Source organism: Mytilus galloprovincialis, chromosome 1, assembly GCF_965363235.1.
Source record: "Mytilus galloprovincialis chromosome 1, xbMytGall1.hap1.1, whole genome shotgun sequence".
NCBI lineage: Eukaryota > Metazoa > Mollusca > Bivalvia > Mytilida > Mytilidae > Mytilus > Mytilus galloprovincialis.
This window is the reverse complement of record NC_134838.1, coordinates 16884698-17028876: the sequence shown is the minus strand read 5'-3', so window position 1 is coordinate 17028876 and position 144179 is coordinate 16884698. Positions and strand designations below refer to the sequence as shown.

Sequence of the window (144179 nt, the reverse complement as noted above, 5' to 3'; positions counted from 1 at the left end):
TCAGGAACATGCTTTTTCAGTGGTAGTCGTTGGTCCATGTCTGTCATATGTTATTCTTACATTTGTTATAAATAAGGCCGTTGCTTTTAAAATTGAATTGTTTCTCATTTTCCATGTCGGGTCTATTATTATGGTATGTCTTATTATTAGTGTTGACGGCAGTACGGTTGCCTATAAGTGCATTCACTTCATTTCAAATTTGGTGGATAGTTAGCTTATTGGCGATTATTTTCCTTATATTTATCATTATTATGTCCTTGTTTTTGATATTGTTAAATGTATGACATAGATTCTAACCATATATTCTACTTACTATGACTGAATTAGACAAATTTTATAGAGTGATCTTTATCTTGAGTAGATAATAATTTTTGTCAACTATTTGTCATTATAAAATCGCGCTCGTGTTACCCAAACTTTATATTTTTGTGGTTTGTATCTGGGGCGGATGCAGCCTTTTTTAACCAAGGAGAAAGGGGTTGGGTTTCCAACCATAGGTACCCATTCAAATGCATTGATCGTTAAAAATTCCACTGTGTATGCTGTTGTTGGTCTATTTGATTGTTTTTCCAAGAACGGAAAGATTTTCCTTAGTGTCAATAACTTCAACTTTACTCTTTGTAACATTTTGTTATATAGCTTGTTTGTAAGCAACAACTCCCATATTAAGGAAATCATGATAGGTAAGTAAGGCCTTGAATATTAAGAGATATGCACTTCAAGTTAGTCCAAGTGCTCCACGAAACCTCTTTCTAAATTATCAACATCTATCTTATCAGCAATCAAAGCCGGGCTCCAAAGTTATTGTGAACTGCTTATTCTTGAGGTGGTGTGAATCAGATGTGGATACTAAAAACATCGAAAGATCTTTTAGAGTACATACAATCTATAGTATTAAAACATTTGACTTTTTAACACTATACACAATTACTCCCCATTCCAAATAAAAGACAAATTGAAAGAATTGGTATTACTTTTTTTTCATTAAAAAGAATGGCGAACGTAGTTACAAGTATCTTGTCTTGGGGAGGGATAAATACTACTTTGTAAAGAATCACTCCGATTTAAACAAAAAATGCTCTGAAACTGACATTATCAAGATGCTTGATTTCTTGATTGACAATACATTTGTTCGTTTGCAGGAAGTTTTTTTCAACAAACTGTCAGAATTCCAAGGGAACCAATTGTACTTCTCTTCTTACCGTCTTGTTTCTTTATCATTATGAGACTGACTTCATACAGGAACTTCTTAGTCAGAAAGATAAGGTGTTAGCACTATCCTTTAACTTTATACGCTATATAGATGCTGTTCTCTCACTACATAATAACAAAATTGGTGTCTATGTTGAACGAATCTATCCCATCAAACTGGAGATAAAGGACACTACAGATACAGATTAGTCTGCCTCATATCTTGACTTGCATCTAGAAATTGACAATGAGGGTCGGTTGAAAACATAACTTCACGACAAAAGAGATGATTCCAGCATTCCAATTGTGAACTTTCCATTTCTATGTAGCAACATTCCAGCAGCGCCTGCATACGGAGTATATATCTCCAAATTGATACGATATTCCCGGGCTTATATTTCCTATCATGATTTCCTTGATAGAGGATTGCTGCTCACAAGGAAGCTATTAAACCAAGTGTTTCAAATGGTGAATGGTGAAGTTGAAATCATCCCTTCATAAATTTTACTGACACCATCAAGAGTTGGTTGACCGTTACGGAATAACCGTATCACGGATATTATCAGATATGTTCTTTCTGTCGTATCTACATTCCCTTTTCATGAGTGTGACCTCCCGAATAAGACTATTTACCGGATTTGTAATAACATTAGCAACACGACGGGGTTACACATGTGGAGCAGGATCTGCCTACCCTTTCGGAGCACCTGAGATCCCTCCTAGTTTTTGGTGGGGTTCGTGTTGCTTAGTCTTTAGTTTTCTATGGTGTGTCTTCTGTACCACTATTTGTCTGTTTGTCTTTTTATTTTAGCCATGGCGTTGTCTATTTATTTTCGATCTATGAGTTTGACTGTCCCTCTGGTATCTTTTGTCCCTCTATTAGTCAATATATGAAGCAGACAAAAATGCAACTGTGGTATTCTCATTTTCAAATTGAATGGAATAGATTCGACACACATATCTATCAAAATTATTCAGTGAGAGAACATAGCATGATATTACCACATTTCCGAAAAATAAAACAAAATCTCGTCACCAATTGCACAACTCATCATTTGCATGGCATATTGCATTATGTATTATCAAGTCTCTAAACAATGAACATACATTTGAATTGTCAGATATTTTTTTCAATATGTATTCATTATTGTAAAATATGTTTCAAACCATTAAACCATAAATGATTTATAAGGAAAATGTATAGATTCACAAATAAAAGAAACGCTTTTATAAATAGTACAGTATATAATTGCACTACGTACAATGAACGCTATGGTCACACTATGAATCATTTACCAAGGATACCGTTCAATGGTACCGGACACAAGTGACATACTTTTAATGTCAATCTCAATTTGCAATTGCTCCTTTTTCATGTCCAATATAAAAAAATTATTTAGGAAGTAGATGTGAATCTTTGATATTTGGCATTTTCTTTGAAAGTGATCAATACGAATCTTTTTGTTCGGAAATTTCAAACTTGCACAAAAAATGCGGAAAAAGTACTGATTTTGAGTTGATCACATGATGCATCATAATTCTTCCGTCTAATGAACTTAACCCTGTTTTCTTTTTGTTAAGAGATATACATTTTGGGTACTGACATTTGACCTGTTGAAACTGTTATTTTTTACCCGTGGTAGGTCGTGATATGTCTGATAAGAAGAAACGTCTTCAAAATAAACATGGGATATGCAACTTTATGACAAATCTACTGACTGAAATGTTCAATTTTAGAATTGCCCTTTTCTAAGTATTGATGTCGACGAGTTACCTGTATACAGTATTTGCATATCGCAGCTGATTTCCCCTAAGATCCTGACTCAAATACAGCGCCTTACAGCGAGATTACAATAACACTTTAAAATGTACTTCAATATGAATCTAGATCATATTCTGTGTAATACCATATGTATTTGTATTGCCATTTCCTGTAACAAATTATCAAATCATCATCGAATCTAGACTAATTGATTATCATATTTCTAATGTCTGTTAAAATATGTTCCTCATCTTGCATTCATTAAAACCTATTCATATATTATATGCTCAAATGTCTTTCATTCTTTGATTCATATTTTGTAATATTTGGTTGGTATATTTAATATATAGTTTTGACAGAGATGCATATTACAATACACAAATAAAACATAGAATATTCTTCGTATGTGACGTCATTGTTATGACTTTTTGCGTTCAGGCCTGGACTTAGTCGGGTGTGTTTATTTTTTGTGTTGGTCTTCAATGTAATATGTATTCGGGTTTTGTTTTTATGTTCTTAGCACAAGCAGAAAACCCTAGCCGTATTTGGCACAACCTTTTTCAACTTTTGATCCTCAGAGCTGTACAACTTTGTACCCCCCCTTTTTTTTTGACTTTCGAACTTTTATATCTGGGCGTCACTGGTAAGTCTTGAGTGGCCGAGGCGCGTTTTGACGTATTGAATTTTAAACCTGATGCCTTTTGTTATCTATTATTCATGTGTTTCTTTGCCTAATACGTTCTCCTATTTATTTGTATTGTAGTCCTGTATTATTATGTTCTCATTTTAATGTTATATTTAACAATGCCATCAAAGTGCGAGGTTTGGCATGCCACAAAACCAGGTTCAACCCACCATTTTTTTCTTTAAAAATGTCCTATACCAAGTCAGGAAAATGGCCATTGTTATATCATAGTTCGTTTCTGTGTGTGTAACATTTTTACGTTGTGTTTCCGTTGTGTCGTTTGTTTTCTCCTATATTTGAGTGTGAATTCACATTACTATAAGACGTGTCACGGTACTTTTTTTTATCCCAAATTCATGTATTTGGTTTTGATGTTATATTGGTTATTCTCATCGGATTTTGTGTAATGCTTAGTCCGTTGCTGTGTGTGTTACATTTTAATGTTGTGTCGTTGTTCTCCTCTAATATTTAATGCGTTTCCCTCAGTTTTAGTTTGTTACCCCGATTTTGTTTTTTTGTCCATAGATTTATGAGTTTTGAACAGCGGTATACTACTGTTGCCTTTATCTATCAAGAAATCATTTATGTTTTCATATTTAAATGTACCATGCATGTACTATCAAAATAAAAAGATTAAAAAATCAATAATTGTACCATGAATGTACTTTCAAAATTTTTTTTTATAATAAAGTTCCAATAATTACTTACTATTTCTGAATGTCAGTGCTTGTGCCCAGTCAGGAATATGGCAAGTGTTTTTGATTTGTCTCGTTGATTGATAGTGTTTGATTTTATTAGTATTAATAGTCTTTTAATATGTGTTGGAGTTCGGTATTTAAGTAATTTTTAGTACTGTTGTTGTTTAAAACATCTTTATCTTGAAAGATGGGCTTTTCAAACTGTTTGAAACATTATTTCTATAAGTTATGAAAATGACAAAAAATTAAAATCGTAGGAATATATCAATACGCATAAAAGTAGTTTGAAATATAATGATATAATGTTACATAACTCGTTAAAAAAACATTTAGTGAGTCGGTTCATAATACAAAGCGGGATTAATATTATTCACATCAACATATTGTATATTAAAAGGTAATCATTAATCATAACAAATGTAATCTAATACAAAAGTCCAAAACCCGTCTCCTCTGTAAACGTAGTCATACAAGTAAAGGCAGACATAAACGTAGTCATACAAGTAAAGGCAGACATAAACGTAGTCATACAAGTAAAGGCAGACATAAACGAAAAACGTAGTTATCTACATCCCCGTCCTTTGGACTTGTGCGTAAAGTTGACTTCAGCTAAAATGTCTTGGTATAACAACAATTTTTGGTGGGGTTGAATCTGTTAACCGCAACAACATGCTCATGTGACAAACGAAATCATTTATCGTAAAGAAAAAATACAAAATCAAAATTAAAAGTATCTCAACATTTTCTCGATCTGATGATAATTGCCACTTCTCTTTAACAATATTCCATCTATCAATATTAGTCATATCTTCATAATGTTCTTGGGTTATATTTCAAAGTACTACAAACGTGGTATAAAATATGAAGGAGCAGCTAGGCGAATTGTATTTTCTGATTTTGTGTTCCAAGATATTTTTTACGAAACACGTTAAAGGAATCTATTAAATTTAATTTCAAGAGTACAGAGGGGGAAAATCAATTGCTTTGATTGAAAACTCTAAGAAGTTTGAATAAGTTAATTATGCGTAGTATGTCAACAAACGTAGGAAGGATACCAAACAATACCTTTGATTAGTTTAATCTTGGTCTCTATCATTCAGTTTTAATGGATTGTATGATAACATCAAGCTACTCTCAGATAGTCTAGATTCGTAAGAAACTACATTATCTTATCACTATAACTTTATCTGTTTCATACTTTTAACATTAAGACAAACTTGTATGCAAGGGAACGATCTCAGTAAAGCATTATTAATATCATTTATATAAATACTGATCAAGTTAGAGTGTTCCATCTATTTGAAATTGCAATAACACTTGACAGATTAGTCTCAAATATTTGACAGTGTTCATTTCATGGTAATTCACGCTATTGGAAAAATAGTTGATAATATTGATAAGCTGTACCAACATATTGTAGTCCTGTAAGGAAGTCGAAAATATTCTAAAGGAAAATTAATGTTATTTTGTATAAAACACTTTACCGAAGAAAAAAAGTCGTTAAATCCAATACAAATGAAAAGTCTTAGACATTTGCTATACATTTTTCTATTTTTGTCAAAATATACTGAAATCACTCCACTCAATGCGTTGTCGTGTTTGACCTGGACATCTTTACTATACCAATCAAGAGATCTAATTCGAAACGTTGGGAATTGACGCTATTTATCTTGTTCGCAGACTGATTATGAAAATATCAAAATAAACGACTATTAAAAGACGACTTTACTTAAATATGCTACTAGGTTAATTAGATATGTTAAAATCATTATTATCTCGTTTCATGTTTGTGTGTTTACCAGGTTTTTATATTTTTCGACAGAAAATTAAAACAATAACCAATTTTGTGAAGGTAACATTTTTTTTGAAGAATGGTGTTCCATATTATTTTTTTTCAATATTATCACAGTAACTATATGGATTTTGCAACTACAATTTATGTAACATAATAATTTTGCTAACTGTAAAATGTAATTGCAATTTAGACAGTTATTATAAAATGGTTGGGATCATCCGGGTATTTTATACATGTAGCAAGGTCACTTCTTCTTCGTCAATTTAAAACTGGCAAAAATGCAAAGATTAATGCCAGCATTGACATTAACGAATTTTTCTCCATTATTACTCATAATACGTATATTTTCCATTTATTTTTTTAAGAATAAAAAGTGAAGGAAATCAACAAATGCTATATAACTTAATTTCAAATAAAGATATACAAATGTGCAGTCCACAAATACTTAAACAAATACTGAATAACTCTAAAATATTTTCAAGCTAAAAACAGAAAATATTTATTCAATGTCGCATATCTAGAAAACAAAATCAAATGACGGAATAGAAGAACTACTTTCATGAAAGGTAGGCCTTGAAAAAAGTCAGTTAATTTGTATTTCAATTAGATGTTATGATATCCTGAACACATACTCCATAAGTGTTATGCAGGTTAGGAGCACACACCTCATAGGTTGTTCCGTTTATGCTATTACTACCCCATCTGGTGGATTGTTTGTCCGGGATGGTATCACCATCCCATTAACCAGCACTTCAAAACTGTCATGACAATACGGATATTGTTATTTGAAATTTTCTGTTAAAAAAATATTGGAAATATATTTGAATTTAAGGAATATGTCTCCCTCGAGTATAGCTCAGATTTGTCTTTACTTATGGTCAATTTTGATTTGATTTTGCTTTTTAACATTTGTATTAGTGTTTTGGTTTTCAAATATAGTGGCCTCGAGCATCAATAATTGTAGAAATTAGTAAATTAAAATAAGTACTTTTTTTAAGTTATTGTTTAATTTACACTGCATAAAAGACAAAACACATCTTTTTATTTTATTATTGCTTCATAAACTAAGAAAGTGATTCCTTAATAGAGTGATCACGTGAGTGTTGGCATTAGTCAAGAGGCTTAGAAACATATTCATGCACTAAGCAGTGCAGTATAAAAATATAAAGATGAATGGAGTTGGCAATGAAACTAAAAGTGTTAAATATCTAGGGAAAGTCAATAGCGACTATAATTACTCTTAAATGTTCATTGAACAGAACGTCCATTATCCATATCAAGTCTAAAATAAATTATCAAGGTCATGGTCACATTTGACTTTCGAATATTAACAATATTAGATAAGCTTGGCAGAATGAAACACTTGCTGATCCCAAGAGAGTTTTATATATGATGAATATCGTATCAATTAATCAGATCTCCTGTGTATAGGCTTTTACAATTATTTTTGTAATAAGAAATTTGCCGGTGAAAATCCATCCCAAATGCTCTTTCTTATTAGGATAATTTCTTAGAGCATTTGTTAACGTAATAATTCAACCTTAATATGACGAACCAATTTAGATTGCCGGACCATAATATTTTGTCAGCATTCTCTTATTACCAGATCTACAATGTTATGATAGACAATTTTGTTAAGATTTAATCAATGTCCATTGTAATAATATCACTTTATCTATCAAATAACCAGCCTCTCCAAATGCACTCATTTCCCATCAACCAGATTTGTTCTTATGTTACCGTACAATCTAGTTCAGATTAAAGATTACACGGGAAACAACTGTCTTCATTTAAAACAAATAAGTCAAAGTAAAAGTCAGCTTTCCTGTGATCTTGCTACATTGAGATGTTAATGATTCTAAGTTTTGGTAAACGTTGACGAGCTTGTCGTTGTAACCCGTTTGTTTAGAGAAATTATTACGATAAGACATTGATAATGAGTTGAGAAGCTTAGTGACGGTCATTTTTATTCTTGGCGTTTAAATTGTTGCAGATACAATATTCCTGTTCAATTGTTGTTAAGCATGATTTTTGTGTCCTTGGGGCACTACACAATAATTGTCTGTATTTTGAGTTGCAGAAAATACTAGTGGTTTGTGGTTCTCTCTCCGGGTAATCCAACTTCTTCACCATTAGAAACTGGGCACCATGATATAGAGTAGATAGCTAATAACGCCAATAACTAAAACATATAGCTTTCCTCTAAGTCAGCTTGGTTCTTGATGGTTGGTTTAGTTTGCTGTGATAGCAACTACTAATGCTTTTTTTTATAAATGCTTGTTAGGAGTTTGTTTTAAATAAAAAATCTAAAATTTCATAAAAATTATGAACAGAAAACGCAAGATAAGGAGAAAAAAAATAATTAAAAGCAACAATCAAGTACCGTATTAACTTGGGTTGATTGTATACCTGTACATATATTAGGAAGCCTGTTTATATTTTTACTATTTGAACTCTATAGAGGAATATCATTTCGCAGGTTTAACGTGAATTTGGTTTGAAAATCAAAAGGTATTGTTTTTATAGGTACATTAATAATTTTGAATAATCATACAAGTGAATATTATTGTTAACATGTATAGTGACTTTACATTCCTCTGATGATATGTTTGTCACTTGTACTGTTAGAGATGTTGGCTAGGTTACGTTTGTCTGTTTGTCTTTTTCATTTTTAGCCATGGCGTTGTCAGTTTATATTAGATTTCTGAGTTTGACTGTCCCTTTGTATCTTTGTCCCTCTTTTACATCTATATACCAATCTTTTTGTCGATCAATGCTCTTCAACTTCGCTCTTTATATGGCCTTTTTTTTTTACATCTTTTGATTCAAGAGTCACTGAGGAGTCTTTTGTAGACGAAACGTGCATCTGGCGCAAATACAAAATTACAATCCTAGTATCTATGGGAGTTTATTTATGACTGTATATGGATATGAATTAAAAAGGCAAAAAGTAGAAAAAAATAGCAATGATTTTTGTAAGTGAATTTTTAAGAACGTGATTGTTTTTGGTAAGTTTATAAGTTCTGGGTATAGATAGACGTTTACGCATCTTATGAAGACAAAGCAAGTACATACGTAAAGCTTATAATGAATATTCCTGTTTATCACATGTTATCCTACTGCTAATTTTTAGTGATATCATTGGATTGTTTTTATTTTCTTTCTCCTGTTTAACATATATTGATGAATGCAACATTATTACCAGTGGGGGATGCTTCTAGGATTCCTTTATTCGGAAAAATGTAATTTTTGCATTAAATCGTCCAAAAATATTTTGCCTCTCTAATCTCTCTATTAGAATTTAATGCAGTATCGTAATTTACAGGACACTTTTCTTCAACATTGTACAATCTTTGGTTTCATGAGTGTTCCTGGTGTAGGTAAATTCAGAAAGCGCTTGGGACGTATGCAATATACTATGCGTAGTTATCAATAGACAATAAAAAGCGACGACGTAACAATATACCATTACATTTCATTTCGTTTCTTCACATTTTGATGCCAAACTAATACATACTTATACTTTCTATTCCAACTTGATACATTTCTTTTATATTGCCTTCGGCATGATTGTTCATTAAACAAATATTACTGTACACTAAGCAAATAACCTATGTAACCTTCTTGTATACAATAAAACGTTAAAAAGTACAAAGGGATCGACAACATGACCAAATGTTAATACATTGATTGTTTTAACAATATTGAGTTACATAAAGATGATAAAAACAAAGATCAATTTGTTAGTTTTGGATATCTTAGTACTTGCCAAAAAGAGTGAATAGCACATATGTTTTTAAAAAGAACGTACATTTGTATATGCTGTATATCAACAAACCTCTACAATTACACGAATTGCTGTTTATTTATATGTATTCAATAGAAAACAGTCACATATCGGATATTGAGTAAAGATGTTTTGTCTTGCCTATGAATGTTTGGAGAAATCGAGGTAAACATATAAGCATTTTTCAACTGATTTTTATAGTTCGTTCTTATGTTGTACTGTTATACCACTGTCCCAGGTTAGGGGGAGGGTTGGGATCCCGCTAACATGTTTAACCCCGCCACATTATTTATGTATGTGCCTGTTCCAAGTCAGGAGCCTGTATATTCAGTGGTTGTCGTTTGTTTATGTGTTACATATTTGTTTTTCGTTCATTTTTTTACATAAATAAGGCCGTTAGTTTTCTCGTTTGAATTGTTTTACATTGTCTTATCGGGGCCTTTTATAGCTGACTATGCGGTATGGGCTTTGCTCATTGTTGAAGGCCGTACGGTGACCTATTGTTGTTAATGTCTGTGTCATTTTGGTCTTTTGTGGATAGTTGTCTCATTGGCAATCATACCACATCTTCTTTTTTTTATGTATGATTAATGAAAGGTATAACATGTTCGAACATCATGTTTTCGAGTGATTTGAGTAGCAATAAAAATTTATATACAGATATGAAAAAAAAACCCAACTAATATGAATTAAATTGCAGATGATTATGGTAAGCAAAGTCATGATACTTGTTAAAATTTTAAAATTGAGTGTACATGATGTCTTAAAATTTCAGGATGAAGAACACATGGTTGTCCATCAATAAAATGTGAATTCATTAATACTGTAACAAAAGACAGCTTTAAAACAACTATTTTTGGTGATTTTCTTTGACCAATACCTTATAAGAATATGTTTTTATTGCAAAATGTATAACAACCATTATACCGAACTACATGGCAAATTCAAATCGGGAAGACCTTTATCAAATGGCAAAAAATCAAATGAATGGATTTTCAGTAAAGAATTGCCGGCAATTGTTTCTGAAAGTACTCTGGCTACAAGTTGATTTATATCAGTCGTCCGATCTAAAGAAGTTACGAACAAACGTTTCACGACGTTTTTCAGCTATGCAGTGATCATCCTTACTCTATATTACTGTTTAACTACTTCCATGATGAAGAGGTAATGGATTTTTATAAAGCTAATCTTTCATATTTCAAAAAAATAATTAGTTTTTGACTCTTTACACGATATTACATGCTAATATTTTGACCTCAAAGTAATAACTTATTGATACAGTTATTCAGTATCATCCTGATTAATGGAAGACGATTCGAACATTCATAAGATATAATCTAGTGAGTGTAAGATATAAGTCTAATGAGTTTACATTCATCATTCACGAAATTGTATAAACACACTTAAATTTACTTTTAACTATAAAATAACCCCGTCTTGATTACACACAAGAATAAGAAGCTTTAAAAACTACCAATGATTTGCACTTGCAAAGTAGACAGTGATTACCTTTACTTTGTATATAAAAAATAATCTGAATTTTGCATTCTTTGACAAATCCACAATTTTCTACATTTGAAAATGCCTTTACAATGTCAAGCATATGACAGTTGTTATCCATTCATTTCATGTATTTGAGCTTTTGATTTTTCTATTTGACTAGGAACTTTCCTCTTTAAATTTTCTTTGGAGTTCAGTATTTTTGTGATTTTACTTTTTACTGTTTTTTTTTAATTTTCTTTTTATACTATTAATTTTAAAGAGTCAATGTTTTTGTGTTGATTTTTACTGTTAAATACATCATACGTCACTTACAAAGATCAAAAGTTTAAGGTTTGAAATTTCAAAAAATGTAGAATAATCACTAGGCTATAACCGTTATACGCTCATAAGCAACTGACGTGATGACAGTTCTATTATACTCTCTGTTAAGTTCATGAAAAAGACTTATGTCCTTTAATTTATTAAAACTGAAATAATGATTTGTTTTAAATAATGAGACATAACACCATTATGTTCCAAAGAAACATTAATTGCATATTCTCATAAACACTAATGAAATGCCTATATGTGTGACGCCAAGTGGAATATTCAAATATAGTTGATAATATTATAAAACACCTGAATGAACTGAAAAAACAGAAATATTGACTTAACCTTCAAATTCTAGAACAATTGCATTTAGAATTTTAAAGCCACTGTTTTTGAATAATTAACTGTAATATTAACAAATTGTGCAAAAGTGTATTCAAGCAAATTAGAACAGTTAATTACAAATAATTAAAGCTGGAAGGAAATTAATGGGCTCACCTATTTTCATTTATTTTTAGATTGTCCAACCAGAAATTTGTTGGGAAACTCTAAGATTTTAGAAACGAAGAGAAAGATGGAAATAGTTTTTATACCCAGAACAACACTACCTCTGTATCCAAACGTGGTAGTGTCCCTCCTAAAATACAACACAATATCCAGTATTAACTGGACAACACATTGGTTTGGAAAAATAAGACTCAAATACAAATATCAAATAATATCAAAATTCAAACCAAAATTGGAAAATAAAAGGGAATCGAAATCGTGACCCAATTGATATTATTTGTTAAGTCCAAGGAAACAGAAAATTTTAAAACGAGTAAAATACACATTTTGATCATAATCTGTCATGTATTTAAGTTAAGATTTGTAATGTTAATGTTAGAAAAAAAAAAGAATTGCATGTGACCAACTTTATTGTTTTTTTTTGTAATGTGTTTATTGGCAAAGAACTACACATGTATATGATAATAATAATAGTAAATAAGTTCATAGTACATCAGCAAAATCGAGACAAGTACATACAGTTGATATTTTGAATCCTTCTATAAACGTATAATATTAATAATAATAATTTAAAAAAAGAACAGAAAATCTTAATCTGAGGTAGCATGGATTGGGTAGATGTTTTTTTACGTGAAATTTAACTTATAAAATCATTCTATTAGTTGGAGCCAGGGGTTCCAGCAGGTGTACGCTCTTTGCAGTGGTTTATTTTTATAAAATATTATTTTTCAATAAACAAATTTTCTTTTTTAAGATAATTTTTTAATGCTACACTATTTACTTGTCCACATTGCATTTTTGTTTTGTATATATACTATTTAGTTAATAGTATTATAAGATTTCTTATGTAGTTTTTTTCTGTTTTTTCTAATATCCCAAATAAGACAATATCTAAATTAAGTGGTAGTTCAATTTGGACTTTTGAATATATCCATTTATTAAGTTCTTCCCAAACATCAAAAACATTTGGACATGTTCAGAATATGTGTTCAATAGTTTCTATTGAGTCCGTACAAAAAAAAAGTGCATTTATTGTTTCGTGAGACTTTAATTTTGTAGAGTAATTTATTAGTTCCCAAAATTCTGTGATTAATCCTGTATTGGAGCCACTGTAGTTTTGAGTTTTTAGTAATGTAAAATGGAAGTCTGTATATTTTATTCCAAATAATATTATGTCTATTTAGGGTTAAGGACCACTTTTCCTGTGATGTGATATTTGTTTATCGTTGTATTGATCAATATCTTAAGTTTATCTTATTAGTGTTTGCTTTGAGAACTCTTGAAAAATGTATGACGACAGAGATATGAGATTCATTGGAGGAAAATAGTCAATTGTCAACTGTGCAATGCTGGTAATATTTGGGACGAATGTCACTACTTTCTTAAAGTGACTTTTTACGCCTGATTGCAGAAATAGTGTATGAACCACTGCAATGCTTTAAAGTTTAGAAATCTTATGACTTTAATAAAGGATTCAGAGTACCAAATTTAACTATGAAATTAACGGGTAACCTCTAGATGCATGAATACTTTAAGTTTGGATTTTTATTATAAACTATCTTTCATCTTTTACTATATCTAGTGTCTTATTTGCGTTGTCACCTCAATATCGCTCACAAGTGCCTTTATGTTAGTGAATTTGTCATGTTGTGTTATGTCTTTAAACCATTGCTGGAACAACGATGAACTCCGAATAAAGCATACACAAGGACATAGAATCAACTTAATCTACATGAGAGTGTACAAAATATAACGTTTTTGTTTTTGTATTTGTTTAATATCTTGTTTTATGAATGAAAATGTAGTGTTTTTAATTAAAAATTATACCTGATTTATATAGATAAAACTATAACGTTGTCTTGGTTAAAAGTTCAATTGAACAAAAAAAAGTCAATGGTATTTTCTTTCCCTAGCAGCATATTTTCTGCAACATATGGTTCCCTATTGTTTTAAACAGATGTTTTAGGACTGTTTTAGACGTTTTGTTTATATGTATAAGTAATTTTTGATTAAATACTTGAATTCACTCTCCTATTTATAATCAAACTTCTACAAGTATTTGTTTTTTGTAAGTAGTGAAATTTGTAAAGTGCCAATATAAAAAGTGAAACCATGTATTTTAATATAAAAAGATCTTTTCAAATACACTAGGCTTATAATTTTGTACGCCAGACGCGTGATTTGTCTTCAAATGACCCATAAGTAGACTAGTTATAGAGGTTTCAGGTCAAAATAAAATATGACCTTGAATATCATTTATGGCCAACAATTCCCAAAGAGTTACGAAAAAGCGTAGGTTATATATTCCAGGGATAGAAAATTCTTATCATTTCAAACAATTCAACGTTTTGTATCAGTTAATTTCTAAATTACAATAGCAATTATTATTCATGTCAGCACAAAATTGATTACTTCTGGGCTGATGATAATCTCGGTGAGGAAGTACCACCAGCAGTTGCATCGACCTAGCAGTGGTAAACATTTCATCAAAGATAGCAGGATTATATTTTTGTATGCCAGGTGCGCGTTTCGTCTACAAAAGACTCATTAGTGAGTGACACTCGAATAAATACGTTATAAGGCAAAATAAAGTACGTCGTTGAAGAACACGAAGGGCCAACAATTTCTCAAGGTCTTTGTCTAGCATTTCAACCATTCAAAGTTTTGTAAATAGAGAATCTCTTAATTACAATAGCAATGACAATTCATGTCAACAAAAAAGTGATGACTACTTGGCTGGCGAAACTCTTAGCGATGAAGCATCAACCAGCAGTGGCATCTCCACAGTGGTTGTAACAATCATAATGAAAGATACATGCATTTAAATTTGTAAGCCAGACACACCTATTGTCAACAAAACACTCATCAGTGACGCTCTAAACAAAATAATAAAGGATGAACTGATGAGCATTAACAGGGTTTTGGTTCTATCTTGGATCAGTGTTATATCAGTTCTAACCTTTTACCTACACATACTTTATGCTACGATTTTTAGTATGAAACGTTTTTTTCTTTTTATTATGGCTTAACTTGTATTGTATGTCCATTTTCGGTATGTGATGGCTAGGTTGAATTTCCGTATTCCTACGAATTTAACTTAAGGATATTATAGAATAGTATGGTGGGCGATAAGGCAGGAGACACTTTCCATGTCGAAGCACTTGGTCCCACGTCCTGGTTTTTGTTTGTTACCTTGGTTTGTCTCTTCATAATGGATTTACGAGATTTGAACACCAGTAAACTCATGTCAAATCATTTATACTGATAGTTGTTGTGCAGTTAACAATTATTTACAAATAGACTTGGATTATATTCTATAAACACCACTTTATTAAATCTTCTTGGAATATTTTAAAATAAAACTCTTCAAGATAAAAAAATATCATCTGAAGTAAAAAATTTGATTTTAAATTTTAATTATCAATATTAAAAAGAAAAATTGGCGCAGTTTTTGTCAATCAATTTTACTCCTTAATATTGACATCAGCCGTAATAACAAGAATTCATTTCCCAAATTCCTTAATAGTAACTGCTTTATTCAGCATAACGAATATGCGAATTTGGAACAAGTTGCAAAACTGGAACTTCTTTTACAATATAATTTGAAGGACTGTTATGTGGTTTTGAACAGAAAACATTTCTTATTTGTGTTCTAAATTAAGCGAAGATAGTTCTTTATATGTATTTTTCCAATCACGTCAATACTTGCTTCATTGGATAACAACCTGCAAATAGCTGTCCCACAGATGATATCAATCCATTTACTGAAGACTTAGTTCTGATTACAGAAACACAGTGCGTCATTAATGGAAATCTTAATTTGAAAAGACCAACCGCAGTAAGATTTTAGTAGAGCAATAATCAAACTGACGACGGTTTATTGACATTTATCTTCAGTAAGGTTTAGCTATGTATACAATCATATCATTCGTCTCAACTCAGCAGATTCCGTACCCTCATCTAGGAGAGTAGCGTATTCTACCGAGGATTGCCGAATGCAATCATATAAGTAGTTGTAAGTGGTGGATGAATTTAGATTTATTTAAAGCTTATTTACTAATTGTCCTTTTGAAAAAAAATGTTGTAAACTTATTTAGTGACAAATGACAAATGATATTTACTTTCTGTGAGATCTAGAAAGAAACAGGGTTTTGAATTGGTATTTTTAACACGACAAACAATAGTTTTATATCAATAGACATACAATATAATACAAAACCAGAATTTGCATAGGCACCTACATAAAGATAAAACTCTAGGTTGCTGTAGACAGGTCGAACATGAAGAAGGAAATGCACATAGTTAGATAAATCTAATATCAAATTAAATTCAAAGAATACACATCTTATATGTATTTGCATAAATAATTCGTAGTGCATACGTCGATGAAACACAAAAATAGTTAGTAATCATTCGTCATATCTGCGTTATTTGTTTTGAAAAGACAGTTTTGGTCAAAGGAGTAGGATCAGTAAGACCTCTTTTTTGCCCCAAAATATAGCAGTTTTACAAAATTGGTAAAATGTAAACTTTTAGTTATTCATTAAAAAGAAGTTAGAATGCTTCTGCTACATAAATATGGGGTTTTTTTTTTACAATACAATGAACATATATCGGGTACTAACATCATTAAGTTATGCTTAATTTCTATCACAATCTTCACAATTTAAGCATTTTAGTTAAATTTTAGACGGTTTCCGTCTTAAATGAAAGTGGCCGCATTCGTGTTCATTCTTAATATTGAAATTTAAGTTGTATTTGATGATAAAACATAACATATATAAAGTTTGAGGATGAACACGGATGCGGCCGCTTTCCTTTTTGACAAAAACCATCTGAGAAGTGAATTTTTTTTTGCATATGTGATAGATTTTTCATATTTAAGCTTGAATCGGAGCGTTTTTAATGACTAAATTAGTAAAAATCTTTCACAGAAACTAATTGAATCAGCTTAGATGGACACAAAAGTGTTTAAAAAGTGTTCAAAATCTTTCGTAAGATGAACTTGAAATTTGAGGCCAAAATCGGTCCTTACCGGACCTACTCCTTTTAATGATTCTTAATAGTTTTAGTATCATTAACTTTGTTCGCCTCCCGTGATCAAGAAATTTCAGGTTTTAATATAATAATTAGCTACTTTTTGTTAGGGAACATGTTGGATCTGAGGTGAAGGCAAATGGTTTCCTTAGGTTTTTGTAAAAAAAAAAAAAATCACCAAATTTTTTTCCGAGCTAAAAACTATATCTATAATTAATGATTTTGAAGTCTAGAATGTATTATGAGGATATTTATTAAACATAGTAGTGAAGTTTTTATATAGATCTAGTCATGCACCAAATTAAGACTTTTTTGAAAGTTTACGATAGAGTTATATTCGAGGCAATATTTACCCTAAAGTAAATTTTGCCTTAGCTGTCTACGATTATAATTGTAAATAAGGGAACGTGTCTTCTTCATGCATAGCTCTGATGCTGTTTTTCTTGATTAAGCCAATATTTTTTTTTTAAATTTGTCAGTTTTTCGACCTTATGGATTTTAGTTGATTTGGCCAATAGCATCAATGAAGGGACATTAGTTGTTGAGATGCACATCGTGTGCTATGACATGAGTACCGATTATTTATTGATTAACCTTCTAAAAAGAAACCATTTAAATACTATTACTGGTAATAACGATTTATATAAAGTAATATTTTTGTAAAAGGTTCGACGTCAAAGAGACTTCTTCTTTCTTCTTCTTTCTATTAACTGTCGTAAAATGTTAAAGTTGAGAGTAACAAACATTTAATGGACAACAATCTGAACAATTACTATGATAAATCAACTGTTATTGATTGACAGAAATCATGGTTATACTGTAACGTACATAGATTAGAATAATTACAAAATGGGTTTGTTTTCATTAGATATGATCGGAACCAAAAGCTAGAAACCAAATGCGAACAAAACATCTTTATCATTGAAATGAGACTTCAGATTGAACATTATTTGAAAATTAGAAAACTATCAAATAATTAACTCATCATAGATACCAGGATTGAAATTTTTTATATTCACACCAGACGCGCGTTTCGTCTACAAAGTCTCATCAGTGACGCTCGAATCAAAAAATTTTAAAAAGGCCAAATAAAGTACGAAGCTGAAGAGCATTAAGGACCAAAAATTCCTAAAAGTTTTGCAACTACATCTAATGTAATCTATGCCTGAGGTAGAAAAGCCTTAGTATTTAATCATGCATCGTTTAATCGTGATAGTTCTTCAGAATAAGATACTGGTACCCAGGGAATGACGGTCTCCTATCGGCTACACCGACTCAGTGGTAACGTCACAACTATAAACTGATTCTAGATTATCTAAAATAACTTCATCTGCCTAAAACACAATAACACTGATGACCTGATTAATATTATGACCATGATACCATACCAAAAGTCATAAGAGGCAGCTGCATTCTCAACAAAACGATACAACGATCATATACAAGAAAAGATATAGTACCGAAGCCCAATGATAACAAATAGTAATAAAGTTAACGACTAATAGTAACTTCCTATTTACAGCGACGAATTAACGATATTCTGTTGAGAAAAAATATAAATTAGGAAGTAGTGGTCGTAAAAAATCCAAACACTAAGGTATATTGACACTGTGACTACTTTACGTATTATTCGGGGCAGTCGGAAAACAAGACACCAAAAGATGTTTAACAAAACGAAACGTACAACGTTAGGATGCCTCACGAAAAGAAAAATACATGATCTATTAGTTAAAAAAAACTTGAATCTGTGATTGAGTCTTATGTATCATATCAGAAGTTCGTGCTTCTGATCATATACTCTATAAATGAAAAATTGCAGTATAAATTGAACATATTCTTAGAAAAGATAACCATGAAAATACCCGGTCAGTCAACAAGGCAACTATTTGTTTGGTCTCTGAGGAAGAGTTGTCTCATTGGCAATCAAACCCCATCATTCTTATTCTTATCAGAACAACAAAATGCAATAAATAAGTGTAGTTTTTATAAGGATGTAAGTGTCTATAATTTGTACAAAATGAATTTCTCAACTTTTATTTGCTATATTCAATAGATAGTAAATGATATAAATTACCAAAACAATCATATTATGCTTTTATAACATATATATAATATATAATATCGAAATATCATTTGAAGCCATCATCAGGGGATTTATAAATATTTAAAAGTTCAAAGACCCGCTAAACAACAAATTCTATGATGATGATAACTGTGATGGAGCGCAATGGGTATGGATTTAGTTTTCGACACATCTCTAGATCAATGTTATACCAATACATTCAATGATACCATTTGTACTTTGTTTCTTTATTCATATGAGGATGACTTCATACAGAAACTTGTTAGAAAGAAAGAAAAGTAGTATAACGATATTTTTTTTCGGGAAAATAAATCTAGACAAGTAGAAGTCTTTGACAAAAATAGCAAGACGCTGCGGCAGATTGACTCTGTAAGTACTGTACTCGTTAATCGGGTCCGTTGGACAGAAAGACATTGAAAGATGTTTAACAAAACGAAACGTACAACGCCCGGATGTCTCACGATAAGTAAAGTATATGATATATTTGTTAAACAAGATTTGAATCTTTCCAATGATTGAGTCGTATATATTATTTCAGAAGTTCATTCTTCTAACCATAAACCCTATGAATGAAAACTGCCGTTGAGATTGAAGAGATTCATAAAAAAAGATATATATATAAGAAATACTTTCCGACCAGTCAACAAGGCAACTATTTAGTTGGTCTCTAGTGCAAAGCTATCCTATAAGCAATCAATCCACATGGTTTCTATTCTTATAAAAACAACAAAACCAAATAAATAAGTATAGTTTTCATAAGGAAATAAATGTCAATAATTTTTGTAAATTAGTTATTTGTTAGATTCAATAAAGGTTAAAATAAAGGACATAAATTACCAGGAACAATTACATAAAGGATTTATTACATATAACACAGAGTATCGAAATATCATTTTAAGCAATCAAAGGGGAATATATAGATATTTAAAAAATCAGAGCACCGATGAACAACGATTGCTATGATGGAGCACCAAGAGTAAGGATTTCATTTCCGTCAGGGTCATTCAATAGCACTACACATGAAGATACCGTTGGTACTTTTCTAACATGTAAAAAATCACAGTTTCGAAACAAAAAGCCTTTATAAGCAACATGTTGAGCCAAATATCATTTTTGTAATTTTGTATCAAATGTATGTTGGAAATTTTACGTATTCGTTAAAAAGATTTACCAAATTGCAGAATGTTGTCTTCTCTCCACACTGATATACTGTTAAACAGTTAAGCGAATTCATTCAGTAAAAGCGTGTAAGTGTGAAGTGAGTACAGTGAAATAAAAATAATGCCTACCATTCAAGTCCAATTATTTTAGGTCTGTGTCACTAAGTTAAAATAACTAATCAGCAACGGTTATATTAGGCATTTGCATTGTTTGTAAAGGTCTGACTTGGATATGAAAATTCTCTCCTAATGATTTTTATGCATAATTAGTTGAAAGTAAAATCACAAAAATACTGCACTCCGAGAAAAATTCATAACAGAAAGTCATAAGTTAAATCAAATGGCAAAATAAAAATCTCAAACACACCAAATGAATAGACAACAACTATTATATTTCAGACTTGGTACGAAAAGTAAAATCACAAAAATACTGAACTAAGAGGAAAATCTAATCAGAAAGTCCATAAACACATGGCAAAATCAAATAACAAAACACATAAAAAACGAATGGACAAGAACTGTCATATTCCTGACTTGGTACAGTCAATTTTTCATATGTAGAAAATGGTGGATTAAACCTGATTGTATACCTAGCTAAACCTCTCAATACATATTTTGGTTGATCAATAAATCAGGAAGCTTTTGTTTCATTTTAATTTGGATATGTTTTCTAAAATAAGGGACTGATCTATTGGCATTAAAAGAAAATAATTTTAAATCAATCAGTGTATAAAAAAACAAATCAAAGTTAACAGGCTTATGATTTTGTATGCCATACACATGTTTCGTCTACAAAGGACTTGTCGGTGACAAAAAAAGTTTAAATGCCAAATTAAATATGATGAAGAACATTGATAACACAAAATTTTGAAAGTTTTGTTTTCAATATAGCTAAGGTGATCAATTCTCGGTTTTGATAATCATAAGTTTTTTGAAAGTTTTAAATTTTTGTAAACAGATCATTTATATTTCTACCATATAATTGATTATTCATACCAACATAGCAGTACCGACTTTTTTTTCGGGTTGATTAGTCCCTCGTATTTTTTTTAAACATGAAAATTGTTGAACAATTATGGAAATAATGTGAACACCATTTGTAAAATGTCATTACGAAGGAAGTAAATAGTTGACAGAACAAGATTTTGCTGTTTATAATATTAATTATTTCCGTTTGCTATTAGCAAAATTAGTAATTGCTACAAAAATATCCAAATTAGAATTACGCAACAAATGTTAGAAAACAAAGCAATAAATAATTGACTAGTCTATGGACACACATTTAGAACTAATTATTTATAAAATGTCACAAGTTTTCACATCCAAGTCAGACCTTCATAAACCAGTGCCAAATATTTAAGTTTGCGATTGTTTAATTGTAAGTTCATGACACAGTTTCTATATGCGTTTCACTTAGGTGTTCCTGTTGTTCCTTTGTTTAAACTTTCTTCTTATAGTTGATGTGTTTTCCTCAGTTTTAGTTTGTACCCCGGATTTGTTTTTTTTTCTGACTTTTGAACACCGATATACTACTGTTGCCTTTATTTACAGACCTTATATAACTGGACATGAATGGTAATCATTATCTTTATACCAATGCACGCACATTATACTAACAACCTGTTATTAATGAACACTGCTTTACCAGTTGCTGAATACATACTGCAATTAGGCAAAACGTTTCAGGAAAATTGTAAAGTAATACGTCGAACCCCTTTGGATAAGGATTAATATTCGGTAATCAGGAGATTTGACAAAATATTTAGTTTTACTCTTGGAGCAAAACTAATCCAGGAGATGTTTGCATTACCTCTTTCTTGTTCAACAATCTATAAAAGAACGTCTAAATGAGAAATCGTAAAATTGCACCTCAATAAAAAAATGAATCTGTATATAAAAGCTATCATGTATATCATAATGAATATATATAGTATCTGCACATGAAACTAACACAAGTAATCATACACAAATACTTACAAGTAGTTGGCAACAAAAAAAAAAACCAACCTATAAAGGAAATATCAGAGATTTTTGCTGTTCTAAGCATCTACTTTTAAAATTTGTTTTTTGTTTTTTAAAGTTATCAAACATTTCATTTTTGGTAAAATGATATAAACTGTGTATTGCGTAAAGCACGCAGTTCTTAAAGCTTATATATAGAAACTTATCGTGTAAAATCACTAATATAGCTATGTCTATTGTTTATCTAGATATAGAATATCACAATTAGTACTAAATAAAAGTGGGATCTCATTCATGTTATAATCAAAATTTTTAATTCTTAAATTAAAGTACTGAAACCAGTTTAGGCATTTATAATACGTACACACACTTATGATAACTTATATCGTCATTGATCGATGAAAATGATATTCATGTTTTATTTCCAAAAATAATATTTTCTTAACGCGCGTCTGGCGTTTAAATTATAATCCTGGTACCTTTGATAACTTATTACACCACTGGGTCGATGCCACTGCTGGTGGACGTTTCGTCCCGGAGGGTATCACCAGCCAAGTAGTTAGCACTTCGGTGTTGACATGAATATCAATTATATGGTCATTTTTATAAATTTCATGTTTAAAAGACTTTGAATTTTTCGAAAAACTAAGGCTTTTCTTATCCCAGGAATAGATTACCTTAGCCGTATTTGGCACAACTTTTGGAATTTTGGGTCCTCAATGCTCTACAACATTGTACTTGTTTGACTTTGTAACTTTTTTGATCTGAGCGTCACTGATGAGTCTTATGTAGACGAAACGCGCGTCTGCCGTATTGAATAACTTTTTTACTTAAATGTATCAATATTTTACACTTATTCACTGGCTATGAGAACAATAAACAAAAGGCAGAGCCTGATTTGTACTGTTTACGGGTAATCGAGGAACACATAATTATTGACGTACGTTTATCAATTCATCATCGAACTTATGATGAATTCCGTTATTAGATACATTTATTGATTTCGTTATCTTATATACTTATTCCATTATCTTATATACTTGTGGCTATTTACACAACAACTCATATTTGTGAAATTTAACCTCTATCAGAAAAACAATCGTTTGGTAGTATAATCTTGACGTCATAGCAGATAAGACATCGCAAAAAACAGCGGTAGTTAGTGCAAGAGTAAGATTTTCGGTGGCATTTTTTGAATTACCAAAAAAGTGGTCCGTAAATCTTCGTCATGTCATAACTTCGGATTCCCCTACGGTTATCTTTTATTTAAATATCTTTTATTAAATAAAAGACAATTGACCAAAAGCCAAAAAAAAACTATATACATAAAACAACATAGAAAACTTAAGACTGAGCAACACAAACCCGGCCAACAAAAACCGGGGGTGATCCCCGGCGCACCGGAACTTGTATTTGATTCAAGTGGCATTTAACGAAACGTGCGTCTGGCGTAAATACAAAATTTAATCCTGGTATCTATGATGAGTTTATTTATGAGTACTATGTGGTATGGTGACGAAAAGCGCGTCTTGCATGTACTTATTTTATAAACCTCGTATCTTTGATGAGCATTTACATTATCTGACTATATTTTAGTATATTTCTAAACCTTTTGTATTGCAAATACTAAAATCAATAATTGGCATTTGATAAACTATTGCAGGCTATACTAGTAAACCACAAATAGTGTCTTAAACTTTTTCCTTTTTCCCATTAGAAACTTTTTAAAATTGATTCACTTTGGTAACCGGAAAGAACTGGATTTTTTTGTACCATTTTTAAAATTGCTATTGTTACCACATTTAACAATTGTTTGAGTTCTTTGATTTGTGCTATTAAAATACCGGGTCTTAAGACATTTTTTTCCTGATTGCCAAAAATTAGACTTTTTCAGATATTGTCTCATATCCCCCCTAAGCGTTTACTTATAACTCAGTACATGTAAACGTAGCGTCCAATACTATATAATTTAGATTGGCTAGAACATTTACTGGGGAAAGTAATTTAATGTACATTGAGAGCATTTTAAGTTTTCGGCTTTCCAAGGTGTTGGAGTCAAGCATACCCGATGTATGTTATCAAAATTTACATTTCTTGTGAACAGAAACAGATGTCATAAGTTTGGTCTTAATTCTATTGGTTGTCTGACAGTTCCCTAGGTTAATATCCACCCAATAACTATCGACACGATTTAAATGATAAAATATGTCTTTTAATTTTGCATTCATAAATTATTTCAAGTAGAGGCAACAATAGTTAACCGGTGTCAAATTCAATAAATTCATAAAGAAGATAAAAATCAAAATCTGATGGAATCGCAAGTACTGCAAAAGCAGGAGACCGGGTACGTCGACAGTTAATGTTATGCACTTCTTTAACATTTGCAATGCAAATCAACAGTCAGTCAAAATTCTTGTTTGGGAATAGGACAACATTGGAAAAAAAAATAGAAGACCATTCTAATATCTAAAGATTTAAAAGACCTGGAAACATCTCGCCAATATTTCAAGACACATAATATTATTGTGCTTAAAGTGCAACTCTCTCAAGAAACGGTTTGGGCAGTAATGTTTATGTCCCTATAATATTTATGATGTTTAACATCATCCATGCTTTGATTAAGTTGTCTAGTGTACAGGATGCTGTCAAATGAGCCTGATGATTTAGAATGTACCAGATGATTTAGAATGTACCCGATGAAGGTTTTTCTAAACAGAAATGACGTGCGCACACATTGGTAGCATACTTCATTTTATGACATCATAAGTTGGATATATGACATTTCATTATAAGAATCGTGTTGCTTTAGCTAAATTAAGTTTCACAGAAAAGCCAATCGTCATAGCCAACAAGTGTCACTGTAATAGCTTGCAAAATCTTTAAATTCACATTTTAAAGTAATTCTTGATAGGTCATTAATGTTAAAAAGTGTCGATAAAAATGCAAATCAATACATTTTTTTTTTGATATCACTCTCAAGAGAATTGGCGTCAAGTGTTCTAAGTGAACTACATTTCCTGTTATTTTAACGAACAAATGTGTTGCGTTATAGAGGTGCTTTTAATTCTTTTTATACCAAAGTCTATTGTTGTACGATATAAGACTTAGCCAAGCAATTTCCTCTGTGCTACTTTCAAGATATTGCACAAGACATATCATAACTGATAAGAGTTTTCAATTACAATAATTGAACACCTTTGTACAAAGAATGGTAAAATATCATATACTGAGTCTGAATGTTTACAATGATTGGCATAATGGGAAACTATACAAACATTGCATTTTACGTTTATCAGTGTTTTTGCCCAAGCAAAGCTTTTAGTAGCTAGTGGAATAAATAGATGTGCTTACTGATGTTGGGATGTATTGACAGCTTCTGATTGGCGAGAAATGCTTCGTCAATTGATACTCATCTCTAGTTCGATAAAGAATAGTAACTACCATCGGGTCATCAATCAAAGAGTTTCACAAGTACCCATAAATAGAAAATCTAAACTTCAGTCTGGACCGGTCTACCTAGCACTACCACCGGATATTGATTTGATGTCGTATTGCAGGTAAAAATCACCTGTTAAACGCTTCATTTAATTGTACATCAGACACAGGACTGTGTTTATGGAACTAATAGGACTTTTCATACAGTATTTATCATATAATTGTAGGATTATTGTCATTGATTACTAGTAATTTGTGGAAAGTATGAGAAATATGATACGCAAACATTTTCATCATTTGAAGAATATGAATAATGAGTAATTTAACTTTGGTTGTGACTTATATTGTAATAAGTGTTACAATAGTTATTTCCTATGGAAAACAAATACAATTAAGTCTTATCTGTGATGAATCATTATATAATCTTTGTGCTAAACAAGTTAGAACCTACGAGAAAACTTATCAAAAATCAAACTCTATTGACAATGTAGTATTTCCTATAAAAATTAAGAATGGAACTAGTGATTTGCTGATAAATTATCAGCAATTTAACGTTAATGATGACTTCTGGAATATATTTGTGGTTTTTGGAGATGACGTGACAACAAATGCCGCTGCGGTTGTAGCAACTACCTATCACATACCTGTATTCCTGTACACCACTTCACAGTGGCACAATAATGTAAGTACAATGTACTAATAATATGTTTGTAATATGTTGCCAACCTCTCTTGAATAGAAAGAATATGCTCAGACTATCTTAAATACGACTAGAAATTGTTTAGTGTACATAAAATGGTTATATATTAGTATAAGTTATAAGTAAGACATGAACGAGAGAAAAAAAGTAAATTTATTGTCAATTAGATTGCAAAGTTAGTTGGTGAATTAGACATATAATATAAGAATAAAAAATTCTGCGTTGGGATCACTTTGGATTTTTTTCCAGCTTCAATGGTAGATACTATATTAATGCCTCGTTCACACGGACATTTAATTCGAATTGAATTCGAATCGAATTCGGTAATCGCGTTCACACACTCTTCTTTTTTAATTCGAATTGATTCGAATTATAATAATTCGCATTAGAAATACGCTTTTGTGACTACGAATTAAAAGTTAACGTCGTTTGGACAGTAAAGCGAATTCGAAGCGCATTGTAATTCGAATTAGAATTGACGTTAGGACGTAAAACGTTTCGAATGCGAATTAAACTAATTCGAATTAGTTAATGCGAATTGAATTCGAATTACGTGTGAACTCAGCATAATACTCTTTGAATACATTTCATTGTTTTTATATTTTAAAAGATCATTACGGGAATCAAATTGAATAGAGCATTTAAAAAATCGAAATTATTTGACTATTGATAAATGAAGTAAAGCAAATCAACAAAGTGGGTTAAAAACTAGGACTCAAACACAATTCTTTATTTGTTTTTAATTTTGAACGAAATTGAAATGGCCTCACCATAGTGATAGTAAAACTGAAGAGAACGTGAGGTTTTTTGTTTTAGTTTTATAGCTATTACCATTTAACTACAAACATCATGTAAAAGAAACAAATATAGAAAGATTGTCTAAATCTGGCCATCTAAATCATTATATTCATTTGTCAATTCTCATTAGTAAATTGAAATCAGGCAAGGAAAATCAATAGAACAGCTATTTAAATTCAACCTTTATTCCATAAAATTCAGGTAAACTATGCGTGGCGTCAAGAATTGTAAAATCGTATTAACAAAATGCCTATGCACAACCGTCTGATTTTCTATTAGTATTATACAATTCAGTATTCATTGCACTGGATCAAAAACATAAAAAAACGATTATTATGCAGTTATTGCAATTCTGTAAGATTATTAATCTCATTAGCATTTTTTTTATTGTAGTAATTTAGATATTATCTACATAGCATTGCAACGCAGAACGCTTAACTGTCATCATTAAAACCACTCTTTTTATAATAAGGTCATTACATTGTATAAAAACCCGATCAAAATATTTTAAAGCGTGAAAATTATTTTCTTTGGTAAAAGGACAAAAAGACAAATCTGTGTTTTTTTCTTCAATCCCCAATCTTCACACGATGTTATAAAAATATATCTTAGCATAATACCATAGGTTTAGGTCTAGCCTTCCCTTTCACGTATCAAAAATTATTTTTTTATAATAAGATTAATGATAGTAGCTTCGACAAATGATAACAGCAATGATACTTATTTGAGAAACCAAAGAGGTCCGAAGAGTAACAACTCAGTATAGCAAAGCACATGCAGCAGAACAAAAAGTCTATCAAAACAAGTTTTCAATTGAAAAGTAAATTTTGACATACCATTTCATGGTCAGGAATCAATTATCTAGAATCTAGCAGTCCTTACATGAATCTGATCTTAAAACCCTGTGTAAATTAAGAGTGAAACGAACTAAATATAGACAGACCAGATACCTAACATACATGGAAACGTGCAATTGGGTGATCGCAACAAAACTTTGAAGCTACTGTACCAGAAGGAATGCCAGAAGTTGGCATTGCAGTAAACGGGAACATGGTCAAAATTAAAAAGAAAACAAACATTATAATTTAAAAAGATTATTCACAGCCAAACACAATTTGACTTAAATTAAATCGTAAAAAATCTTCAGGATTCACAACTGCCTCTCTTTCATTTTCGCAATTCTCTGATGGCTTTATGCAGCAAGTTTCATAAAATTTCATGATAAGGATTTTTAATGGGAAATTTAAAAAGATTATTCACAGCCAAACACAATTTGACTTAAATTAAATCGTAAAAAATCTTCAGGATTCACAACTGCCTCTCTTTCATTTTCGCAATTCTCTGATGGCTTTATGCAGCAAGTTTCATAAAATTTCATGATAAGGATTTTTAATGGGAAACTATTTGGAATTTTATGTCCTCAATGCTCTTCAACTTTTTACTTGTTTGGCTTTACAACTGTTTTGATTTGAGCGTCACTGATACCCGCGTCTGCTTTATTAAATTATAACCCTGGTACCTTTGAAAACTATTGTAGAAACGAAAATCATATTACCAAAGTGACATTTAAACCCACAAGTCAAAATTTAACTAACAAGAGTATGGGAAAAATTAGAAAAACGATTAAAAAAAAAGCCAAACAACAGAATTCAAAACTAAACACAGAAAACAAAAGACTGAGTAACACGAACCCGCATCTGCGGATGATAGAAACATACGTTGCTTTCATCTGCTTGAATACCAGTGTATAAAATGCCAAAGGTCCTATACCAGACTATAGTTTTGCTCCTTGTTGAAGGCCGTACAGTGCCCTATAGTTGTTTATTTCTATGGCATTTGGTCTTTTGTCGAGAGTTGTCTAATTGGCAATCACACCACATCTTAATGCAATATTATAAATACGGTAGGCTACATGAGTGGATTTTTTAGAAAGTTACTTTTGAGTCCCCCGGAAAAGTTTTGCCAAACAGTACAACATTAGTGCGAAGAATTTACATGCTCTCCCTTAAAACATTCAACCCGGAAGCTATTTTCTAATTCAATTTTATTGCTAAGAGATGCTCTCTTCACTATTAAAGTTGGTGTATGTATGTAGAGTCTTAATATATTAGTTGTCGTGAATGTTTAAACTGGCTCAATGGATTATTTGTATCGTTTCGCTTTGGTTTTTTGTTAATAGTATATTTCATAACATCTGACTTACTTCTCCGTGGTTTGTCCGAGTAATCTAGTTCTTGCAAATTTTGACTTCCACGCATAATTGATTCTTAGTTCAGCTATGAATAAAAAGAGATAGGCCAATAAAACAGCACACCAACGCACTAATCAAAAACGACCTATAGATATCAACAATAGACAGGTATCTATACGGAATGTACATCTGAACTTGTCCCAAAAAAAGTGAGCTATTCAGGTTGTCCATATGAAGGAATCATCTTTGATTTTGCACAAATATTAAATTCCATCTCTTTTATTGAAAACGGCCCTTTTCCTTCAGCAAATTCATTTCTTTTGACTATAGAATAATAATTATTCAGTAATACGGTATCTTTTGGTTACACCGGATGGAAAAATATCTACGTAACGGAATGCGTCCAAATCTGAATAGAATCTTATAGTATAATAATATAAAAGTAAATCTGATTTTCGTCAATTTTTTTCTCTCTCTGTAATCTGAAACTTTTAATGTTTGGTTTTAGTAAAACAGGTAATTGGAATATTTCGTTTTGGTTCATTTTTATAACAGTTATAGTTATTGACCAAGCAAGTTGGTATATTGGATTTAATCTGCACGAGTTGGGTGACCCTTAATAACCCGAACGACGTAGGAGGAATTGCTCTAAGAAAATAGCCACAAACACAAAAAATGTGTAAAAAAGTATAATGGCAAGTACTATTTACATGTATAAATATGTGGGTATCTTGTTTTAAGAATGTCTTATTCTTCTCATTATTAAGACGATTTATACCAATTACTATAGGATTCATCTATTGTGAGCATTTTTATACTATGAGATTTTCTTGATCTTATTTCTTTGATTTGACAAGACTTTTAAAACGTTCATCTTATTTATTCACGACAAAAAATCAATATACTGAGTCAATACATGCACAGCAAAAAGCGCAAAAAGCGCAAAAAGCAAAAGAACAGAACTTCTATTGCTGTTCTTAATTCATCTCAAACTCACAGTAAAACCTTTAACACGGAGCAAAAGACGAAGAATGTGAAGTGATAGCAATGGCTCACAAAATGAATTTATACAGGTGGGACTTGGAGTTGGAATGTTGTTTTGCTTAATATAAATTATTACCATGAGACAAAAGTCCACATGAACAAAAACAAGGTTTGAATCTTTCATCTTATTAGCTCATTCCAAAACATTTGCATTCCAATGTTATATTCCTGGATTAGTATCTTGTTTGTTCTCTCTATATTTGAAGACTCGTTGACCTTTTCATGTACAAATTATTATATTAAATGATTATTTACATCAATGGTTCATCAAAAATTTTGATTTATTAATCGATTGCCTTACATGCTGTAAGATTGGATTGATTAAAAACTGTTTTCTCGTCACGCACGTAATAAAGCAAAGGTTATATATAATACTCATCACGCATAGAATGTAGTAAAAGTTGTATTTTATACTAACATTGAGTTTTTTTTTATTTCTTTTATTGTGCAACTGGATTACTCAGCGAGATATTTATTTATCTCTTTGGTATGCTATAGATTGATAAGTACCTTGTTATTATTTACACAAGCTGAAACATTATTCAGATCCGGTTTAATGCCATCTGTAATTGTTTTCGTGTTATTGATTGATAATCCGTGTTTTCAAAATCAGATTTTTTCCCGTCTTTCATGGTTCGAAAAGAAACTGTTTTTACAAAGTATCATATTATAAGTGATGTAATATTTATTTCTTTGATTTTCGTAAAGTACTGTAAGAAGTGAAACAGAGCATGGTATCTGGCGGTGATACTTACTTTATAATGAGCCATCTTGCGTCCGTCACTGAGATTTTACAAGTACATTTAGGTCGTAAAATAAAATAAAGTACATGTATGATGTCTATTCCATGCACCTAACGCGTGATTCGGAATAACCTTCATCAGGTGCGCTCGAGAAAAACAGTTTTGAAAGATATATACATAAAGCGTTTTGCAGCATAGGCTAAAGTCTAAAGATTTACGATTAATTTCTGATTAAACTTTTTATTTTGTCCAAAGAATTGAGGAAACCAACAAAAGGTTGTCATAACTATGTCAACACTCACTACATCCTCCTCGTCCTATTTCATATAAAACCATAATCGCTGTTCTGCAATTTTATCGAAAACCAAATTTACGTATACCAGGCTTTCACATCGTCCATTGGTTCTTAAATGTTAACATTTTCTTACTTTTTTATATGGGGTGCTTGTTTTGTTATTTAAGGAATGACTGTAATATTTTTTCTGTCTATGAAGAAATAACATAAAAAATGTGGTACACACTGAATAACGCGCGTAGCGGGTTATTTAACAGTGTGGACCGCATTTTTTTTATGTTATTTCGAATAGACTGACAAAATATTACTGTTATTTCTTATAATTTAATTCTAAATTCCATTTTAAACCGGCGTAAATAAGGAAAAAACGTTGATGGCGTCGTCACATGACAAAATTGTGTCTATGATATGATAAACAAAACGACGTCTGCCAATCAGAAGACGCGTTACATCCAAAATCAAATTATTCGGTGATGATAGCATTTTTGTCATTATTTTATATAAAATTGAAAAGAAAAATTTTATGTTAAAATTGTCAATAAAATATCGTACTACGCAAGCGTGTATAATTTGTATGGGTATGGCAAAACATCCCATATAAGTCTTTTACTGGATTAAGTTATGTTTTATATAAAGCATACTAGAATCAAAATTTTACAAACAGACCAAAACCATAAACAAATTATAGATATCTATGCAAAAAACAATAAAAATAATTGGAAGTATATATATATTTCAGCCCATGACTGAAGAACAGCAATTTCTAAGAAGTATAAATCTAAAATATCAAATAAAATAATAACCCCAAGAACCAATGGTAATATATATAATAAACAACTTATTTGTGTTTGTATTTGATTCAACACCTAGACTCCATAACGATTATCTGAATTTCTTTAAACACTCAATACCGTTTATAAGTTGGTAGAATCACCAAATGTTTTTTTGCGAATAATGAAAAGATATACATTTTTAAAACAATACGTTATACATGACATGGGTAAAATCTCTTTGTTCTTACTGTGCTATAATCTGAATAATGCACAGATAAGGTGTGCATTAACTACCTCAGATATACTGCACAGTTCAAATCTATTTTTACCTTTCGGGGGGTTTCCTGGATTCTGAAAGGGATGTAACATGTATTTTATAAAATTGAAAAATATTAACGATTGTAGCGAGACTAAAAATTTACGTTGTCCAATTCAATAGTGAACAACCAATTTGCCATACCCCCCTCCAAAAAAAAACAAAAACAAAAACAAAACAACAAACAAACAAACTAAAAACGAATCCGCCTTCTGACTTCAAGAAACAAAAAGGTCGATTAATTAAACACTTTGTACAGACATCGTAGTTTTAAAAAAAAGAAAAAGATGATGGATTGATTGTTGGTGTTTTAACGTCACTTTTAAGCGCCACATTTCGGCTATTTCGTGGCGCCCAGTTTTTATTGGTAGAGGTAGCCCCTTTGATAGGAAAATTGACAGTCCTAATCAACTAATATTGGAGTAAAAAAAAAAGCACGGGCGGAGTTCGCCTTCAAACCCTCAGTGTTGACGGCCTAGTAATTACAGTAGAAGAACTACTTACACTTTTTGGAAAACGAGGCCCCTGATGAAAAAAGTAAGGTTTCTCCTTCCTTTTTTTATTTTCTAAACTGGGACATATGTTATTTCAAATTGTGTACACTGAAAATCTAAATTCAGTGTTTTAAAGTCAAAACAGATAATTACGATTTTTTTGTAGTTTCTGCCAAAAAGAAATCATGTATTTGAGAATATTCAGCTAATGAAATCTGATTTGAATAAGTTATAGACTCAATGAAATTCATTACGTTTTTGGCGTATTTATTCCTATACAAGCTAGGACTTTTGGGAATCGATTTTAAATTTGTGGTCGGGGGAGGGAGTTAAAGATTGGGAAGAGAACCGTTCTTTCTGTTAATTGAACATTTTAAATTAATTAATTCGATTACTCATAACCTCACCAAGCTACACATTTTGCCTCGCATATTTACTCACCAAACCAAACATATTGCATCATATTTATAATCAAATACTCGTTCACCTTGAGGGAAACGATCACTTTAATTAGCTTTATATAATATGCAATCGTTTTTGAAATTACCTTCTCTGCTATATATTGCAGTCACTGCTGTCAATGTGTTTCTAATTTTGTTTAAATGTTTCATGGAATTAATTTTTAAAATGAAATAGGAACCATATCACCATTAAACCTTGAAATGTTAGAAAATAACTTATATTGTTTATATCACATGTACAACAAGCATTTGTAAAATGCACGTTAAAAACAGAACCTGAAATATTTATAAACATTTACGTCTCATTAAACGTTTTATGTATTTTCATTATAGTTCGAAGTCTATTTTTGAAAGTTACGAACCGTTTTGGCTGCTGTAGAGCCTAGCAGACACTAAATGGAAATCTTTCTTGTGTTTTATGAATATTTGCAAAGGGAAAAAATGTCAAACATAGGCTCCAAATTATGTCAGTGTTTCCAGCATATAGATAAAGAGAACACTATTTTGGACTTTCTTGTTGATGAACAAAATTTAATGTTTACTAAAGAATAAAAAGGGCACTATAGCCAGATGACTGTTCAGAAATGATGTCTGTTCGATTGATAGAAAAATCACAATACAAAGATCAAATTTAAAGGGATCTAAAGAAGATACTATAATCTTTTCATATATCAAAAATATAATTCAAGTTGATAAGAAAAACTTTCCAAGAACAAAGGTCCATGCTTTCTATTAGATCTATAATATCGGAAGTAAAATACAGCGAATTGAACTTTTGATAATACAAAAAAAAAAATGTTTGGACTTTAACGGAACTTGTTATTGTGGACTTTAACGGTGTTTTTTTTTTTTTTTTTGGACTTTAGCGGAGGTCATTTTGTGGACTTTAGCGGAAAGTTTTTGGACTTTAACGGCGTTTTGGACTTTAGCGGTGTTGTGGACTTTAGAGGAATTGTGGACTTTAACGGTGCCACAATGTTCAACAACATACTTTTCATAGATAACATATTCCATAAAAACGAATTAACGATGTAAAATTAAGTTTTAAATCATTAGTCAACTTTGATTGAACAAATATTCCATGAAAGGTTGGGGATGTGTAATCATCTATTGAAGCGGCATTTTGTGAACACGAGCAACGTATGATCGTCCTGGAGTAAGAATAATGTGTCCGGTTAATGTGACATGTTTTTTTTGTTGACGTTTATATGCTCTTGTCCTATAAATATGTAAAATTTGCCATTGGACGTTTACTACAATCCTTTCTCCATCACACAGAAACCGACAATTTCTAAAGTTATTTGCCTCTATATTACAGTTAGCCAGCACGTCTGTGATGACATGAATTCACATTGATATGGTCGTATTTATAAATTAGCTTTTTACAAAAATTTGATTTTTAAATACTAATGCTTTTTTTATCCCAGGAATAGACCACAATAGCTTTATTTGGCAAACCTTTAAGGAATTTGGGTCCACAATGCTCTTCATCTTCGTACTTTATTGTACTCGAGCGTCACTGATGGTCTTTTGAAGACGAAACACGCATCTGGCGTATATCAAAATTTAAATCCTGATATCTATGATGAGTTTATTTGCATCTGAATAGACACGGCTTAAATGTATGGAATGATGAGCATAATCATTTACAAGGTACCATTTTGTAAAAGACTTTAGGACTCAAGAGTGAAAGCTGAACTAAAAATACTCCAGCATGTGTTCAGTGTTGTATTGGGAAATGTATATAAAGCCAAAGGAACTTGCACTATTCAGGTGCATAATTATTAAAGATTAAAAAACAACATCAGAATAAATTGAAATGTCAATGAAGAATGTTAAAAGATTAAGTACAAAGGAAAGATAATAAAGTTTGTTACTTTATAGGCTCTTAAGATTTATTTGAATTAATTAATGAGTGGAAGTTACAAAGAAAATTAATGAATTTTCAGTAAACATTGCTCCTTCATTTGACAAGTCTACAACTGGCATGTAAATATAATGTCTTCAAAATATAAACAATCACCATCTCAAATGTTTGACAAATGAAAGAAGTCGGGAGAAATCGTATTGATATAAGTAATGTTTTAAGAGAATAAAAATAAAGAAAATTGATTTAACAAATTGATGGTCCTTTCACCAGTACTGAAAGTTCAGAGCAATCAATCTTGAATGTTTTAAGCGCACCTGTATCGTAAATGTTTTGGGATCGTGGACTGGTATATTCCTGTTTAGCGGTTACGCCAGATCTTTATCCTTTTATATCATACAATACAGAATGGGATTAGCTTATTATTGAGGGCCGCGAACTTTAATTGTGTGCATCCTTTTCCCTTGGTGTTTGGTTGAGGGTCTTGTTGGAGTTCTAAAAAAAGAAGACAATACATAGAAAGAATTGAGAAAAACGATCAATTTTTTTTAATAATACAGAAAAGAGGACTCTCATCCGGACCATCAGATAATCATCTTATTGGCGATCACCACATATCCTTATTTTTGTAATTATAATAATTTAAATTTCAGTTTGAAGAGGACAAAAGTTAGGCATTTGCTTTATTTTTTTGTTTTGTTGACACATTACGTTATAGACATTACGATTCCTCATTTCGTGTAATCCAAGGGAAGTGCATAGACGGTGTCAATTATAGTGGTCCATATTTTACTTTTTAATCATAAAAGAAAAAAAATAGGGTCACGTTGAGTGCGTATTGTATAATTGGACACACCAAAGGGGGCCTTTTGCAACTTGGTATTGTATTCTAGGACTAGAGAATTTCTATTCCACAACATTCCTATAAAGGTAAACATGTGTATACAATGAACAGTAGTATTGTCAAAGAAATTTTTATTGTTTATATTTCTAGGCGCATTCCGCTACATTTGATTTGATTTCATGGACGAAAAAAGTTCTATTCCTTAGCAATCCTTGGATAATTGGTCTAGTAAGAATCAGTATCAATTATAACGAAAATTGTATTGACAGAAAAAGTAAATTTCTACATTGGTATAGTTTGACAAGTCGGTTCATTGGCGAATCAGTATGTATTGATATGCTACCAATTCTAAAAGAGCGGCGAGATATAACAGATGGATCGACATTCAAACGTGAGTCGGAAATAAACTGGCATGCAACGTCATGGCTAAAAAAACCAAAAAGACAGACTAACAAACAGATAGAGAAAAACAGGTACACAAAACACGACATATAAAACTTAACACTGGACAACACAAGCCCCACCTAATACTACGGGTCATCTCACTGGCTCCGGAAAGGTAACTAGATGATCCTACTTCCCATGTGGCATCCGCCGTGTTGCTTATTCAAATACACATTGATTGTTATATATACTATAGTTAATCAAATGTTCAAGGCTTTATTCAATATTACTTCCATGGTATACAGAAATGTGATACATGTACAATTCAGAAATATGAACATCTGGTTTCAATGCGATTAAACTTTATATGAGGTACAATATAAGAAAAGCCATGAAAATTGAACAAAAAAGGTATAGGACTTTTGATTTGGTAGACGCACACCTGTACGACTCGACAAAGCTGCCTTAGGTTGATGACAAACTGCGTACTAAATACCGGGAAACATCAATTTTTATCGGAAGTATATTAATTATACCATATGTTAGATCAATTGCAAAGTATCAAGTTAAATAAAAACAACGTGATGAACAACTGTAGAAATAAAAACAGTAGAGAGGAAATTAATTAATATCAGATGCAAAATCAATAAACCATCATTAAGTTCAGTCAATACTTGTTTGTCTTTACAATACATTTTTTTCATTTCATACTTCCCGTAAAAAACACTCTTTATAAAAATTATTTAACGCCGGTTTAGAGTTAAGAACATACAATTTAAACTAAAAAATGGTATGTATTTCAAAAGGGAAAAACATAATTAGGGCGACAGTAGTTTATCGAAGTTCAAATATCGTAAATCAATAAAGAAGAAAAAATGCAAGACAGCGTTAAAGAAACCCTGCAAAAATCGCATGATTTAAAAAAATAAAAAAAATAATAAAAGCAAAAAGAAATAACTTGACGGGACAACATATTAAAACAAATTATCAAGTAATAATCGTTATTAGCAAAGCAACGTCGCATGCACAGTGTTTTTCATCTTGTAAGTATGGTTTCAGCCTCTATTTATACATCTAATGTAAAGAAACCATAGTTCCCGCCAAAAAAAAAAAAGAAAAAAAAAAGATAATAAAAACAGATAGAAATAAAAATAAGATAAATAGATGTTTGAAAATAGTCATCAAAGATACCAGTGTAATTAAAAGTAAGTGTCACTTAGTCTTGTGTATCTTTAAACAGGAAGTCGATTATTTAATAAAAAAACTTCATAAGCATAACTTATATGACAGATATTAGTAACGTAATGGATCAGACAGTTTTATATGCGTTGATGTTTTATTTTCATTTGGAAATGTCAACTATATTAATAATTACACGTAATGAGCGTATCTTTTAATGAGACATCTGCTCCTTAAATTTCAAGGGGCAGAAAGTTCTATTCCCATAATATTAGGTATAAAACCCATCAGGTAATGATTTCATTGGGTTCATATTACTGAAAACTACAGATATTCACATTCTATCCATTTTAAGAAATGTTTATTAAGTTTATAAACTAAATATATGCGTAGAGTCACGATCTTTACGATCACAATAAGTTAAATGAGCACGTTCAAAGGAAATACCATGGAAACCCAAGTGTATATTGTTTTTTTAAATCCGTTTTTTGATTGAGTTAAGCCTTCCAACTGATTTTTGATCGTGTGTTTTTCTATGTTATGATATTATACTATTGTTTCAGAAAAAGGGAGAAGGTTTGGCGCCATTAAAACGTTTAACCCCTCTGTAAATGTTTGCACCTGTCCTAAGTCAGGAATCTGATGTACAGTAGTTGTCGTTTGTTTATGTAATTTATACGTGTTTCTCGTTTCTCGTTTTTTATATAGATTTGACCGTTGGTTTTCCCGTTTGAATGGTTTTAAACTGGTAGTTTTGGGGCACTTTATAGCTTGTTGTTCGGTGTGAGCCAAGGCTCCGTGTTGAAGGCCGTATATTGACCTATAATGGTTTACTTTTATAAATTGTTATTTGGATGGGGAGTTGTCTCATTGGCACTCACACCACATCTTCATATATCTACATAAAATGTCGTATGCTTTCACACTGCATTGTGCCTTTGCACCAATACATGTTCAGAATTTGTATATATATTATTAGTGATAATGGACTAGAATAGAAGTATAAGAAGTCGTAATATGAGTTAATTATTCTATCGGAAGCTTAACTCATTATTCATTGATATACAAATCTCGATAGGAGAACAAATACTCTTTCCTTTGAATGTTATTCTATTTATTAATGGTATAAATATGTATAGTTGAAGGAACAATTAAGCATGATTTTATCAATGCTATCTGATCCTACTGAAAAACATAATTAAGATAATAAGTTACACTCATCCATCATGACGTCATGATCTTTTGTTTCAATATGGAGCTTTCTATTTCATCTTTTTTATAATCAAGGAGGTTCAAGACACAGAACAACATTCAGATGGTTATTCATGATACAATTGTAAGATCGTCTGTTATGAGATTTTTGTCGTATTTTTCTTTTACTACTCACTGCTACTTTGCCAGGAAATTAACCCCGAAATGTCAATGTAAAGTAAACTTGCAGTCATAAATTTTAGTTTTTGTAAAGTTCCGTTTGCTTATTTGCATAGTTCTTTTGGACTTTGATATTGAACTGTTTTCTGTTGTTTGAAAATTTAAGCATTATGCACATAACCAAAAGGTGAAGGAATGCGTGAAGTACCGACACATGAAGTTCAATCAAATGATATTCAAGTAACATTAAAGATACCAATTTTACAGCACAAAATAAGTTTTTCTACAGAATATCTCCAGTACTGCTGGAGGCCGAAATATTTAAAAGTCCAAAACATAATGTAAACGTTGAAGAAATTATGAAACCAAAACTGAAAGTACCAAAATTAGACTTGGACCAGGAATACGAGCAATGAATGAGATTTTTTTTCACGAAGAGGTTAGTTATTTAGTAAAAACAGAATTGATTATTATTGTATTGAAAATTATAGCAACACCATATGGCAATTCAATAATATGTAGTACTCAAATACGGGATTCGGAAACAAGTTTGGGAAAATAGAAAGTTAATTTACATACCAAAACCGGCGTCAAAAGAGTAACTAATTCTCATGTTAAAACCACCCTCTGGAAAAAAGTAGAGAAGCCTCTAATGAAACCAAGAATGCAGTGCCTTAAGCATTCATATCATATCCAGCATGCATATATGCATATGAGGAAAATGATAAATTTGTCACATAAAGCCATTGACATTTTGTTTTTGAACAGTAAGACAGTTTTATTAGTATCAAACAATTTTTAATGCATTTCCAATAAAATAATGATTGATGAAAAAGTCCCAAACAGAAACAACGTAGGCCGTCGGCCATTATAAACATATAAAATCCAATTTCAGTTTTAAAATCCATGAGTATCAAATGTCAGAACAATATGGTGAAAATACCAGAAGTTAATCGAACTCTGTAATATTGTATTTTCAAAGCGAATCATATTTAAACCGGAAATATTTTAAAAAACCGTTATGAACAGATACCAACGAGAGAGTTAAAAGCCGAAAAGAAAACAAGAAACACATAGCAAGAACCGAAAAACAACAACGAAATGAACATAAAACCACGCGTAAAAGAAAATTTAAGAATGAGAAACACGGACCCAACCAAAATACCAGGTCGTGATCTCAGGTGCCTGAAAGGATAATCAGACAAGAGGTGGTTAAATGGAAAAGATGTGTAATGATTGCTCTCAGCATGGAATACAAAACCTCTCTGGAGCTATCATGATTCAGAGCCGTATACTTAATATATCATGTAAACATACGAAGGAGTGCAAATGACCTTTTAATACATTGTGATCATAATAGGAACTTGCTCTTTTCTTGATGTGTTGATACAGCCACAAATAGCAGTGAACAATTTGATAATAAATATTCCCTAAAGGTATAAATTGATATTTACTATTTATATAACCGATTGGCTTTAGCTTAACAGTGCATCTTTCCTGGAATAAGCCCAGTTTTGATGAATTTAAAAAGGTGGAATTTTGTGCTCATTTTCAAGATAAAAGAAAATTATTATAGGATTAATCGCTTTTTTAAAAGAAATTTATTGGTGTATAAACTCGACCAATTGACTCACAAACAAATAAAAGTCCAAAGGACTTTTATGATTTGTAAGTCACTTTGTCTAGTTTATACACAAATAAAATCATTTTAAAAGGCGTTTAATCCCTATAATTCTTAAATAAAAGAGGTAGGGAATATAATTTTCCACACTCGTTACCTCTATCACACGTAAATTATATATATATGTCATTGAATAGTCCTAGCGCATGCATATATTTGTTGGTTAACGCAAAAATATGTACTAAATGAAATTTGCTATCTGATAAAAAGTAAACTGCAAAAACTCTTATTATCATTCAAACGAATGTTGTTTTGTATTATTTTATTTAACGATTAACGTGCAAAGAAAATAAATTTTGTTAACGTCGGTGTAATTATCGCCGCCATGTTGTTTACATTGGTTGCGAAAAGAAGTTCGGTCAACGTCGTCTATCGAAAAATAACCAACGTCAAGGTCAGCTACCGGAAGTTCTCTCAACCAGTCATATCAACGTATTCCATAATATGCAAATCATATAAGAATTATACAATATATATGTGTAGACATTTATGAAAAGATTTATAAAAAAAAATGAAATGTCTTTTCAAGTTACGAAATAATCGGCAATGGGTATAATCAAAGATATAAATCCGTGGTAAAGTATTACTGATGGTAAATAAAGGCAACAATAGTATACCGCTGTTCGAATACATAAATCGATTGAGAAAAAAAAAAAAAAAAAAAAAAAAAAACAAATCCGGGTTACAAACTAAAAATGAGGAAAACACATCAAATATAAGAGGAGAACTACGACACAACAGAAACACAACATTGAAATGTAACACACAGAAACGAACTATAATATAACAATGGCCATTTTCCTGACTTGTAAACATTTTAATAAAAAAAAATGGTGGGTTGAACCTGGTTTTGTGGTATGCCAAACCTCCCGCTTTTATGGCAATGTTAAATATAACATTAAAATTACAACATTACATGATAGGACTACAATACAAATAAATGGGAGAACATATAGGACAGAGAAACACGAATAATAGCTAACAAAAGGTGTCAGGTTTAAAATTTAATACGTCAGACGCGCGTTTCGTCTACACAAGTCTAACCAGTGACGCTCTGATGAAAAAAGATCGAAAGCCAAAAAAAAAAAAAAAAAAAAAAAAAAGAGTACAAAGTTGAAGAGCATTGAGGACCAAAAGTTCCAAAAAGTTGAGCCAGATACGGCTAGGGTTTTCTGCCTGGGATAAGAACATCCTTATCATTTAGAAAAAATCATACTTTTGCAAACAGTAAATTTTTATAAAATGACTATATAATAGATATAAATGATATAACCGGTGACTAACTACAAAATAAAAACGGATGGATAAATAACCTAAACCAGCATGTAAAATTCACAGCCGCGTTAGCCAAATCGATAAACGCACAAATTTAAGTGATGTCAGATTTGAATTTCTAAAATTTCCCCAAAAAATAGGATAGAATTAGGATAGAATTCAACATTAGGTTTGTAATGTTGATATAACATTTATTAATAACAATAAAAATTACAATACTAATTAATATAAAATTGTGGTAGTAATTAGCTATCATAGGTAAAAGGGGCAAGTTGAAACTGTCCGGTCAATTTAATTATTAAAGCACAAATATCCTTAGTGTTTGGAAAGCAAATGCCCTCTCGTGTTACAGGTAAAACAGCCGCGGAAACGTCCTATTTCCCGAATGTATTACTGGCAAATTGAGAAATAAACACATATCAGAAGGACTGTTGCAGTTTCAGTATATACAACGAGACATAAATTTCTATGTAAAATTGTCTATGTAAAATTGGCCGTTGTATTTCCGTTCGTACATGCACATCCCACGTTTTACTCTCTCTTTGATATTAATAAGGATAAATACCGTTGTACGCCAAAAATATCGGTCATGCCCTATTTTTATGACCCATTTTAATTAATTTGTTGCATGAAAGGTTTTACTCAATTGATTATGAGAAAAACATTTAATTTCCTCATTTGTACAATCAAAGCTGCCTTCTGAAGAAAACTTAAAGCTATCATTCGTTTATAAGTCATTTCTAATATAAAAAACAACATTGCATGATAATATCGATACAATAAATCTGTATTAAATATGAACGCTAAAATAATGTCAGTATAAATATCAATCGTATCAATATAATTCCACATATATGTCAATTTTCCAACCGTTCCTTATCAAACGTAATATGTCAAGTCACTTCTCGCATATGTAAATATACTTATTTAAGTGAAAAAAACCAGAAGTATACCATAGAGACAATCTGTATGTAACTATTAGCATATAACGCAAAGCGGAATTTTATCAACACCATATACAACAAAAATAATGATGTAACTTTTTCTTTAAAACTTTGATTAAAGTGCGTACTATAATTTCATCATAGATACTAGGATTAAAATTTCGAACTTCAGACGCGCGTATTGCCTAAAAACTCATCAGTGACACTCGAATATAAAAAAGTTACACAGTAAAAATTGAGTACGAAATTGAAGACAATTAATGACCAAACAAAAGTCAGAAAGATTTTTCAAAATACATGTATATTTATGGTGATATATTCTAGTGGTCGAAAATGCATTAATTTTATAAACGGTTTATTTATAGTTTTATTAGATAAGATACATTTTATTTTCAATAAAGGACCCATTAAGGGCATAATCAGCGCACTGATTTTTATATTTAAGTGTCGCAGATTCTCGGGTTAAGCTGTGCAGATTTCCAAATAACAATATTAAATTATAATTATAATGTATGTTATAATTATGTTATAATTAACATTGCCATTAAAGCGGGAGGTTTTGCATACCACAAAACCAGGTTCAACCCACCATTTTTATCATAAAATACCCTGTTTGTGTTACATTTTAATGTGTTTCTGTCATGTCGTAGTTCTCTTATATTTGATAGGTTTCCCTCAGTTTTAGTTTGTAACTCGGATTTTTTTCTCTGTCGATTTATGAATTTCGACCAGCGGTATACTACTGCTGCCTTTATTTGAAGGTCTATTGTATAAGTTTGATATACTGTATACATAGGTGTAAATTGGACCCTTGATGTGTGTGTTTTATGCCATTATACTACTGTCTTTATGTATCTTCATTTATTTATTCATAAAAAGTACATATTATGATTTCACGTCAATTTTTGTTTACCAAATTGTTTCCACTGAAGTACTATACCTTCTTTCGAATAAAAATGGCACCGATTTATGGACCAATAGAAGGTTTACGAAATTATTTCCGTTTTAAATATACTTGATTGTAGGGGAAAAGCGTCACTGGCATGTAGTGGCACCAGTTCTTTTTATATAACAATGCTATTGTTTTACCATCCTTAGTGTATTGAATTAGTTATTGCCTTGTTTATGGAAACATTAAAATGAATGTAGTTTAAACTGCTAAAAATTATGTTTAATATTGATGTTTATTTACGATGGCTTACTTAACAGTTTCCGGAGTTTTGTTAGCATTGCATTAAAATAATCAGATATAAATAATTTATTTAAAAAATTACTTGTTTATCCATACCATAAGCATGTTTTCATTGTTTGGAAGTATTAATTGTTTAAATATATTACCAGGATATTTGTCCTAAACATATCAAATGTTGTTGACAAACAATGTAATTCAAACAATTGATGATGATGGGAGTTTTTAACGACCTTGAGTAAAATAACTGATTAAACAGCCCTCGCATGGTCAGTAAACAATTGTTTTATCGCTCGACATCTATTTAAAATTTCAGAGAAATGTAACTACAGAAGCAGAAGTTTCCATGAATGGATTTCACACAATAGACTTTTTTTTTTAATTTTAACAAACGTTTTACAACTTTATTATCACAGCGCCGCGTGTGTCATTGTGGGAAAGTTGTGATAGTGGGAGCAGATTACCAATGTTTAAAGACGGTTCCAACATCTGTGATAGATTTTGCTAAATAAATGAATTATTAATAATAGAATACAATTTTTGGTTGATTTAGGTATCTATCTACTATCATGCTATTTTTTTTTGTAAAAATCTATCATCACTATATAATGTGGATGTACAGTGTCGAAAAGTTATTCGACAAATGTATGTTAGAAAAGATAAATCTGAAACTCTATCAGTTACTTTATAATATGGTATCATCAACACCAAATTATATGGTGTACAGGGAACACGGTCGCCATCCAATCGACATTAAAAATTAGAGCAGTACGTATCATTTTGGGCAAATTTGATATCACCGATGTTAATTTCTGAATATATATAGTCTGTATTTCTTTGATTAAAACTGGTAGAGAATACCCGCTTACGATTTTACAAATGCAATTGATCCTCCTTTTATCTAATAATATTTTTTTTTATTTGAATGAATGATAGTGCATACTGTTCAATTTTCTCAACAGAGCGACGTGATTAAATATATCCATCTCAAATGATATGATGAATTAATTCATCATAGATACCAGGATTGGAATTTCATATTTACGCCAGACGCGCGTTTCGTCTACAAAAGACTCATCAGTGACGCGTGAATCATCTTTTTTTAAAAGGCCAAATAAAGTACGAAGTTGAAGAGCATTGAGGACCAAAATTCCTAAAAGTTTTGCCAAATACAGCTAAGGTAATCTATTCCTGAGGTAGAAAAGCCTTAGTATTTCAAGAATTAAAAATTTTAACGCCAGACGCGCGTTCCGTCTACAAAAGACTCATCAGTGACGCTCTAATAAAAAATATTAAAAAGGCCAAATAAAGAACGTAGTTGAAGAGCATTGAAAACCAGAATTCCTAAGAGCTTTGCCAAATACAGTTAAAGTAATCTATTCCTGAGGTAGAAAAGCCTTTGTTTTTCAAAAATTAAAAATTGACCTACATATATAAATATGGCACAGACAATGGTGATGTTAACGTTTCTTTGAATATGCAACCTGTTTCTCAATGTTTATTCTTTCACTTTTACTATTTTATGTGCGTTTTAATATCATTTTAGGTTATATTTTATATTTTCAGATATATCCAACTAAAGTTGTAGCATTGAATGGAAATCGGTGGAATTTAGGTCAGGCGACGGCAGCTGTAGTAGAATCTCATTACTTACCAAAGACATGTTTTATAATAGACTATCGACATCTGAACGACCAGTTTCTGGAGGGATTTATCTCTAAAACAGGGAATTACGAATTCAACAATACTCAAATTATCATTTTTCGGGACGAAGAAGACATCTCAACGTTATCTCTCAAACTCACACAAATTAGAGAACATGGCTACAGACTCATTATTGCTCATATTAAAAATACTGACATCAAAACATTGTTCCAGTTGTGTCGGCAACAAGGTTACTTTGAACCAGGTTATGCTTGGATTTTGTCGGACATGTCTATGCCGGCTTCTGACATCGAAGAAAAGTTTTACCCATCCGGTTTACTGGCATTACAAAGCCAAGAAATTGATGGATTGGAATCATTGATTGAAAAATCTCTTATTTCTATTTCTGATTTTGTCGAAGAAATCAACTCACTTGGTGATACAACATCTATATACAATAACTCTGTATTCTGTGACCAGGTTATCAGGTAATTGTTTAATTTCTACTATTTTACAATCTTTTATCTTTATTGCGTTTCACGATGACAAAGAAAATATCACAACTATCATTATGCAATCAAATCCCAAGAAAAAGCAAAGGTGACATAAAAGTAGATCATAATTTACATCACAAATGTTAATATACTTCTTTCTGTCGTGATTGATATGGAAATTTGCAGACAAAATCGAAATTCCTGATTTTGTATTGTCTGTATAGCAGAATATTGTTTTATGAAATAAAATCTGAACATATCTATTATACTCTTTGCTTTGGACGATACTAGTGATTTGTGATCAAAATTGAGTAGGATAACAAGATCGGACGCCAAAATGGTTGTAGGTAAATATAGTAAACAGAAATGACCTTGAGAAATGTATGAATCATACCCATGGGTTTCCACAAAGCCTTTCAATATTGCTTTATATTGACTACATAACAACTTTATTATTAATCACTTTCTCAATTTTATAAACAAAACAAAAACCAATAATAATATATGAAACAGTTGAATGGCCATTCCCCATGAATGTGTTTCATTCAAAGGATTCACATCTAAAACTGGTAAAATCCTACTAGAAATGAAACACTATAGAGTCCAACCTTTCCTAACCTAGATCAGCGGTGTATCAGCATAACTTAAGAACAAATTAATCAATTGAAAAGGGCTTAACTCATCAGATCGATACATTTTAAAAGTCAAACATTTTTATTTATAATACTAGTATTGAACATTTATTGCGTCAAATAACCCAAGCACCCACCGGATACAATTTACGCCACAGTGCATAACGTTTTTATAGAAAAGAACATGAAGCTTAATGATCTAAAACTCATATTAATTGCACTTAAAGAGAGTAATCTTTAGTTTGTTTAATAATTTCTGTATGACATAGATGTGATTTTGATATCATTTGATTTACAAAGTATTAGTACTCAATTATAGCCCATGGGATAGTTTAAATACGCTTTGAAGCTAAACTAGAGCGTGAATACAATATCATTGCTAATTTGAAAGTTTGATTTAGCGTCTTTATTGCTACATCAAGCGTTGTTGGGGGTTTGTCACTGCCTGAATTATTCAGTGATAATGAAAGGCTCTAATGGTCAAATTGCAAGACCGATTTATTAATAATGGTATTCTTATGTCTTGGGATTACTCTATTGTAAACTTCAATCAGATCTAGCTAGATTGGAACCAATATTGAAATAGTTAAAATCGATTTAATATCAAGATTACTATCACACCTTTGTCATTTAATAACTAAAAGCTCATAACAGATACATATTTAAATATTATAGGTATAGATATTAATAAAAAAAACATTGACAAATGAAGCACATGGTATCTTGTGGGTTAAATTGCCAAACCGACCTAACAACATATTAAAACACAATAGATTCATAATGTTAAGAGGAAAAATCAAGATTAAAAATATTGTAGATACTCTTGTTGTTATTGAAACACCGTTAATGTTTACGAATAGATCTATGTTACCATCATTAAATTGCTGCTGGATAATGTGAAAGCTAGAACACAGCGTCGGTCCACCCAATGAACTATCATTAACTCCTATGCGAGTATGTAAGAAAAAAAACAAAAAACGTCGAAGATACCGAACTTATAATTGTGTACGCCAGACTCACGTTCAGTCTACAAAAGACTCATTAGTAACGAAAGAAATAGTAAAGTTTTTAAAATAGGCTTAATAAAGTTCGTAGTTGAAGAGTTTCGAGAATAAAAAATAAAAAGATAAGACATATTTTCAAAATTACAAAGACGTTCACTAAAATAGATTAACTTTTGTTGAACTGACCTTGAATATTTCCATCGAAAGTCATTTAAAAAAGTAAGATTCCTTAATTGCTGTATAATCATTTTTATATTTCAGCTATGTTACATCTAAACGACATAATGATTCCTCAAACAAAGGTCTTTCATTTGACGAAGAAGGACGTCGTACCAATTACTCGTATGTAGTACGAAATAAAGAAGTTAAAAACAACATCACACACTGGAAGGATGTAGGACACGTGGGAAGTGATACATTTACCTTAAATACCATTTACTGGCCCGGTCATACCATTTTTGGGCCTGTAAAAAATATCAGTCCAAGACACAGGGTAGTTACTAGACCTGCAGAACCATTTGTATTTATACACGGTCCAGTTGATGGAGTTGATAGTTGTTTTACATCAAAACCATGTTGTTTAGTTTCCCAGACCGAGCCGATTGCCAAAGGTGCCTTTATTGATAATTGTTTTACAAATTCTTCAGATTCTATATATTGTTGTAGTGGAATTGCTATTGAACTTTTAGATGTACTATCGAAAGATCTCAAATTTGATTATGCAATTTATTTTGAAAATGACACAAATTATGGTAATCTTATCAACAATTCTATGAACGGAATGGTAGGTGATATCCTTTCCGGTGTTGCAGATATGATAGTTGGAGCCTTCAGCATTACATCAGCAAGATCAAAATTAATATCATTTACAGAACCTTTTCACTTCTCAGGTTATTCATTAGTTATGAAAAAAGAAATAACTAATCCATCAATTGTCGCATTTTTGAAACCCTTTGACGACAATGTGTGGTTACTCGTAATTCTTAGTGCTATAGGTACTGGTATAGCTACATCATTACTAGAATGGAATAGTCCTTTTGGCTTAAATCCATGGGCCAGAAAACGTGCAAAAAATTATACTTTAGGTTCCGGACTAACAATGGTTTTTTCTTTGTGGTTTGGTCATACCGTTTCTACAAAGCCACCAAAAGGTTGGCCAAGTAAAGTTTTACAGAATGTATGGGCTGCGATGGCTATATTTATAGTTGCCAGTTATACAGCCAACCTTGCTGCTTATCTTGCCGGTATTGTGAATGAAACTCAAGACATTATTGGTATCCAGGATAATCAAGTAAGTGTGAAAAGCCAGTTCTCTCTGGTGTGAACAGACATTTCTCTCTATTGTAAATGTTAACGGTCAATTATCTCTATTGAAAATGTTAAAAGCAAGTTATCTCTAGTATAAATGTATAGCCATTTATCCCAATTGAAAGTTCAACAGCCAGTTATTTTCTATGTTGTGTCATGTGTACTATTGTTTCTCTGTTTTTCTTTTTCATTTTTAGCCATGGCGTTGTCAGTTTATTTTCGATTTATGAGTTTGACTGTCCCTCTGGTATCTTTTGTCCCTCTTTTATCTCTATTTTGGAGATAACTGTATTGTATTTGAAGCTTGGCGTTCGTAAAATGTAAATTTTACTGTTGCTAACTGAGTTAACTAGCGACAAATATAATACAGTTATCTCCATCCTAATACAGCATATAACAATAAATTCCATCTTATAAATATTTTGGCTTAAAATGACATAGATGAAAAATTCCACAACCAAAGAGCACATAACATTCGAAGACCCCAAACGGGGATGTTTAACGCAGCGAAAAAATCCAGCACACGGAGGTGGGCATCAGCTGGCACTTAAATAAAGATGTATACTAGTTTAGTGAAAATGGACTTACTACAGGTGGAAAGTATTGAGAACAAGAAGGTGTCCCCAGTATACGGATGCCCCACTCGCACTATCATTTTCTATGTTCAGTGGACATTGAAATTGGAGTAAAAACTCTAATATGGCATTAAAATTAGAAAGATTATATCATAAGGAACATGTGTACTAAGTTTCAAGTTGATAAGACTTCAACTTCATCAAAAACTGCATTGACCAAAAACTTTACCCTTGAGCGGGACAGACGGACAAACGAACGAACGAACGGACGAACGAACGGACGCACAGACCAGAAATAATGCCCCTCTACTATCATTGGTGGGGCATGTTACAAATAAAAAGAGAAAAAACATAATTTGAAAAGAAACCAATAAAATAAATAGATTAAAATAAATACATTGGTATAAAGTGAGATATGATTTCAATTATCATTACAGCTTGAGTCAAAGAAAATAGCAATGATTGAAACAAGTGCTGCTGCTGATTTTTTAAGTAAAGTAGATTCTAAATTAACAAAGCCCGTTTTCGTGAGTGGATTAGATGAGGGTTTACAAGGATTGAGGTAAGTGTAAAAGTTATACTGTGTGATGTCAAAACTTTCATTTTGTGTATGGTAAATTTTATTCAATAGCATTGAAACCAGACATCATACTGATAGTGGCAATGGTAAAGCAACAAAAAAGGAGACACAATGGATAATTTTGATTCGTAAGTAAGATACCGTGAGCCGGGCTGGTATCGGTTTTGGAACAATTGCATACCAACTGTGTCCCTTTTTAATCTCCTTTGGTGTGTTTTTATTATAACAACTCTTTTCACAGTTAGACCTTATAATCGGTGAAAACAGATGACCCCCTTAATATTTTTAATGGTATATAAACAACTACCATTAATGTATACACCTTGTCAATTTAAATCATTACAAAATGTTAAAACAAAACAGTACTACAAGTATGGTTACTTGTTTTCTCGTTGAATTAGAATGATTTCAAAAATTTTGACGTTCTGTACAAAATATTTAGCATATTCGAAAAATTGTCAACTGCATTTCACGGAAGGAACTAGATTGAAGATATACATCGGTTTGCACAATTGAGATTTACAAACATAAAGATCATTCATTATAAATGTATTGAAACAAAAGGATAACATTTAAAATATCGACAATTTAATAATTTAAGTAATACATATAATATAAATTGTCAACAAAGTGAGAGGTTTAGCGTTATAAAACCAGGGTTAACCCACCATTTTCTACATTTGAAAATGCCTGTACCAAGTCAGGAATATGAGTTCTTGTCCATTCGTTTTTTATGTGTTTTGTCATTTGATTTTGCCATGTGTTTAGGGACTTTCCGAATTGATTTTCCTCTGAGTTCAGTATTTTTGTAATTTCACTTTTTGATCAACAAAAGCAACAAAGAAGATCTGTAACCATTACGAAATTATTAAAAGAAAACACACAAAATTTTACTTTCAACGTGAGTTCATACTATAATTGAACTTAACTTGACAGCAACAAACTGTCTATACTTACAAAAATAAGGAAAAATAGCAAAAATCTTTACTGAAATCCATTTACTAGAACATTTTCCACCCATATTTAATTAACTAGGTTCTGTTGAGTAACATTGAAGTGAATAAAATAAATAATAACATCTAAACATTTATTATTTTTTAGAAAGGGTATATACGATGTTTATGTTGATGATACCCAAATCCTTGTATATAAATTGGCTGAGATTGATTCTAAATGTACCATCAAGTTTTCTGGTAGCGAGTTCGGTGAAAATTTCTATGCTTTTGGGTTGCCATCCACATCCATTTGGCTTGAGGTAGGTATTTATCTTGTAAATTTTCAGACCGACAATAATAATGATACAGTCATGAATTTTAAATATTCGAAAGAACCCCGGCATATTTTAATAAAAATCCTATGGAAAAGATGTTCAAAAATTGTTTAAACATTCAAATTGATTTACAGTAATATATAACGTAATTTTGAATTTTCTAATTTTTCAACGATATGCATGACTTTTCGTCTCAGGACGTTAAACAAATAACAGTCACTCAATGTTATGGTCGATTATTTAGATATGTAAACATACTTTGTGTCATTTTGAAATATTTTCCATTGAACAAAATTATGCAAACTGCTTTGAAATTTACATGTTATCGTTTAACATGACTGTCCAAATGCACTACGCATTTTATCATTTCTTCCGATGCATTATTTGCTTTTGTTACAACAGATAGACTGGATTAAAATGCATGCAATTAACAAAAATGACAAACATCTACAAAACATTTGATTTGAAAATTTTTTTTATTTTAACAGGAAAAGCTATCTTCCCTTATTTTGGATTATGTAGAAAATGGATATTTGGTGACAATTACAAAGAAGTTCGTGTCGGTCAGAGACTGCAAAGAACAAATGTCCACGGAAAGTGTTAATCCATATGATCTTCAGCAGACTGGGGGCCTATTTATTATGCTCGTTTGTGGTTTAGCTCTTTCGGTTCTGCTGTTAGTCGGAGAACATGCTGCTTTCAAATATTTGGTGCCATACCTCAGAAAACAAGCGACAGACAGTAGGTGGAAATCTAGACGAACACTAGAATTTTTCAATCAGGTATACTTTATTTGTAAAAATTGTGAAATCTTATTTTGGCAAATATGCCTCACTTGGAAATATTTGTTAAAAGTGAGGCACACATTCTTTTATTAATTGAAAATTGTTTAAAAGATGTTATTTTGGTTCGTGGTCATTACATCATATCCAATGTACATTTTATATAAACACACGAAAGTCTGAAATGAACATTCGATATTTGATATCTGATGTTTACAATTCACGATTGTAAATCCACCTTTGAGAGGATATGAAATTGAATCAATTACATCACCACTAGATTGTAACTAGATTATTGTGTTTTAACTATATTTTGATCATATCAATCAACAAGCTTGCCGTAACCCCGCCCAACGAATATAGTGATAACAAGTCTAGTAGTTGTAAAAAGCATCGGAAACTATAGCAGAAAATAAAGTATGTTGTAACCAAAAATATTCACGATGTAAAGATCTATTAAATTGAATTTCAACAATTTATAGGAAATCTCAGAAGCTTTTGTAATCATTTTGTTAACCTGTTTTAACATAAATAATAACACTATGGTAAAGCTTCGCTGCCATTTGAACGAGTATTTCATTTAAATATAGTATTGTTACGAATGTAATATTATTTTTTTAAACTTTTTCCCTTTATTGCATTTATGTCGTACTTTTATGAGTAAAACATTTTTTTATGGCTTTATTTATCATTTTCAGCGATAATATCTAGTACCGGTATTGTGATAAGAACAACAATAAAAGAGAAATGAAAGATACCAAAGGAACATTTAAACTCATAAGTCGGTAATAAACTGACAACGACATAGCTACAAACAGACAAAACAGACAAATAGTAGTACACAAAACACAATATAAAAAATGAAGACTTTGTCTATAACTATATCGCATTGGTAGCTCTATTATCGTTTAGGAATTTTGGTCCTCAATGCTCTTCAACTTCGTACTTTATTTGGCCCTTTTAAATTTTTTTGGATTCGAGCGTCACTGATGAGTCTATTGTAGACGAAACGCGCGTCTGGCGTATATACAAAATTTAGTCCTGGTATCTATGATGAGTTTATCGTACTGCAATGAGTACAATAAGAGTTTTTTTTTCTATTCTTACATCGTATTTTTTCAGAGGTTATATCGAACTGTTATGAGTGAAACATTAGTGTCACCACAACAAACTGCCCGTGAAATGATGAATATAATGAAAGATCGACAGTTTACTAGAATGTTCCAGAAAAATGAATTGCAGGTAATTCATCATTTCGTTGTTTAATAATTGTGGGTGGGCATGACATAGGGTTATTGGTAATATACTATGGTCTTCAAGTTCTTATATGGATTGTTTCCAATTAGAGGTAGCTTTCATGGATGTGTCCTGTCTGATGAGTTGTAAATTTCATCAAGCAACATAAATAACACTATACGCTGCGTTTTTCGTATAAGTTACATATAAAATATATTAGTATCAGAACTTCAGAACAAATAGGTTAAGACTAATAGATCGGAAATCTATAAATGTTTATTATTAGTTCTAGTCAACTTATTGGAGATTATGTTTGAAACAGTTGAGAATTTTACAGTGGGCTGGCTTTTTAAGAAATTTTGTTCTTTAAAATAAAAATTTTGAACTTTGGCAAAATAAAACAGTGAATTTCATTATTTACGACATAATTTTTTTATTATTTTTTTTTACATATTCCTTATTCTGTTCTTAAATAATTCATACACAAGATAATATTGAACTAAAGTTAAGTTGCGATCTTTATGGGATTTTAGTTGAAGAGAAAGTTTTTTGGGTCTGAAGGTTATTTCTTTTGGATTTTAGTGATAAATTAACAACCGAAAAGTCTGTTTAAAACCTATGTCAAATGATGGAAAAATAAAGTTTTCCCCCTTTTTAGTCTATTTCTTGCGTCTGTACCCTTAATGACTGACTAAAAATTAATTGCAGATAATGAACCATTTCAATTTTTTGATAAGTGTTTGTGGGCATGTAATAGGGGTTTATATTGGAAATATGCCATGGTCTTCAAGTTCTTATATAGATAGGTTCCAATTAGAGGTAGCTTTCGTTGATGTATACTGCCTGATGAGTTGTAAATTTCATCAAGCAAAATAAATAACTCTATAAGCAGCGTTTTACGTATTAAAAACATATACAATATATTACTTACAGAACTCACTGCAGAACAAATAGGTTAAAACTGATAGATCGGAAATCTATAAATGTTTATATATCTCAACTTGTACGATTCGCTCGTGTATGTAACAATGTTTTAGATTTTAACGAGAGAAATTTATGTATTACTGAAAAATTATTACACCAGGGTTTTCGATATCACAAACTAGTCAAAACATTTACTAAATTTTATCATTGGTATAAGGACATCATTCGTAAATATAGCTCAACATGCAGACTTCTTATACGTTCATGTATTTCACATCCAATATTTTATGGAAATATTCTTTATAAAGCACAAAAATGTCAGTATTCACCTCAGAAGCTAACAAAACCTTTAAATAGACTTATTAAGAAAGGATATAGTTACGATACTGTTGTCAGGTCATTAAAGATTGCATATTTTGGCGTTAATATTGATTCACTTATAGGGTCTTTGCATCGGAACTAAACACATTTATTATTAATAAACCAGTTGTTGGTATGACACGGGTTATGTTCTTCTCATATTTGTTATGATGGTATGATACTAAACCCCTCAGGGGGAGGATTGTGCCTGATATTCATATGATGAAGACATAATTTTTCAATCAGTTTAATTGAAGTCCGGAGCTGGCATGTCAGTTAACTGCTAGTAGTCTGATGTTATTTATGTATTATTGTCATTTTGTTTATTTTCTTTGGTTACATCTTCTGACATCAGACTCGGACTTCTCTTGAACTGAATTTTAATGTGCGTATTGTTATGCGTTTACTTTTCTGCATTGGCTAGAGGTATAGGGGGAGGGTTGAGATCTCACAAACATGTTAAACCCCGCCGCATTTTTGCACCTGTCCCAAGTCAGGAGCCTCTGGCCTTTGTTAGTCTTGTATTATTTTAACTTTTAGTTTCTTGTGTACAATTTTGAGTTTAGTATGGTGTTCATTATCACTGAACCAGTATATATTTGTTTAGGGGCCAGCTGAAGGACGTCTCCGGGTGCGAGAATTTCTCGTTGCATTGAAGACCTGTTTGTGACCTTCTGCTGTTGTCTGCTCTATGGTCGGGTTGTTGTCTCTTTGACACATTCCCCATTTCCATTCTCAATTTTTTTATTAGTTCAAGACATGTGAATGTTCTGTTGTTTTTGTTTGAGATACTTTTTGAAACAGTTTCGAGAATTGTACAGCGGACTTGTTTTTCCCAAAACTTCGTTTGTTAGTATCAAATATTTCACTGAAAATGAATGAACAGGTGAATTTTCTTATTTACTAACAAAATATCTTTGTTTATTCCTTGTATTGATATTTATACTTCATAAGATAATATTAAACTACAGAAGCAGTTAAGTTGCGATTTGAATTGAAAAAGACTTTGGGGTCAAGTACTTATTTCTTTTGAATTTTAATGATAAATTAAGACTGAAAAGTATGCTTACAATCTATGTCAAATGATGGAAAACCAACAGTTTGTCTTCTTTTATTCTATTAACTGCGTTTGTTATCTTAATCCTTGACCAAGGGACGTCTCAACCAGAAAATGGCTGTAATTAATTTCGAAAATGTAAAAATTTCACAAATCTTTACTTATTGATGGATCTTATTGTAAACTGAATAGAACACAACCATTTTCTTTTAAAATATGTTTATATACGAAGATTGTTTCAATGTTATCCATGCATTAACAAAACATAATTTTATTCGCCGTTTTTCGTCCCTGCTAAGATATTTACATTTCTCAAAAGCCTTTGTTTTAGAGCTTAAAAAATGCGATAGTTAATTTAAAAGATAGTATACAATTCTTTATTTGAAATGAATGAACAGGACACCAAATAAGCCATAAGATGCACCGTCGCGCGTGTAGAGTTTTGAGATGGAAATTTATCATTCATACATTTTGAGGGTAACCATTGAGATGTTTCTTTTTTCTTAACATTTTCTGAACACTATTGTGCTGCAATTTTACGGAAGTAAATTGAAATTATTTGTAACAAGTTGGAGTTTGATATTTGTAAGTTATTGCACCTATAGATGTTTCATTTATGTATTTATATTAACTTAAAATTTACAAAGTCAGTTTTAACTGTTAAATAACATACAAAATACATTATATGACATGTCCATTTTTATTTTTTTTTATAGCAAAAAGCAGTTCAAAGAGCACCCCGGAAAGGTTTAAAATTTATGAACCTGACTGATATTTTGTTGAGGTTGGTTACTTATATTTTATATTATTTGTTGAATTATTTCATACGATTCATAATTGACAGATGAAAAGTATTCAATAAAAAACATCTCAGTGACGGAAGAATGTCGATCTGATTTCGTGACTACAAACCCATCTTATCTGAGAATCAACAGTTTAAGTGTCGAACTGGATAACATTGATAATGGATGTCACTGTTCACAATATAAAAACAACTACGTTGGATCGAATGGATTAATATTTCTATTTAAATAATGCACAGGTTAATTACAGTTTATAAAAAAAATTATCGTTAAAAGGCGATAGTAGTATACCGCTGTTCAAAAGTCATAAATCGATTGAGGGAAAACAAATCCTGGTTACAAACAAAAACCGAGAGAAACATATCAGTATTTGTGCTGATCATTTTTGAGCATTCAATCGAATACTGAAAATGAGTTGTATGCTCCTGAAACGGCCTATCAAGCGTACTAAGTTAGGTTTGGAATCTTTGACACTTTTTGGATGAGGTGGTTGAGGAACATGTATAAGAGTAGAGTAAGGTTTTAAAACTCCAAGGTAAATTAAGTTAAATAGTTTTGACCTTCACCACATTTGATTGGTCGTTAACCACGTTGTACAGCAAACGGTGTTGAATCATGGTCGCCAGCCAAGAATTATGATCCACTCGCCTCCTCCCCATCCTTGGCAGATTAAGCCAACGTTTGTGATAACAATATTGCGCCAACATTCGGTTGAATAAGTCGCCCATTTCAAATACAGTATTCCTGACCAATGGTAGCACATGAACTCTCTTCAGTAAAACGGTGAAAACACGGTATAGTCTAGAGTCTACAAACTAGTTGAAGCAGAAAACGAAAAATATTCGTTGACAGTCAAACATTTTTTGCAAGAAACATGCACAGGAACTTATATTAGTTGATTAGGAACATTTAAATTGTCACTAAATATCGTCGAATGTTTTGGGGGATTTAGACTTGTTGCACAATCAGCTCGTGGTAATTGTTACCTACATTTTCAACATTTACACGTGATCATGTTATAGGCGCTTTTTGATTGGATGCAGCCAGTTACAACTTCGACCAATAGCAATCATTATCCTGGGTTTAACTCATTCCGCCAAGAGTGGATCGTAACCCTTGGCTAGCGAAGATGGTGTCGATTGGAACCACACTAATAAGTTCACTGATCATCTCTACATTATCGAATGCACCACAATTGTAATGATCAGTGGTAATCACAAAAATTTCGAATACGAAATAATTGTAACAACCATTGAGAATCACAGCTGTGTTGAGTGTGACTAAATTGTAATGATCAGGCCAGTGATTACCTCTATAAATGTTGTATACGACAAAATTTTATTGAACATTGTTGTACATAATAGTGTGCACAATAGTGTCGGAAGCACATGATATTTCTAACAATTCGAGAGCATCTGGCTCTCCCAATTTCGATTGTAATTTGTAAAACCCAATGTTTTAGTATTATGCGTTCGACATTCTTATACCGGCATGGTCTTATCTTTATACGAGTATTTATATTGCTGCTTATTAGTTTTGTTCATGTTAGGATCTTTAGATTGGATTTGTGATTCCACCTCATTTATTTTGGAATATTGTATTACTTTATAATATTCATTGTTTGATACTTTATGAGTGAAAACTGTACTGAGTTTATGAATATCTCTAGTTTAATCAATTTATGCTTTACTGTTAAGAAATGATTACATATGCTTCTAATGAATTGTTTTTCCATTTCAAACTATTTTAAAGGACGGATGTTATTCATTGTTTTACCTGTTGTAGGTCTGCAAGTGAAGATCGCTCATTATGTAATGGGGATAGTGCTATATTCTCCACTTCTTCTTCCGGTAAACTCTATAATATTTCAGAAGAGGAGGAAATCAATAATGGCAAAATGATATTTCCAATAGAATCTCAGGAGTTTGATGATGTTTTTTTCAATGATTCAACGGAAGAAAGCTCATCTGAGGATATTCAGGAAAAGAATAATGTTTTTACAATCCATCATAACAATTCGGACACCAACCTAGATAAACACTTACAGGTTAATCATTTATGGGATCACAAACTTCATTCAATATCCAGCGAATATGTCAGTGCAACTGCTGAATTAGACGTGATAAAGAAAAAACGACTTCAGCTATCTCATTCCGATTCGTCTCATCTGGCGAGACGTAATCACGAAAGCGATAAAAAGCGTAACAGAAAGTTTAGTACGTTCATGAAAACAGAAAAAGTCACATTAGAACGAGAAAATGAACCATCTTCTTTACCCGTGGCAGCACCTCAACCAAACAAACCTACTTCATCTTCGAAATCAAAATGTTACTATAGTTCATCGGTTAAGTTGAAAGACAATCGTGTTAAATCCACAATACGTAGACACGCTCTAGCTCAATTTAAACGCCATTCAACAACAGTATTCGATGAATGCGCAGTAGAGGCTTTATCAAAGGAAGATTTGTTAGTTCTATGGAAACGTTCAGAAATAGAACTCCAAACTAAGCTTAATAAACTTCAGTCACAAAACAATCATTTGAAATGTTTGTTGGCTATAGTTGAGTCAGACGATTCAGAGGAGCCAACAAGAACTCTCTCCAAAAAGAAAAAGTTATTATGCACGAAACTGTGATAGAGTCAAAGTGATTATATTCATTTCTACATTGTTATTTGTTATTTTAATAAAATAGTGTTGTGGTTTGTTAAAGAATCATAAAACAAATACTGTTTTACAAAGTTAGCATCGTTAATAAACATTATGGGGAAATTTTGTTTTTTACCCAAATACTGTATGTAATTTTATATATAGAATGATATGCTTTCTGTTTTCGTAATGACAAGCAGCACTTTCATAGAATGATACATGATGATGGGAAATTCTACGCATTTTGCATATACAGTCTCACAGTATTTTTTTAACGTAAAAGTAAGATGATCTTATTGTAAATCATTTAATCGTTACACCATTGTTATTCTTTAATTTACTTCTTTTATGTTAATTTATACGGGAACATCAAACATTTATCTTAAAAAAAATCATTTGAGAAATAATTCACGGGTGCTTTAGATTTAAATGATTTTAAAGTTGAAATTCAAGCCTAATGAATTATTTCTCAAATCACTGTTTATGTCTATTGCAATCAAAACCTCTACATGTATTTTGTTTTAATTAGTTGAATACCTGTTTGAAGATGTAGCTATTACATCTCTTCTGAATGGATTTAAACGCAAAATTGTATGCTTTTGTTTTACATCTAAGATCATCTTGTTATTGTTTCGGTTTTTGTTTGGGCACTGCACTTGACTCCTATAAGTATGATAATCAATGGAACATGCATATCAATTTGTTGAAAACACCTAATACAATCTCAATGACACAATGGTGTAAGGAAATTAATACACATTTACATGATATAAAAAGAATCGACACATATCAATAAAACCTAATAGAGACAACATAGAAAAGAGCTGACCAGTTAATGACGTTTCAAAGGTGCTTGCAATTGAGAATGTTATTATATTACAATTTATACATCCGATAAGCTATGAATCTAGAGCGAGCAACAAGTGCTTTCACGAACAACCGGACATCTCACAATAACATAAACGATACCAATTTTTCTGCACCAGATGTGTATTTCGACAATCAACGCCTCTTGTTTAACAACGCCGGTTATGTATGTGCTTAATTAACAAGAATCTATTCACGGACCTTGTTATGATTTATGACACTTCTTTCCAAATAATAAATTTCAATTTTATCAACTAATTAGATTGTTTCAAAGTAAATGTGAAACTACATACCTCAGCGTCTGTGTGAATCAGATGCATCTTGAAAGCGGGTTGCTGCTTTCAAGAAAGCTATTAAATGCAGGGTGCTTTAAGATAATAACATCTCTTTGACAGTTCTGCGTTTTACGATCGCAGTCTTGATTTGGTAGACCGATTGGAATATCTGTGTTTCAGATGTATGCGGGTATGTTACACTTGTATCTAAAAGCCCATTCCCTTTATCACGACCAAATAGGACTTATAATCGAATTGTTTCTTTCCACGAAACACAAATGGTTCAACTAGTGGAGCAAGAACAACTAACACGTCCGGGGCAAGGTTTTTGTTGGTTTCATGTTGTCCAATGTTTAGTTTACCATGTAGCTATGTATACTTATTGTCTATTTGTCATTGTGGTTTACAAAGGAGGCGTTGTCTGTTCTCTACAACTTAAACCTTTTCGATTAACCCATTGTATCGTATATATATAGTTTCTTTTTTATGAAACTTTATGTACCTTTACAGTCGAATAAGTTTTATAATGAATCTGAAAATGAATAAGTCAGCAAATGCCATGACAAAGACTTCATTACGTTGTGGGAGTCCAGTTGCTAAATTTTCCTCATACATTTGCTTTCTAAATTCCCTGTGCACCACAGTCGCAGGAAATATCTTGGGCTTTTGGTATTTATGTAACAAAGATAATGCATTTTATTTGATTGAAGAATATAAGTTTGAACTAGAAAAGGTATTATTTGTTTAATGGGATCGTTTATCAATGCCATAAGAAAAGTATGGGCGACAATCGTTTTGCGTATTGCAATCGACTTTTTTTATTTTCTGAAAATAATAATGTCAACCTGTCCAAGAAGGTGGACCATTAGTCGTACGTCTAAAGTTTCCTTTTATATTAACTTACTTTGTCCCAACAAGTTAAATGAAGCAAAACGTGTTCTTTTATGTACATCTGAATAAACAGATGCTTTTGAAAAAGGCAATACTATGTGATATTTTATCGTAAAGTTTACACAGTAAAATAACTCCAATCCGGCTTACTTCAGGTTGGGCCAATTGGTGTAGGAATGCTGGGAAAAACGTTTATGAAAGTTTTGATCTGTATTTTAAACCTTAGTCAGATTGTGTAAAAACATGAACTTATTGCGATGTGATTGATCGTTTGAACATTCGATCAAACAAGAGTTAGCTTCATCTTACATTGGATGTAATCACGAATCGAATGATTCGAAGGTTGAATTCGAACAGCCATAATGTGAATTGGTTAATTGCAAACTCTCGAATAACTTTAATTGAATAAATTATTTCACCTTTAATAGTATTTCTTGAACCTGTAGTTAAGAAAAATATGTTTATATGGGAAAATTAGAACAATCATGTTTACATCATTATACAAAACGTCATAACGTGTTTTACAGTAAGTTACTTAGTAGTTAAAGTATAAAAACGACTTCCTTTTATCTGATTAGTGTTATTTGTGTGCGCTTCACTTCAGTCCCTGAAACAATAAGAGATAAAATCGATATTAGTTAAGTTAAAACTGTGGATGTGACGTAAGTCTTCATTAACCATGGTTTCTGTTTTTCTGACTCAAAATGTCTTATCTGAAGCTGACTATTGGCAGTAATCGATAAATTCCTATAATTTTGCATTGGTTTTTTTTCGTTATTTCATTCCGTGATGTCTTCCTTTGTCTCGACCCACTGTCATAAATGTTAGAAAGGGACATGCTAAAGTCATAGTAAAAAAACAACACACATACAACCAATATAAAAAACTAGGTATTAATATATCGTGCTACATATCTTCATTATGTATCCCAATACCTAAAATTCTAAGTCGTAGTCCTCAAATAATGTTATAGACAAGGTATAAATAAAATAGTTTAAGTTCTAAATCATCCCGTGTTTTGTAAACAAAATAAGAAAATAAAAAATACCGTATAAAATGATTCGTTTGATGAGCTTTTCTGAATTTTCCTTCATCAAAATTGTCCAAAGCCGAATATATGGAAGACAAAGGTGATTACGAACCGAAATAGTTAAAGAGTTATATGAACAGAAGGACCTTAATAATGCCAATGAATGCGGATCCTAAATACATTTATATACTTTTATGAGCTTATAATTTAGTTTAATACTCAGCCTGCCTTGGTTTAATCATGACCAAATAGGTACATAGAACATGCAAGAGAAATCACTATGAACACTTTCCTTATATTATCGGAATTACATTCGAAAAAAAACCAACTATATATAAACAAATTATTACATGATATCATATTATCGAGTGATTATTACCAGTGATGATATCATTCACAAATACATCGAAAGGAACCATACAGATATACTCAATCTGGAACTGATTTAGTCTGCTGGTATTGTTATTATGCCTTTGTAAAGTTTATTGGCAGCAAAAATAAAATTAACACAACAACTTTATAAAATTTAACTGAAAATACCTACAGAACATGCATGCTCAATTTTGCAAACAAAATTATTTCACGGGTCTCAAAAAGGAAAAAACCAAAATCATCGAAAAGAAGTTGGAGTGTTCATCTGTCGACATTTCAAAAAGCATAAGGAAAGGATATAATCAGGGTATCTCTCAATTCCAGTATTGTTTGATGATAAACCAAAGAAAGATAACTCTGATTTATAAACCGAGCAATGTAATCATTGAAAAGTGTTGTCTTTCTTTAACCATTGAATCATAAAACATATTCTGAACGAATCCTACGTGTAACAACGCTAATTAAGAACGTAAAATGAATACACCTGGTACACTATCAGTATCTCGATTAAAACTGCTCAGAAATTAAAATATAATGATAATCAAATCTACTAGAGACCGGTCATTGCCTGAATAAGTTAGTCAAAATAAACAACTATAGTTTACACTATATGGTTTTATATCCTCTGAGGACACCATTATGGAAGATATTACAGTAATCAGTACAAAAAATTAATTTTAAAGATTTACATGGATAGTTTCATTACAAGATTGCATACGTCATATGTTTAATATTTACAAAGAGTGATTAATGTGTCCCAAGTTCTAAAATGAAGGAAACAGGTTTTAAAATGCAGATCACGACCTCCACCGAAAAGCCGTCTACTTTTAAATAAAATGATATAAATTGTTCCTTACGTAGGTACATCTTTCAGAGAATTTTATAAAAGACTAAATTCAAAAGACTGTCTCCATTGAAATATGATAAATGGTTAACAATAATATGATTTTTAGTTCCAAAGTCAGTTTATCCATACTTTTAAACCAAGGTGACAGTCAACCCATATCTTGCAAATTTCAATCATTTCAATCGAAGGTGTAAAAAGAATCGAATTAAAAATGCATTTAGATGAGCTATTTTTTGAGAAATACAATTTGTCATTTGGAGATGAAGGTACATACGCATATATAGTTCGATTAAGTTGAGCATTGTACTACAAGACTTCAAAGAAATATGCATTTATATGTTACAAAATATTACCCGTAAACTTAAATGCCCAAAAATATTTGATAAAGGTGTTATAAATTCTATCATAATGTTTACTATATTATGAGAAAAAGATTTGACATTCTTGAATTTGGCAAACAAAATTGACTAATAAGACTACCAATAGAAACGGAATTATTATATAATTATGTTTTGTAATTTTGTAATTTTGTAATGAAATGAATGAATGCATATATTATACTGGGGTTGGTTCTTGGGATGTATCTAGATCGACAAGAAGTCTTTGCAGCCTTGATTTTTCCCTGAGAGCTTTTTGAAGCCTTGCATTTAGTTCCATTTCTGAAGCTTTCCACATTAATAATAGGTCATCTTTAGTTATTTCATCGTATTGTATATCGGCGATATCGATATCGTCTACACTGGTTTCCTGCCAGGATTTCCGCTTCTTAGTATTTTTATATTGATATCGATTTTTTGAAGGCATTGAAGGTGATTTGTTAAAGTTATGATGTCGTAAAAGTGACGTTTCTTCCTCATTTGTGTCATCATAAATAGGTCTACAATCTGTTATTGTATAACTGTTGGCAAAATGTAAATTCCCATTCGGAATCGACGGTTCTTTTCGTTTTTTGGGAAACATTTCATTATACTCGTTAATGATATTATCACTATTCAAATGTATTTCTGGAACATCTTGACAGACGCTACTAGTTCTCTTACTTTTTATACTTGATGTGACACTTGTTCTTTTTGCACTTGATGCGTCACTTAGTCTTTTTGTACTTGATGCGTCACTTAGTCTTTTATTGCTGGCCAATGAAGACCTATTCGACCTAGTTGGTTCCGGTAAAAAAAAAGAACACTGTTTATCACTCGAAGATTCATCGTCCTCATTATTATCATCATCACTCTCCTCATTTTCGTTTTCCTCTGTGATTTCATAATCGTCCAACGCTTGACTTTTTAACGCATCAAAATCTATCTGTGAACACAGATCCTTGAGAGAAATTTCTGTGATACAAGGTGTTGCTGAAATTGGAGAATCATCTCCAAATAAATTATTCACTTTCATTTCTTGCATCCTGTAATAAGAATTATTAGACAATTAAACAATAGAAAGATTTAAAACTAATTTCAAGTTTATTACACATATGCAATTTAAATTGTCCCCCGTTAGAAGCAAAATTTTGCGATACCATATCTGTTATGTTCCGTAACAGACATCTTAAATTGATCTCTTTATCGGAATGTGTATGGTCTCCGTCACAATCTTAGTGACCTATGTGACATGTTGAAGTTGAACCAACCGTCAGTCATATTTTTTTTGTCGCAATAGGTAATGTTTTTTTTTTAATTTTCTAAAAGTATCATTTACAATCGAATATGAATGTATTCCGTCTTCTGTTAATAGCCATAACAATAATATTGTTACCTGTCAACACCTTTATCTCACCTTTTTACTTGGAATAACAATACAGTTTAGTATATTTTCAATACTTTCATGGTTATTATTTTATGTCCTATTTCGGTTATACGTTCGTCAATGTAATCTTGCCATTCAAAGTTTTGTTTTAAAGCATTCCTGATAAAGGTTAAACGAGGAGATCGAATCGGACGCCCCAATTGTAAAAAGTGTTATATTTATTTGTAAGGGTTCCAAATAGCAAAACATGGGTTTTACCACAGATCACAAAAGGGATAAGCATCTCCTCTTGGTGCCACTGTGTATCTCTTATTTCATTAAATTTATGAAAACCACGAATGTTTCCATTGTTTTTTAGTTTCTTTGTTCATTTATTGATTCAACCTTATATCTAGCGTGAATGGTTCATGCAATATATATGTGTTAATATATGTTATATTTACTAAACTAAATCTGTGCATAATCTATTGAAAAGAGTAATTTAATCAATGATAATATTATTTCAAATACTTGTGCATACATATTGTGTATAGCAGTAACATATTGGTATAGATTAAAATGGAGTGCAAACTACATTGATTTGCAGTGATGATATAACAATTATTTATATAATTCTGTAATAACTTTATCATATTAAAACATTTCATGATAATGCAAAAACTGATATATGCGTTTGTACATGGACACAAATTGCAATTAACAAATTACATTGTGTTTATTTTCAAAAAGTAATATTTTGTCATTTCCAAAAGCATATCTTAAACATGATTATGATGAAACATGGCTGTTTAACGTCATATGGAAAATTAAATGCATCGTGAGGACTATATCGAAAAAAAAACTAGTACTTAGTACCTCATAAATTTTCAAACTTGTACCAGTTAACTTGAAAATTCTATAAATGTTATTTGCAATAAGTACACAGAACTATGTAATAATACCTTTGAGCAAATGATGCAATACCATCAGATGATTCACTCAAGTAAAGACTATGGATGAAAAAATAATAAAAAACTTTAACTCTGAACGTCGCTATTGTGAGTACCAAATTAAGTGTTAATACATTTCTAAAATATCTTTATAGAGACGTCGATCCTACCTTGATTGAGTTACAGACGTATTAGATTGACGTACGATGTTTTTGTAATGGAAAAAGAACATATCTATATTTGAGTTATTTTACCACATTCAACCCGGAACTATGTTATGTTTGTGAATACGCTTGAATAATAACCTGTAACTGATGAAATACATGGCGTATACTGATAGTATTTATAACAGTAGTTAAATAAAATTACTTTATATGAAAAATATGACGTTAGATTTGAACCATTCACCTTTGTCTATTAATATTTTAAATTGTGAGATGCAGTGACAAATCCGAACTGACACATTCTTAAACTTCTTTTATTCGTTCATGTATTTCACTACCGCTTTATAATGAAATAATACTTCAAATTGTTTTGTATTAACATGTAATTGGTATCTGAAAAAGTATCTTTTGGGTTTTGATTTTATTAGAAGAACGAACAAACGTGTTGAGGCATAACTGTCCTCAGGAGAACATAAAGGCTTAGGGTGTAAGTAAATTAGTGATGTAAAATGTTTTGTTGTGTTTGTTGTGTTTGTTTGTTTGTTTGTTTGTTTGTTAGAATTTTTAATCGTGGCCAAAATCATATCGTCTTAGTTTTTAAAAGAAAGTCAAACAATGAACTTCTCCTTCATCCACCATTTTTCTGTCAGCTATGAGTAAATCAAATCTGATATAACATGTTATTTCAATTCCATTTAATTTAATTTATAGTTTCATTTAACGTAGATATTCTCTGTCCAATTTATTTGTTTGATATTTATTTATTCTTTATTTTGTATGATTACTAGATGTTATCCGGATAATCAGTTTTGACATCAATGAATAAAAGATACAAGACCGGTAGTTGTTCATATATTGTTAGGTGTATCATAAGTGATAATTATTACCATTTGGCTTTTTCCACTATGTCTAAGAAGTGTCTATTCAGTCTCTTAGTTTTTGCTAACTCTGCTAGTCTGTTTTTCTGGAATGAAGAGAGAAGAAAACATCTGACTTGTTGACATATTTTGTATATGTGTGTGGTGAACGCACGATTCATTCCAATTATCCAAAACATTGAAATACATTGTTTGAACGTCATTAGGACAAACACCACACGTTTATTAAATTCTGACCACAAACTATAGATTGCGTAGAAAGGTTATATCTACCTCTGTATCGTGTAACGTGTGTTTTATCACAAGCCCAGTAGTCGATGCCACTGCTGGTGGACGTTTTGTCCCGAAGGTATCACCAACCTAGTAGTCAGCACTTCGGTGTTGACATGAATATCAATTATATGGTTATTTATAATAATCTTTCTGTTTACAAGACTTTGAATTTTTCAAAAAACTAAGGATTTTCTTATATCAGGAATAGATTACCCTAGCCGTATTTGCAAAACTTTTCGGAATTTTGGGTCCTCAATGCTCTTCAACTATGTACTTTTTTGGCTTTACAACTGTTTTTATCTGAGCGTCACTGGTGAGTCTTATGTAGACGCAACACGCGTCTGACGCATTAAATTATAATACTGGTACCTTTGACAACTTTTTATAATACTATCAAATAGTATGTTATAGTATTGTTGAGTTGCTTACAGTTTATATAGTGAAAGAAAATGTTTTTAATTCAATGTTCTGCGGAGTATGTAAAGAAGGTAGATCTTCAATTATAAAACAAATAAAAACATTTATATATATATTGCCGATACATAAGTAATTTTAATAAATGGCAATGATTAAAGGGTAAATAGATTTCTATTTGGCTAAAATCGTCTACCTATCAAATGTTTGATATTTCTTTTTGGTTTATTTAAAAAAAATAGTACCCATTGAAGAATGAAGAAATGACGTGCTGTCATGAGTGCTACTGAAAATTTGTATACACACTGCATTCAATACGATTCCAAATTAAAAACTAAAACATTTTGTATAGTTGCTTGTCAGAACAGACTTTCGAATGTGAAAAAGGAACACACTATATGTAAATAAATATTTCGTGAAACTGCAGACTGAATTATCTCCAGAGATTATATCATTAAAGATTGAATTCTTTTTTAATCGGGCGTCGCTGGTGAGTCTTTCGTGAACGAGTTGCGATGCTGGCGCAAATGTAGAACTTCAATCCTGGGGTCGATGATGAGTTTATTTAGTCGACTCTTTTGTGATTCGTTTCGGCACTATTGACGATTTAAACTTACTCGTATTGTGCTTTTCATAAAAAGTTTGCTGAAATCCCTATTTTTCACTATCCCGAGCATTTCTCTTGCTGATTCGTGTGCTGAAACAAGTTCTGCGCTTGTGATTATTCTGTGCAGTCTCTAAAATGAAAAGAAAACAATACAGATTTTCATTTGTTTAATGACCTTATACATCTGCCTATATATTTGGATATCTTATGGTATTTAGGTGGTTGGTCGATATCGAATATCTGATTCACAGATGACGATATTAGTTCCAAATATTGTAACGAGAATCTCGTCTCATTTTTTCACGTATATAACCTACCGAATTAGTGCTATTGTTTGTCTGTTTGCTGCTTTCTTTTTTAGCTATTGTATTGTCAGGATTTTGTTCGACTTGTGAGTTTGAATGCTATTTTGGTATATTCGCCTCTCTTTTAGAGGAGACAAATATCAAATTATATCAAAAGTTTTAATCATGGGTCCATAAACGGAAAATAAAGGGAAATAGTAAAATTCCAATAATACTTAACTCCAAGAAAAATTCAGAGCGGAAAGTTCTTAATCAAATGGCAAAATCAAAAGATCAAACACATCGCACAAATGCCATATTCCTGACTTGTTACAAGCATTTTCTTGTGTAGAAAATGGTGGATTCAACCTGGTTTTATAGTTAGCTTAATCCCTTACTTGTATGACAGTCGCTTGAAACTTTCAATTTATATAGCTTTTTTTTAGAATTTCATTATCATTGGGAACCTCAATCGTATACATTTTCTCTTTTCAAAGATATGAGTCAAGGTCATTATTCAAATTAAGCGGTTTCTGCGATTGAAAAAAAACAATTGATATCTTATATACAAGGAAAACCTAGACAGAAAGAAATGAGTCGATTTACTGGAATTGCTGTCTGTGTTTAGAAACGTCAACAGGATCCTTTGAACAAGAAAAGAGTTCAATTAATGACAGAAATTGTCTGAAGAGAGTTAATGCTTGATTAAATACCAAAATAAGTGAAAGAACTTTGAAAGACACTCATACAATCGGATATTTAAATACCTAAAAATAAAAAAAGAAGATGTGTTCTATTGCCACTGAAACATTTATCAATTATCCAAGGAAAAGATTACATCAGCTGTATTTGGTAAAATCTTTGTAATTTGGGGATTTGCAAAGCGCTTCCACTACTTCCTTTATTTATTCTTTTACCATTTTCATTTGAGCGTCACTGGTAAAATATTTTTTTTTTAATCGAAACGAACGTCTGACGAACACAAAAATAAACTTAGTATGTTAAAAGAGTTATTTATTTACCAAATACCCAAGAAAAGGTATATAGACGACTACAGGACATCATACATCACTTAGGAGTAAGACAAGTTGTATACAGATTTAAACTCATAGGTTTCCGTGATAACGATAAATTTTAGCTTTTGGGAAAAGGGTTCAAAGGAGTCAGTCATATCCCCATAAAGAATAAAATGTCCCTACTAAAAAAGAGATCGGACTGAAAGTATGATTCAAAGTAAGGAACAAAATGGTATTCAACAGCTTTTGACGACTAAACCATTTATAAAATACTTAGTAAGAGAAAGTGTTGGAATTGTCCTTTAAATCTGTTTAAGGATGTCTAAACGAATGATTGATAAAGTTATATTAACATTGTTTTTTTCAATTGTTAGTTGAACTTTTAGACATGTTAGAGTACATACAATCTAAGACTGTAATCTTTCAGTAGTAAAAAAAAAGGAACAGCAAACTTAGATATAAGTATCTTGTCCGAGTATTATAGTCTGTAAAACAAATCGCTCTGATTCTAACAAAACAGTCACTGACACAAGTATTACAGCACATTTGTAACGTTTAGAGGATATTTTTTCAACAAATGATCAGTTTTCTAAAAAGGGACTTACTGTGCTTCTCGACTTGTCGACTAGTTTCGTTGTTTATATGCAGTAAAGTAGCCTCATATAAAAATTCACATTGAGCGTCGGTTCAGAACAAATCTTTCCGACACAAAAAAATGATTTCAGCTTTACTATTGTGAACTTTCCATTTCTATGTAGCAACATTTAAGCCGTGCCTGCATTAGGAGTATATATTTCCAAGTTGAAACGATATTCGAGGCTTCAGTTTCCTACCATGATTTTCTTGATAGCGGCTTGCTGGTCACAATGAAGCTATTAAACCTAGATTGTTAAACGGTGAAGCTGAATTATCCCTTTGAAACTTACGAACGCCATCCCAGGTTGGATGAACGTTACGTAATGAAATTGAGATGATAATGGAAAATTTTATGAGACAACAACCCGAAAGGAGAGCAGAGTCCACTAATGGGTCTTTAACACAGCGAAAAAAATCTTGCACTTGGACGCGGGCTCAACCTGGCTCTAATTATAAAAATTCAGAGAAAAGGGACGTCATACTTAACTCAATAACATATAAATGAAATAAAATTTTAAGAATATTCAAGATTAAGAAAGGCCAGAGTCTCCTGACTTTGGATAGGCGCAAAAATGCGGCGGTGTTAATCATGCTCTGAGCGATCTCAACCCTCTACTTAAACCTATAGCCAATTTAGAATAAAACAAAAACACAATCATTAAATATATGAGATGAACATACCCTTAATAAATGTTTGGCAGATACTTGATATGTTCAAATCGAATAAGTATCTTTCGCCTCTCTTTATTGGCATCTGGTATATTTTATGGATAAAGTTCAGCTCTCTAATTTGTATTTTGAAACAGGACTTAAATGTTTGCTGACTTCTCTTGCAAGGCAATGCTTTAAAAATATGTTTTAGGGTTGCATAAAATCACGTCGTTTATTATGCTAACGTGTGATGTTTACTCTAAAACACAGTTATCGATATTAGTTAAAGATTGCATGACATTATATCAACAACCTTCGTCGGGCCTGATTGCTCTAATTGCGAGCACATATAACATTATATTTACTATGTATATGTTTATTCTCACAAACCAAATACAAAGGTATAGTGATAAATATACATATTTCAATACTTTTAGATACTAGTATTGTTAACAACATTTGTTGTTATGTTTCTTATCGCTGAACCACATTTTCTATATATATATATGCATAACATGTTGCAAATAATGTATAGCTTCCGATAATTCCAATATTTGATTAGAAGTCTGACCATATAGGGATAGCAATTATATCAGTCTGATGTTGCGAGCAGGTGTTACATGAATTATAAACGTGTAGGCTCAGACTTCATTTTGATAAACTGCCTCCACGTATTTACTTGTAAGAATAAACGATCTAATGTCTGATCTTAACTGGATAATATGCTTTATTTATTTAACATTTTCAGATTTTATCTGGTGCTTGCAATATAGTAAGAACAAACGGTAAATTAATAGAAAAATTATTAAAATGAATAAATATTTTAACAATTAATTATTTTCTAACCGGTCCAGTCATAACGTTCTCCCTGTTAGAAAATTCACGATTAAAATTATGAATTCATCAATCAAACAAAATATATATGTATATCACTTGATATCTATTCAGACTTATGTTTTTGAAGGCTGTTAATCTGGGGTTATATAGGATATGGGATATAAGCATTTAATGAAATGATGGTTATTGAGTGACAAAATATCTATAATCGAAATAAAAAAAATCTTTGAAAGGAAATTTCTTTTTTTTATATTCAGAAAAGTCTTTCTGGATTTTGCTTGCATATGTAATGAAACAAACCGACCAGTAGTAGTGTAAATTATTATCCATTTAAAAACCGTCCGTCTCCTGAAAAAAAAACAATTAAATAAAACGCACAACAAATATATTATCATCCAAATGTCTAGCAGTTTGATGATAACATTTTCGGTGTATTTATTGTTGAAATCATTGTGGTTCTTTTAAAAAGTAAAATGTATCATGACCTTATACGAGGAATGTGCATCTACGTTTCCAATCTTTATAGAAATAGATCTCCTTAAAGAGACAGACGATAAAAACAATCTTTAAATAGATTATTCATCGTGAATAGTAGTACAAAGCGTCGAAAAAAAACAAGGAATTTTAAATAACTACAAAATTGGAATTATTGTGAATGAACTTTTTGTTGTAGATCTTCAGAAGTTTGAAAATCCACATATGATTGACACCGCAAAATAGACCTCAACACAACTCTGGAGTCAATTCTTTGCTGTAGAAAGAATAGTGACAAGAACTATAAACAAATGTTTAGTCTAATTGTTACAGTACCCACAACCTGGGGTTTCTAAAATAAATTAAATGCGCTATGAATGCTCGATTCATTCAGATAAGTCTCTAGTTGTGATCATCTGGCACGCGCCAAACCACAATTTTGGCATCAGCCAGTGACATTCAATCCTTCTTCTAGTCGATGGGTTGGGGAATTCTGTATTCAAAGCCTTTGATTAAATGTAACAACTATCATAGTTAAAATTTGACTAATTGAAGATGTTTGAGACGATGCACAATAGTAATCAGAAGTTTTAAAACATGAAAATGAAAAGGGGATTTTTCATACAGTTTCTTATATAATAAATTTTATGCAACTCTGCTATGTTGACAACTCGATTAACATTAAATAAAGATTTGTGATGATCTGCTTCGAAATGTCAGTCCACTAAAACTTCAAAGCGTTTCGCTATAAAGGTTCAGAGAAGACTTTTAGTTTGGAAATCTATACAGATTATCTCTAATGATAAAAATTTAAGATGTAATATAAAAGGCATATGTACATACGTACCACACACGACATCCTTTTAGTGCATCAGAAATGCCGTAAAGTTAATATTAATCGCAGAAGCGCTGCTATGTTATGAAGATAAAAGATAAAAGTTACAAAGATGTATAATAAACTAGACGTGATGACAAATCCTGTTTGGTTTTTATATGCACATATATTCATTTTTGGAGAGATATGCATTTTAGAGAGCAGGATTTATAGGCAGTGGAAAAACATTCCGTGAAGAAAAGAAACGATAACATGACTTTTTGTAAACAAACAAGTATTTGCCAAATTATTTTTATATATTTATAAAAAGGTCGTGTAAAACAAAATAGTGTTTCAAAGAGCTACTTTGGTTGCATGAGGGAAAAAGGATTGTATTTAAAGTTCTAATTCCTCCAGAACGTGCCCATTAGTAGTTCAAATAAATTGTTATTTTCAATGCTTTCAAAAATCAGTTGCCATTCTGCTGAATGCTGTAAAAGTTCCAAGAAGATAAATAAGAATACAAATGCATCTTTAACAAAATCGTTTACTTTGACGTAATTTCAAATTTATCTTCCTGAAAGATAAAGCATTTATCCTGGAAATGCATTTGTGCAATACAATTGTTTGATATAGTTTTATCTTCAACTGATTCCTTAAGCTGTGTCATGCTGCATACTGGTTTATGTTTTTATCTTTTCCTGTTAGTATTTGTCTTTTGCAGGAATTGCATTAATAATCAAGAAGCCGTCATATATTGTCCGTATTGATCGGGTTATTCACAATTAATGTAAACATTGGTCTATGGCAGCTGTTATGGGTAATAAAGTAACACTGGTTGGTGAAAAGTTAGAGATAATTGTTCATTATTTACGAATTGCATATACGATATATCAAATTTATATACTATCATGGGAACAAATTACAGGGAGATGGTTGTATAAAGGAGCTTTATTATCACATAAATATGCATTATGATTAACATGGCATTGATTTTTCGACACAATATTTTCTTATCCAACTCCGAACAGTGAAATATTTTAGATTATTTATCGCAATTTGGAATGTTTCTTCAATTTAGTTCTAAAGTTTCTTTTTCAACAATGCCTATTTTCAATCTTAAAGACTAATATGACCATCAACAGAAACGGAATAAACCTATTAAAAATCATCACAATGATACCAAAATATACATGAGGCATGTAACAATGGGTAATCGTGCACTTTAAAGGTGACGTTATACAACATCCATTTTAATCTGAAGCGTCAGAGATGCTTTAATGCACTAAAAAATCACAACCGAGAACGATGTTCAGAACATTGTGGATAGATAACGATAGTATAAATTACTTTAACTCAAATTTTATTTCTATGATCATTACGAAATAATGATGCGATATTTGTTCCATTATCAAAATCGTTATTCTAACGATTCAGCTTCAAAATGAATAAAGACCACGTGTGTATATAATTTTTGTCCACACTTACATTTCAATATTGTGAAAGATGGTTTTGCACAGTATTGTGTCGACTGAATAAATTACGATACACGAAAGATAAAAAAGTGATTACTTTAAACAAAAGAAGTTAAATTTGAGATTTTTTAAACACTCAAATGTTATTTTCTACTTTATACCTTCGAAAACTAGACGGTCAATTTAAAAACGTGGTGGACCTTTATATTGCTTTCGGTTTTATGACGACAGGGACATATAAATAACAACGTATTATCTAATATTAATTTTTACACAATATTGAGCTTCACAGCATTTAAAATTTCTTCAATTCTTTAGTGAAGCTAAATGATTCAAATACTCTGTGATTAACAAATTTCACTGAGTTGAAAACCAAACCTCATATCTACAAATGGCTAAGGAGAAATGATATATATTAAATTCATTTTACATATGTCAACTAGTAAGTAATTCACCTGTTTAGAAAAGTTAAATAACAGGACGGAGACACAGATTCAGATAAGTTTAAATGATGATGATGTTGGAGGGTTATACAAAATTGAGTTGCAGGGAATACACAATAGATACAAATCAAAGGCATGTCGGATAACTGCGATTAACTCGTGATAAAGGCTTATTAAAGCAATAAGCTACAATCATTAAAGCTACCGACTTCAACATATATCTCAATAGCATTATTGATAATTGTTTTGTTCATTGTCTGAAGGTTATACTAGAATTTAATTCCATTGGCTCTCATCCCGATCTCTTGGTGAGTGTTCTAATTTCGGTATATCCGATAACTCTTTTTGAATGCTCTGGTCTGATTTGTAAGTTGTTTTTATTACAGTAGACAATGATTGACTGCCTAATCTGTACAATAAAGAAAATGGTTTACTACATTGCAACTCCCTAGGTTAATATGAACATACAATTGCATTTAACCTTTTATTATTTTTATTTTTAGAGTTTATTAATAATTTGATAAAACATTTCCCTTGGAAACTTCGTAACATATTACAGTATAACAGGATGGATACACTTTATGTAGTAAATATTCATCTCACAGCAATACATGTCTTATGATTTCCGTAAACATTTTACAAAGTTTTATTCACAGGATCCCCTATTAAAGGGGAATCACCATTTATAACCATACCATTCCTGTTTTACGAGGAAAACTTATCCTTGTAACTTATCTGTTCCTCGAGTTTTCTATCATGTAGACCCTTACTTTTAAGATAAATATTGTCGTAAAATGATGGATGAACTTAAAACGCCATTTAAATCCCTTTACATTAATATCAATCTTCTAAAAATGAAACTGTATTTGGAATTCCAGTCCCCCTTAAAAAATGACATGCCAATAACATGACCGGTACAAATTTTTACTGCACCAGATGCGCATGTCGATAATAAGCGTTGCTGGGTATTAAGTTTTACTTTGTAGTGTTTAGTGTCTTGTTCATCCTTAGACGCTTTTTATTTTTGTCATGCCGTTGTCAGTTTTCTTAGACTTAAAAGTTTTAAATGTCCCCTTGATACCTGTCTGTACATTTTAAATCAGAGTCTTCGGTAATGTTTTTGGGTTAACCTTCATCGTGAACACTTAAAGCTAAAACAAGGAAAGTATAACAATGAAGAAAGATAAGAGCTGTGTTGACCAAAAGTAACATAAAAGCAAAAATGTATCTAAATGTATAAATACTAGTACTGCAAATAAATATCCTCGATATCAAGAAAGATATTGACTTTATTCAACAAATACCATTAGTACTCAAAATGATGGTACAAACAAATATTTCATTGCTGCTACGGTAATCATCTTTTGTATTGAGGCAGATGAATTTATGCAATACAAACATCTATTCATATAGATATCTAATGCAACCTTTGGATGTATAATATAAATATTCCCGCTCACTCATAAATAAATGTGACCGTAACAATCAATTAGATGTAAACTGTTCTTATGATGCTGAACCAAGGAATACACATCGAAGTAACATTTCAACATCTTCGCTGCAGTCAGGACTCAGCAGACAATTCCCTAAAGTTTGTATTAGATGTGTTTAGTCTCCATTTAAAATAATCTCATAGGAGACTGACCGATAGAAAAATGACTGCAAGCAAAATATCTGAACAGTACTGTATTCCCCGCCAAAAAATATTTGAAAAGTTTAATTACTTGTTTTAAACAAGACTTTATGGTTTTATGTTAAGGAATTTCAGAACCAGTTATGATTATAAGGTGTAATTATTTAAGATTCATTTACAAGTGGTTTTAAGCATCCAGGTACAGTTCCAAACTAAGAAAAAAGTTCTTACCGGGCTAAAAAATAGCATGTGAGGACTCTTCCAACGACTTGTTTCTGATACGTTTCTGAAGTATGGAACCAACCATCGGAATATTCCGTGTTCACAAAAAAGCAATAATATGCTTAGAATCAAACCACATGACAACATAACAAATAATCCTGCATGATGTGAGGCTTGCAATCTTGAATCTTCTTGTGAAATACTCTGTTTATAACACTGCTTGTCTTTAAAATGAATGTCGATTAGGTCATCTATATATCCATTTTCATGATACTCTTTAATCTTTTCTGAGAGAGGAATCTACAAAACATACACACTTTGCAATAACTCAAAAAATACAATGTGTTAACTAGCTACACCATACGCGAGTTTCGTTTGCATAAGCCGTAATGTTGAGCTTTCTTTTAGCCATGGCGTTGTAAGATCCTTTTGACTATTGAGTGTGAAAATCCCTTCAGTATCTTTCGCTTCTCTTTGTTTACTCCACATCTGATTCTTACTAAGTATTTACTCACTATCAAATGTGATGTCCCTGTATGTAAGTTCTATAATAAATAGGGTTATTTAGACCTTGTCTATAGTTACCATATTTGAATACCAAACCATCACTCCTTTGAAAGATATGACTACACAAATCGAAATCTTAACATATAATGTGCAATATGTTGTTATGAAAGTTCTTTGATGAAACAAAACAAGGTCATGTGGAGAAATATGGGTGACGGATGACAGAAAAAGTATTAAACCGTTTTGTGTTTTTTTTTTGTTGCACTTCAGTGTTTCTGTTGTTTCGTTGTTTTCCTCCAACATGTTCTATATTTGAAAATGCCTATACAAAGTCAGGAATATGACAGTTGTTATCCATTCGTTTGATGTGTTTTATCATTTGATTTTGCCATTTGATTAGGGACTTTCCGTTTTGAGTTTTCCTCGGAGTTCAATATTTTTGTGATTTTACTTTTTTTTTCTTATAGTTGTGTGTTTACCTCAGTTTTAGTTTGAAGCCCGGATTTGTTTGCTCTCAATCGATATATGACTTTCGAACAGCGGTTTACTACTGTTGCCTTTATCTAACCACAATTATTCTTAAACCAGAAATTATTATATGTAAGATGATCAAAAAGAGTAATGCACAAACAACTATTAATGTGGATACAAATTGAAAACAAACTTAGATATTGAAACAATCATCTTATGTAGAAAATGGAATAATATATGTATCCAGATAACAATATGTGAGAGTTACAACACCCTGACATACCAAAGATTATTACAGGAATGTATGAAAAAAATTGAGGCGACCAATTTTTAGAATTTTCTTATAATTGAAGCCGAGCCGTAACGTTAGCGAGAAAAGGTAAACAAAAAAAAAACACGATTTTTTCCATATTTTTTTTTTTATAAAAATCAATAAATCAATAAATACGGTTTAATTTCAGGAATGTATATACCAGGGAATAACCTTTTTCATTTCAGAGCAGTGAATACTTCATATAAACACCAATACGCTTATAATTCCACCACCTTCCGCACTTGCAATGAAAAACATTGAAAAAATAGGACCCCTACTTCAAAAGGGGTACAAATTTCTGCCCTGGCTTGGACCCTCCTGTTCTTATCGAATTTCGATTCCAAATACTTACGGGAATAAGCTGTAAAAATTTTTATTCAATCGGAGGATAGGCTTTTTTTTGTACCCATTTTGAATATCACTATTTAATTCCACAGTGCAGACAATCAAAATCCGAAATTTTATCTTTAGACAAAAAAAATATATGTTTCCTGTTATTTTAATGTATGAGAACAAAAATAACATGTAAATTTATTTATTTTTCTAACACAAAGGTGCTTAAAATCAACATTTTTTTCCGTCAGTATTTTGCAGTACTTGATAGAAAATAAATTACAAAAGCGCGCCATTTTTCAGTTGACGTCGGCCGACGCAAAATAGTCCAATTTTCGGCGTAGAGCTACTGAGCGCCGCCGAATCACATTTTGGCTGAAAAGGCACATCCGGTTGTCCTACTGAAATAGATTGTTTAAGGGACAATCAATTAACGATATTCATGATAAATGAATTATTGTATCATTCTGTGCCCAATGGCAAAAAGGAAATGCAAATTCAGGACGCTAACCATGTGCTAGCTCTGAAGGGAACGATGCCCAAATACCTGGATAACAACTTCTTCGACTTCAACCCAGACAATTTTGAATGCTTAATAGGGAACTTTCATATATTTTTTTTAAGTGCCAGGTTTGACCCGACTTGTGATCATTATCACAACAATTTCTTACTATTAAAAAAATACAAAATCAAATCAACCAGAAAAAAAAACCCGCCATTCTATCAACGGTAAAATGTATGGGTCCACAGAGAAGATGCATCTCTACAATGAATCGCAATTTAGTACAAAATCATTTAAATTTTATTATTCAATCGACAGAAATACGTCAGAAATCTTGAAATTCATATTAGAAGCAATATGCTCAAATTTCAAGTAAATTAAATATCATTCTCCTGGCAACATCGTAACTTCCTTATTAAATTTTCCACCACAGAAAAGTAAGGTTAACCAAACATAACAACGTTATTCAAAATCAGATGATTTATAATCTTATTTACAAGACACTGACAAAAATAAAAATAAATACTGAACTGAACCGCTACCAATCACTATAAATCTCTATATTTTAATAAAAAAAATTGTATCTTAAGAAAAAAGGTTTAGTTTACACTTGAAGAAAAGTTGCGAAATAAAAACAGAAGGGTTCAATGTAAAAGTTTATTAAAGTATTTTTCTATTGATCATTTAGTTCATGCTTTAAAATAAAAGAGACAATTTCCTTATTTATTTTCCGATGCTCAGTTTAACTGGCTATTGTTTTGCACTGTACTTTTGTCAATGACATTAATGGTATCATCTTATTTGTATTCGTCTGTATAAGCTTATATATGATAACAATGAATGATAAAGCGAAATTCACATTAACATAACTTATATGTACTTCTGAAATAATATAAAAAATAATAATTTCTAAATGATTAAAAGAGATTGTATAACTTATTTGGTATTTATTGACCTAACTTAACCTGTAAAAGGTAGTTCAGTTATTTTAAATTTCATTTTTTTTTCTCTCAAGGAAAACAGTTGCAGTTTGGAATCGCATTTAGAGACAATCTTTAATTCAAATGAGGATATATACCCACTTTTTGTAGCTGTTGACAGGATGTGTCATGGTGTCCTTTGACTTCTATAAGCCGAATGCCTCGTCTATCCATTTGAAAGTAAGCACGTTAGCAGTGTTTATAAAATGCCATAGTTATGTGCGGTGGTGTCGAAATGTTCGACGATAGACTATTCTTAAATTAAAATTCTTCGGGCGCAATGTTCTTTTCAAAGGGTAACTAGCTGTCAAAATCTTGTTCACCGATTTGACTTAAATTCTCATATGTGATTAATAACATACTCAAACACACATTCAAATTATAAAAAGTATTGAATAAACAATTAGCAATGCATATACTAGATAATATATATATTCAGATATATAAACGCCTAAAAAGTGTACATAACAACACCAATGATATAACAAGGAACTATAAATGTAATTATTTATAAATATTTCGGATAACAGATATCCTTCGTCAGTCAGATTCTGATGTTAAATGAATCATCTTTAAGTCTTCTTAGATTAAACTTTTACTAAATCTTGAAATTTATACAATAAAAAAGGCAAACCGAACATCAGTTAAGACGCTTGCACCATTCTAAAAATTTGTTGAATATGACATAGGTTATATGACTAATTACATCAGAGAGTTCAAATATATGCTTTAAAAAAAATAATAATGTGCGATGTGAACTAGCACAATTTTAAAGCTTTAACGGTGTCGATATTATGATGTTACAAGAAAGATTGCGTCAATAAGAATTCCAAATAAACAGCACTGAACGGTCTAGATTTCTAAATATTTCAGATTTGACAACTGTAGTGTAGTTACATTAGAGTCTGCGATGTTTAAAACAAACGGCCGTTAAAATATAATAACAAATTTTGACTAAAGTAAAATAGTTGGACGTGGCTTGGTACTTATACATCCCTCAAAAAAATAAGCAATTTAAATTGTTATATTCAACAGATTTATTTTATAGATGAGTAAGGTAAAGAAATAGAAACGGAGACTGTAATAATAAGTAATATAACCCAGATGTGAAGCACTGCATGGTGTCGAACTACATCTTTTCATGTATCCCATTTGGTGCCAAAGTTGTTAATTTTCTTATCCAAAATCTTTTCCGAGTAAGTCTATCCTCCCTAGACCAAGCAGAGTTGTGGTCAATGATAGTAATGGTCAGTCGATTGAGATCTGCCTTAGTGTGGCCAGGGGATCTCAAATGTCGACTAAGAGGGAGGTCTGGCTTGCATTGGTAGTCGCTACGATGACCGTTCATTCGTTTGTGAAACGGCTGTTCTGACTCGCCTACATACTGTTTACCACATATATATATATATATATATATATATATATATATATATATATATATATATATATATATATATATATATATATATATATATATATATATATATATATACAACTCGTCTAAACATCAACCCAACAATGTTAGATCTGTAAATTTGCTTATATATATATAAATCTGAATTGCGAGTATATTTTAGTCTGGACGCCATCTAATTAACTATTGAGATGACCCCGAAAACTACCGACGGTCACATAACAAGATATAAACATAAAGATAAACATAAATATAAATAGATATGGACCTTGTGAAGACGTATTTTTCTATGCCTGTTTGATTTCGTGTTAAATGTTTAAATATACGTTAATTTTCGATTTTACCAGTAAAAGGATGATTGTTTGGTTGATCGAATCTGTCAATACTGATGATGGTTGGTAAAATATTTTAACCCAAAAAGCAGTTTTGCAACATGGGATGTTAAGACAAAGACACCTGATCTATCTGAAGTTTTTTGTCGCATTTTTGTCATTTGATCTACTTTTCATAAAACAAGTTTGATATTGATAGCAGTCAAATTAGTTAACGATTGCTAACACAACCATAAGTATGAATAGGTATCTCAAATTTATCAATTTATCATTAAACAGGCCCCTAACATGATATTATATTTAAGATTGCAAAATATTTTGCTGTAATATTGAACTTGCTTAATGCATAACGATAAACGGTAATCCAACCTTATTCTTGGGTGAATAATTTAAAACTTACTATCTTCATTTGTATCATTTATCTGAAATAAAAACTGAGATATACGGAAGTGATTTTTACCTTTAAAGGTGAACCTTTGGGTAATCCTATTCCATATCCATCTTCCCCAAATGTCTGAGAAAGCAACCGAAGTCGACATTTTGGGTCAAGCTTAACTCTGGCATAATCGAGTATTGGGTTATCACCAAGATATGCATCCAATTCATTATTTCTGAAAAAAAAAATGTGTATGAAGCCTAAATCGTCTTATAGACTAAAAACATTCGATAAGGTCAAACACTTTTGTGTTTAAATAGTTGATAAGATTAAATGTTAAGTCAGCAGGGCGAAACCTGAATACATTGCTTGTTGTTTGTTGCTGTATATCATTTTTGTTTTTCGTTCGTCATTTTGTTCATAAATCAGGCAATAAGTTTTCTCGTTTTGAATTGTTTTGCATTTGTCATTTAAATTTTTTATAGCTGACTATGCGGTATTTGTGTTACTCATTGTTGAAGGTCGTACAGTGACCTATAGTTGTTAGTTTAGGTGTCATTTGGTATCTTGTTAAATGTTGTCCTATTGGCAATCATTCCATACCATTTTATTTGTATATAAGATAGAAAAAAGTATAGATGTGGTTATAATACGAAAACAACGAAAATGAACTTAGACCGTTGGTTTTCCTGTTTGAATAGTTTTACACTAGTAATTTTGGGGCCCTTTATATTTTTCTACTCTGTACACTAGTATTCCACATTCCAAACTAAAAGACAAATTGAAAGAGTTGGTATAGCTTTGCTTCGTAAAAAAGAATGGCCAACGTAGATACAAGTATCTTGTCTTAGGGAGGGGTAAATCCTACTTTGTAAAGGAACACTCTGATTCGAACAAAAATTCTCTGAAACTGATATTATCAAGATGCTTGATTTCTTGATTAACAACATATTTGTTACGTTCGGATGACGTGTTTTTCAACAGACTGTCGGCATTCCAATGGGAACAAACTGTGCCCCTCTACTTGCCGACTTGTTTCTTTATTATGATGAGGCTGACTTCATGCAGGAACTTCTTAGGAAGAAAGATAAGAAGTTAGCAATATCCTTTAACTCTACTTTTCGCTATATAGATGATGTTCTTTCACTAAATAATTCAAAATTTGGTGACTACGTGGAACGCACATATCCAATCGAGCTAGAGATAAAAGATACTACAGATACAGTTAAGTCGGCCTCATATCCTGACTTACATCTAGAAATTGACAATGAGGGTCGGTTGAAAACAAAACTTTACGACAAAAGAGATGATTTCAGCTTCCCAATTGTGAACTTTCCATTTCTAAGTAGCAACATTCCAGCAGCACCTGCATACGGGGTATATATCTCGCAATTGATACGATATTCCCGTGCTTGCATTTCCTATCATGATTTTCTTGATAGAGGGTTGCTGCTCACAAGGAAGCTATTAAACCAAGAGTTCCAAATGGTGAAGTTGAAATCATCCCTTCGTAAATTTAACGGACGCCATCACGAGTTGGTTGACCGTTATGGAATAACCGTTTCACAAATGATATCGGATATGTTCCTTACGTCGTAACTACAATCCCCTTCCCTTTCATGAATGTGACCTACCGAATTAGACTATTTACCGGATTTGTTATCACATAAGCAACACGACGGGTGCCGCATGTGGAGCAGGATCTGCTTACCCTTCCGGAGCACCTGAGATCACCCCTAGTTTTTTGGTGGGGTTCGTGTTGTTTATTCTTTAGTTTTCTATGTTGTGTCATGTGTGTTGCATGTGGAGCAGGATCTGCTTACCCTTCCGGAGCACCTGAGATCACCCCTAGTTTTTTGGTGGGGTTCGTGTTGTTTATTCTTTAGTTTTCTATGTGGTGTCGTGTGTGCTGTTGTTTGTTTGTCTTTTTCATTTTTAGCCATGGCGTTGTCAGTTTGTTTTAGATTTATGAGTTTGACTGTCCCTTTGGTATCTTTCGTCCCTCTTTTATAGCTTTTTGTTCAGTGTGAGCCAAGGCTCAGTGTTGAAGGCCGTACATTGACCTATTATGGTTTACTTTTATAAATTGTTATTTGGATGGAGAGTTGTCTCATTGGCACTCACACCACATCTTCCTATATCTATTTACACATAAACTAGTAGGAGATAATACGGTTTAGTTATTCTTCAACCTTGCAGTCACAAGATATCATATAAACATATAGTTAAGTAATTTTATAAGCTTATATAAATAATGTTCGTATAGCTCGGATTTATCAATGACATATTCCCCTAAAAGAAAGTTTGATGGCTATATTTGAGAATGGACAATTAATTTACTGCCATGTTGTCCTACTAGACATGACATGATTGTTAATGATTCAGTGTGTGAGAAGAAACTGAAAAGCTGTGGATTTAGGTCTTTTCCCGTGAGATTTAAATTAAAAGGAAATGTTTACCTAATCTATATAGTAAAGTAGGGTAATTCATTGCATAATGTGCACTAAACAGATCGTTGCTGACCACAGCAGATCTTATATATTACGCCATATAATCTAACAATACAACCCACCATTAGATTATAATATCGGACGAGAAATTAGTTGTAACTAGCTTTGAACTAGCTTTCAGTAGCTGTTTCGATCTAATAAGTTGATTTAAAAAAAGAAGCTGTGATGTGATTGCCAATGGTAAATGACCATTTCGCACAGTTTACTATAAAAATCACCGAAATTATTATTGCAAACGAGAAAACGATAACCTTCATTTGTAAAAAAAAAAAAAAAAAACCATAAATATGCTATAAAGCAACAAATGACAACAACTGAATTACAGACTCGTAACTTAGGACAATCACAAATAGTATGATGTTAGTGGAAACCCAACCCACTCCTCAACTTGTGACAGTGGTGCAACACCAGAACACAAAAATAAACAGCACAAAACAATAATTGAAAACAAATATGATACTGTGGATTCGTCTATTTTCGTGGGTATCAATTTTCGTGAATTTGTATTTCTGTGGATAGTTGATTTCTCCTTTACTTACAAAATCCACGAAGACTAGCATCCAACGAATAATATTGATTCCACAATAAACCACAACGAACGACAACTCAATTACAGGCTCTTGATTTAGAACAGGAATATATAGAAAAAGGTTGGGTTGTAGCTGGTTTGCTCCCCTAATCATGATTAAATGTTATGTGTTAAGTTTCTACTAAATTCCAAACGTGTATTGAAATATGTGTGCATTAAAACTAAAGATAAACTTACATAGACAGAAAAATATCATTAAACCATTTAGAAACAAATTTTACCTTATATGCAAGAAGTTTTAAATAGAATACTCGGTTTTATTACAGAGGAAGTAAAATTATAAAAATCAGTAGTTTACCGTTGTTATATCTATTGATTCCGTTAAGTGAATACAAATATAGGTACAACAATAATAAGAAAACGTGGTAACCGCAAGAACTTCAAAAGCTAAGTAACCATGCGAATCCATACTCAAACAAAATGTCACAATCATGAATGAGACACAAAAGTTTGTCTTGGCTCTATAAAAACAAACTTAGAATCGAGAGGTGCATATGAAAATGAAATAGAAGTTATACTTTGATTTCAGCAAAACCCAATAAACAATGCCATTATACATCTTATATTATTTGTTTATATCTAAAACCTGAAATATATGTGTCTATCGGAAAAACTCCTAATCAACGTGTTTATATCGCACAGATTACATAAGAGCATTTTAATCATTACTTAGTCTGTATCATGACTGAAATTGCTTCTCAAACCAGAATTTTTCTAAATCAATCTTCAATATGAGAAAATTAAACCACTGAATAAAGGACAGATTGCCTTATAAAGACATGTCAATTAGTTCCACACATGACTTTGTCGGAAGCCCGTCTATCAGAACGGAGTACGAGAAGTTAAACAGGTTACATTTTGAAATGATGCTAATTGTCAAAGTAATGCAACATCAAACCTGTGTTTCATAAACGAAAATGATGTTTAGACAACTGTCAGTAACTGCGAGCACTCTCAAACCTGTACCAGTTTGATGCAAACCATGTCAATCGTTTGAAAGGACCAAAAACCACGCAGACATAAACAAAACAGTCAAAGCAATCTAGTTATATATTGTTCATGGTGGTTGGAAAACTAAGTTTGATTTTAATTCTATACCTATATGTAGTCATTTCTTGTGATGAGTCTATATTTCGAACTCTATAAGATACGGGATGTATAGAAATAAAATAAGATATGAAGGGTGAAGTTGATATTTGGAAAAAGACGAAAGAGATACACCACCAGTCCAGTTAAAGAAAAACCATAATACACAAAATAAATAATATAAAACAAGAATAACCCTAACATTAACCGGAGTTATTGTGGTATTCCTTCTTCCCACGTGTTTACATTTACATTTACATAATTTTACTGTGCTTTTGCCTTACAACTGAAAGTTTACTTTGAATTCATTTTCAATTTCATACCAAACACATGGAATATGCTGATAGTCAGTATAATGTAATGTAACTATTATTTGCAAATGCCCGAAAAGAGTTTTATCATATACTGACTTCGGATAGGCACATGAAGAATGTGACAAGGTTAAACATGTTGGTGTGCGCTCACCATTCTCATAAGCGGAGACAGTGGTATAATAATCCAAGCAAACTTATAAGATAGTTGCAAATGCCATATAAGCGGGAGGTTCGACTAGCCATAACATCATGTTCAATAAAGTTTTTTTTCTTAAAATATCCTCTATCAAACCATGAATATGGCAGTTGTTATCAAACAGTTCAGTTTTTTTATTTATGTTGGCGTTTGTTTTGGGGCACTCCAAAGTATTTCTGTTGTTCCGTTGTTTTTCTCTGATAATTGATGTGTCTCCCTCGATTTTAGTTTGTCACCCTGATTCGTTTACTCTCAATCGATTTATGAATTTTGAACATTGCTATACATGAATAGGAAAAATAAACAAATACAACAGAAAAAAATAATACACCAGGGTTTTTTTTTTATGTCTAACGCTAACCGAAACTCTGAGTCTGATTAAATCTACATATGTAATAAAAACACATTATTTAGTTAGTTGTGTAGGAACGTAAGCGTACACATATTGAAAATAATCTATCTTCATATTGAAAATACAGAAATTTCATGATGATCTCCATTAGGAAGTTTACTATTTCAATAAAGTTGAAAATGGTTATATCTTACATTAGCATTTTTATTCCTTCATCAGAACTTGGCACCAGATGTCGGTGACTGACATGGTATAGTTTAGAGTTTAATTTGCTCAAAGTTGTATCTACAGCACTGCCTCCCAAGGTGCCAACTCGAATGCCCAATAACTGAAATATAGTGGAAACATACAAATCAATAGATTATGAAATCGACAGGAGAATATCATCATACACGTTTATTAATTTAGACTCGATTATACTATTGGTTGAGCATTGGTTGAGATTTGGATGTGTTTTGTGTGTGAGGATACTATTAGTTATCTTGGTGTAATCAGGGTGTACAGAATTTTACACCGTTGTTGAAAATTCATACACCCTGAGGCGCAGCCGAATGGGTGTATGAATTTTCAACAAAGGTGTAAAATTCCGTACACCCCTGATTACACCAAGATAACGAATTTATTTCTTATGAACAATTCCTTTACTCATTTTGAAATCAGGATGTAAAATTGTAAAAATGGTGATGAAAATTTTCCAGCGTAATATTTTTTCAATGTCCATGTTGCTGCACATTGTCAAATACTTTTTTACTTTATTTTTGGAAAAATTCAGTAAATTTTTGTGTTCTTTTGAGTTTACAAAAAAAAAATAAAAAAAACTTATATTTTTTTTTTAATTATTTTTTTTTTAGCATTTTCTTAACAATCAAAAAACAAGTTAAAATGTAATATAAAAAAGTGTGTTTCAGAGGAATACGAAAAAAATACTTTAATTAAACTGTCAAAAGTGGATTCCTCATCCAAACTTTGTCTTTATGGGAAATTAAAAAATAATTGTCAGCCTGAGGAATATTTAAATTGCAATAATTTTTTACATAGGCAGTTACTCTCAAAATTTAGACTAAGTGATCATTCCCTAGGCATTGAATTAGGAAGGTACAGAAACATTCCAAGAGCACAAAGATTATGTAAAAAATGTGAAGTCCTAGATGATGAATTTCATTTCTTTTTGTATTGTGACATTAACTTATCTTTGCGTTCTAATCTTTTTGCTTATCTAAAAGACTATGTACCATTATTTCAAAATCTTGATGCATTCAATAAACTTAAACACATTCTAAACCCCATCCCTGAACTTGTTTGTCATATTGGAGTCTTCATAAAACAGTCTTTAGAACTGAGGGAGTCAGACCCGTGTCAGGCAAGGTTATGATGGTGTTTTTTACATACATTTATAATTGAACTCTAATGTTCTATTGTTCTATATATTGTATTGTATTATTTTGTATTTCATTGTATTACATTGTATTTCACTGTATTGCATTGTATAGTATAAAATTATTGTTTGATTGTATTGCTTGACCCTCATGGGTGTAATTTTGCAATAAAGATTATAATATTTTTTTTCTAATTTTTTTTTATTTCTTTATTTTGGCAAAATTTTATTTTTTAATTATTTTTTTTTGGCAAAATTTTATTTATCCCCGGGTGAACAAGGGTGGGGTGTTATTTACACCGGGGTAGTCAACCAATCAGATTGCAGTATTTTTGCTGCATAAGAAATAAATGTATTTATTAACTATCGATAGCACATGGGTTTGTTGTTATATTGGGAACATGTGTTTATGTTTACAATAATATTTAAATTATTTTAGCATAACAATAAGTCACCTTAACAAAGTTAAGAGTTTAAAGTTCTTTGTATGATAGCACGGACTGGTCATTCGCGGTAAAAGTTAACATTGAAAATACATTTTCATAGCTTGATCATTCGAAGCTCAGTCAAATTGCAGTAAAGTTTCCGCCCGACCCTCTCCCTGTGTACCTGTTTTGTATAAGCTTATAATATTGTAAATGCATTATGCTTTTTCTGTAGATGTTAAAAAGAACATTTAATATGAAATTATGGTTTTGTGATATGGAAGATTCTATTTCATTATTTCTCATTGTAGATATGTTTGTAAGACATGTATGCTGCAGCGGTCTTAGTGTGCTGGCAAAGTGATTTGAGGACAGTTATTTGATAATAAAACTTTGCTGCACTCGTCTAGGCGAGCTTTTTCCCATAGATATGTGTTTGAGTTTTTGTTCATAAATACTTTATTTGCGTTTGAGGGCACGAATAAAAAAATAATAGGTCATGCGCTAAAAATAATCTGTATTAACAACTTGGCTATATCGAACGGTTAGGTAAATTGATTTCGCATTTCGTTTCAATAAAAGTGTGTGCAGAATTATTCACAGAGGAATTGAAAATGGAATATTACGAAAGCTAAAGCGTCAAATACGAAATTGCTATTTATCAACTAGACAGACCAGAGGAATTTATATTACATATCCAACACTTTAAGAGTGGATAAATCAATTTGCCTTCCCCTATCAAATGGTTACAAAAAATCATTGTTATTTTAGTTTAGAATGAAATTCAAAACAGTGTGGCTGTGGCCATTGATTGCATTTAAATTCATCCATTGACTGGGACAATTTACGTGAACGTTTGTCTGTAACGACCACTGTTCACGACGTACCTACGACATTTAAACTGTGGGGTCACCAAAGGTTTCTTAACGCCTTTAATTATAAAATAATTCGAAAAATTAATCAAGAATAACCTTTATGTTTTGATTTATATAATTGATATAAATCAAAACATCGTGTTATTTCTGATCAATTTTTCGAATTACTTTATTAAGGTGTTGAGAACCTTTGGTGACCCCATAGTTTAAGTGTCTTTAAAAAGTACATAATGAGCAGTGGTCGTTACATACAAACGTTCACCTAAATTATCCCAGTCAATGGATGAATTTAATGTGTCGATCAATGGCCACAACCACACTGTTTTGAATTTCATTCTATTGTCTTGTAAGGATGTAGCCATACATGATTAACAGATCTGTATTCAAAATTTTATATTAAACAGGGATCGAATATTTTTATAAGAATATTTTTCAATGCATCCATAGATGCAATAGTGCACAGAAAACACTGCCTAATGCCCCCCCCCCCCCCCCCCCCCAAAAAAAAAACCCACAGATATAGCTTTCTTTATTAAAAGCTTAGGCTGAAGTCTTTGTTAAGTAATAAGATTTACATTTTATAAACCATTACCATATACCTGTATACGTGCATTTAGTATTGCATTTAGTATTACAAATATAAAAACGCAATAAGATGGGACGTTATTTTTTCTATATATAGGCATTGTGTACTGTTGATCCGGACCGACTTTGACTTGCACAATATTTTATCGGCATTTCCTAAATCAATTCTACCATAATTGATCTGTAGTATATAATTATCTTTGATATGTCTTGTTTTCCTATTCTAAAAGACGTGTCACCGGCTTAATAGAAAAAATAGTTGTTACAGTTAACGGAGACTAATTATTAGTGACATTCTAGGCCATTGAAGGCCACCAATAAGTGACATCCAACGATTCTATAAATGTCTTAGGAAATCAAATTACTTGAAAGAAATTACTATCTGCATTATTTTATGTGACGCGTCTTGCTACATCGATGTTTGTGCCAAACGATTTCAGAGATTGGTCTTGTTTTCACTGACTGTAATGTATAAACATCGAACTCTAATTTTGTCATCACAGATTCTGCCAAACGCAGGTTCGAGGATTTTAATGTAGCAGGAAAATCTCAGATACACAAGTGGTATAGATCTAGAACCGCACAACATTTATATTTTAGGCTTATTACATTATGTGAATAATTTAAAGCAGACTTAACCTATTTAAATCGTTTAACTGGCGTTTAATATGGCGTTACTCTGAAAGATATATGTCTGCTATAGAGGTTTTCGAATGTACTTTTAAAATGACCATAATATAGAGAAAAAAATAAACATTTGTTCTATAGTGCTTTAACTATCATCCAGGTACTGCATAAGTCAGTATTGTCAAATTATAAAGTGGACAATACTCGTGTATGGTTAATATTAAATCTGTCATAAGTTAACTATTTCATATCCGTGGAAAATGAATGCTAAATAAAAGGATTCAGAAAATAATATCTGAAGGTCGAACGGAGAAACATAAGGTTTCCTATAAATCAGAGAAAAGGCTAGATTATTTGCAATGGTATTGTTTTATTTTTAAAAGAGCCAGTCTGTGATAAAACCATGCAAAATGGTCCAAATCCAAAATATTCCAATCAGACTGATATTTTGTATTTTAGATACCTTATATGTAATAACTAGTTGTGCAAAATATTTTGAAAAAATATTCAGCTATTATTTGTGTATGCCGAACATTCGATAATTGTCCATTTCTGTACTGACAAAAGGCAATTTAAGCCTATTTTAGGGTATTTTGACCTGATTTTTTTTTCAGTTTTATAGAAAAATTACAGCTTAATGATAACAAATATATTAACAAACAACTTAAAATGAAAGGAAATTAGGATAAATCAAAAAGTTGTGACATTTCTCAATACCCCTACTGACAGGTTGAAATTGCATGGTTTTGAAAAAAGGCCGATTCTGCAAAATATGTATATTTTTAAAGGCTTGAATCTTGTAAGATCATGTTTTATTTTCAAAAAAATGTAATATTTCATGAAGCTTATATATTTATCTACAAAATGCAAGAAAACGGTGCTCGGCAAATGATACCTTCTTACGATAAAATAATAGAATGAAATTCAAAACAGTGTGGCTGTGGCCATTGATTGACACATTAAATTCATCCATTGACTGAGACAATTTACGTGAACGTTTGTCTGTAACGACCACTGTTCACGACGTACCTACGATAGACATTTAAACTGTGGGGTCACCAAAGGTTTCTTAACGCCTTTAATTATAAAATAATTCGAAAAATTAATCAGGAATAACCTTTATGTTTTGATTTATATAATTGATATAAATCAAAACATCGTGTTATTTCAGGTCAATTTTTCGAATTACTTTATTAAGGTGTTGAAAACCTTTGGTGACCCCATAGTTTAAGTGTTTTTAAAAAGTACATAGTGAGCAGTGGTCGTTACATACAAACATTCACCTAAATTGTCCCAGTCAATGGATGAATTTAATGTGTCAATCAATGGCCACAGCCACACTGTTTTGAATTTCATTCTAATTAAAGATAGGCTTGATGGCAATATGCCGAATTTTTTATTTTTTTATCTGTTTCAATAGAAACTTTTCAAAAGTATGTGATAGTCAAAATATAAAAAAAATAATGACTGAACTAATGTTTACTGGTTATATTAATTGAATAAACCAAGTTTAACTTAGTTTGAATTAAAAAATATACTAAAGGAGTAAACCCAGTAAGACCCCTTTTTTGCCTTTTTGCCCGTAAACTGAGCATTTTTACAATATGTTTAAAATATAAACTTATTCAAAAGAAAATAACTTTAGAAACTTAACTAGAGGCTCTCAAGAGCCTGTGTCGCTCACCTGTTACTGTATTTACTGATGTCGGTCATCTTGGTTGGAAGGTGGGGTCATTAGACACTCTTTTAAAATAGATACCCTAGTAATGATTGTGGCCAAGTTTGGTTAATTTGGCCCATAGTTTTAGAAAAGAAGATGTTTGTACAAGTTACAAAAATGACCAAAAAGTTGTTCAATATTGACTATAAAGGACAATAACTCCTTAAAGGGTTCTCTGACAATTTTGGTCATATTGACTTATTTGTAGATCTTACTTTTCTGAACATTATTGTCTTTAAACTAGAGTCCCTAAAGAGCCTGTGTCGCTCGCCTTGGTCTATGTGAATATTAAACAAAGGACACAGATGGATTCATGACAAAATTGTGTTTTGATGATGGTGATGAGTTTGTAGATCTTACTTTACTAAACATTCTTGCTGCTTACAATTATCTCTATCTATAATGAACTTGGCCCAATAGTTAGTAGTTTCAGTGGAAAATGTTAGTGAAAATTACAAATATTATGAAAATTGTTAAAAATTTACTATAAAGGGCAATAACTCCTTAGGAGGTCAATTGACCATTTTGGTCATGTTGACTGATTTTTAGGTCTTACTTTGCTGTACATTATTGCTGTTTACAGTTTATCTCTATCTATAATAATATTCAAGATAATAACAAAAAAACGGCAAAATTACCTTAAAATTACCAATTGAGGGGCAGCAACCTAACAACCGGTTATCTGATTCATCTGAAAATTCCAGGGCAAATAGATCTTGACCTGATAAACAGTGTTGCCCTCTATTTGCTCTAAATGCTTTAGTTTTTGAGTTAGAATCCAAAAACTGCATTTTACCCCAATGATCTATTTTTAGCCATGGCGGCCATCTTGGTTGGTTGGCCGAATCACCGGACATATTTTTAAACTAGATACCCCAATGACGATTGTGGCCAAGTTTGGTTTAATTTGGCGCAGTAGTTTTAGAGGAGAATATTTTTTCTAAAAGATAACTAAGATTTACGAAAAATGGTTAAAAATTGACTACAAAGGGCAATAACTCCTAAAGGGGTCAACTGACCATTTTGGTCGTGTTGACTTATTTGTAAATCTTACTTTGCTGAACATTATTGCTGTTTACCGTTTATCTCTATCTATAATAATATTCAAGATAATAACCAAAAACAGCAAAAGTTCCTTAAAATTACCAATTTAGGGGCAGCAACCTAACAACGGTTTGTCCGATTCATCTGATAGTTTCAGGGCAGATAGATCTTGACCTGATAAACAATTTTACCCATGTCAAATTTAGAACTTAGAACTGATATACACCTTTAAAAAAATCCTAAAAGTTCAAATAAATAAATATGATCTTGAGAGAAAACACCTACTGAGTACTTGTACTACATGCAAGTTATCTAAACCATATGTTGCATGAACCTCTCTGGCAACCTGCCAAAAGATAAAAAAATCTCAAAATACATTTCTTTTTGTTTTTTAATGATGTTCTTTGCAAAGTATAACAAGATAATGTTATATTTAAGAGATTTATCAATTATCCAGACCTTTAAAAAGTACCTAAATATGGTGATTTTTTTTGAATTTTTTTTGAATAATTCATAAATATGCAAATAAGGCTGTTAAATGGAAAATAGTGTGAATTTTTTTTATCTTAACTCCTAAATACCCAAAGATTTTGGAAATATATATAATGTTGCCAAGTTGTAACTACCAATTTGGACGAAATATGAGATTTAACCTGGTTTTATGGCAGACTGGCTCTTAAAATACACGCTAAACCAATCAAAATATGGCATATCAAAGCCCCTTCATGAGGGATCAGCAATTTCTCTGGCTTAAAAAAGTAACTCAACATTAGTTCATTAGTCGTAAGTTGATGCCTTGTTAATTTACGGGCTGTTTACGGCTGTTAATTGTTTGGTAGCAAATTAAACATATATTCTACGAGCGCCTGGTAATGTGAAATACATGAACATTGCTTTTTCTAAACCAATTTTCAACATGCAAGTTAACAAGGCAGCAGTCTGCAGAAAATCTTCACCACAACCGTACACATTGTTCTGATTCCAGACGATCCAGTATTTTCTCTTAATTCTAATCGTCGCGTGCCTAGTGAAGAAACAAAAAAAAAACTATCTGACAATTCTTCCCCAAGGGGAGGCGAAAAGATCTCAAAATAACATTCAAATATCTATAACTGTATATAAAAACTATTTCTTTTTAACTTTTTCATTCTAATGTTAAATAAACTTTTTCAGATGGTTATAAATAGTAAAATAATCAAATTAACTCTTCCCAAATGAAAAATCTGTAAAATGCAACACTGTAAAGTTGTTTTTCAAATCTAATTGAAGGAAAATTATTGTGATTTGCAAAGTTAAAAATCCAATTAACTTTTTTATCACACCTTGCTATTCCCAATGTATTCTTTCGTAGAACAATGGAGCCCTCGACAATTAGTTATTGCCCTCAGTAGCTGTTTTACTCTTACCTAAAGTGTTTATTTCCATTATCGGAAATGCATTTACACAGCGGTATGAAATGTTTGATTTGATGAGAATGTCCTTGATTTATTAGGACATTTTATACAAATATTATAAACTGTCATTTCCTTAATGGAAAATATCTGTATTTTAGCTTCGTCTTGTTTTTGATAAGGTTTTTACATGTGATTATAATTAAAGCCAAAGTGTTTTAAATGAAGCTTATTTGTTTCATGAGATATTTTTTTTGTATCATAATTAAATGATAGATAATTGTACGTGACCTTTTCAGTTTTACAACATGTGTTATAATGAGATGGAAGATATCAAAGGGATAACGAAACGCATTAGTCGATGACAAAATGACAACTGGAAACGCCATGGCAAAAAAAAAATAAGATCCAAGAAATATACCAGTATACGAAACACAACATATCAAACTAAAAACTGAGCAACACGAACCCCACTAAAACCTAAATGGGAGTGAACAATTATAAACAATCGTGTCTATGTCAGGTGCTTCGGAAAAGTAAAATAAATCTTACTTTAATTCTCACCTTACTACAGTCGTTTGCTATTTGAAAAAGAAGATGTGGTATGATTGCCAATGAGACAATTCTCCACAAAAAGCAAAAATGACACAAAAATTAACAACTATAGGTCACCGTACCGCCTTCAACAAGCAAGCCCATACCGCATAATCAGCTATAAAAGGTCCCGAAATGACTATGTAAAACAATTCAAACAAGAAAACTAACGGCCTAATTTAGATACAAAAAATTAAAGAAAAAAAATGTGACAAATAAACAAACGAACGACAAACACTGAATTACAGGCTCCTGACTTGGGACAGGCACATACATGCAGAATGTGGCAGGGTTAAACATGCCAAGTTAGCGGAATGTCAATCCTCTCCCTTACCTTGGACAGTGGTGTTACAGTACAACAGCAGAAAAAAAAACAGTTGAAAAAGGCTTAACTCATAAGATTGATAAAAATACAAATACTACAAATAAATGACGACGTGGCCGGGTACTTGTACATCCCAACAAAAAGACACGAAGTACAGATCTAAGAGTATTTGCAGTTACTGACAGCTAGTTCAAAGCCACGAACAACGAATAAAAAAAAATCAGTAATCTAAGACTAATTGTTGATAATGAAATAAACTCTATCGTTGTCAAAAGTAAAATAAATTATGTGCGACTGTCACAAGTAAGAGGTTTATCTAGATCTTAAACCAGGTTTGATCCACCATTTTCTACATGAGAAAATGCCTGTACCAAGTCAGGAATATGACAGTTGTTATCTATTCGTTTGATGAGTTTGAGCTTCTGATTTTGCCGTTTGATTAGGGACTTTACGTTTTAAATTTTCATCTGAGTTTAGTATTTTTTTTAAAAAAAATTTTGTTATGCACTAAGGACACGAATTGTTATGAACAGTACATGATTACTATCGACAAGTTTTTTACGCCGTTTCGGCGGTGTTAAGGGTGAATATTGTTCTTTTTATACACGACATTCATTTGATATACAATGTTTGACCTTTACTGGCGATTTTCAATGCCATGTAATGTGCTTAATAAACAATGGAAAAAAGAATTGCTTATTCAATAGAAATGACAACTGAATCAATAAAAGTGCATGTATAAGTAGCCTGTAGTTCATTGGTTGTTTTTGTTGCTGTATAAGTTTGTCATGTCTGAACTCTCACAGCTTCGTATGCGATATTGGTTTTGATCATTGTCGAAGACCATAAGGTGACATAATTTATGGTTGTTAATGTATACATCGTTTGGTAGCCGATGAAAAGTTTAGATATATTTGCATTAAAGTTGTAGCTAAGTCTCTTTTTAAAATCATTTTGACCACAAAATAATGACCATGATAGCAATAGTTGAAAGTGAATATTATGTAGACAAATATTTAACGAGTTTTTCTAATCACTGATGCTACTGCTTGCGGACTTTTCGTCTCTTAGAGAATGGTAGTTTTGCTTTTAAGCCAAACTTACTCAACTCAATTAAACTTACCCTTGGATCATGAAGGTCATTGTAATTAATCCCAGCATGCTTTCCAGCTATATAAGCTGCAAGGTTGGCAGTATAGGAAGCCATGATGAAAATACACGCACAAGCCCAAAAGTTTTGTAAAACTTTGCTTGGCCAGGATTTTGGTGATTTGGTCTTAACTGTATGACCAAATAATAAGGAGTAAACCATAGTTAATCCCGATGCTAAACAATAATTCTGTTTACGTTTTCGGCCCCAAGGATTTAGTCCAAAAGGACTATTCCATTCGAATATAGATGAGCAAATTCCACTAATAGTTGCAGAAATAAATATAGAATACCACACGTAAGAATGAAAAGGTTCCAGAAAAGCATGTAAAATGCTATATCCAATTTTTTCATGATACAGCACAGAAAATCCAGAAAAGAAATAAGGATATGTAAAATCGATCACTTCTAATCTCGGTCTAGTAATACTGAATGCCCCAATGGCCATATGAGCTGTGCCTTCCATCAGATCATATACCATTCCCGTCCATGAGCCATTTATTTTCTTTCCGTATTCTGTATCTTGAACTACATACATAGTGTATTCAAAATTGAGATCCTCTGCAAGTTTATCTAGTAGATCAACTGTTAATCCTCGACAACAGCTAATATTATAAGGATTACTAGCGTTAACAAATCCATTTTCATAATCCCTGAGCGCTTTAATAGTAGCTATTTTGTCTTTTGTCGTTAGCTCCAAACATGTAGTGTACATTGCGCACTGTCCCGTATCCGAATCCAGTCCATATTCTGAATTTTTTATAACAAATGGTTGCACAGGGTTTGTAACGATCCTGTAATGCTTTTTATTGTTCCTAATGTGTGTCTCTATAGGTTCGTCCGGCCAAAGAATACCAAATGGACATACGTCATCACCCCTTACATAGCCTATCCTACGCCAGGTACTTTTTCTTCCTTTCCTGACGAGATGACGAACATCAATTGTATTTCTTTGTAATACTCCATCTGAACTAAATTTCATTGGACCTGACACACCCTCTATAGAAGCTTCCAACATTTTTCTGCAATAAAAACAACACATGTTGACAAATAAGCAATATTTATCGTACTTCCCTACCCTTAGAATGAAATTCAAAACAGTGTGGCTGTGGCCATTGATTGACACATTAAATTCATCCATTGACTGGGACAATTTACGTGAACGTTTGCCTGTAACGACCACTGTTCGCGACCTACCTACGATAGACATTTAAACTGTGGGGTCACCAAAGGTTTCTTAACGCCTTTAATTATAAAATAATTCGAAAAATTAATCAGGAATAACCTTTATGTTTTGATTTATATAATTGATATAAATCAAAATATCGTGTTATTTCTGATTAATTTTTCGAATTACTTTATTAAGGTGTTGAGAACCTTTGGTGACCCCATAGTTTAAGTGTCTTTAAAAAGTACATAGTGAGCAGTGGTCGTTACATACAAACGTTCACCTAAATTGTCACAGTCAATGGATGAATTTAATGTGTCAATCAATGGCCACAGCCACACTGTTTTGAATTTCATTCTAAGTCACCCTTCTGAATGGATCCGTAGTCTCGTGTACGGGCGTTGTAATTTTAGAACAGAACTTATCAGCGACCTCAAAATATAAATAAAACTTATCAGGATAAGTCTGACAGAACAGTCAATGGGAAATATGCAAAAAGTTACAAAAAAGACAAGTGTAAGAACGATCAAATATTATTGGGCTTTTGACATATAAACATTGCCAATACCTGCTGCTTGATACAATGGAAAGCTTATTGGCTCACTTGTTAAGCTCAATCGTCGAAATGTTCTCTTTAAATGTGTGCAGCTGATATTTCACAATGTACATGTGAAGTAAGCCCGTTATCTGTTCAAATGGGCAAAACAGAAAACAACAAACATTGCAAAGGAGTAAGTTCGGCACTGAAGTTCGGTAAGGGCCATACTTGGCCCCGATTATAAAATTGAATGGTGCAAGATAAAATATGTTTTAAGTTATCTTAAAAACATGTGAGAAAGTAAAATAGAACTATATCTGTCAAAGTTTCATTCTAAAGCGTTGATTTCTACATTCAAAATAGGTCAAATGAGAGGTTTGACGAAATTTGACAAAATTGGCCAGATTTCAACCAAATTTATGACCAGGAAACATAGAGCGCAGGCTTCGACAAACTAAATATTCAAGTTAAACATGCAAAATGTCATTACATACATTGTCGATGTATTCGCTCTGTGTTTCCTGTCCAATAATCAAAGCAAAATTAACCAATTTTCATTGATTTTTCACAAATAGAAATGAGTATGGTTTGTGACGTCATCAGTAGAATGCAGAAAAATTTTCATCAAAAAGGCTCATTTCCTATCTAGTTAATGTATTAACTATGATTCATTGTGATTTTGGTCAATAAATCGTAATTTGAAATTTAAGGTAAAAAAGAGGGCCATTTAAGGGCCTTATCGAACCTACTCCTTTGATTCATCAAGAACCTAAATATTATTTTTTGATCGACTTGAATATTGCACAGGTTTGTTTCTTTGTTATTTTTGGAAACGTTCTTTATTAAGAACCACATTGATTTCATTACAAAAAAATACCGAGGAAGGAGTTTAGTTCATCAAAAATGCAAATTCCTTTATTGACAACATTTTATAGCATGGAAATATTCAAACTAGCAGTTATGTGGGTTACTAGATACGACTTGGTGGCTTATTTTTGTAACGATATAACGTGAATTTATTGATTGGTTTTGCTTAGCACTCAATTGCAATAATAACATAGATAAAAGAAGATGCGGTATGAGTGATAATGAGACAAGTCATCATCCAAGTCACAATTTGTAAAAGTTAACAATTATAGATCAAAGTACGGCTTCAACGCGGAGCCTTGACTACACCAACAATCAAGCTATAAAAGGTCCCAAAAATGACTAAAATGAAACCACTCAAACAGGAAAACCAATGCAACTAATCTATATAAAATAGAGAAACACCTATGAACCACATCAACAAACGACAACCACTGAACATCATGTTACATGCATATTTAGGACGAAACAGTTTATCAATTAATCCTTTAGGTATGGTTTGCTAAATGGTTTTTAAAATGATTTAGGTCGGAAATTTCTATTGCAACTGGAAAACAATGCACGTTGCACATGGGACTTAACTCTGTCGTGACAGAAACAACATTAGGACCAATCAAAAAGTAAAATCACAAAAATACTGAACTCAGAGGAAAATCAATTCGGAAAGTCCATAATCACATGGCAAAATCAAATAACAAAACGCATCAAAAACGAATGGACAAGAACTGTCATATTTCTGACTTGGTACAGGCATTTTCAAATGTAGAAAATGGTGGATTGAACCTGGTTTTATAGCTAGCTAAACCTCTCACTTGTATGACCGTCGTATCACATTGCATTATATTGTCACCGATGCTTGAACAAAACAAACAGACACAATAGTTAAAAATTTCAAAAATAGGGGTACAGCAGTCAACATTGTGTTATCATCTTAATCACTATAAAAACAACAAATGTAACGAAGAAGCACACATCAAATTAACATCCTCATTTTTATTATATTATACGATTTTATTTGTCTATGTAAAATGCACCCATCAAGGAAGGAGGGTTCTGAGTACTAGTGTAAAATTGCGCGTTTGAAATTCTCATAGGTAGACATGAAATAAATTTGTCGTTCAAAGTATGACGGGATGTATAAATACAGTCACGCAAAATAGATATAACAAAAACTGACTAAACAGTATAAAGTAATAATAAATAAAATAATAGTGTGGTTCAAAGTATGACGGGATACATAAGTACAGAGTCACGTCAAATGTATATCACAAAAAAAGTGGGTTAACAGTAAAAGTACTATTAATAAATAAAATAATTTTGTCATTCAAAGTATGACAAGATTAAATAAAAAATAAATAAATAGCAAAACAAAAACATGAAAAACAATTAAAAATATTTTCTTTTGCCCTAAATTAAAAAAAAAGACATTTAAAATTCCGATTTTTGAGGAAACAAAAAGTATTTGATAATACGCAATTGAACAAAAATGCAATTCTGTTAACAAAAAAAGCGCTTCATACTAAAAATGTGCGCACGGTCAACGCTTTTACAACCCTATGACGTTACAAAAAGAAGCATTCAATTCTTAAACACAAAACATGTACATGTTATTTCTGTTAACAGAATTGCATTTGTTTAATTTAGAAAGGGACACGAATTGACATTTCTAAATTAAAGTCATATGAAACAAGTGAGGGGTGAAAAATAATGTCTATCAAATTCTTAAACCAATGCATGTATATATCTTAAACTAAGTCCTCTGTGCACGAATTTGTCATTTTTTAAGCAAATATATCGTTTAATCGTCAATTTTTTTTTCTCTCTGTCTGTTATGATTTTAACAAATATGACTGCTCATTAAATGCCGTGTTTTGAAGCCGAAGTTTACCGATTGTCACCTTATAGTAAACAAATAACAAAAAGCATAGGTATTGAGCACGTGTTTAACATGTACAATCAGATAATTGTTTATTTTTAAAAATGACAGATCAATGCGTATTGCGATCACCGGATTTTTACGAGGAGGGTTACGCTCAGGTCACTATGCATACAGAAATTATGTCAGCCCAGGAAGCAATTAAAAATAAGAAAACTTCTTCTAAATGTGGATAAATTAAAGAATTTTCCTCAGAAAAAAGTATATGTACATAAGTTGTATAATGAAAACTATCTGTTTAGTTATAAAAAACATATGCATATTTTTTTTTTAATTTGAGGTGTCTTATGACTTCAAACCAGTTTGACATTTATATTTTATTAAAAAAAACTAAATATTGATTGCCCACTGTGGAGGTTTTTTATTGTGTGGTTTACTTTTAAGGTGTCCTGATAAGCAAAATGGAATATTTTTGATAATGTAAAACTAGTTTAACCTGCGCCTGTACCAAAGTCATGGCTATCTGGACAATTTGTTGTTAGAGGTTGTGTTACTCTGTGTTTACATCCATGTGTTACGAGTAGTCACTTGCTGGTAGCTTGTGTGGTCTTTTGTGCTGTCCGTGTTTTGGACATTTTCTGTTTTCCTATTCATGCATTATTAGTTTCATTTTTTTTAGTAATTATATAATATATTATTTCCTACAAACATACCGGTCTGTGAATAAAAAAAAATAGCTATTTTTCTTCATGTATTGAAACTAACCTGTAAAAAAATAGGCCCAATGATTGTTCACTACTTGAAACTGTCCGACAATTGTGATTAACTGGTAGCGAAAAGCTTCTTATATCTTTTGGTATATTTACTATTGCCTCTATAACCACATTGATACTATCCTTAAGTATATCCTCTAGATATGTTTGTTCACTGATAGTCACAGCCAAAGCTCCAGTGGGATAATACTTTAACAAAGCTCTTTTGCGTGTAAACACTTTATCCGTCAAGAACCAGGAAATACTAGAATTCATCACATAATTTGTACATCTAAATATCACCTTTGCTAATTCAGGTTTTGTATGTAAAACAACGATTTTGCGTTCGTTCCTGAATATTTTTGCTATTAAATTGCATATATTGGTACAAGTCCAACTCGAAGAAATAAAATAAACAGTAATGTTCCATTTCTTTTCACTAGAAAGTAATTTGATCTCACTATAAAATCCATCGGAAATATATTCTTTTTCAATTAAAAGCACGAATTTGAACCAGAAATTTGCCGAGAAAAATTTTGATACTCCTCTGGCTATCTGTGAAATGGTGGGTTCCATTTGTAATTGTAGACTATTACTAACCTGAAATTATAGAATAATAATGAATAAAATTTATTCTAGTTCAAATAGGCAAGGTTATCAATTGATGAAGACAGATGTATATATATATGTAATTTTGATTTTCATGTGTTTACCTAACTTAATATAAATTTAGAAGATGTTGTATTATAGCCTTTCATATAACTATCCAACAGTCGAAACGACACAGAATTTAGTAATCAAACGTTATAACAAAACGTATATAGTCAGCTTTAAAAAGCTCCGAAAAGAAAATGAGTAACAATAGTTTAAAAAAAAAATAAACATCGATTCTCGGAGACAAAAAATAATAACAGTCTGCAACAAACGACAACCGTAGCAAAGGCTTCAGAAGTCCGCATATTCTTAGTTTTACTATAATAAATGAGTTCATTGAAAAATGTGTATTGTGGGGTTCTTGTTCTTTTTCTCTCTGGATAATTGGAGGAAAGGAGACTGTGTATTGTGGGGTTCTTGTTTTTTCTCTCTGGATAATTGGAGGAAAGGAGACTGTGTATTGTGGAGTTCTTGTTTTTTTTCTCTCTGGATAATTGGAGGAACAACAATAAATGTACATGAGACAAAATTGTCTTGATAAATTATACAAATATTGTACCAAGCAATGAACGGAAAACAAATATGTAATTCAGCAACAAACAACAACCACTGAATTACAGGCTCCTGGCTTTTGAAAGGCACATACATACATAATGTCGATGGAAAAGGGGAGGAGGTAAATATGTTAGCCGTATCCCAACCCTCCTCTAACCTGTGACATAGATTTAACAGTACAACATAAGATCGAACTATAAAAATCAGTTGTAAAAAGACTTAACCCGTCAGAAGGACACACATACAAATACATCTAGCAAAAACAGAGTGGACGTTGCTGGGTACTGACTTTTTGTTATTTTTGTGAATTATATATTAAAACGTCATGGGACGAAAGTCTACTCGATAGTTACACATGATGATGTGTTGAGATAAATTGTAATATGTTCACAGTCTACGTTCATGTAATATGTTCACAGTCTACGTTCATGTAATATGTTCACAGTCTACGTTCATGTAATATGTTCACAGTCTACGTTCAAATCATACAAATGCTCAAGTTTTATTGCCTGAAAGACGAATTATTTGATCAATTAACAAAATAACTGTATGAAAACAACCCTCATTTATAGAATTATAGGCTCCACCTTCCTTTAAATCAATACTTATTTTTAAATCATGCTTACAGTTAAATTTTAAAACATCACAAATTTTCTAACTTGAAAAGTTAGTTATAGAAATATAACAATAAATTATTATCCTAGCATAATAAAAGTTTAACAATTATTGAAATTTAATCAATATTTAGCGAGTTAATATCTACAGAGACATATACGTAATACATAATAAGGTATATATGTTTCTGATATCTACTATTAAATCTATATCTTCATCATACATATTTCGCATTATGACTTAATTTCACTAGACAATGTCCACCGAACTTATGTGTTTTCAGAATTCAAATGTCAGTAACTTACATAAATATTTTTAATTCCAAGATCTGTAAAAATTAGAACTGAATGCTGTGTTTTTAAAAATTACTACGAAATGAAAAAAACAAGCGTTACAACAAAAATTCTTTCAATTGTATAATGTTGTTTGTGCATCATCTTGTCCAATTTCTACAGTTATATAAATATCTTATATAAGTAAAATGTCTTGCTTTTGTACAAAATGTCTTGTACAATCAATCATCTCGCGGTTTTTTAATTTCGAAAACGTTTAATTTATTGCTTCCAATTACATCGCTTGATTTTTATTTATAAGCATCTAATATTTAATGAAAGAAACGTGTATCCCGCATAAATATCATACCTAGTGGATACCGGACACTCTCTTGGAATTGAGTGTAAATAATAACTTATATTTCGTTATCCGACAGATTGTCATTTCTGATATCAAACCTATTATATAATGGCTGAATACAGGAAGGCTGAGTAGACTAAGAAGCGCCATGAAAGTCAGTGGCGTCTATTAATCTATAACGAGATCATAAACATGAAATTTTTACTAATTCTAAACCAAGCGTCGTCATTGTTGGGTGTTATGGTTTTTAAAACAATCATAAAACTTTTAGTAGAGAAATGAATTGTTTATTGTCGCAAATGAATCGTCAACAATAACTATATTGTTCTCGCATCCATATGTTGTTGTCTTTTTGGGAAGAATGCATTTTAGTTACTATGGTTATGTCTTTCAATAAGCATGCTTTTTATGACCTTGTTTAGGACGGTATGTTACCTTAATGTTTTTTCTAATAGAATTAATGTGTATCCATCCATAAGTAACATAACCATCTTAGAATCCAAGAATATTCGCAACACTTAATCAAAGAGTTAACTTTAATGAGAAAAAAAAACTTATAGAATTTTCACGTCCAATTCGGAAGCGTAGAAAAAAACAAAACAAAATCAAAAAGACAATATATTTGAACTTGATATAAGAGGACCTGATTTCCGTAACCATATAAACATGGCAATAGCTTTATCGAATCTTAAACTTCTACCTGTTCAGCAGCACCCGAATTTTTATTTTAGATCGTATTGCAACTCTGAAATTTTCTGTAAAGTTTTTCTTGTTTCAAATTTGATCATGGCGTGCCTGTTGTTCCTCTGCAAATGGTTTCTGGTTGCTCCCCTGATAATGTCATTTTTTCTCTAATGAAAGAACCTATTCATGCGTTTGCCCGTTTAAGTTATTATTCTGAGGCGTAGTTATTTTTGTTACCATTAAATTCTTATCAAAATAATCAGAAATGACTTTATCGATTGTGACATTTGGCATGAGTATGGATTCGAATGGCTGGTGCATGAATGGCAATAGACACTAATCCTGTCGCAACATCCGGTTTCGTTCCTACGAGAGTTCGTTCCTACGAGAGTTCGTTCCTACGAGAGTTTGCGCCGTTCCTTCATTTTTTGTTTGTTTCCTTGATTTGCATCTTTTTCATTGATTACTGAGATTAACTGATTTGAACATTAGTAAAACACACTGTTCACTCAAATTTCATAGCAGAGGATAAATTATTCAGTTTGATATTAAAGATGACCTTATCAATATCGTTGATTTAACTTCAGATTACAATATTGAAATTAGAAATAAGATTTTGCCCATCAAAATGATGTCTCAGAAGACATATTGATAAAATAATACTTTGAATATCAATAAATCACAAATAACAGATTCATCGTTTGTTCATTAATATTACATTACGCAGTAATACCTTGTAATTTTCACAGCAATTGTATGGAATACATTTATTCCAATTTTGTCAAATAACATCTTTAAATAGCCTTAAAACAACATAAATTTATCATTTAATCATAACAGTGAAAGTTTATCTATGAAAATTATATCTTTAGTAATGTATTTAGTTTGTCAGTTTTGTATGCAATTCTTCTTCAAGTTCTATCAACTAACCGGTGTAAATAAATGCAGTTACATTTAGAATTACAAGATTTTCTACATAAATGCCACATTGAAATCAATGTATACATATAAAGTCATTTCAACAATATTGTCTATCATTAACTCGAGCTAAAATTGTCAATTTTTTTCTTCAGATTTGCAGTAATAATATAACGTCTGAAACAGAGATTCTACACTAAAATGGAAGTTCAATAAAAAGTTTTGGAACATTTTATAGTTTTCAGGAATCGTTTTGAAATATTTCAAAAACTGTAATCCAACCCAAAACAACGGTTACGTGTGAATTGAAATTAAAATCCCGAGTAACAGCAAATATCAAGCTTTAAATATAACTCAATTGCAGAACATTTCTTTCGTTACCATAGAAAGTATAATTACTATGAGGTTTGAGGGTCAATATACCATGCATGGACATTAATTCCATTGGATGTTGGATGTGTACTGATAGTTATTTAGTCTTAGATGCATGGTAATTTGTATTAGTTGTTATTGGCTTTGAACTAGCTGTCGGTAACTGCGATTACTCGCAGATCTGTATTTTGCATCTTTTTTGTTTGTTTTGAGTATGTAAAAATACCCTGCTACGTCACGTCTATGTTATGTTATGTTATATGATTTTGTTTTGGTTATCAAACCTATATTGTTTTCTCTATTTTACAAGCTAGCAGTTGTTGTAGTTGATGAGATTGTTCAATTTTCAGTTTTCTTTGGACATATTTTCATATGCCTGAATATGAGAGGAATGAGACTAAAGCAAGTTAATCATAACGTCATTTCTAACATTGCTAGATGACGGTATATCTGTGGAATCCCATTAGACGCATGCATACAAATTATAAAGTGCGATTTTCATTTGCAACGTTGCATGTCAGTCCATCTGTCACTATTTTACTGATAAGGGTCATCAAAGATATCACAAAAAATGGCACATGCTATTTGATTGAGAGCATTGAATGGGTTTTCAACCATATAAGAGAGATTAATAAGACCCTTTATGTTTAAAAAAAAAATCCTTTAGAAATCAATATATTCAAATACCTTAAATAGATTTACACGTCACGGTTAGATTAAATGAGAATTTAGGTTTTTGATGAATTCCTGTTTCACAGTGTTTATTGTTTGCTGGATTGTTGGTCGTCATTTCATCGTCTTTTGTTTGCTAGCCTTGATTTCGTCGGCCTCTCTGCGGCTAGTCACTTATAAGTTTTGATTTTCCCATTGGTATCTTTATTCTTTCTTTAAGACCCAAATCGTGTTAACATGAGTCAAAATATTAAAATCCATTACTGATTGTCCATCCCAGTACTGTTTATGACATACGGATAAATGTGCAGATCTTGCAGTAGTCATTAAGTGTCTAGACCATTCTAATGGATCATTTACATAACATTCTGGTACTTTATGTTTGACAACAATACTCATCTATCAACGGTTCATATAGAACTGAATTAAAATGACTTATTTGTTATAGGATTGCACTAGAAAACAGATTTTTAAATTAGTATATATACTGTTGCCATTGTGTGATTCCTACAAGTGTTGTTATACATACAGAAACAAATTGATTGGTTCCACTGGTTCGATGATAAGCCACAAATGATCAACCTTGATACAATTGATACTCCAGAAACTTACAATCGTTTCATTTCCTGATTAATATAGGTTCACTGAAAACCAAATTATTTTTTCCATAATTTTTTTTACGTGAAGGCTTTCCTATCCCAATTCACTGTGAATTTATTTTAGCAATTTTCGCAACTTGAATATATATTTCTCGTGTTAAGCTATGATTCTTTACCCGGCTTTGACTATATTTTTTGTCCTATGGGTTTCATAACATTTCATCTTTTAAGAAAAGTTTTAGATTTTCAAATATTAAGAACTCATTGTGGAGCATAGTGCGCCTCTGGCGCAATAACATTGGTACTGCTACTTCTACTAATGGGTCGATATCGCTGATCATTGCCTGTTAATCACCGTGCGTATCAGTGCTGTCATGAAAATACGCTCATTACCACTGACATTTCATGTTTTAAAATTTAAAAAATCATTTAAAGTTAAAGAATTAATCTTTCTCCTCCAAAGCTCCGATGCCTTGCCTTTGACTATACTTTGTGTACTTTCTCCTCCCAAGCTCCGATGCCTTGCCTTTGACTATACTTTGTGTACCTTCTCCTCCAAAGCTCCGATGCCTTGCCTTTGACTATACTTTGTGTACTTTTTTAGTTTTCAGCTCTCAAGTTTTTAAACAAGTTTAAGATTTTCAAATATTTTGTCATAAAATATCAATATAAAGACAAGTATAATATTGTCAACATGCGCAGTGGTGTATTAAAAGTAGTACCATTAAATTATCAGATGCAGCATCATATGAACAAATTTATATTAAATAACCGAGAAGTGTATGATATATTCTGGTTCACGTCATCCCTTCCCTTTTTTTAAATTTTGGACTTTGTTTATTATACAGTTTGTGGTTTTCGTTCAACAAGAAATATTTCGAAATGAAAGATTATCGACAAAAACTAGAAATTAGATTAACACTGTGTGGATGTTTTACATAAAAAAGACATCCTTCGTAATCTGTGGGAATATAATAAAACTATCGGAAATTTTATTCATACAATTCTAATAAAGAGTTTAATGGATTTGCTGAATTTGAAAGATTTTATTTTCACATTAGATTACATTCGTTGCATGTTTGATTCTAATTAAAACACATTGCACAAAAGCTAGGAATAAAAGAGAAAATTAAACGGTGGATAATAATTTGCACAGTTTTTGCACGTATTGAAAAACAGAAAAAAAAAATGTATTGCATGCAATTGTATTTACATTAATTAGGAATCCAAAGGCAAGCGATGAATCTATAAAGAAGATGTAATTGAGAATGTGTTGATAATTTCCCAATATTGAGGAATACATACATAATTTCCGAGATATGTCAAGCAACAAAGAAACAGTCGCACAATGCAGAACATTGAAATTGCTCTGGTTTAATTTTTCAATGCAATGAAAATAGAGAAACGCCTCAACAAACCACCAGAAGATAGAAGTCATTGTATAACTACGTTAAATTCGAGTTGAAACAATTAACGACAACAGTATTTTAGAGATTGGAAGATACCACAGGCTTTCATCTACACATATGTCAAACTAATATTTCAGACCGACTTCAGCCTAGCCTATTCTAGAAATGAGCAATGATATGACGTAATGTTTAATTATTTCTAATGACCTAAAACATTCGAAGGTTTCCAACATTTACTCATTGTCAGTTTTGAAACTTAAATATGCTGTTTCATGGTGCTACGTATACATGGCAACTCATAACAGAAAATTTCTACTTTTCAGAATAGATTCTAACTTATTCTCTAAAATCCAGACGCAGATACTTCTGGAATGTAGCTTAATTACAATGGAAAGTACCCAATGAGAAAATTGAAATCATACCTTTTGGTGTAAACTTAATTCTTAATCGAAACTAAATTCAATATATCAATGTTGGTCAATATATGAATATGTCAAATTTAATGAGATGGCTGCAATTATTTTATGAAAACTTGAATTATTCAATGAGAGCACTTGACAACATATAAATAGTGGAACATACAGTTAGATTGAAAGGATAATACGGGTATTACCATGTTTTCATTCATTGGGAAAAGCCTGCTTTGTATGATTAAGAAAAGAAATCGCTGGGAAGAAAGAAAAAACCTTAAGCTCTGGTTCCCATAATTGTGTCTCCTATGTGTGTGTTTGTGTGTGAGTTATTTTTTCGAACAATCTTTTACTAAGTGTTCAGAGTTCAGATGTCTAGCATTGTAGACAAGAAGGACACTGTAGAATATATAACATCATTACATAATATTTTGTACTCAAAGACCAACTTTAATCAGTTGCTAGCTAAAGGGAATATAGAAAAAACAGTGATAGGACAAATGATCAAGATAGACACTTGCTAAGGAAATGAGGTATTGTCCAAAGTTCCTAAAATTGAAAACAAATCAAAGCCTTAATGAACAAATAATAATTTCCATGTAGTCAAGTTTAATAAGAATCAAAATCGCTGAAAAGGATGTTTATCATTTGAGGAAATATCTACGATCATTTGATAAGAACACACTTAACTTAAATGATCGACTTATTCGTGATTACGATCGTAAATAGAGGCAGATGAAGTTTACCTTCTAAATTCGTAAATACATCCCCCCAAAAATAAATGAATGAGTTGCAAAAACTTTAAATATAGCAACAGGGTACGCGCCTCTTACTAAGCATGCGAATATAGAAAATTTCGACAGAGAATAAGTTACAATCAGCAATATGAATATCAGACAATATATTTGGTGTCTTGATATGTCAGGCTGTATAAACATGTTATGAGACACACTCATCGTTTTAGCCAACAATTCGTGTCGACAACCTTATACGACGTGGTCGTATGTCCTCATAACTCCGCTTCTACATGAAATATCTATGTATAATGTAAATGCAATTTAATATATATGAAACGTTGTTGAAATAGATACTTATCACTTGTAATTTTAGTCTTTGTAAAACATCGAGGATCTCGACCTTGACTTTTGCAGTAATGAGACAATATTTACCCTTCTATTTGAAAAATGACTCTGACAAAATCGATTCCACTTTAGTAAGAGAAGTGTTGCCTTTATTAGATTAATTTAAGAAAATACGGCTTGCAACAGAACACATAGATATAATATTTACATTATACATCAGATCAAATATACATCACTGTTCTTTGAATTTATATGCCCCTAGCAGACTACATAGACGTTGTTCAATCTTATTTATATGAAATCCTGACGACAAATACCATAAACTATGTTGATGTTTTAATATTATTGTGACTACAGACACAATTAAAAATAAACGTATATGACCGTATCTTTGTTGACGTTAAAAGTTCAGTAAATACTAGATGGATGGTAGGTTTGGACAATAATTTGTTTACAGAAAAAATATCTTGGTCATAGATGAAATCAAACTGAATCAAATGAATGTTATCAGCAGGTTAGATGTTGTATTAATTCTTTTATATTAAATAACCATTTGGTGTTTAAGAGGGACAATATTCAAAATAAGGGAAATAATAATGAAAGAAAGTAAGTCTGCGTAACCGAAGAAGATCGAACAGTTTTATATAAAAATAAATCAGAAATATGTTTATTTCATGGCTCTGTGGTATCCTTAGAATTGTTTTTAACCATGCATACGTCTATATAGTTATATATATTTTTTCAACTACTGAAAAAACCCTGATGACCTTTAATAAAAACAATATAGTTAAAGAGCTATTCACTCTCAGCAGTCAGCACGTCGGTATTGAACTATCACTGACATGATCATAATTATTAATCAGCTGTTTACCCAACTCTGTTTTTTCAAAATATCTAGAATTTTTTACCCAAAATATATATTACTTTTAAATAAAAATGTATACTAGTCAAGAAAAGAAACGATACACAAGTTTAAACTCCAATTTATCATAGAATGTAAAAAAATAGGAAACACTGTAAAATAGCCAATGAAAAGCATTCATTTACAAAGCAAATGCATATGTTTAAAAGAATCTGAGCTATTTGGAAAATTAGAAAATATTGAGTTATTGAACAAAGGGTTCAAATTTCGGCACTTAATTTCGTAAATGAGAATTAATTATTCAAAAATCTGCAAAGGCCGTCAAAATTTTAACCGGACCATGTTTAAGTATAAATTTTGAGTTCTCTAATTTATGTGATATTTTCACATTTCCTGACCGGTGTGAGAAAAATATTTCTCCTCACTAATGAAAAATCTGTTCTTAGCAAATGATTAGTTGAAATTTGATTATGATGTCAAAATGTTTTGTTTACCTCTGAATTTTCCTATTGTTACGTAATGGAAAAAGGCGACCATGTCTGATGACGTCGTATATAAAGAACACAAGTTTCTAAAAATCTTTGAAAAAGAAGGATAAAAATCATCAGATAACAGATTCCTACACTATAACTCGTGTATTACGATATTTCTCCACTCTCGACAGTTTAATTTTAATTATTTAAAGAGCTCGAATAATAAAATTTAACTTTCTGGAGTGGAGAAATATCGTAATACACTTGTTGCAGTGTAGGAATCTATATTTCTAATATCGATTTTTGAACTTTTTAGTTAAAAAATACGATATTTGAAATAACAAAAATTTTTAAAAAATCGCGTTTTTCCCGTAATTCCTTGGTTGTTATAAGAAAATAACACTCTGTAAAAATTAGGCCAATTGGGCAATTATTTAACTTAGTACAATGTATTCAATTTCATTATATTTGGAAAATACATTGCCTTGTATCGTTTCTTTTGTTTACTAGTATATTTGGTAAAACCTTTCTAAATATTATGTCCCCATGCTTTTCTACTTCTTACTTTTTCAGCCTTTTCTTAACATTTTTTATTCAAATGTCACTGATGAATCTTTTGTAAACGAAAATCTCCTATATGATAATTTTATTACCTAAAGAATTTGAATTGAAAAATAAATATCTAGTAAAGTATCTTATATGTACGTGGGGCAAATATCTTACGTTATTGAACTCAAGGTAACAAGTGGTCAAGTTAAAGTCGTCCCGATTGAAAGATTAATGGACGCGATCGAGATGGTTTACAGTAATCTATGTCAAAGATTACCACGGATATGCTCCAATCATCGAAACCACAAATGCATCCTTTTTTCCTCTGTTATGATATCATCTTACATTGAGTTCGGTATTTTTGTGATTTTTCTTTTTACCAATAAATTTTCTTTAAAATATTTCTTTTTTCATTTCGTTAACAGAGAATACAAAATTCCATTATTCAACTAAAATTCAAATTATAAGTTGTCAAGACGAATGACCCCGAGACACATTTTCAGCATGATCAATAAAATACGATTTTACTTTGATAGTGGAACATGTTGATCAAAGCCAACATGATCGCTGATCTATAAAGAAACGGAAGTTCCAGCTGCTTCTACATGTCATTTACATTTAATCAATTACGTAAAACTTCCATGCTGCTTTCGTGGTGATTTTATAATAGTATTGGTTTTCATATTGTCTTATGCTACAACTCTCTTTCATAGATCAATTGTCAGAGTTGTCATTAATCTCATGTTGCAGTTTAAGTTCTGACTGATGCTTGACAGCAGCTTTAATTCAGAGTACCACTCTTTTCACTCAATTTTGCTTGAAGGATATGCATTAAAGCATTATTCTGTAATTAATACTTAAAAGATATTCCATTATCTGAAGAACTGCCAAAAAAGTATGAATCTAAATGAGGATACAATTGGAAGAAAAATATGAATCCTTACAATATAAAGATACTACAAGCGTTTATATAAAAGGCAACAGTAGTATACGGCTGTTCAAAAGTCATAAATCGTTTGAGAAAAAACCGATCCGGGTAGCGCACTAAAATCGGGAGAAACACAACAACTATAAAAGGAAAACAATTAAAAAACAGAAGTACTGAAGAGCAACAAAACAAATAACACGTCAATGCAACATACATAGAAACGAACTATTTGATAACAAATGCCCTATTCCTGGCATGGTGCAGGACATTTTATGAAAGATTTTAAATGAAGGATAACAGAGGCAACCGACATGACAATTTCTATAGATTGTCAATAGAGTTATCCAAGTTCTAGAGCCGAAAAATCTTTGACATGTTGTTTCCTATGAGTGCGGTTAAAGATCAGAAAGGGTCGTTCAAACTCATTTGTCAAAAATTAACTGTATAACAATGCCATGGTAAAACAGAAAAGACAAAAACGACCAAAGGAAAACAGTATACAAAACGCTTTATAGAAAACCAAAGACTGAGCAACACGACCCACGTCCCCACTCAAAAAGAAAAAAAAAAAAACGTTGGTGGTATCAAGTGCTCCAGAAGAGTAAGCAGATCCTGTTCCTCATGCGAGACTCGTAAACGACGCGTTAAAACTATCCAGGGATCTTTTTAACAAAAATCATTTGCTTGAATTATATAATTTAAAACTAAAAGGAAATTATACCAATAATGTTGTACAATTGCATTTCAATTCAAAGAATAATCAAATAAGTGTGTGAAAAATGAAATTATGTCATAATTCATATGACTACAATTGATTATATGTACTTTACTGATTCTCAACTGTGTCACTTGTATTAGATGATCCATGATAATGATCTAGGAAAAGTAAAAATAAAATAAGGTAAACGCTAAAAGATTTCTATAATGATATAGAAATAATAAAAGCAGGACATAAAATCTATTTTAAATCATGAATTTATCGATAAGTAATAAAGTAATTGATCTGTTTTGCCTAATACACGAGTCAATCGATCCGGAATTAATTCATCAAACATTTGAATTTCAATCAACTTTTTACATCCAGTCATTCGAAGATCGTTAAGAGAAATTAATTCCGTGAAATTAATCCTTCCCCTACAAGAGGCAACTACCTTGCCGTAAAACATTATACAGAATTAACAAGAAATAAACACCAGTGCACATGTATAATATTACTTTTTAATTCATTTGGAGTGAACTTTGTTGTCGGTTAAAGCTGATTTATTCTCATAGGGTTTTGCAGAGGAAACGGCTTTATAATTAATATATTTCAAACGTATATGAAACGAGCATCAGTGACTATCATCAATGAAATTAAATAAGACGGTAAAGATCTATAACTTTTTATTGCTTAATAAAAAACAGAAACCTTCTAAGCTTTACTACATCTACTAACTGATGACGATAGCAAACTTATTTTTTTGTAGGGTCAACATACTATATAATGCATAGCTAAACATTCGGAAATGTCATTCAGCAAAATATGGGCATTGAAATTTAAAGCAAGTCAGAGTGTTCATCAGACCATAAAGAAAACTTGTCATGTAAAGTCCTGTAACATTACAAAGTAAAATGCTACACTACATACAAAAATTAAAAAAAATCCCATCAGGTTCCATACTTGTTTGACTTTTCAACATGCAAAATTTAGCATGTCTAAACATTTACAATGATCGATTAGATGTGAACATTATTAACTGTTACGAAATAATTATTTATTACAGTTCCCAATTGTGAACTTTTCATTTCTATGTACCAATATCCTAGAAGTACTCGCATGTAGAGTATACACAGCACAGGTAGTTCGGTATTCCAAAGATTGCGTTTCTTATGATGATTTTCATGATTATAGGTTGCTAGGAAAAATAAAGCCTTTGAATAAATGGTTAAAAGTTGAAAAGTTGAAGTCATCCCTACGAAAGTTTTATGGATCCCACCATGAGTTGATTTACCGTTATGTAAATCTGTATCACATATGCTTACTGTGGGTACATGCCAATTGTCATAATCACCACTATCCTGTCGTCTTGTCATTGACTATGGCATCCCGGAATAAGATCTATCAACATATTTGTACTGATGTGAAAGTGTTAAATGTGTGATTTAAAAGTCTTTAACTGTCTTTCGTAGTGTTTCGTGGACATGTTTGTTTTTCTTCAACCTCTTTCGTTTTTGCCATGTTGTTTCCTTCGATTTATGATAGTTATCAAAGGTACCAGGATTATAATTTATTACGCCAGACGCGCGTTTCGTCTACATAAGACTCATCAGTGACGCCCATATCAAAATATTTATAAAGCCAAACAAGTACAAAGTTGAAGAGCATTGAGGATCCTAAAATTCAAAAAAGTTGTGCCAAATACGAGTTTATATTTTCCCTTTCGTAACTACCGCCTCTTTTGATATGATAAAGATTATAATTTAATACGCCAGACGCGCGTTTCGTCTACACAAGACTCATCAGTGACGCTCAGATCAAAATAGTTATAAAGCCAAAAAAAGTAAAAAATTGAAGAGCATTGAGAACCCCAATTCCAAAAAGTTGTGCCAAATACGGCTAAGGCAATCTATTCTTGGGATAAGAAAATACTTAGTTTTCGAAAAATTTAAAGTTTTGTAACAGGAAATATATAAAAATGACCATATAATTGATATTCATGTCAACACAGAAGTACAGACTACTGGGCTGGTGATACCCTCGGGGACGAAACGTCCACCAGCAGTGGCATCGGCCCAGTGGTGTAAATAGTTATCAAAGGTATGTATTTAAGATAAAAAGGAGATAATAATACAAAATATAGTCTCATATAATAACACAAAAACTAAGGAGAACATCACAGATATATCAATGTTATTATACCAGACAAGAAGATATTCATTCACAATACCCCAACATAACCCCCAACCCGTAAGCATGTTTGTGCTATATAATGGGTAATACAAGTTTTATCATTTAAATAAAGTGACATTTGCGATTTAACTGTTAGTTTTTAATTTATTTACATAACTGATAGTTTGCTTTTCAGTAAATCTCTCAACCTTCATAGCATATAAATGATACCATTTTCATTGAAAAGTTGAACTCGTGTTATACAGTTATATTTGCATAGTAATACTAAAAGTGTCAAATAGAAGATTGTTTCATTGCAGAATAAACACAATACAACATTTTGAAATCCTAGAATAGTATAGAAACGAATTTTAATTAAATTAAGCACATTTTCAATTTATGGTGTCTTGATTGCAGAACGGCCACGATGATCTAGGGAAAAATAAAAGACAGTAAAATTGAATCGTGCTAAATTGATTGCAAAGTGAAATTGTATTTCTTTCTAGCACAGACGAAGATTGTTTCTGTCAGTTAAAACTCCTAGAAGTAGTTATTATATCGCTGACAAGAAAATAGATCAAGACTGAAGAATACCACGGTTTAGTTCTATGTGATGTGTTAGTTCGCCGTCTCAGAATTTAATACATTGTTTAAAGATTTTAAACGAAAATGTTCTGATCTGTAAAAATTGCACTCTACATATAAGATATACATCAAGGTGCATTTAGTTTGATTTACCAATAAGAAAGTGACATAGTATTTCCCTTCTGTTGTCTGTAATATGCATAAGATTTTCACTGAACTAGTACACATTTTTATGTAGGGGACAGTTGATGCCAACCTCCATGTGCGGGTTTTTCTCTCTGCGCTAAAGGCCCATTGGTGGTCTTCGTCTGTTATCTGCTCTTTGGTCGGGATGGTTTTGTTTTTACATTTTCCCAATGTCTTCAGTTTTGCTGTTGTTTCGTTGTTTTCCTCTTATATTTGGAATGTTTCCCTCAGTTTTAGTTTGTAACCTGGATTTGTTTTCTCTCAATCGATTTATGACTTTCGTACAGCGGTATACTACTATTGCTTTTATCCATTTTCAATTTTATAAAATGTTTGCCACTGGACGTCAAATAAACAGCAATTATCACTAAAATGCGTTATTTTCTAGATCGGCATATTGCTTTCTTCAACAGATCTTCGACAACAGTTTTAATATAAACTGAGAACGACAGTACCTTCAGTGAATCATAATTTGTGTAACATAATCAGCATGATTCGTGATATGAAAAATACTTGCATATATAATTTCAATTTAAAGATTCCGTTAAACTAAAAGGAACCCTCTGTGGAACTCAGCTGATGACATATGTTCAATCATAATTAGGTTTCATTCCCAAGATGATGGCATAATAAATCGACCAAAATTCAAAACAGTATGGAAGCTACAAGTTAATAGGTCCCTAATGGAGTTTCATTTAACATAATGATAGGTGAATGACGATTGACTGTTTTATGGGACTTACGTCGCAGAAAAAAGTATACTGCTAAAACACCTTTTATTTAAATATTTTTTTTTTATTTATTTTTTTAAATTTAAACAGATCATCACTGTGTATATATATAAAAAAAGACATAAATACACTATCTTCCTATATCTATAAAGTACTTTGTCTAATTAAAAGATAGACACTATACAGTGAATTTACATTAGAGAAAATTAACAAACAAACAAAGGGAAACTCCATAATAAATCTACGACAAAAGAGACGATTTTTCATTTTCTATTGTTAATTTTCCTTATTTTATATGAGAAACTCATCGGTGTTTATATATTATACCTCGTTCGTTATTCCCATGTGTGAAGTCATAGATTTTAACTAACGTAATCAAAGCATCACCGGTAAATCATTAAGTCACGGATTGCTATACATAAGTGAAAAAATTTACATTCTTTCATAGATGAAAAGATTTGATTAGATTAGTAAAAATTTGCCTGTACCTGTAAAACTTATTAAAACGGTATTTCACATCATAAAATATACGATGATATTGTACTAAAAGCGCGGACATCACTATGTGATCCGTGTTAACTCATCCAAACTTATAAGTAAAGGTTATCTAATTAATGTTGTAATATGATCCTTACATCAACAAAAAAAAAAAAAAGGACGAGTACCGTTAATTTTATTACTACCACTGGGTCGATGCCTCTGCTGGTGGACTATTAGTCCCCGAGGGTATCACCAGCCCAGTAGCCAGTACTTTGGTACTGGCATGAAAATACGGATTTTTTGTGTTATTAAAATTTGCTGTTACAAAATGATAGAAATTATTATAAATTAAGGAATGTATCTCCCTCATGCAAAGCTCTGATTCTTTTCACGGATTTGGCTATACTTTTTGGACCTTTTGGATTATAGCTCTTCATCTTTTATATATGATTTGGATTTCAAATATTTTGGCCAAGAGCATCACTGAAGAGACATGTATTGTCGAAATGCGCATCTGGTGCAAGAAAATTGGTACCGTTAATTTTATCCCATATCACCCAGTACGCGATGGTAACATTAACAAAATGTTAATGAAACGTAAAATGACAAAAAGTACTGAACTCTGAGGAAAATTAAAAACAGAAAGTACCTAATCAAAGGCAAAATCAAATGATAAAACACATCAAACGAACGGAAAACAACTGTCATAATCCTGACTTGGTACAGGCATTTTCTAATGTAAAAAATGGTGGATTGGACCTGGTTTTATAGATGTAAGAGTATGATTTTATTCTAATGCAAAAGCAGATAAACGACAAAAAAGAATAATTATACAGAAACTATAAAAGATTTGGCGTTTGTAACTTTCACAAATGGCTAAAAACATCATGATGTACCTGAAACAACCACCAAAGCAAATGCTGTCTTCTGACCGGTATATAAATACGTTACGGGGCTATCGGTGGAAAAATAAATAAAAAGGAATGACCAGATCGTATAATCTAAATTTGAACAGTAGCAATATTTTACCCTATAAGTTTTAGTTTAAGATTATAAAAAACAACTCCAAGCATATCAATAATAAACAATATCATATTAAAAAATACCGCGGTTACTGAAAACAAAGCAGATATAAAATACAGTCGAAGTTGCCTATATCTACGTCATTTGGAGTCTGAAGGATTCTTGTCTTCTTGGCAATCATACCATGACTTCGTATTTTCATATTAAACTGTAATATGGGCGAATATACATCGTAGTAAGTTTCATACATAAATGCCATAAAAGTACAAGACAAGAACTTCCTCAGAGTAAATCGTTTCATAATTTGAATGCGGAAATGGAAACAAAAGACACCATCATTCGTGTTTCAACTTATAAATTATCAACTTGATGCTAATCTTATAAATATGGCAGACGCAATAAATGATGAACAACAACAGTTTAATTATAACTTGTGTCAATGAATCAGAGAAGCAGATTTTGTTTTACATAGAAAATTCTTCCCACGAAGAATAATGTTTTATGCCAAACCTACAACGTGTCGCATTAAAATGAATAATTGGAATCAATACATGCACTTTATAGTTTTAATATCAAACAACTCATACGAACTATTCTTTTCAATTTGAAAATGAATGCAACGATACACTCTATCATATGAATCTCTTTGTGTTTCGGTTTACGAGGCACATGGCTATACTAGACTGTAACAACCAACAGCAACACTTCTTATTAAATCATAACGGTTACCAGAAAAGGTTAGAGATGAAAAAAAGATTAATAGCTAACGTATATGTGTGATTTTTAACCATGAAAACAATAAATGATTTCTCAGACTATATTGGAAAGCTGCTAGGGAATTATTCGGATCCATTCCAATATAAACAGTGGAGTACTTTATACAACAACCCACTTACATAAACTTGACCTTGGTAAAGCATATTTATGGCCAAATATAACTACATTCAAGGGAAACGTGATACAAAAAGAAGAATATGGAAGAAGAAAAACAACATTGCTGACTTCAAAGAGAGAAAAAAAACTATTACGTATTTTTATTCTGTTTTCATTCATCTTCTTTCCTTCTTCTGTTTATTTTCAATTATCAGGTTGTTATATAACACGTTTAAATATTTTTTTATCTGTCAATCATCTGGTACGAATACAGTGCTGTATTTAGTTTGACTAAATGTACGTTTTTATTTAATTTACATAAGTCACCAAGGGTTTGTCCTCGGGGAAATACACCAATGTTCTCTATTACTGGTCTTCGGCATGGAAATTTCATTTCATTGAAAAATAGAACATTGCTTTTAATTATTCTTAAAGGTCTATCAAATATATATTGTACTCCAAACACGGTATGACGACAGAAACCCTGAATGTGATTAAATCAGCAATTGTAATCACGTAACCCTTTTTGATATTAATCAGCGTTTTGACCAAGAGTACAATACAGAAAAAAATGTCCAAAACACAGTACAGTTCACTTTCTGTTGCGTCTAACCTTCGCCTCACCAAACTTTGCATGTGTTTTGGTGCATTAGATACATTTCCAACATATTGTTTTCCTGAAGAAAAAAAAGACACGAAAGGGAGTGAAGCTTATATATTTAGTTGGGTTTTGTGGATTTGAAATGAATTCCAAAGATTATATCTGTCACATTTTGTTTCATTCGAATGAACGACTAAATCATTTTCAAAATCTCGTTAAGAATAATAATTAAATGACGTTTTTAGTAAGCTAAATTATATTGCATGACTGCATTCACCTGCATAAAGGTACGTTTTTAAAGATTAATTGGAATAATCTAATGAAGGTGTGATAGATTGACTGTTTTCGTATTGGCCCTGGTATATACTATCTTTCACCTATTTCAGTCATCGACCATTCGAATCTAGAGTCCAATATAACTTACATGTTGTGTATAAAAGGACTAATAAAGAACCAGCTATTGAAAACAGATTTATAATAAGGAGCAGCAAATACAACTTACGTATACGTGAAAATGTATCGTTATGAAACTATCAAAGATACCAAGTTTTCAAACAGCACGTTGATTTTTTTTGTGATTCTGAAACGTATATTGGATTCATTGAAGAAAAAAACATAACACAAGTATACGTGTGTTAATCCAAACATAATTTTTGCAGGGGTTTCCATGCCAAATTTGAAAAGAAAATACACTTTGTGGAAAATTGAACATGTCGTTCAATACTGAATAAACAACAATTAATCATCCTAATTAGTTATGCATTTTTGAGTTCCCAATCGGCCGTCACTTAATTCTGTACAATCAACTCCCATCCAAATTCATACAACATTTTTCTTATAGAATTACCAAAACTACCAAAATTTCAAAACGGGAAGTCCTTTATCGAATTGCAATATCAAAAGCTGAAAGACTTCAAACGTTGGAACACAACTACGATATTCAGGACTTGTTAACGGCATTTTCTTATGTAGAGTGGATTTATGTACTACTGTTGCCTTTATATAGCCATCAGTGTTTTTTCAATATTCCAAGGAAGATTATTCACTTATCTTAGATTAACATCTGATTTGGATTAACCAGTAATGCCAAGGAACGGAAGTACAGGTGCACTTACATCATTATGTAAAAACAAGAAAACACTTTATGCTTAAATAAAATGCCTGCTACATAGTATGTAAATTAAATTTGCAAAGTTAACTGCATTTTACATGTACATGCATACATGTATGTGTAAACACACACTTTATAATAATTCTCTTCAGTATATAAAAAGATGCTTTTTGTGGTTTATGCATATATGTAAATATACGGTAGACATTCTTTATTTAATCCATTATTTCTACATTTGTTGTATATTTTCCTGAAAAAAAATACGAAGTTCCACGCCGATTTGTTATCTCAAGCGGTACTAATTTTTGTTCTAGGACTTCTTTAGTGCGATAGAAATAACTAGTTAGCGTGATTTCATCCATTTTGAGCAATCTAGCATAACTGATAGGATCAAAAGAAACCATAGATTGACAGAAATGGCTGAAGAAACCCTAACCAAGCATTATGTCCTATTGAATATTAACTGTGGTCAGTTTCTATCGGAAATCTGTCTCCTGGCTTATGATTTTCTTTATTTCATTATCGTCTTTACCGTATTGAATATCGAAGTTTACATTGATTGCTATCGTCTAGCCATTTATCACATTTAAATTGACGAAAATTTATTATTTCGCTTACGCTTTTTATTGTTAAAGATTTATTTTTATATGAAATATGCATTTTTTTTTATATAAGAAAGGAACACATCGTTCGGTCCTTGATCAATAGTTTTCTCATAACACATCTTCGTATTTTTAATAAATGTTAAGTTATTTTTAATAAGAAAGAATACGTGATAGCATCACCACTTTGAAGAAAAATGTTTATGTATGCTCACGCTTTATACTGTCAGAGATTTATGTTTTATATGTAATAAGCATTGTCTAGTAAAAGAAAGGAACACATCGTTCGGTTTCTGATGAATAGTTTTCTTAAACCATATCTCCTTATTTAAAAAAAATATATTTTGGTATTTTTAGTAAGAAAAAAACCCCCACAGCATCAAACTTAACAAAATTTCATCGCATAAACTAAAAGTATTGTCATATGTTAGTTAAATGCAATACTTTCTTCACGTTAAGAACTCTAAATTTTTTTTTTTATTTATGGCTGTTCTGCAGGTGGAATTTACTGTGCCTATCCAAAATACATTCATTTCAAACGCAAGCGGCAGTTGAAATGTCTGTCCTTTATCTGGGTCAATCCCCTACAGAAATAACCCATATTAATTATAACCAAATTGTTCACGTCTTAAAAATGCATGACATATTTGCGACTGAAAGCAAACAATAAACAATCAGTAAATTTAAAAAATCTTTTTTCTCTGCTTCAAATGTTTCATTTTAATTTACTATTTTGAGTTCCTTTTGAATCCAGAAGTTCTAAAATTTCTGTTGAAAGTTTTGTTCTGTTGACAGAACAATTTGTCCGTTTGCCATTTTCACAAAATAATTACAAATTTACTAGTGGTATCTGAAGTACAGAGTGAATATGGCTTTATGTAGTTTAACTAAAAAATACACATCATATGACATACAAAAACCTTCCCAGCTGGTTTTTGGAAAATAAATTTATTCTAGCGAACCATTAGATATTTTCTTTGCAAGATATTGTATATTTGTCCGTTTTTGTCAATAATAACCTACTTCCACAAATTGCCTGAAACTTAACAGGCAATTTGTTGAATTTTGCTTCAAAATTTCAGTCATTTTACAAAATGACTAGGTATTTTTAGTCATTTTGTATAATGCCTGTCAACGTTAGGCATTTTATAAATTGCCTGAAAATTCAGTCATTTTACAAAATGCCTAAATTTAGAAAATGCCTGTAATATATATAATCGTGCGCCCTAAATAATTCGATAGAAGTTTGGGACCAAGCCTGATAAAATACTTTTCCGTATCAACCTTACACTAATGTAAACCGAGCAATAATGATTGATTATAACTTTTAGATACATTTACGGCTTAGTTAAACTCAAATTAATGCTCTATCTCCATCAGCAAAATTAATCGTTAACATTTTTCCTGGTTGTCTTTTCTAATTCCTATTATCCGATAGTGTTTTCTACTAATTTGTCTTTCCAAACCATTGTCCATATCGATATACTACAAAACAAAAACCGCAAAGACTTACTAGTATTTATAGTTTCTGTATTTAATGGTAAACATGTATTATATCTGTAGTTTTTATTTTTAACACATAGAAGTTCAGAGAAAAAAAACATTATTGAATTTGTTCGAAGTTTCCGAATTGATAACTATAGAAAAGTATACATCAAAATGTACGTAATTAAAAGTAGAAATGTACAATCAATACTTAATTTTCATTTTGTAACTCGAATGATCCCTTATAACACTTATTTTGGCGTGTGGACAAGTAAAACCGCAACATATCACTAGCGATTAGAAAACCTGTATTACTCCTTACCTCTTTATTTAATGATTTTAAATTGATTACTTTTTTAAACTGATGTTACAATCGTTTTTTTTTTTTTCTTATTTGATTTTTTCATATTCAACCTAAAATATATGATTTTAAAGGCATATTGTGCATTATAACTTACCTTAAATAAAAAACAAACAGTTGATAGTATGACTGAACCTTTTCATCTTATGTAAACATGAAAACTTGAGACCTAAGCTTATTCCGTACAGACATGGACGAAGGCAACTAACGTTAACTTAGTCCATACTTGCAACAGGTTTTGCACAGTGCATGCATGAGCTAAACTAACTTTACATAGACATTTGAAATTATTCTATTTTTTTAGCAAACTTAGTCCATGCAATATGGACTAAGTTAACGTTAGTTGCCTTCGTCCATGCCTGAAAATCATTAATTTTAAGTTGAATATGAAAAAATAAACTACATGTAATAAGAAGTTAGTTTGCAAAGGATTTTTTCCCAATTTTCCTTTTCGAAATGTAAAGGACTATGAGCTGGTGTCATTGTTCTTAAACATGAAAAAAGTTACCAGACTGAAGGAAAACTCCCACTATTTGAAGTTTTGATTTAATTGTTGTTGTACATATAATATCAAGTTTTTCCGGACATCTGTATTGTAGTTCTATATTTGTCCGATGTTTTATCAATTCAGATTTTTCTTTGATATTAGAAACGGTTCCGTAATGGGAATGAAATAATGGTTACTGAATACGTAAATAATAAATCAAGATATATACAGAATAACTGATTGCATCTAAATTTTTATGACTGAGCTGTAATGGATATGTCTGAAGGTTGAATTTTGGTTCGAGACTTAACATTTTCTACATTTGTCCAAATAAACATTAATATTTCATCTGAAGATACCAGAATCATCGTCTGACCTATACTTTACGACTTGTGACATTTTAAGTATGGATTAGAAGCATTGGTGGTGCATGTATATCAAGAGAGGATTACACTGTCCACTCAACCTATCTCGCTTCTTTTTTTTAAGTTCATGGGATTCCCCTAGTTTATGTTTGTTACCTTTTCATGTATCCCCTTTATCGATTTGTAATAGGAAACAAAATCGAACATGATTTTTTCTTATTTACCTTAAAAATTTACAGAAAAAAGCGTAAATAAATATCTCAATTCATTTCCATGTAAAGCTTTTTTGTGTATAAAGCTTTTTGTGTAGTAAGTCATTACAAAATGTTAATTTATTTTCACAAAAAGGCATATTTTTAATGATAATACTTTAAAAATTATAGTCACAGCTTAACATAGTCATTAAGCTTTTCTTTTGTAAAAATAATTAATTCTCAGTCAATCCAATTAGCGCTCATCCAACCTTAAAACCAAGCGACATATTTTCTTTTATCTACACACCAAAATGTTTAGCCTTTTTTATAATTACATTTTGATGTTGAAGATGTAGATGTAATAACAAAGAAAAATACAGATGTACTTATATTACATTGCGTCTCAATAAACTCATCATAGATACCAGGACTAAATTTTGTATATACGCCAGACGCGCGTTTCGTCTACAAAAAGACTCATCAGTGACGCTCGAATCCAAAAAAGTTAAAAAGGCCAAAAAAAGTACGAAGTTGAAGAGAATTGAGGACCAAAATTCCTAAAAGTTTTGCCAAATCCAGCTAAAGTAATCTATGCCTGAGGTAGAAAAGCCTTAGTATTTTAAAAATTCGAAATTTGGTAAACTGCATTAAAATATTGATGGTCAACTGCATTTGATTTCACCATGTGTGTGATGCAAATATAAACACCTTTTTTGTATTCAGCTGGAAAATACGCATATCTTTATTCAAATTTGCTGTTGTATATCTTTTAAAGTTGAAAACTTGGATTTTCAAATAATTTGTATAAAAGAAGGGACGGTCAAGCTATGCTCCCAGACTGTATATTGATGGATAGGTCACAACCTACCAAAATAAGTTGGTGAAAAGTATAAACAACAGCATGAACAGTCTTTGTTCCTCCACGTATCTACTACTTGTTTAACTTTTGATGAAATTTTAGAAGTGTGTCTCAAACAATCAAAACAGTAACAAACAAGTTCTCTATATATTTCTATATATTTTCATGCAATTTTTAGCAGCTATGACCTTGACCTTTGACATAAAATTAGATAGGGCTGTTAAAGTGTGCTTCCCTAAATCTACAAATAATATAAATTACAATTTAACCAAAGAGAGAATTTCAAGTTATCATTTTGATTTTCATATTTATTTCAATTGAAAGAGGGCTTATCGAACATATGCTTGGAGGCAATACATTGACTGACTCCCGACAACCATACTATAAAATATTGATGAAAAATGAAGAAAAAATAAGGCAATCGCAAGAACCCACTTTTACCAAAACATCTGTTCTGCATCATTTAAAACAACAGAACAAGGGTTCCATTGCTTTGCTGATAAATATGAACTCTTTTTCTGTGGTAATGTCTGTTAACAGAACATAAAACAAAAACGTGATGGAAAAGTCAATTGCATGATGATCCGTGTACAAATGCTAGTATAAACATTATAATGAAGTACGCTTACAGTAAATTGAAAGCACAAACCAAAGTCAAGCGAATCAATAATTGATAGTGTATATGAGTTTAGGTTATAGATAGATCGGCTAAATTTTATACGAACACCAGAAAATAGTAAAGAAAGCTTTGTTTTCATATGTAGTTTGTCAAGCTAACTGACAGATGATTGAACACTAAAGGTATCACTACATGGTCTAGACAGGAAAAGTGTGTGTTTTCATATGTTTATATAGTTTTAGATAATGACATAACTGTCTATCAATATATATCATAAATATATTGACCTCTTTTAGTCTTTATTGGTATTTATTGACTAGCTGACGTTTAACCAAATCTTGTTCATTTAAAACGGAAAATTGTAAAAATCATAAGCAATTACTTTTTTTTATTTATAAAAACCCATTACGATCATAAACTGTATACCCTGTGCTGTTGAGGATAGAGTAATACAATGAAATGGGCAATAAGAATTTCACGTAAGGATTTTGTAGGATTGGTTTGTCAGATATTGAAGGTTACAAGTTGAATGCCTTTACTAGAAATATACAAACTAGTTACCCTTTACGTCGAACACCTTAATAAGTTGCTGAAATTACAATGTAGCAGCCAAAAGGGAACTAAAACTGATGTTAATAAAGAGTTACAAGTTTTGCCTGATGGACTTAAAAATAAGATACGAAGTCGTTTAACATTTCTATTACATCCTAACCATTATTTTGATAGCATCGAATCACTAAGACATCGCAACATATGATGCAGTAATATTTCCCAGAACAAATTGCACTGTGTATAGATCTGTATAAACTCTTCATTACGTTTTACATCAATGAACTTTATTGTATTTTAACATTAAACAGCAAATTATGCCATTTTCTGTAAATGATCATTTTCATCAATCCATAAAAATTCTAGCACATGATTCCAAATCTTCTATGAATTGCACACAGGGCACATAACTATTTTAATTGTTCGATATAGCATGAGATTTTAATTGGGACATTAAACATCAAATTCATTGATAGTGAATCTAAGCTTAGTTAAAAACTCTTCGATAACGGATCAAGTAGAAACTAAAGTTAAGTTGTGATGTTTAGTAGCAAGCATCACATGTATGAATAACTTATTTTATTTTCTCAAAGTTAAGAGAAATTGTTGCCGTTTTACAACCCTACCGTTCCAAACAATTTCCTGCTATGTAATATTCAACAGAAAATATTTCATGCTTATATAAGGCGTCTTTTTTAATGAAAATATATAGTGGCACTCGTATCTCGAGCATCTTTAGGACCCTTTGTTTTTTCATATTCACTTACAATAGAATAGTCACCTCTCTAATTACTTTACACAGACGAACTAAAATCAAAATCCTTAAATGTACCTGTAGTATCAAAATAATCGTTGTACCTAAAATATTCTTAAACTTTGTTAATTTGACAAGTTAGGCCTTTAAGATTTGATATTCATCGAAATAATTCTATTCATGTGTTTGAGCTACTATAATTTTGCCATATTCAGAACCTCTTTATTTGAAACAATGTGAAAAGGAACTATTGAAACACCAAAAAGAAAAAGAAAAAAAATACTGAACTCCGAGGAAAACTCAAAAACTGAAAGTCCCTAATCAAATGGCAAAAACAAAAGCTCAAACAAATCAAACGAATGGATAACAACTGTTATATTCCTGACTTGGCACAGGCATTTTTTTCTGTAGAAAATGTTGGATTAAACCTGGTTTTATAGCTAGCTTAACCTCTCACTCGTATAATAGTCACATCAAATTCCATTATATTGACAACAATGTTTGAACCAAACAAGCTTAACTAATGTCATTAAACTTCGAAAGACCACTGTTAAAAAAATAGTTTAGATGCATACACAAAATCTGTGAATGACTGAGTAATGATTAAATACATTTATTCCGTAGACTTTTACAGCTGACTGTTAGTAAATCAAAATGAAGAAATATATTGTAAGTTCAGTAATAAGTATACCATACTAAAATTTGATAGGAAATGTTGAAATAGGATGAATAAAATAAGAGAAACAGGTTGACGAAATGTTGAATATTAGTATTTGAAAATTATGAGTCTTTGTTTACTCCTTGTTTTTGATTGTTATTGTCTTTCGACAGACGCAAACCGTAAACGATGGATAAGACAATCGACAAATCCGACTAAACTAAAACAAAAAGTGAAGCAAGCTAATAAGTGCGATCTTTTACAAATTCAACATAAGACGTGACAATTTATTACAAGAGTAAGTAATAGGCAAATCTAATATACACAAAACTTTTGCAATGGGTAAAATGTAAAATGTGACAGAGTTAAAGGTAGACGGTGATAATATATTGGACGAATCCAACAGAAACAAAGGTCGACGGTTATATTGTTGAGAAATCTGAAAAAGCTATACGAGGGATGAGCATATGGACTTGTCCGACAGAAACAAAGCTATACGGTAGATCAGACAATGGACTAATCCAATATAAACAAAGCTAAAGAATGGAAGAGATAAAGGGATTATCAGACAAAAACAAGATGCATGTGATAATGGAAAAATCCAATGAAACAAAGTTAGACGATGGGTGAAATGATAGAATCATCCGTCAGAAACAAAGATAGACGATGGGTGAAATGATAGAATCATCCGACAGAAACAAAGATAGACGATGGGTGAAATGATAGAATCATCCGACAGAAACAAAGATAGACGATGGGTGAAATGATAGAATCATCCGACAGAAACAAATATAGACGATGGGTGAAATGATAGAATCATCCGACAGAAACAAAGATAGACGACGGTTGAGATAATTGACAAATTCAACAGAAACAAAACTAGACGATGGGTGAGCCGGTAGACAAATCTAACAAAAACTAAGCTTGGCAATGTATAAGATTTTGAAATAATTCGACAGAAACAAAGCTAGATGATCGGTGCGGTGATGAAATTATCTGGCATGCATAAACAAAGATAGATGATGGACGAGAGGATAGACAAATCCAAAAGACGCAACTCTAAATGATCGGTGGTATGATGGACTAATCCGACTTAAACAAAACTAGACGATGAGTCTAATAATGGGCTAATCGTACGGAAACAAAGCTATAAAATAAGTGAACAAATGGACAAATCTGATAAAAAACCCAGCTACTCAAAGGGACAAATGATATAAAAATCCCATAATACTAACCTAAACGATATGTTATATGATTTAGTGTAAATATGCAAACATTGTTTAGGTTGGAATATTTCAAACGAACAGATACACTAATCAAAGAAAGCATGCGTTTAATCTAACTACAGACAGGGAATTCGTACCAAATTGAAGTGCTTCAAACACAAAAAAGTTGTGCCAAATATACAAAACATATATGTACGGTCATCTGTACCTAAATCTAACGTGTTTCTAATGATTTAAAAGGTAAATGACCATTTTATTTACAGAATGTAATCCCACCAACAGATTGCCTCTCAGCACATTATTGCTGAAGTTTAGATGGTTATCCCCTTGGGGAAGAAACATTCAACAGCAGTAGCACCATATGTGTTGTTGTAAGAATCATCAATGATACCAGGGAAATGATATAGTTCCCCAGACGTGAGTTTCGTCTACGAAAGACTCATCAAAATCACTCAAAGGTAAACAATTGGAAGGCCGAATCAATTACAAAGTTGAAGGTCATTGTACTTAAAAAAAATCTTAAAAAGGATGTGCAAAATCAGTTTATGGTCATTTATTCAAGAAGGTACATAAATTATAGTGTAACGTTTGTGTTAAAGTTTTTTGAGTTGTTAATTTACAGGGAAGTGTTGACTTGCCTACTGATGATCTGATGATTATTAATGAAATGTCATCAACAATGGCATTGACCCAGTGGTTGTTAACCTTATCAAAGATAGTAAGCTTTTAACTAAGTGCACAATGGATGTTGTACAATGTTTCATGATTGTGTGCTAAAATGTAAAGATATATAAAATTGTTTTGAAGAAAATCCGTTCTGATTTTAAAAACGAACACATAGACGTAAAACAGATTCAACTATAATGTTTAAAATTTACATTTTTACGCACTTCGTACGATTGAAAATTTACATTAATTTCAAATAAAATGATTTAGTTTCTGAAACAGGCATCGGTAAATTGTGCACTCTACGTAATTATGTCTATAAGAATCAGCTTAATGATTATAAAGATCTCTTTGGCAAGCACTTAAACATTACCGGCTTTTTATCGACGAGGGCAAACGGGTCTAGATTAATTTGCAACTGAGGGTTAAACCAGGAAAAGAAAGTCAATGAAAAACAGCATGACATTATAAATCTATATGCTGTCATGAATAACATCGTCATATTTACTTCCAAAAGACTTGTAGATTTCCAATTAAAGTTGGTATAGTACATTTTAGTTGATAATTAGAAAATGTCGCACCCATAACGGACAACAGTACAATTTTAAATCATATACAATATGTAATAGCAATATATCATGTTCGTTGAATATCGAATAAAGCATGAGCTCCCTCAGTTTTGATATAATTTTCATATTTTGAAAGAGATTTAAAACATTTGATACTTTAAACAATATCAAATTCGTTTTCGTCAGTCCTATTTCAGATAAGTCGATCAGCGAAAGGGGAACATATGTTGCAATTGTGTGAAGTACTATAAGTTTCTGTTGACATTGCAATTAAATGTATGTACGTGTTATTTGTGCATGCGGGTTTTTACATCACACTTCATAATATGTTGTTGACTATAGAAAACAGCTGTTGCAGTAAAACATTATTAAATCTTGACTTTAATTAATCTGTGCATGATATTGATATCTCAAATTACACATATTAAATATATTATAGTAATTTACCTACAAAAAATCGATTAAGAAGACAAATCAAGGGGAAAACATCCAGAGGGAATCGCATGAACTCCGAGAGGAGCTAGACCGGAAGATAAAACATGTAATGTATTGAATCGCATGGACTCCAGTAGGAGCGAGGCCGGAACACAATACATATTTTGATTATTAAATAGCATGGATCCCAATAGGAGTGAGACCGGAATACAATATATATATTTTGTTTATTGAATCGCATGGACTCCAGTAGGAGTGAGGCCGGAACACAATACATATTTCATATTGATCTGATTGTACTTACCTTAGGCATAAAAACGTTTTTATCGGTGTTATAACTGAGAACTGGGATTTTCAATGGTGTTGTCACAAGACTCACAGACTGTATAGTCTGCGTCGATCCTATCACTATAAATGATACAATATTGTTGTCTTTGAATAAAGAACATATTCCTCTCAATGTCCCATCTATGTTATTCCTCGAGTCAGTTGCAATTCCATGTAAAGATACTTCCTGTGTGATGTTTTCCGTGAAATATCTAAAGAATATTCTACTAAAATGATCATAATATTCTATATCAAAAATTGCTGCAATAGTCACATTTGGTCTAGTAGTTCCACATACATGAATTAAAAACATAAAAATAAGAAACTGAGTTCTGTTCATGTTTAAATCCTTCTGAAAGTTAGTCGTATCCACTGATTCATTCCTGCGTGCCACGTTAAATATCCATTCATATTCTTAAGATAAGAAAACAATACCCAGAGGAAGATGTATATCGTCCAGGTCATGAATTCATCAAAAACTAATAGATAACCAACAATTCAGTGTCTCAATAAAACTCCGGGAAAAGACAAGATTTCCAGCACTCTCAGCATTGCCAATTGATTTTTTGCTCGCATCTATCCTCGTATGTCAGATTATTGTTTTATCTGTGAAATTTAAAACAAATGAAATGATGTTTACTCTGGTTAATTAGCTGTCGTAGAGGGAACACTTATAATATCTTTCCGAGCAGAAAGTGTTTAAACAAGCGTGTAGCGCTTTTCACTATTTCTGTTAGTGAGGTTAAATCAATTATTTTCCTTTCGTTATTATCAATAAGTCCATATACCGCGAAGTAAGATAGTGGAAATCAAGCCGTTTGTAATTTTGTGATAAATTGGTCACTTTTTCTGATGAATCTAGAAAAAAATAGATATTTCCTTAATGTTACACTAAAGAACAAAACACTACCATAAGGGTTTGACAGATGAACAAACTAACATCAGCGTGAACTATTTCCGGTGTGGTCTATCGTAATTAGCTAACGGTTTCCAAACCATAAGGATGTTATACGCCTGTGTTTAAATTTAGATACAAGCCAGTCGGATTAATAACACTATTTTATTGTATAGGTCTCTTACGGAATGATTAAGAACTCGCATCATCACAATTACGCACACATTTATATTTAATGGCCCAATCGATAAAGCCCTCATCTGTCCTATGAATTGTATTAAAATCAAGCATATGGATGTTAATATATAATAAGCAAAACCAAGGTAAAAGTCAGAAAATTAGATTAAGGATACATTGTTATACGGATCTAGACAGCTAGAGGAGCCATTCATTTGGCTTTGTCAGTTATAAGGTTGTCACCAACAGCTGGTGTTTTAGATGTTCCATTTACCATTATACTGTATAATGATTTCAACAATAGTTAATAAAGAAAGTCCTCATATCGTTTATCATATTTTAATAACAATTAATACAGATTTCAATCACCGAGTGTTATTGTGGCAAACTGAGTTAATAATACAGCTACAATGAGATTTCAAGAATACAAACAAACAAAAACTGTATAGCTCACCTGGTAATTAATTAGCGATAGATATATCATGTCATGATGACTATTAAGTAACATTCGATTACTGGTATTACAATTGTTTAACTAAAATTGAGAATGGAAATTGGGAATGTGTCAAAGCGACTACAAACCGACCATAGAGCAGACAACAACCGAAGGCCACCAATAGATCATCAATGTAGCGAGAAACTTCCGCACCCGTAGGCATCCTTCAGCTGGCCCCTTGAAAAATATGTATACTAGTACAGTGGTAATGAACGTCATACTAAAGTCTGAATTATACACAAAAAAACTAAAATTAAAAATCATACAAACAACTAACAAAGGCCTGAGGCGCCTGACTTGGGAGAGGCGCAAAATTGCGCCGGGGTTAAACATGTTTATGAGATCTCAACCGTCCCCCTATACCTCTAGCCAATGTAGAAAAGTAAACGCATAACAATACGCCCATTAAAATTCAGTTCAAGAGAAGTCCGAGTCCGTTGTCAGAAGATGTAACAAAAGAAAATAAATAAAATGACAATGAGACACAAATAACAACAGACTACTAGCAGTTAACTGATATGCCAGCTCTAGACCTCAATTAAACTGATTGAAAGATTATGTCTTCATCATATGGATATCAGGCACAATCCCTCCCGTTAGGGGTTTAGTATCATACTATCATAAAATACATGAGAAGAACATACCGTGTCATGCCAACAATTGTTTTTTTTCAAATAAATGTGTTTAGTTCCGATACAAAGACCCTATAAGTGAATAAATATTAAAGCCAAAATATGCAATATTTAATGACCTGACAACAGTATCGTAACTATATCCCTTCTTAATAAGTCTGTTTAAAGGTTTTGTAGGCTTTTGAGGTGAATACTGACAGTTTTGTGCTTTGTAAAGAATATTACGATAATGATTGGATGTGAAATACCTGAACAACTGTATTGTTAGCTCAAACCTTCTATGTTTTTGTTCCAATTAATTTCTGAAATTCATTTCTTTTACACATAGTAATTATGGGCATGTTGGCGGCTTAACAAAGACACAAATGTCTCGTATCAAACTCGACACTCTCGAATCCAAGTTGACACTTCCTTCTTCTAATACAAAAAAAGAAGATGTGGTATGATTGCCAATGAGACAACTGTCCACAAGAGACCAAAATGACACATACATAAACAACTATAGGTCACTGTACGGCCTTCAACAATGAGCAAAGCCCATACCGCATAGTCAGCTATAAAAGGCCCGATAAGACAATGTAAAACAATTCAAACGAGAAAACCAACGGCCTTTTTTATATATAAAAAAAAATGAACGAAAAACAAGTCAACATTTCTTACTTCAAAGTTGATATTTTGTTCACAGTTTCAAATTGGAAATGTGAAATGGAAACTTTGAACTTAAAATATGTCAGACTAGAAGTAAGAAAAATATCAATGTCAAATTGATATTGAGAAATGTCGAGGTTGAATGTCACTTCCAGTTTTTTGTACAGAAGCAAATTTTGTGAGGATGATATTGTCATAGTGGTATAAAAATGATGAAAACAACTGAATGCGTCATCAGGAACGCTCAAAGCAAAATATTTGAAAGAATAAAAATATTCTAAGGTTCATTTAAAAGAATTGAAAAATATTGCCGTGTTTACACCACTGAATCTACTATAAGTACCGACAAACTGATATATCTACGAAGTTTTTATGGCATGGCAGGACTTAGATATATAAAGGTTATGTGGAGTCTATGTTTTTTTATGTGCATTTTTTCTAGTCTGCAAAAGATGGCGAAACAAACAAACACACGAGTTTATATGATACGGTCCACTCCGTCACCTTTTGTTTGCAGATGTCTATTGTTCATTATAATCAATACTACTCACACTACTGCTTTTGTAAAGGGAGCTTCTCAAACTTTTACCCGACTTAGTTTAATTTTGCACCTTTTGCAGGAATGAAACAAATTGAAAAGCAAAAATAAGAAAAGTTTATAGTTTTCTGAAACATAAAATGCATTTAAAATGTAGGTTCTGTCATGCCTTAAAACTTCTCCAAGTGGGCAGGGTTGTCTGTTATCAGATTTAAATTTGTAGTGTAAATATGGTCATATCAGCCGAAATGTTATGATGAACCTTTAGAAACAATTGTGATAAAATTGAGAATTGAAATGGGGAGTGTGTCATAGAGACAACAACACGACAATAATTGTACATTTATTTAAAGTAAAAATGTTTTTGTTTGAAGTCTCGATTTAAAAAATCTATTCACAGCTATGTATTCTAAATTTCTATTCATACAACACTTTCATACAGTCTGTTCAAACAAACACTTTCCTATTTAATGACATGATTTTGTGTTCATCCTAGTTGTTTTTGTCCTTATAATTCCCTTTTTCGAAATAAATCTTACACCTATACGGTAATCGGATAACAAAGATATGGTTAAGAATGTTCGCTACTCTGTATCAAAATAACAAGATTTTAAAAACACTGTTATAAATTGATAATATATAAATAAACTAAAAACAAGCAGATAAAATGAAGGATATTTGTGTTTGGTTTCAAAATATAAGCAATTGAAATGTTGGCAGAAAATAATTCTCTCTGGATTTTTCCTCAACTAAACACTGGCGCCTTTTTTCTTTTAAAAATTCGTAAGGGTTCCGAGGAACCCAGTATCCCGCCTGCTGTTGCTGTAAATCTCAGGCTCAACAAAAATTAGGGAAGAAAAACAATAAAAATATTACTTTTGATACTATCTTTTAATAGTAAGAAGCTTCTGTCCAAGTTTGGTAAAAATCCAGGATATTTTATGAATCTAATAAATGTTTTTAAAACTGGAAGAAAAACTAAGTTCATTTATTAATAAAATACAGATACACAGGAATTTTAACAAAATTTTGTTCTAGATACTAGCTTGTGATCATAAACAAGCTTTTGTCCAAGTTTGGTACAAATAAAAAATAGTATAAGAAAGTTATTAAAATTTTAAAAACTTTTAACCACATAGTGAATGTGTTGTTTCCTGGCAGAAATTATTAGTCCATTTAAAATAGATTTATTTTTTTACAAAATTTACTTCTGGATACTTTCTTATGATAACAAACAAGCTTCTGTCCAATTTGGTACAAACCCAGGATAGTTTAAGAAAGTTATTAACATTTTAAAAACGTTAACCACAGAGTACATATAATGTTTCCCGGTAGAAAAACTAAGTCCATTTATAATTAAATTTGGTAGAAATCCAGTATAGTTAAAGGAAGTCATTCAAATTTCAATAGCTTCAACCACAGAGTGTATATTTGTGGACACCGCCATCGACGACGACGAAAACGACGCCGACGGAATGTAAGATCGCTATGTTTCGTTTTTTCGACTGAAGTCGAAGGCTCGGCAAAAATGATGAAAGAATAACAAGGATTTTATAGGATTTTCAAAAAACTATATGTAATCAAAGAAGGGAAAGAAAAGTTTGGGTTAGAATCTGGCAAACATTCAAAAACAAGAGGAGTGAACATTCTTACAGTATTATGAGTGATAAAACAAGAGGAGTAAACATTCTTACAGTATTATGAGTGATAAAACAAATATTCGATTCAGAGAAGAGCAGCATGAAAAGGAATTTAAGGGTGCCCTCTTTATCTCATATTTTCCACTACATGTTTAACATTGTTCATGTTTAGGATTACATTTTATGACTAGACGTCCTACTGTATATTCTTTCCCCTGCATGTTATTCACTCATCTTTTGTCAAGTTTTTGTTTTATGAGATTTAAACATCGGTAAACTTTAGCTACCTAAATATAGCTCTTTTTTTAAAAGTTCTGTATGGGAGAATTAAGCCTTCGTTTCATCAATCTGTTTAGTTAAATTGTTGTGAAATTACGGCTCCAGCTAGTATTTACTTTCATTTATATATATTGTAGTCTCTAGTCAATTTGAAACACAACTTAATTATTCCTTTTTCTTTATTGAAATTCTAAACATGAATATCTATGAAGATGAACATAACAATTAGAGAAAAAAAAAACATTAACCAATGATGTCTTCTGATATTTGAAGCAGGGAACACAATATTTTCTTTGATATGTTGATTAGTTGGGAAACAGAAGACAAAAAGAAGAAAAACTTATAATGAAAAAAAATTAAGAAAATACATAAATTGATATATTTAAGAACACGATGCAAAATGCGTCAGTGATGTTATTATTATCAGAAGATGAGGTATACCTTAAAAAAACCTACACATTCCTCGAAATACGTCTACTGCGATAACTAAATTTAAGTAAAGGGGTAAGTTCAATTATGAAATAAGTTTTGTAATTAACCCTAGGGTTATATGAATGGTAGTTTGTGAAGGATTTGTTTCATGACTTGCGTTAATCGACTTAGTTTTGTGAGTACTATCGCCGTGTTAAAATTTAAAGCCCCGTATTCTTGTATTCAGTTAATTGATCAAGCACTTTTAATGTTCATATTCATTTGTCTCTTTGACTAAGGACATATCAATTTTCTGTTGACGAATAGTTTGTCCCTGACCAGTTTTGCTGATTGGCAGTCTCTATCAACAAAGTCAATAAAATTATTGTAATCATATATCTGGACGTCGTATTAAGGATTCTTGTAAGGTTTTGTATCGAGTTGCAACGAGCAAGCATACATGATCACTTCCTAATTTGTCGAAAAACTTGTCTGATATAAACATTTCTGTTTAATGAGATAATACTAATGACCATATGATCAGAAATCATTACTGTCACAAACTGTTTTATTCATTTATATGACTAGAATTTTCAAATAAAAAATGCAGTTTACAATGAATCCATGGTGAGAACTACGACCATTTCGTAAGTCTAAATGGACGACGACATTACAAATTCTCAATAAAACAATAAAAATGTTATTCTGCAATCTTTGTTCAGAGAGGCTTCCTAATTATTTTATAAAGCTTCAACCAGATAGTTTGATAAAACAAAACAAAAACAAAAAGTAACTAGAGGCTCTAAAGAGCCTGTGTCGCTCACATTGGTCTATGATCATACTAAACAAAGGACATACATAATACATGAGAATAGAATTCATGAGAAAATTATGTTTTGGTGATGATGATGTGTTTGTCAATCTTACTTTACTGAACATTCTTACTGTTTACAATTTTCTCTATCTATAATGAACTTGGCTCAGTAGTTTCAAAGGAAAATATTTTGTAAAAGTTTACAAAAATTTACATAAATTTACGAAAATCGTTTAAAATTTACTATAAAGAGCAATAACTCCTTAAGGGGTCAAATGACCGTTTTGGTCAAGTTGACTTATTTGTAGATCTTACTTTGCTATACATAATTGTTGTTTACAGTTTATCTTTATTTAAGATAATATTGAAGATAATAACAAAAAAATGCATTTTTTTTTAAATTACCAATTCAGGGGCAGGAACCCAACAACAGGTTGCCTGATTTGTCTGAAAATTTCAGGGCAGTTAGATCTTAATTTAATGAACATATTTAAATGAATGACATTTGCTCTAAAGGCTTTGAATTCAGAGATAATAGCCAAAAATTGCATTTTACCCCTATGTACTATTGTTAGCCATGTTGGCCATCTTTGTTCGTGGACGAGGTCATTGGACACATTATTGAAACTACATACCCTTCATATGATGGTTGCCAATTTTGGTTAAATTTGTCTAAGTAGTTTCAGAGGAGAAGATTTTTTAAAAAGATTAATTAAATTTTAGAAAAAATGGTTAAAAATAGACTACAAAGGACAATAACTCCTCAATGGGTCAACTGACAATTTTGGTCATGTGACTTATTTGTAGATCTTACTTTGCTTAACATTATTGCTGTTTATCTATCTTTTATAATATTCAAGATAATAACAAAAAACTGCAAAAATTCCTTAAAATTACTAATTCGGGGACAGTAACCCAATTAAGGAATAACAATACTGTAGTTGAAGAGTTGCCACCGTCAATTGTAGATCGTAGATACAGTACTGTTATTCCGATTCTAATGCATTTCAAAAAGAAAAAAATACGATAAACTTGAAAAAAATTTCTAAATTTGACAAATAGAAAAAAATCCGCGAAAGTCCATGAATGATTTTGGCACAAAGACGTCATGACTTAACGTGACGTCATACAAATGAAAACTTACAAACTGGAGGTTATTACGTTACCTGTACGCTTCAAAATCGAATAGAATTACATTAAAACGGCGATTTCGAGGTAGGTGTTGTTTTATTTTCGACAATATAGTAGTAATCGAACATTTGTTGTTTCAATCAATTCAAAATGGCGGATCCCTCCTTCGTTACGCTTGGTCAACTGTGGACTTCACGGCAACTTTTAGCCAATGAAAAAAATTGTAACATCCAAATTGCATTAGAATATCGGGTTGTCCGATTTATCTAAAAATTTCAGGGCAGATAGATCTTGACCTGATTCACTATTTATCCTGTCCGATTTGTTCTAAATGCTTTGGTTTCACAGATAATATGAGGCAGGCATAACATGTGAATGGGAAGAAGTCTGTATGATTTTTTTTTATAAATCAAACATGTTAAAAAGAGAAACGGAAATACCGTAATGTTTCCGATTTTGGTTCTGTTGTTAGGGATTTAGTTGTGACGTTATGACGTCATATTCAATGTAAACAAAGAACGTAACGTTTCCGATTTTGGTTCTGTTGTTAGGGATTTTAGTTGTGACGTTATTTAAGTTATGACGTCATATTAAATGTAAACAAAGAAACGCTGTCATCAGGTAACGTTTTTTTTTTATATAAAAAACAAGTTTTAAAAATGAATTAGTATTGAGTTCCTTTCTTAGACTGATAAATATACATTTTATTCAAAGTCTCATGCAAACAAGACCGGAAACGGAAGTAGATTTCTGCTTAGATCCGGAAATTCAAAAACGCGACAAAAAGAAAAATTGAACGATTTTGAGTTCATTAGTACAATGAAAATATCGGGAAAATTTTCCCGATTTTTTTTTTTTTTTTTTTTTTTTTTTTTTATTGAACTTTCTACTGTTATTGGGGACTTCGTCCCCATATAAGCCAAAATCTACATTCACCCTTATGTTCTATTTTTAGCCATGGCGGCCATCTTGATTGGTTGTTGTTGTCCAGGTTATTGGACACATATTTTAACAAGATACCCCAAGGATGATTGTGGCCAAGTTAAATTTGATCAAGCAGTTTCAGAGGAGAAGATTTTTAAACAAGATTACTAAAATTTTAGAAAATGGTTAAAATATGAATATAAAGGGCAATAACTCGTCAACTGACAATTTTGGTCATGTTGACTTATTTGTAGATCTTACTTTGCTGAACATTATTACTGTTAACAGTTTTTCTCTATCTTTTATAATATTCAAGATAATAACCCAAAATTGCAAAATTTTCTTAAAATTACTAATTCGGGCGCAGCAACCAAACAACGAGTTGTCCGATTTGTCTGAAAATTTCAGGGCAAATAGAACTTGACCTGATTAACAATTTAACCACATGTCAGATTTGCTCTAAATGCTTTGGTTTCAGAGATATTAGCCAAAATCTATATTTTACCCCTATGTTCTATTTTTAAACATGGCGGCCATCTTGGTTTGATGGACGGGTTATCGGACACATTTTTTAAACTAGATACCCCAAGGATGATTGTGGCCAAGTTTGGTTAAATTTGGCTCAGTAGTTTCAGAGAAGAAGATTTTTGTAAAAGTTTACGGACGACGGACGCAGGACGACGGATGCCAAGTGATGAGAAAAGTTCACTTGGCCCTTTGGGTCAGGTGAGCTAAAAACACATGTTTATATATGAATCCTCTTGTAGTTGATGTGTTTCAACCATAAAACCAGCTTCATCCCACTATGTTTTCTTAAAATATCCTATACCAAGTCAAGAATACGGCAGTTGGTATTGAATAGTTAGTTTCAATGTATGTTGGTGTTTGTTTTTGTTGCACTCCAGTGTTCCTGTTGTTCCTTTGTTTTCCTCTCCGTTTTAGTTTGTAACCCGGATTTGTATTCTCTCTATCGATTTATGACTTTTGATCACAGGTATTACCAATGTTATTTCAACTGATCGGGCGGAGTTAATGTTTTAATTTGCATAAGGAAAGTTTATTTGAAAATGTGTATGATAAGGAAGATTGCCGTTTTAATTATTATTGAATTCTAATCATTAATCAGTGTCACCAAAGGCATATACAAAAGAACTGAGTGTATGTAATGGGACGAATAATTGGACACTTCATTGATGTGCTTATCCAAAAACTTCGGTCTATAGATGGACTGGTCTTCAATGAGCGAACTTCTTAAACTCCACCCAGTCAAGTGAAATAAATCTAGTAATATATTTTTGTTGTCTTTATTTCCCTCGGTTTTAGTTTGTAATCCGGATTTGTTTTCTCTCAATCGATTTATGACTTTTGAACAGCGGTATACTTTTGTTGCCTTTATTTCCCTCGGTTTTAGTTTGTAACCCGGATTTGTTTTCTCTCAATCGATTTATGACTTTTGAACAGCGGTATACTAATGTTGCCTTTATTTCCCTCGGTTTAAGTTTGTAAACCCGACTTGTTTTCTCTCAATCAATTTGTGAGTTTTAAGCAGCGGTATACTTCTACTGCCTTTATTTATTTATCAACAGGGCCAAATCACTTGATGAAACTCTTTCTTAACTTTCATATTCATCGTTAATAAATGTCAATTATTTTTTCTTCAAAAAACCCTCATTATTTAAATATTTGAAGGTAAAAACTAGATACTATACATCAACATGTATGGGTCATCCTAACAACAACTTTTAGACACCTCTTTCTAAAACACTAACATCACGTTTGTAAGCAATTAGAATTAGATACTCTTAGTGTTGAAGTAGATGTATTATTGTCATTCTATTTGTTTTCTTTTGTTACATCTTCTGACATCGGACTCAGACTTCTCTTGGACTGAATTTTAATGTGCGTATTGTTATGCGTTTATTTTTCTACATTTGGTAGATGTATAGGGGAGGGTTGAGATCTCATAAACATGTTTAACCCCGCCGCAATTTTGCGCCTGTCCCAAGTCTGGAGCCTCTGGCCTTTGTTAGTCTTGTATGATTTTTAATTTTAGTTTCTTGCGAATAATTCGGAGTTTAGTATGACGTAGATTATAACTGTACTAGTATACTTATTTTTTAAGGGGCCAGCTGAAGGACGCTTACGGGTGCAGGAGTTTCTTGCTACATTGAAGACCCATTGGTGGCCTTCAGCTGTTGTCTGCTCTATGGTCGGGTTGTTGTCGCTTTGACACATTCCCCATTTCCTTTCTCAATTTTATCTTTATTATTATAAAAAAAATGCAAATATCTTTTAAAGTACATACTAATAATTAAACTCCTCCTCTGATTTTGTTGCATTAAAACTTAATGTGTTGATATAAGATCATATTAAGTCATGTCATCCTGAAATCAACGGATGCACATCGGAGAAGGTATCATAATA

General features: G+C 31.5%; 2 protein-coding genes across 2 annotated transcripts; one reads left to right on the top strand and one right to left on the bottom strand.

Annotated features, from left to right (window-relative positions):
- Positions 1-25702: 25702 nt before the first annotated feature.
- Positions 25703-60179, top strand: LOC143067549 (glutamate receptor ionotropic, NMDA 3A-like). Its single transcript, XM_076240895.1, has 9 exons — positions 25703-26596; positions 46030-46595; positions 48499-49528; positions 50558-50682; positions 51802-51955; positions 52459-52752; positions 53875-53994; positions 57046-57113; positions 58918-60179. The coding sequence occupies exons 1-9, from the start codon at positions 26228-26230 to the stop codon at positions 59765-59767; spliced, it is 3576 nt and encodes a 1191-aa protein (XP_076097010.1). The 5' UTR covers positions 25703-26227; the 3' UTR covers positions 59768-60179.
- A 2054-nt stretch (positions 60180-62233) lies between these two features.
- On the bottom strand, positions 62234-134296 carry LOC143061973 (glutamate receptor ionotropic, NMDA 3A-like). Its single transcript, XM_076233832.1, has 11 exons — positions 133148-134296; positions 103154-103740; positions 97914-98961; positions 88024-88157; positions 82867-83017; positions 77564-77854; positions 69080-69199; positions 67785-67861; positions 66746-66793; positions 65245-65463; positions 62234-62252 (listed from the first exon to the last, which is right to left on the bottom strand). The coding sequence occupies exons 1-11, from the start codon at positions 133508-133510 to the stop codon at positions 62234-62236; spliced, it is 3057 nt and encodes a 1018-aa protein (XP_076089947.1). The 5' UTR covers positions 133511-134296.
- Between the last annotated feature and the right edge of the window lie 9883 nt (positions 134297-144179).

Excerpts from the sequence above, each read along its gene's own strand:
- LOC143067549 (XM_076240895.1), top strand. The coding sequence starts at position 26,228 with ATGAGTAATTTAACTTTGGTTGTGACTTATATTGTAATAAGTGTTACA. Across the intron at positions 52,753-53,874 it reads CACTAGAATTTTTCAATCAG|AGGTTATATCGAACTGTTAT; the intron begins GTATACTTTATT and ends GTATTTTTTCAG. Across the intron at positions 53,995-57,045 it reads TCCAGAAAAATGAATTGCAG|CAAAAAGCAGTTCAAAGAGC; the intron begins GTAATTCATCAT and ends TTTTTTTTATAG.
- LOC143061973 (XM_076233832.1), bottom strand. The coding sequence starts at position 133,510 with ATGAACAGAACTCAGTTTCTTATTTTTATGTTTTTAATTCATGTATGT. Across the intron at positions 67,862-69,079 it reads TTATGAAAAGCACAATACGA|AAAAACAGACTAGCAGAGTT; the intron begins GTAAGTTTAAAT and ends TCTTCATTCCAG. Across the intron at positions 66,794-67,784 it reads ATAGTGGAAAAAGCCAAATG|TCTTTACTTGAGTGAATCAT; the intron begins GTAATAATTATC and ends TTTCATCCATAG.